Source organism: Pogoniulus pusillus, chromosome 14, assembly GCF_015220805.1.
Source record: "Pogoniulus pusillus isolate bPogPus1 chromosome 14, bPogPus1.pri, whole genome shotgun sequence".
Classification (NCBI taxonomy): Eukaryota; Metazoa; Chordata; class Aves; order Piciformes; family Lybiidae; genus Pogoniulus; species Pogoniulus pusillus.
Window position 1 is genome coordinate 23923782 of NC_087277.1, and position 142237 is coordinate 24066018.

Genomic DNA, 142237 nt, shown 5'->3' on the forward strand with positions numbered 1-142237 from the left:
GGCCCAACCGGAACGCCTAGAGACGTACCCGCGCTCAGGGGGTTACCTCACTCCCTGTGGAGCCCCCGGTAACGGCCACACGATGGAACTACAGCACCCAGAATGCAGTACGATCCAGGGCTCGCCAAGGGCGGCCCCACGCCGCCTGCCGGGAAATGGAGGCACGGCCGGGCGTGGCGGGCTGCGGCGGGTGGTCTCTGCGCGGCCTTTGCGCCCGCCCCTCGCCGCAAGGGCTGGCCCACAGCCACCGCTGCCCGGCTCGGCGGCCGCCGCCGCGCACCTTCCCTTCGGCGCGCAGCGGGGCGGGGCGGGGCCAGCCCAGGGGGAGGGGCGGCCCCAGCGGCAGCGCGGCAGAGGGAGGCGAGCGCGGCGGCGAGCAGGTGAGCCGGGTTGTCGTTATGCCTTCACTCCGCGCCTGGCTGGGAAGGGGCGAGTGGAGCAGGAGGCACTGCCAACACCGAGGGCAATAAAGGAGGCAGGCGGCAGGGAGTTTGGGCAAGGAGAGCGGAGACCGACAGCTACCGCGCAGCCTAGGCACGGCCGGCCCTTGCCGCTCTGTCGCCGCGCTGGCCAGTGGCGCAGCGCCCGCGCACCTGTGCGGAGGCGGCGAGGGCAATTTCGCCAGCCTCCGCCCCGGTGTGAGACGCCGCGGGAGGTTGGGCTGTGGCTTGGCCGTGGCCAGGGACGGGCGGGCGGGACAGCGTGGACGGAAACCTTCCTCCCCGGGATGGGATGGGGGTGCGAAACGGCGCCTCATCTCGGAGGCGGGTCCTCAGCCGGCTCTGCTGTGAAACTTGCCGGTTTCCGAAGCCGGGCCGTGCAGCTGGCCGCGGGAGCCCGGCCCCGCCGGTACTGCTGGCTCGGCGGCCGCTGCTGAAGTTACGTAAAACGGCCGCGGGGCCCGCGTGGTCGGAGGAGCCGCGGCCCCTCCGCGGTGTTCCACTGCGCCTGACGGGCCCGTTGCCCGCAGGTCCCGGGCTGTGTCGGTCGCTGGAGTCTGGCTGAAATGTAACTACAGATTTTGCTCGGTTTTTCTCTGTTTGGGAACTACTGAATTCCAGACACAGGTAAGCAGCGTGGAGTCTGGGGAGGAAGTCACCTTCAGTTGTTTGTAGCTCGGCAGCGTGCTCTTTTGGGTAGGAATTGCCCTCCTCTGTGTGTGTACTGGAGCTGTGGCAAATAGACCTTGGTTTGGAGTACGTAGGCAGGTGAAATATCTTGACTGAAGTCAGCACAAAATGTTTAATTTTGAGAAACTTAGGGAACCTACTTCAGCAGGTTTTGTTTCTAAATATCCCACTAGTTCTTCAGGTGACATTCCGCTTACATAAAGGCCTGCCTTGTCCAGAGAGAGATGTAGGAACGTGTAACCAGATTACAGACAGTACTGCACAGCTAAAACTCTTCTAAATCCAGTGACAGCTATCGAATAGGGATTGTTTTGTTTCTATTACCCTTGAATCGTGTGGTTTACGTGTTTGTTTCTCAGGGAGCACAAACCATTAGCTTCAAAGGGCTGGGAATTAGGATAGCTGCAAGCTGGAGGCAAACCCTTTTTAAGTGGTTTTGTTAGAGTCTTTCTGCTCCATCCACAAGAAGGGAGGTGGCTGTAGTAAACACCCGGTAGGGTAAGTTGGTGTCATACTGATTTGTAGCATGTGACACTAGAGTTCCCAGGACTCTCTGCTGTCCTGTTTCAGATCAGGCAGTTCAGCACTTCCAGCATGTGTTCTCTTTTTATTTCACTATTAAGCTGCATTTGGGAATCAAACCAAATACTAGTTTTGGCAGAAACACATTTCATGCAAGAAGCAAGTAAATACTTGGACAAGAATGGGAGTACAGTTGCTGGATTAACTCTTGGGCATCGTGAGAGATGTTCTGAAGGTTGGAGTGATGCAGTGAGTCCTGAGGTTGTGACCCTTATTTCAGAATTGTGTTCTTTTTCTAATGTTTAGCCTTCATAAAGTGCAAATTAATGCAGTTCTAAACCCTGCCGTGATTCATGACGTGGAGGTATTTTTAGATACTGGGAAATTGTGATGATACTTTCACAATTTAAGATAGATTTATAAATATATATATATGTGTGTGTAAGTTCTAAGTATCTTTGTTTTCTTCCTTTTCTGTTTTCCTGACCAAAAAAGAATTAAAATCTTAGAATTGCAGAATGCATTGGGTTGGAAGGGACCCTTGTCCAATCCCCTTGCAGTGAGAAGGGACATCATTAACTAGATCAGGTTGCTCAGGACCCCATCAAGTTTGACCTCAAATGTCTTCAGGGATGGAGCCGCCTCCACATCGCTGGGCATTTTGTCACAGTATTTCACTACCCTCATTTTGAAGAACTTCCTGCTAACGTACAACTTCTGTCTGCCCTGCTGTAGTTTGAAACCGTTGCCTCTCATCCTATTGCTCCATGCCTTTCCAAACAGTTCTTCCCCAGCCTTTCTGTGTGTCACTTTCAGATAATGAAATGCTGCGTAAGATCTCCCTGGACCCTTCTCTTCAAATCAAGTGACACTTTGCTGGTTGTTCAATTGACCTTGCTTTTCTGTTATTCAAAGAGTACTCTTCTGTTACTCTGGAGTTACAGGAATCTGGCTGTGATACTGGTACTATCCGCCCCTTCTATTTATGTACAAGTATGTTTACTGTGTCAGACTGAGTCAAGACTGTCCTTTAGAAGCAAATATTGTGATCATTGCTATTTAATATGCTTTGGGTTGTCATTTGGGATGGTCTTGCAGAGTACAAAAGAAATGAAGCCTGCAAATATAGCCTGGGAGCAGACCTAATGCAGTCCAGCTGCTAATAAGCATGCAGTCTGTGGTACCAAATTACAGCTAGGCTGACATAAAAGCTGCTGAGGCATGTACAATGTAGATGTTGAATTCTTAACACCAAGTGCTTTACCCTACAGATCTGTTTCTGTTGAGCTGCGTTGCCCACCAATATAGCTGCAGCCTTTCAGTAACATGTGCATTTAAAACTAAGTATACAATTTCAGTGTAGCTCTTGACTGGCATTGTAAAGTTTGGACCCTTTTTGTCCCTTCCAACCTGGTATTCTATGATTTCACTTTAAAGAACTTCACCACATTCCCTGAGATGTGGGCATATTTTGTTTCCTTGGATCATGAAGTCATGTAGCAGAAAATAATTTTTTTTTTTAGTTTGCATCTTTGAATCTGTTGCAGACCTGGACTGAATTGATGTCTTTGGTTTGTAGGGCTTTAATCCCACATTTCCCAGGGCATAGCAGGTGGGGGCATTCTTTGAAGGTATGTCCTCAGTTCCTTATGCTGCCAACACATGGAACAGTCACTGAAGTGGCAAGTGAAAAAGGAGTTACCTTATTAAGTATTTCATACAATCAAATACTGGAAACCTGCTAGAAGGTCTCCCTGTGGAGCCTTCTTTTTCCAGGCTGAACAATCACAGCTCTGGCTCCATGGGGAGCTGCTCCAGCTATTTTATCATTTTCATTGCCTTCCTCTGGACCCATTTCACCAGTCCTTTGTGTGTTCCAACAGAGGACTCCAGGTGAGGTCTCATCAGAGTGTAGTAATGGGGCAGAATCCCTTCCTTAAGACTGATAACCACACTTTTGATGATGCACTAGGACACGGTTGGCTTTCTGAGTTTACAGCACATCTTGCTGGTTGATATGGAGCTGCTTTGTCAACCAGCACAAGTCCTTTGCAGGACTTCTCTCTGTCTGTTCCCTACCCATTCTGTATTTGTGCTTGGGTTTTCCCCCAACAGGTGCAGGACTTAAAGCAAGGGAATTAAAGCATCATTTCACCCTGGGAATTAGGAAACTCATTTGATTTTTGCTCCAGTAGATGATTGATTACATATGTGACCTGAATCAAGTTGATGGTTTTCCATTTCACTGCTGCCTGCAGACATGTGGTTTATTGGTATACTCCTGGTGTGAAAAGGTGATGACTCAAATCCTGTTAATCTAACAAGGTGGCATCTAATTTGCATCTTCCAAGAGCTACTCTTTAGGTACTTTGTTAAAATGAGGATATGGTGGGTTTTTTGGCAGCTGAATACTGTTGTCGTCTTTTTCCTTTCCTGCACAAGCACACAGAAGATTCATTTTAGCTTAAAATGGTTTTCTTGAGGAGAAAATATCAAACTTTTTTTTCTTTGAACTTGTTTTAATCTGCTGGAATAGAAAACCAGCATCTCTTACAGCACTGCTTTTGATGTGCATGAGTCTAAAACTTAATTGCTCCAACTCAAGCTGCACAAAATGTGCCCAGGTAGTTTTGTTACAAATGTCTACAGCATTGCATGCAACAGAATTGTTTTTCAAATTTTTGCTTTGAAAACAGGGTGATTATGCTTCACTGAATAGATAATATATGCAAATACCTTTTTTCACCTAAGTTGTTTACTGTGGTGCCTTTCCAGTACTGTCATGTATATTGTCACAGGTGTGTTTGGCTCACATGCTTTGTTCCACGTGTCTTACCAAAGCAACTCTGAGAAAAGCCTTTTACTGCTAGTACTGAGCAGTCACTGAAACTGCACCAAATGCTTATATACATAAAATTTGCTGATTTTTGAACTTATAAAAGGCAAAGGATTTTTCTCTTTTGTAATCTTACTTTAACTTTTTGCTATATAAATGGGTGTGAAAGACAGATCTCCTGTAAAACTGTCCGTGCAAGTTGAGATACAGTTTAAAATGAGCATTTTATATGCTTGTGGAAATGTTTAATCCTTTGTACTGCTGTGCACCACCTCGATGCTGATACAGATTCTTCCCAAGCCATATCTTAGTATTACTTCCACTTAAAAGTGAGAGCAGCATTTTCTGTCCTTCTCTGCAGGTACTGTTCTCGAGAAGAAGAGAGAGCATGGCTTACACAGTGCAAGAACTTTTTAACTCCTGGACTGAAAACTGAGGATTTTTTAATGAAGAATGGCAACACCATACGTTCCTGTTCCTATTCCTATTGGAAGTTCATCGTCCAGCTTTACAAACAGAAACCAAAGAAGTCCATCTTTTGGGAGCATCTCAACAAGTTCCAGCTCTTCCAAAGGACAGTTGGAGGACTCCACGATTGGTAGTTTTAAAAAGATGAGCATACCTGACCAAACTGATTCTACATCATCTTTGTGCAGTAGTCCACTTGTTAGGACTAAATTTACAGGCGTGGATACATCCATAGAATACTGTAGTCAGCCTGTAGAAGAAGTAGAGAACGCAGATTCCAGGAGCTGGGAAGATCGACCATCCACACCTACTATACTGGGTTATGAGGTGATGGAGGAGAGGGCAAAATTCACGGTAAGTTTTGGGAATGGTGTAGTTCATCCTGTAATGATAACAATGGAATGTATTTTGCATTCTCTTTTAGTAACTGATCCTGCAGTCCAGGGGTATTGGAGTACTTTACAAATACCAATTTATATTCCAAGTACTGCTGTTGGACAGGATAATATTCCTGTTACATACATGTATCTCCTCTGTTGAAGAGAAGGCTCTGGGGAGATCTTCTAGCAGACTTCCAGGCTTGAAGCCTCCATAACTTCTCTGAGCAACCTGTTCAAGTGCCTCACCACTCTGAAAGGGAGGAATTTCTTCCTAACGTTTAATCTAAGTCACCTTCTTTCGGTCTGAGGACATTACCCCTTGTTTTACCACCGTGGTAAAACTGTCTTGTAGCCCCCTCAAATACTGCAAGTGTTGAAAGGCAAGTTGCGTGGGACCTTGATAAGCCTGGTTTAGTAGGAAATGTCCCTGTCCATGGCAGGGCTGTGGACCTAGATGATCTTTCAGGTCTCTTCCAAACCATTCTGTGATTCATGATAAATGTGGGAAAATTGAGACTCTCAAGCAGTCTTTACTGTGTACATGAGAAGGAACTCATTTTACTTCAGGTATTGGTTTGCACTGGAAAAGTCATTGCAAAGTTACAATCGCTTGTTCAATTGGACTTGTCAAAGTTCTGGTTACTTAAACATAGGTGAAATATAGTCATTTATTTAAATGAATGATAAGCCACTCTGATACTTGTCCTTTACAGTTGACTGAAGTGCAAACAGTTTTAACCTCCTGCATTGCTAGGTTTAGTTTCTAGAAAGGGGGCATCTGCTCTGAAAACAGTAGTGAGACGCCACCTACAACATACTTGATGACAGAGCACTAGCTCAACTGATTTATATTGATTTTTCTCAGATTGTGCTCTAGCCGGTAATTCAATTTTGTTTTTTACATCCCATAAATATATTAACACATTCCTGCAGTTGTTTCTCTGGGTTTAGCTCAAAGATTTCTTTGAGGTAATTCAAAGAGTGATGGAAGGTTAAGATACTAATAAAATCATCAGGGTTTTATTTGCAAACAAATAATGCTACTGCTTAGTTATGTGAGAATGATGGCTTGTCATAAGTCTTTCCATTTCTAATATCTTTATTCATGGTAGCATGAAAGAAGAACCTTGTGAGTTTTTTCTCTTTGCACATAGATTAAAAGTTTACTTTTAAATAATATGTTCTAAACGAAAAGAACAATTAGTGTTGCTATATTGACAAGAGGTAGTCTGAAAATACTGCCAAGGCATGTTCCAGTGAGTGTGTAAGATGTTCTTTAACTGTAACTACAATGACAACTCTGACTCCTTTTTTTAGGTATGGCACAATCATAGACTCATAGAATAGCTTGCATTAAAAGGGACCTTAAAGATCATCCAGTTCCAACCCCCTGCTATAGGCAGGGACTCCTCCTACTAGACCAAGTTACTCAAGGTTCCGTGCAACCTGCCTTTGAACATTTCGAGGCTTGGTGCCCCCACAGCTTATCTGGAAAATGTATTCTAGTGCCTCACCATCCTCAAGGAGAATGATTTCTCCTTAATGTCTAATCTCAGTTGAGCTTCTTCCAGTTTGAAGCCTTTACCCCTTGTGCAGTCACTCCATGCCTTTGTAAAAGTTCTTCAACTCTTCTTTAGCTCCCCTCCAAATACTGGAAAGCAGATTAAGGTCTACAGGACTGGAAAATTGCTTTAAAGTCTCTATATAGTGACTGTTTAGTATAAATGAAACATTCTTCATTAAAATGCTTGGTTGCATTTTTGTGCCCTCTGAATTCACTTCTGTTGCTGTACTTGATTTTGAAGCCACATAATAAACTGTTTGTTTTCAGTTGCATGTTTTAAATGAGTGTTACTGTTACAGCAAGTAATTAGTCCTTGAAATTTGGGGTTCTTCTGTAGTGCCAAATCAATGAGATGGAAGATAGTTGAAATTAAATTCTCATTAGCTGTAAAAAATGAGACTGAGTTGTTGAAGTTTTTTTACTATTTGCTAGCATCTCATAGTTCCCAAAAATATGGACAACTTAAGCTGAGTGATGCACCAATTTCAAGAGTTAAATGTTAGTGCATGTTGCAGAATATAGCTGCTGCAGGTTGGGGCAGAAAATGCCTGAAAAACCTCTCTCTGAAGCAGTTGGTCTCACATGAGTTAGCAGTCCTGGGATGTTCAAGTAGTACTCCTGTTTTTTTGACACCAGCTTGAAATGATAATGAGATGCTGGATCAGCCAGAGATTGTTATTGGCTTATTTTCATCGACTACTTTGTATTTGTGCAGTAAAGCAACTCAGGATTGACTGGAATTGTGTGAGTTTGTTGAATCCATTTGAAGTCTTTGTTTTTTCAAGACCTTGTGTGAAGGAATTGAGTTACTTTTGTAATACTTTGGGCTTGTTCATTATTTTCAGATCTTAGAAAGAAAAAAAAAAATCACACAGAAAACCCAGCAAGCAGGAAAAAATAACAAAACCTTTTTGAACTTTGTCAAGAAAACCACAGGTTTTTTTTCCAGTTGACTTTTTTTGGGAGGCCAGTAATGTCAAGCTGATTGTTCTCCAGATTACAGTAAAATTGACTATACTTTTGTGAACATTATTTTTAAATTGTCTAACAATTGCTTGGAAGCCATTCATATTGAGGGTAATATTTCTTAGGGTTTTTTGTGTGTGTGCACTTGTAAGGAATGCCCTTGCAGAACTTAACAGGAGGATAAAAATAATAGGGTACTGATGAGCAAATAAATGCACAGAGTCATCTTACTATGTACAAGCAAGCTAAAACATTTGGACAAACAAACATTTGTACAGAAAATACCAGGCAGAATGACATTTTAATGCTGCCTTCAGAGGTACGTCTTGCAGCTTGTATTTTAAAAGCCTTTTGTTGATGACTGAAATACTGCCTCTGTCGCAGCCCATGACTTCCACAACAGTGATACTTCAAAGTGGAATTCTTTGTACAGAGAAGCACTTTCTGAGTCAAAAAAATGTTATAACCAGTCTCACACGTGTATAGAACATTCCCTGAAGTTCTCACATACTGTGACTGCAACAAGAAAAATACATTTATCAGCTCAGACAGCCTACTGTGAAAACATGAAATACTGGAAGAGATTTTACTATGTAGCAGGCTAGAAAATGTTTTAAATAGGATTTGGTTAAATGCCTGTTAGAGGTTCTATATCATTAGGATTTCAAAAATACATTTTTCTTCCTTGTAGTTCTTTGTCAAACAGAGAACAACCTAGACTGGGAAATGTAGCTTAGTGCAACTGCAGAGCATTTTTTCCTTACATTGGAGAAAGTAAGACTATGGCATGAGAACCCTTCTTTCCTAGACTGTTCAGTGTTTTCTAATGAAGTTTGTGTTGTTAAATTGATCATGCTCAGAGATGTGAGCATCAGTTTTCCTAAAGGGGACTGGGGTTTTAAACATTGGTTTTATACAGGGAAATAGTGCTGCTGTGTACCTGTCTAGCTATATCTGACTCAAAGGATCTTTTACTTCAGTTCTACAGCGTTGGTATAATTGTTCTGATGCAGTTATCCAGGGAATTGATCACATTTTCCCTGGAAGGACAAGCCTAAGTTCAAGCCAAATGGAACCAGAAGAGGATGTCATTTTTATCTTGCATCACTTTTCTTTGTGAAGCAAGTGAGATGAGACATTTTAAACCAATATAAAGCTCAGTATCTAATTATTACAGTCATCTTAAGAATAGGTTGATCTCCAGGATTAATGAGCAAAACTAGAATTCAGTAAAGGTTAAAGCAGATCACTGAAACATCCTTCACTTATGTCTTGGAGAATTTATTTTCTACTAGGAAATAAATTTGGATGTAGTTTCACAAGCCCTTTCTTGCAGAAAGACAACAGTTAAATAGAATTATAGAATCAACCAGGTTGGAAGAGACCTCCAAGATCATCCAGTCCAACCTATCAGTCCTATCCACTAATCTAGACCATGGAACTAAGTGCTTCCTTCTTTAAATTCTGACAATAATTCATGCTGTTTGTACTGATATATTCCAATTAAGGATTTATTTTTTTTATTCCAAGTCTTTTTTTTCATTAAGAATTAAAGGACAATTGCAGCCTTCACGTTTGTCTGATGCCCATTTTTCTGCACAGGTATACAAAATACTGGTAAAAAGAAGTCCAGAGGAAAGTTGGGTGGTTTTCAGGCGGTACACTGACTTCTCCAGGCTTAATGACAAGGTGGGAACTGCACACTGGTAAATTCTCAGCTAGTTTGCCTCGCTCTTGGATGTTTTAACTTTGTGTGTTATGTGTTTGTGCTTTTGTTATTTTCTTGCCTTTTTTACTGCCTATAGAACACATACTGTGTTAATGAGTGAAAAACTACAACTAATGTAAAGGAGGTCTTGCTTCATAATTTATTCTTTAGTCTGTGATAAAGGAAATTAACCCTTTTAATAGCTGTATGCCCTTCATAGAACTAGGGAGGTGCAAGACAGTCAAAGGATGCTAAAAGCAGTAGATGAAGTTATATAAATCACTAGAGACAAGGGAAGGAGGCAGCCAAATAACAGACCCAGTTCTTGACAGCAAACTATGGGGAGCAAATAGTGAATGATGCAGCAGTCCAGAATAGTACCTGTGCTGTAACATTAAAAGAAAAAATCATCTTAGTTGATCTTGGAACATGACAGAGTTTGAGGGGCTAGGAGCAACGGTTAAAATAGAGACATTTGTCTAGATGCATAGATTTTATCAGTTAAGGGCATGTAGTGAATCAGAGAGTTACATGAAGAATACTCTTCAGACCCCAGAAATGGTGGGTAAAGAACTTTGTCAAGCTTATTAATATGTTGGTAGAGATGTTGGAGAAATAAGAAAATGTCCAGTCTAAAGACCAAAGCAGTTAACCATTTCTCTCTGAGACTGTGCCTCGTGTGACATAAATAATCTGTCACATTGATCATGTTGCAGAGAGGCATCTAGGAAAGATCCTGGGTCCAAGAAGGCAGTCACAGCCAGCATAACTTGTCAGACCCACAGTTTGTCCTGCTGTGTCTGAAGAGTGTTCAAGAGAGAATGCCCCAAGACTCTCTGTTGAAAATTAGTCTGCTGACAGCAGCTGGCTTTCATCCACAAAAGGAGTAATCTGTGGCTTGACTTACTCTTTCCTTAGAAATAAATTGCATGATCTGCATAACCAGACAAGTGAAATTACCATGAAGCAGAAATGTGTGGTTGGAAAGCTTTCCCAGCAATGGTTATCTGTGGTCTGCTCTACAATTAGCAAAGGAACTTCTGTTGTTGTCTTTTCAGGGATCAGTTCTATTCAGTGTTTTGTTAAGAGGGGATATTTATGTGTATGGTGTTCAGGATAGATTGGTAAGACACAAAGGAGCTTTAGATGACTAAAGATAAACTTACTGATTTCCTCTTGATATTTTTAAGGGAAGAGGAAGATAATTAAGTGCAGAAATAGAGAACAAAACTTTGACAAACTATTGCATAAATTGGAAAGCAGTAATTATAATGGACTATTTGGATATACAATAGCTGTGCTGTTAGAAAGCACCTTTCTTGTACTTTGAAATGGTTTTGCTCCACTAATGTGGGTCTTCCTTTAAACTCCATAGATCTAGAGATTCTAAATAAAATATAGTAACTGTTCTCTCTCTTGTAAAACTTCATCTGCTGAAAGAGCTACCCCTTAAGATGTTTTCTGTGAATTCATAAAGAGTCATTCAGTAAGGCTTGTTGTCAGAAGGCATACATTTTTCCATACAAGGATCAAAACACCCCCGAAGGACTGCCTTGTAGCTATGTTAACACTGAGTGCTAACCTGATTTTGAGGCAGATTGGGGAATCCCTGTCACTGGAACCTTCGTTCTTGTGGCAGTTGGGAGAACAATAGATTGCAAAACCTGTCCATTTTTTCCTCTTGAATGTATGTCCTCTACATTTTTTTTCTATTAAGCATTCCTTAAAAGGCATTTAAAATTTGTACATTTGTGAAAGTGTTAGCATGGGGTTTTTAATATTTTGTGCCTGTTACAGAGTTATAGAACACTCTGAGTTGGAAGGGACCAGAAAGATCATCTAGTTTCAACCCCTGCTGGCCTGGGCAGGGACACTTCTTACTGGACTAGGCTACTCAAGGTCCCTCGTATTTGAACACTTCCAGGCTTAAAGCCTCCACAGTTTTCTTGGACAACCTGTTCCAATGCCTCACCAGCCTCATAGGGAAGAATTTCTTGCCAGTGTCTGATCTCAGTCAAGCTTCTCCTAGTCTGAAGCCGTTATCCTTTGTCCTGTCACTCCATGCCTTTGTAAAATAATTAATTTGCATCCTCAGGCAAGTCTGTTGTTACATAATTTTATGCTTCTGTTTACTTTTATATTTCATGTCTGAATTAAAAGTAAAAATCTAGGAATTTCTGGCAGTAAGTGTACCCTGTTAACTATGTAAGTAATTCAGAAACATGCATGTTGCATGTTAGAGCCACATCCATGCATATTGACATCAATCTGCTGGGTACAGAAGGATCTGTCTCATGTACTTGTAATACACTCTGCTAGCTCCACCAAAAAGGCAAGTTGTAAAGCTGGAGGTTTGTAATGGGCTTTTATCTTTCCTTTCTTTTTATTGATAGAGTACTTCTTACCCTTGAGTACTATAGAAAAACCACCACCAAAATGCTTACTCATCTAATACTTTTTACTTATGTCCAATTTTCTTACTCAAAGGCATTAAATAGGAAACTTGGAGGCATTAAATCTCAAAGCAAAGGTTTTCATTTCTGGTTTTCTGTGGTAAATTCGAGAGGCAAATTGATTAAGGCAGCACAGCAAGGGGCAGAACTGTGTCCACAGTTCATGCTATAATTTGGATTTTACTTACAGTCAAGCCCTACAATGTACTTGAACTGAAGACAGAAAAATGCTGTAATTTTAAATAAGGTCAGTGCCTGTAAAAAATTCAGTATTTCATCAAGACCTTTTTCTCAGGTTTTCTTTGACTTGGATTTCTGTTTCAGCTAAAAGATATGTTCCCGGGCTTTCGGTTGGCCCTTCCACCAAAGCGCTGGTTCAAGGATAATTACAATCCTGACTTCTTGGAGGATCGACAGCTGGGACTGCAAGCATTTCTCCAGAACCTAGTAGCTCACAAAGATATTGCTAACTGGTATGTGATTAAACTTTGCTTGTGGATTTGGATTTTGCTTGTGTCCAAACTCTCACAGAGGCTCTTAGATGCTTGAGCAGCATGTAAGGAATGCCATGAACATTTATGTTGTGTGTTTGGTCGTATGTAAATTACTTCATGTCCTGTTAAATTAATCCCATCTTAAGCAAAAAAGGGGAATTACAGTATTTGAATTGTATGTGTTTAACTGCTAACTAAAAGCTGTAATATTTAAAATGTTAGGCTAATCCCACGTTTACTCCTAAAGCATTACTTCTGTGTGCTGAAGGCAAAATTAATATATTGTTAATTTTTATTGACATTAAATGGTGGACTTCCATAATGGAAAGTAGCTGCACCATTATGTGATTAGTTTGTAAATGTATTTTAAACTAAAGGCTTCCAACTGATGTAGCATGGTACTCATTTTGGTTAGAATCATAGAATCAACCAGGTTGGAAGAGACCTCCAAGATCATCCAGTCCAACCTAGCACCCAGCCCTATCCAGTCAACCAGACCATGGCACTAAGTGCCTCATCCAGGCTTTTCTTGAACACCTCCAGGGACAGTGCCTTCACCACCTCCCTGGGCAGCCCATTCCAATGGGAAATCACTCTTTCTGGGAAGAACTTCCTCCTAACATCCAGCCTATACCTTCCCCAGCACAACTTGAGACTGTGTTCCCTTGTTCTACTGCTGGTTGCCTGGGAGAAGAGGCCAACCCCCACCTGGCTACAGTGTCCCTTCAGGTAGTTGTAGACAGCAGTGAGGTCACCCCTGACCCTCCTCTTCTCTAGGCTAAACACTCCCAGCTCCCTCAGCCTGTCCTCACAAGGTTTGTGTTCCAGCCCCCTCACCAGCTTTGTCATCCTTCTCTGGACATGTTCCAGCACCTCAACATCTCTCTTGAATAGAGGAGCCCTTGAAGATCAAGTCCAACCATTACAGTTTGCTTTGCTTAAGTAAATGTAAACCATAAATCAAAGGGTTAACAAGAGTCTAAAGACATGTAGTATTTAAGCAAAGTGCAGAAGTCTGTTTGAACAATCTATATTTTCCACAAAGTGCAAGTTGATTCCAGACTTGAAGATGAGCAAGACATAATTCTGGCAAATGAAACGTAAAATCATTTTAATATAGTCCAAAAGAGAATTTTAGTAAGGAAACTGCTAGAGGCAAGAGCAGTTAGTTCTAAAACCTTTTTCCATCACCAGATTTAAACTTGAGAGATTACTGTACCAGAGATTCTTTGAGGAACTGTCTCCTTCTGAAACTTTAAGAGTAAGAAATTCACTAGAGCAATTTCTTCAAGAATTTTAAAGCAAGTAAAATGTGAAGTTGCTGAGCTGTGGTATGAGACCATATACTGCTTCTGTGTCTTTTCCTTCTGAGTGGAATGGCTGTTACCAAACTTGGCACATTTTTAGAAAGCTTTTAACTGTCAAGTCTGGAAACTTAGAGATTAGTAAATCTAAATTTTGGTACTGCTTGTAATATAAACCCAAAATTGGTAGCTAAAACTAAGACTTGTGAAGGCAATAATGTCCTTTGCAGAAGGAAATCTGTCTAACAAATAGGTATGAGGGAGATTGTGTAAAGTGGTTGACAGGCAAGGGGGAAACAATTGGTGGAAATTTAGGAGTATTACATATCAAATACTGGATCGGAGTTATAGACACTGGTTAGAATATCTGGAAATTATCCATGCAAGGGAATGAATGTACTCTTAAAGTATTGTAGAGGGATCTCAATGTGCTGAGTGTCTAGCATGAATTTTCATATCATGAAGTACAAAGTGATACTCAGTACATACATACAGAATCATAAACAACCTGAAAATTAACTGTTGGTTATTGATACAGTCTTCTGAATCCACTCAGTATTCAGCAGTATTCAAAAGGTTGCATGAAGATTGTTGATGCTTAACTTAGAAGGGGAAAAAAAAGGTTACTGGTGTGGGAAGCTGAACTGCTTCAGCAAAGTCCAGTGCTAGAACACAGCATTCAATTCCAAAGAGGATCTGCTGCAGGGAAAGCAAACAAGAACAGATGAAGCTAAAGACAAACTTCCCTGCAAGCAGGGTTCTGCTCTCCTGAGTCTTGTCTTGGGAAAGAGCTGGCTAAACAGGCCTATGAAATCATCAAGAGGATAGGGAAGGTGAGTAAAGAATGTGAGCATTTTGGATGATTCATAGTCATCTCTCAATATGTCACACAGAGTTGCAAAGCTTTGCTGTGAGGTGTCAGAGACAATGATTAAATGCCTTCAAAAAGAAATGGGGATTAGCCTGTGAGTTTCTGTCAGTGACTGTTAAAACATGATTATGTGGGTGAAATATGTGCCCAAGAAGTCTTAAGGACATCCTGATCATTAAACTACACAATAACAGGTGTGCCAAAAAAGAAGGAATTATTCTCCAAATGTCTCTTAAGGTGTGGTGCTGGAGATAGACCAGTCTGTTTGAATAGATCTCAAGGCTTTATGCTTCCTGTTGTTGCAGCCAGTTTGACATTTCAGCTAGCTTGTTTGCATTTTGGTGATGGTCTGTATTGGACAACTCCAGAAAGAAAGGGGAATCAATTCTCTTTTAGGAAATGAACAGATAGGTAACAGAAATGCAGTTTTGAGGAAAACTCTCATCTTGGCTGCGTAATGTTCTGCATGGTATCTATTACTGGTGCAGCTTACGTTCTAGTTTTTGGATCTGTGAAAGGTCTGGACTCCTCAGGAAGTGCCTGAAACTGGGAAGACTGGATTTCTCTTTTTAAACACTTACCACATGTTACTTACAAGTCGAGGTTACTATTAGTGGAAATCAGTATTTGCACCTTAAATGAGCAGTGGTAAGTGTCTAACCCTGTTTTCTTCTTAGAAGCTCACCATTTACTCCTACAGTTTTGCAAATAAGTCACACTGCAAATGAGTTCTTTCTCATAGTATAGAAACCTCGTTCACTTCTTGTTTTGCCATGTATTGTCATTGATGTGCTGACAGTGGAAAATTCACCCTTCAGAGATAGGAGACCTATAAATACATCTGTTTTTTAATAAAAATCAATTCACCAAGAAATTTCAAGATAAAAAGTAGGATGGTATGCAGATGACTACATTTAGAGTCTGCATTTTAGTAATTTTTTCTTGTATGTTACTTTATATTGAAGATTCAGTGAAAGATCAAATTGAAATCCACCCACAGAGTTTAAAGTATTGAAGAAGATTTCATATGACCCACCAAGTGGGAGAAAACATTTCAACCTGCTGAACAGAAGTGTCATCTGGATGTCACAGCTTTGTTCTGTACAAGCTTGAAAAGAAGGGACTGTGAGTCAGCTGTTGAGTTTTGTCGGGGATCTCATGTGCCGCACTGCCCCTTGTTGCCCTCCTAGAGGCTGACCTCACTGCTTGCTTTTAGAAGAAAGCCAGAGGAGCAAAGAAGGAAGCTGTGCACAGCAATCTTTGTTACATGATCTTGAAGATTTCTATGATAGTTTTAAGGCAGAATTTTCTCCTATTTGCTAAATGAAAGCAAGAAGTGTAACATAGAGTAGAGCAGGGTCAGAGAAGATTCTCACAGTGAACCTGCACTGCAGATGAATTTTTGTGCCATCAGGCGCATATTTTTGATAAAGAAATGTTTTCCATGGCCTGGAACTTTAATCTTCTTAACCTGCATGTGTAAAGTAATGAATCTACAGCTTTCAATTTCAAGAAGTTTTGAAAACTGTAGAATAAGATATACTTTGCTGCCAGCAGCTGTATGGCAAACAAAAATAGATTTGACCTGATGAGTAGATGATATATGTAGATTGGATATTTTGTGTATTTATTTTTCTGGATATTTACTTTTTCATTCAAGTATCACTGCCTGTTAGGCATCTGAATTTTATGGTGTTATTAAATGGTAGCATTATTAGCAAAATGTTGGTATGAAATACTTGTCAAATAGGTTTGAACTGAGAGATGTGAATAAAGATGGAGACACTAAAGAAAAATGGGGAGTAGAAGTGTTTCCACATATTGAATTCTTCTGCATTAGGCATGTGTAAGCTCCTTCAGTATCTTTATGAAAAGAATGATCTAACCATTAATAAAGGACTTCAGCATCATGTTGGAAAAGAGTCACTTCAGCTTAAACTATTTGGAGAGGAAAAAAAAACAACTCTGCTTTTCTCATTGAAAATGTACTTTATATGCCTCAATAACTTTTCATTTATCTGGTCGTTTGACTAATGACTTGTTACCATCTCTTTTTTTGGTGCTAGAGTGATAACCTTGGTTTAAGTAGCAGGCTTTTTTTATTTGAATATATAAGAAAAGCTGTTTTAATAGAACAGGTTTAGGCAATGGCTTGCACAGATCACAGATTGATTGAAACAGCAGAGAACGTTTAAAAAGGGAAAGTTTTATCCCCTTTGTCACAAGTTGGGACTGGAATGATGATTACAGAAGCTTGCTGTTTTTTTTTCAGGTTAGTGTAAAGGCTAAGGTAAAAGTAGGTATGAAGACAAGAAATCTCACCAATCACTGACCCAAAAAATCCACCTGTATCTTCATATGTGCAATAAGCATCTGAAAATAGACTTACAGAAATCTGACAACAAAATAAAAGTTCTGTCTGGTTTAGTTTAATATTCTTCAGAGCCCTTCTAAAACTGAGTGATGATAGTCAATGATTAGTGTTTGCTGAAGAAATTTCTGTCGTTATTTTGCTTGCCAAGCTTAAAACTTTGAGTAGATTGGTAGTTGAGTAAAAGTTTTGTGTTTGTACTTTGCATCTGCCTCAGATCTGAGAATGAACACAGGATAAAAATTGCTGCCTTTTGCCCTCACCTTCCCAAGAGACATAGGTGGGAGGAAAAGGCAGAGAATTAGTTTGAATGCATATCTTCCATTTCTGTGTATTGATTGCAGCAGGAGGTGCTTTGAAGACTGAGTAGTGAGTGCAAGCACAGAATTGCTAATAAGTTACTACTTTTTTAATTAAATACAATATTCTGACTGGAGGTTATTTCTAGAAGAATGAATGCAACAGATCACAAAAGCCTTAGAAAGATGGCTGAAGGGATGTGTTTGGAGGTGTTCTGTGCCAGGTGATCTAAACTTGGAAGATAGAATGAGCAAGATGCTTGAAGTACTCCGTAGTAAGCCACAGGCTTACACACACTTCCTCCTTATGGCCTTTGCAAAACTATGCACAGAAGGACTGACAACTGTTACACAATATTAAGTTGAATGCATTAGTTTGAAATGTTTAGAGATGGCTATGTAGTATATCCATGGCACATTAAGCTTGTGACTTTTTACTCCCTTAAATTGTATTATTTTATATATATATAAAAAGATAGTGTATATACAAGATTTGTATGCCAGTGATTAAGATCTTAGCAAAACGGAGACACATGGGCATGTTTCAGTACCCAGGCTTAGTTCCACTGCTATTTCCTGAAGGGATCTGCACATGGAGTTTAGCAGCATCCTTTTTCATCCATCCTGTAATATTTATTTTTCACAAGCATAATTTTTCAAACCTCGTCAGTAGCAAAGTGATAAAACTTTCCTTGCCAGTTATGTAGCAACAAATTTTGTGGTTTGAAAAAGTCATCTTCTAATTGACGTGCTCTCTGTTTGAAAGCTCTTTACTGTACATGTGCAGCTTCTTAACATTTTAAAGACTTCCTGCTTAGCACATTTAACTGAGACTTAATAGTTTAACATTCAAGGATAGTTGCTTGTGTCCCTTAGGAGATACTGCCTTTGTGTGATGTTTAAGTGTTGCTGCCTTTCTGCACTTCAAGTAATTCACTCTCTTTTATTTGGTAAAGTCTTGCAGTGAGAGAATTTCTTTGTCTGGATGATCCTCCGGGTCCTTTTGACAGCCTAGAAGAAAGTAGGGTAAGTGCTATGTAATATGGGAGAAGTACAATGCAAAAGGCAGTAGCTATTGTTAGAATGTTGTGAATCTGCTGAACTGGTACAGAACAAAACATTTTTATTTCTGCTCTTGCACAAAAATTTTCAAGGGATGTGTTTCTACAACTGACCCAGTCTCATTGTTAATGCACACTGTAATCTTTGATGGCTGGACTTCGTTTTTTTTTCCCAAGATACCTCTTCTTTGGCCTTCTATGAGCAGAGGATGAATTTTGGTTTTAAGGCAGTTCATGAATATAATGAGAGGCTCTGTAGGTTTACATTCAGCATATCACAATGTGTACATGTTAGACTTCAGGTCTCACAATAGAATGCTTCTTGCTATGAAATGTAACACAAGAATTGTTTCCTGGCAGATAACCAAAGTGTCAAATAGTGTGGTAAAACAGCCTTTTAGCACCCTGAACAAACAATACTCTGTGCTGCTGCTGCCTGTTTATTGGAAAGAGGCTTCACTGACTTGTAGAGCTGTGTCTTCTGTCTAGGACAGCTGCTTTGAGTTTTCTTGCTTGATAGAATAACAAAGTGTTTTGGAATTGCACATGCATTGTTAATACTGTAGAAATTAGGGAGTTAAGTGGTGATCCCTCAACTGAATTTACCAGCTTGGTTTTTGTGAAGGTGGGAATGCCTTGGCTCTTGCTACATAATTTTGTACATCTGAAGGAGTCAGCATGGGGTTTGTGTTTGAGTTCATATCTGATTTCTGTACAATCATGTTTCTACACAACTATTTAAGTTGATGGAAAATGAATAAAAATCACAGGAGTTAATTTCTCAGATAATTAAGAAATATAAGTGTCATCTTCCTTGAAATTTTGTCATGTGTACTGTGGTCCCACCTGGGTACTAGAGTTGTTACCAGTTTTCAGGTATTCAGCTCTTCAAGGAGCAAAGGATCTCATTACAGAATTTTCTCTGAAAGTTCTTTCTGAGCTTCAGTTCACCTTTCTGCTGCTGCAGCATCCTTCAAAATACATTGATGTTTTCTTACTCAAATGTGCACAGTGACTTCCTTTCCTTGGACAGCTGAAATACAGACTGCAGCTAGAGATGAGTCTTTCCAAAGGCTTTTTTCTGTTTTCATATGGAACAGCTTACAATACCTGACAAATGTTTTTAGTTACTCTGAGTAGGGAAATTTGCATGTCCCTAAATCTAAAGGTAGAAATAGTACAACTTAATTATATTCTTGAGGAAGTAATGGCCCATTTTCAGTTAGGGCACCAGCAACCCCAAACAGTTTTACATCATACACTAGAATTCATTTAATTGTTTTGGATGAAACAGGATGACTGCTTAACCAGAACAATTGCTAAAGCAGACACTAAAAATGCTTTGTGAAGAACAAATTCCATGATTCTTTAATTGCCTGCCATGTGTTCTCAACTCTACTAGACATGAATAAAGCCATGGCTTAGCTGATGATTGGTCTTCAGTGCCTGTCAACCACAACAAATTTGCTGTCTGAGCCAATGAAATAAATTAAAACTCAATGAAAACAAAAATCAGAATAATTACTGGACTGAAAAACACTGCTCTTGTTTGACTTGTATAACTGCAGGAAAACTGAAGTTGATAGTCTGCTTCAATTACAGCAGTGAACAGTATCTGAATGTTTATAATTCATTTGAATACTTCGGGAAAGCAGTGTCTTAGAAGCACTATCCTTAACTGAGTTCATATTGAATGTTTATATCCAGTGGACACTGAGTTAGTGGCTAGATGCATGTAATGTTAAACCAGGAAGGCCTCTTGCCTTGGTTTCTTATTTTGGAAGGATGTGTGAATGACTAAATCAGAACTGGCCATTACCATTGATAAACTTGCTCTTTGCAGTCCTAGATCAGCTGGCTCTGTGCCAGTGCTTCTGCCACTTCCTGCATTCAGTGGATGTTGCATTAGACAATCACTCTCCACATGCAGTTTTGAGATTGCTCACTGTCATATTCATTACTGTAATGGATGTGTGTTATGCTTAGCAGAAGAACAGAACATACCTGTTATGGCTGAGCCTGCTTAGCATTTCATTACACTTCCTCAAAATGTTTTCAGAATTGTAGAAGTGACTTTAAAGATGATCCAGCCTCCTGCCATGAGAACCCTTCTACTAGCCTGGGTTGCTCAAGGCCCCATCCAACTTGCCTTGGAGCTTCCACAGCTCTAGTCAACCTGTTCTAATGCCTCGTCGCCTTCAATGGGAACAATTTCTTCCTAATGTCTATTCTCAGTTGAGCTTCATCCAGTTTGAAGCCATTACTCCTTGTCCTGTCACTCCACGACTTTGTATAAAGTCCTTCAGCTCTCCCTTAGGTCCCCTTCAAATATCGGAAGGCTGTTCTAAGGTCTCCCTGGAGCCTTTTCCAAACTGGACAACCCCAGCTTTCTTAGTCTGACTTCACAGGGGAGCTGCTTCAGCCCTCTGGTCATTTTCATTGCCCTGCTCTGTACCAGTTTTACCAGTTATGTGTACTTGTATTGGGGGTTCTAGAGCTGGACACAGGACTCCAGGTGTGGTCTCACCAGAGCAAAAGAAGGGCAGAATATCCTCTCCCTTGACTTTCTGCCCAGGACATGGTTGGCTTTCTGGGCTGCAGGCACATGTTACCGGTTCAAGCCAAGGTTTTTATCAACCATCATCCTAAAGTCCTTCTCCTCATGACTCCTCTCTATGCATTCCCCACCCAGTCTGGCTTTTTGCTTGGGATTACCCCAGCCCCAGTCACCTAGAGGTATTTAAATGAAGCATGGGTGCTAAGGGAGAGCACCAGACTTGGAAGAGTTAGATAATGGTGGAGTAGATGAAATGATTCTGTGATTCTAGAAGCTAGGTGTAGGACCTTGCACTTGGCTTTATATTCGTAGCTTTGTATTGGTCTTCTGCCTTTTATGGCTGTGCTCTTGGTAACAGCTACTTGGTGAATAACTGTACAGCTGTGTCTGTATGCTGAGCAAGGGAACAACATGCTCTGCATCCGATATTCCTAGCATCTTTGGAATAACACTGTGCTTTGCCTTCCAAGTCATATGAAAGCAAAGGCCATATGAGGAGAAGAGGGGGAAGGGAGTTCAGCTGATGTTCCAGATAGGCAAAAAAGGTTCAAAATCAGGGACTGTGCATCAAAGGCCAGAAGCTTCTTTCTGAAGTGTCTCTTGTGAGACCAGCAGCTGGGGTGATAAGGTGTTTGCACAGCAGCTCAGTGCAATTAATTGCCTGTTCAAAGCAAGGCAGCACTGCTTTAAGGACAGAACTTCTCAAAGTACATAGCTCTTGTGTAGTAACCAATACAAAGAAAAGCAGCTAGAATTCTGTTACAGGTTGATTTTTCTCTTAGAAAAATCAATAAAGGCAGCCCTAGGTAAATGGAAGATGTTACGTTTGTCTTTTAGGCTTTCTGTGAAACTCTGGAGGAAACAAATTACCGTCTGCAGAAAGAACTGCTGGAGAAACAAAGGGAGGTCGAATCTCTGAAGAAATTGTTGAGTGAAAAGCAACTTCATATAGATGCTGTTGAAAGAAGAGTTAGGTATGTAGAAATTCTAAGCTTTAGGACTTCCTTTCCATGGAGTTATTTTCTCTTATGCTCTCAAGCAGTAGCTTCAAGTGTGTTCTTGAATACAGCTTTTCCTACAGACACAGGCACAAAGCTGTATGTTCAGTAGGTGCTCTCACATGCTGGCTAGAGTACTGTTTCGTACAAATGACTGGGAAACTCTTGTCCCATCTTTTCCCTTTAAAGTAACTAGGGTTATGTTTCCTAATCCTTTAAGTCCTGCAAAGATTGTACTCTGCTTTTGGAATGTTGGGTATGTTAAATGTCCCACTAGAAGTGAGAGCGGTGGAAAAATTGCTCTGAGTTATGAAATTCGTTCTGTACTCAGCTCTGACAGAGCACAGTGATAAAGGATTATGTATCCCTAATACTGTTCTGAATTGTTCCCTGAGAGTGTCCAGAGCCACATTTCATGGGGACTTGAGCAACTTGGTCTAGTGGGAGGTGTCCGTGCTTATGATGGTAGAGTTGGAGTGAAATGATCCTTGAGGTTCCTTCCAGCCTCAAAACATTTTGTGATTCAATTTGCTTGGAATGATGCTGCAGATGGCATTCTGATCACAGTGGAGATTATCCTTTTTCTCCCAAGGAAAAAATGCTGGTGCTTTCTACAGAACTTGGTGGTGTCTACTTGCTAATTTTTTGTTATTAGGCCCAGGGGAGATGATGTTGGGCTATTCAGTGTCCTGCTAGACCTGCTAAGTCAGTCGTTGTGGGGCTTCTTTAGCAAAGGACTAGATTCCCGTGGTTCCCTTGGAAGCTCTTTTAACGAGGCTTGGATTGTTGAGTCTGATTACTCAGGTTGATTAGCAAACCACATCCTTGGATATAAGGTTTAAAGGAACTATGTTGGTGAAAGGATTTAAATTGAATTGTGACTTACTGAAAATTCTTCTCTGGACAACATGTTTGGTTACTTACTCCTGAAGACAAATAATTACATTTGAAAGTATCTTCCCCTGTCTGACAAGAAAATTACTTATTTGCTGCGGGCCTAAATAGTGTAATAGTCAATAAAAACTAAATAACTTACATTGGGCTAAAACATTATGATAGAAAAGTCTATGTGAATGAAAAGAGAGTGAAAAGGCATGAATGGCAAAAAGGGATTGTATTTTGTAGTCCTTTCCCTGAAGGCAGGTAGGCTTTTTTAAATACACAAACACCCAGACATGTCAAGTTACCAAAAGTCAGCCAAGACCTGCCTGAAGTTTTGATGGAGAAGAACTCCTGTGATTTTTAGGATTTTTACATATAGAAGTTACAAAGTGAAACCATGGCCTTGTTTAAGAACTTCAGCTGCTCTGATGGGAATTGAAGCCAAAAGAAAGAGATTTCTCTTTAGTCTTATTTCAGTGGAATTTTGATTTGATGGCCCAGAAAGAGTTAAGCATCTTCTGCCAATCCGCTCTAACGGCTGCGTACATACAATGTGAGGTAGAAAGGGAGAGCTGGACAAGGCTTCCTATGTCTTTACATACACTTTTGCATATACTGGCTTTGGCCTAAACACAGGCCAACAATCATGTTAGAGAATACTGCTGAGGTGTGTTATTTAAAATGTGTGCATTGGCATGCAGTAGTAGCTAACTTTAGAAGGCTGTGAAATAGGATAGTATCACTTTAAGCATGAGACTGTTCCCAGCTTTTCTCTTTCCATTTCACAGGGAACATTCAGCACCAAACTGATAGGTGTTTTCCACACAGACCAATACTTTGGAAACAAGGTTTTTTTTGGTAGTTTTACATGACCACATTCCCATTTGTAGCCAGGCTAGTCAGACTGCCAATTCATGCTGCTGTTACGAAACAAGTTTATTACCTGTTAATGGGAAAATGCTCTGAAACTTAGTGCATGACTCCAAAGGTACAGATTAGCTTGAGAAGCTGTTGAAGAAATGTTTTTATCATCCTGCCTGCCTTCCTTGTGACTGTGCTCTGTGGTTTAAGCGAAGTGCGTGAGCCTTAGATCGTCTGCTTGTAATTTCTCACCTATAATCATCAACATTTCTCTGGGACTTGACTTGAATTTTGTAATACTACTAAAGTTGTGATGCAATCAGAGGATTGATTTTTAGTTTAGGAATAAGCAGCTGAATGTTCAGCTCACTGTCCAGTGCAAGCCTTGTGTCTCTGCAGTAAGAAAAGAAATGGGGTATGTGGGAGTGAGATGGGTAAGGTCCCAGACTGCAGAGCTGAAAATGAAACAAACAGCTCTTCATTGATGAATGTTTGCTGCACAGACTGGTGATGCTCTGTTCTTATTTGTTGTAGGGATCTATCTGTAGGAAAAATGACTCGTCAAATGTCAGGAGAAGAAAGTGAGTGCAGTGGTGAGGTGGAGTCTTCTGCAGTGGAAGCAGACCAGGGTACCCTGGGTGAGGACAGCAGGTAAGTACTACTATTTTTACTTACTATGTATCTTAGGTGTTTTTTTTTTAAGCATGGTTTTATATGTTTGATCTTGCATACATTCTGAAGAGCATTTCATTGCACCTCTTTGCTGCATTGAAAGCCCTCAGGATAGATAATTTTAGATCTGGAACAAGATAAGTGGAACAAGCTTTGTAAACGTTTTGTGGATTGCTGGCATAAAATGCCTATGGAGAACGATATCAGTTTCCATTTCACAGAGCTTATTGATCTGTTGTTGCAGCTCAGACAAAGAGAGCCATGAGGCTTGCTGGAGTGGCTCTTTGGCCGAAAATTCTGTCCCAGAAATTGAAGTTGCCGAAGTGGCCTATACTGCTGATGAAGAAGAGTAGATCAGTAGCAACTGCTCTGACCTGGGAAGGGTTCATCTTTGGAACACACTCTTGGAGTAGGGGCGTAGAGTAGCTGTGAAGAACTTACAGCAAAGAGCAAGAATGCACATCTTGGAATGTTTACATGAATCCTTATAAATTGTTAATGTAAGAAGTATACTCCGTGCTGCTTTGATTTCAGGTTTTTATCTAGCCTTTATATATTTAATATATTACAATCTAATAAGGGCTAAAATCAGCTGAAGTTCTGGTAGTGTATATACACCATTTGGCTGAGGAAAGCTTCACATTACATCACCAAACCCATATAACTAGCATGTCCTAAGTTGCCACTGATGTGACACATCTGAAGTGTCCATCTATTTGGTATGTGTGTTTTCTTATTCATACAGCCATAAATTGATGCCTGCTGCAGTAAGAATGGATTCAGCCTACATTTAACAAGAGTGTAGAATATGTTGGTTTTAAATTCGAAACCTGAAGGTTATTTCTCTGGAAATTTTAAAGCAACACAATAGGAAAACTTACAGTACCAAGAGAGAAGTACTTAAGAAATGGGACTAGAGTTGGACATTCTTTTTAAAATGGTCATTTTGCTGAAGGAACTGATCTGAGACCCCCAAAACACTGTGTATTTTCATCCCAAGACAGCATGCTGTATACTTTTTGTTTGGTACTGCTGCTTTGAAAGCCTGGGATACCCTGTGCTATGTACCCACCTAACAACACCACTGGTGAGTTTGCCTTTGACTTGGAACACTACCTCTGACCATCCTGCTAAGGCGTTCATGTTTCTTTAATGCTAGTCCAGATGACGTGGAGGTTATTGAAAGACTTGTAAAGAAGCCATATTTTTTCCTGCACAGTTCATGACTAGATGGAATCTAGTTGCAATGTATTTTTGTTTCAGTATCTTGCACATGTGGAGATTTTGCTACATGTGTTCTGTAGCCTGTTTTTCAAAATGTATTAAGACAGGAGATGCACTTTATAATTAATACTCCATTGTGCCAAGCTCAGTTGGCTAATTGGTTGAGAAAGGGGAGTTGCAGGGAGAGGGTGATGTAGTGCCTTTTCTATTTTACTTGTTCATTACTGCAGCGTTTTGTTACAGTGCTCTGTGGAATCTTTGATACAACTTGTTTCTGTTCTTTACTGATTTACTGAAAGTGCCTTGTTTCATTCTGCTTTTCCAATAGGAAGAATGTTGGTTTGTTTGACTCTTTTCTTTCCCCCTATACCACCCACAGCGTTGTTTCATGTTGTCAATATGCAGTGTCTTTGTGCTGGAGTTTTCAAAGGGAGCTTTGTACTTCAGGCTGTGCATACAATGACCTTTATGCAGAACCCTGTAAACCTTCCTGGTGAAATAAACCTCTGGAAAAAAAACACCTGTCTGTCTTTTTTTTTTTCTTCCTCCATTGTAAAACAAACAAAAAAGCTCAATGCCTTGTCTAGAAGGATAAAAACAGTAGAGTCTCATACCAGTTCTTAGCTCAGTGACTTCCAGTTACTCAGTATTTGGTCTGAGTTCTTTCTGTACCAGAGCTGGTCTGTATGAAAAGAAAGGTACCAAAAAATTTGCTGTACGTCTGTTGAAGAATAAAATGAAGGAGCAGATATGGGTGGTTTAATATTCTACATAAATCCTCATAAATACTGAGTGAACTCTGTAATAGTGAAGTTTTGACACCTTATTGAAAATCCATGATATCTTTTAATCAGATGCCACTTGCATGGTTTTGAAAATAATACTGAATGGTGTTGGGTTTACAACTATAAAGGTTTTAAAATCTTGAAAAGGTGCTTGAGTCGTCCCTGCTTGGAGTTTCTGAACTACTTCAGGTCAATCTGAAAGTTGGTCACTAAAGAAAACATCAATATCATTTACAAGGTAGTCATGAGAGGGCAAAGGAATGACAATTTCATTGTCTTTAAGGTTGAGAAGATATTTTGATAGCACAGAATATTTAGTATCACATGAAGAGATGTTTATTTAGGGGCACCTTGATGTTAATTCAGCTGAGGTGAAAGATGTGAGTGCACTCAACTGCCATTACTTGGCCAATGTTATTGGGTAGTGAATGGTTACCCACTTAAACAGATGCAAAATCTGGAGGTGTACAACCCATGGTGGCTTTGAACATCCCAGTCAAGGTGGTTTCAAAGTATGTCTCATACAGAGACTGGTGCAGTTCCATTCTGGCACTTGTTTTCTGCCCATTTCCTCAGTTACTGTTGCATTTGTAGTACAAAAGAAGCCAAATTTTCAATTACTTCATGAGAATTTGGGAGTCGAATTCTGTGTTCATCACAATGAGCACAGACTGAGGGTGTCCAAACTGGAATTGTAACAGGATGAACTAATTACAGGAATTGCTACCAGTAACACTTTGTTCTTTCCTGGTGTAGTTAAATCATTCCAGAGGTCTTAATACTTCCACTGAGGTACAAGTGGTTCTTTTCCTTAGTTTTAAGTTTTAATACACTGTACCCAGCTTAATCTTCCTGCTGCTTTACTTTGGGAAAGGAGCAAATTCACTGATGCACAAAACTGCACCTGCTAGTTGAAGGAGAGAATGGCCTACAGTGTCTTCTCCAGCAGGCCACTGTCCTCACCTCTGTGTTAAGCATTTATTTTCTGCTGCTCTGGGGAGTTAGAGTTGCAGAGATGTATGGCATGGAAAGGTCACAGTCTAGGTGGTCTGTCCCATATTGTATTAACTGCATCTCATCAGGTCACTAAGTAGTTTTATATTCTCTACAGTTTCAATTCCTCTGTTGAAATGTAGGTATGCAGCAGCAGCAACTACCCTGCCAGAGCCTGCATTTCTAGCAGAGCTAATAACAAAGCTGGTAATTTTCAGGGGGAAGCTTTATGTGGGTTTGTTTGGTGTTTTCTTATGCTACAGCAGGCTCAGATCCACACCAGGGAAGGAATTGTTGAGCAGTATGTCCTGAAATTGCTGCTTCTGCAATCAATGTCAGAGAACACAAGTGAATCGTTAAGGTAAGAATCCTGTAGGAAACACTTCCTGTATCTTAACATTCCTTCCTGCATACAGAACTTGTTTGAAGGGCTGACAGGGTAACTGAACTGTATCCTCACATCCATGTTTCCTCGTTTAGAGTGCAGACAATGCAGACATTTCCAAAAGATGACTCTGACCTCCTACCTGAAGGAAAAGATGAAAGAGTGGAAAAGGCAGAGGAGAAAGAATCAACTGCCTTGTCCGTAGTTTACATGTGATTTTTCCCCTTTGAAAGTGAAAACTGGTTTAATTGCTTGCTAACTAAAATCACTTCTTCACTGAACGTTAGTCTATGTTGTGAGGGGTTTAGGTTCTGTGCCTTTTTAACTCAATTAGGGGCATAGAATCAGCCAGGTTGGAAGAGACCTCCAAGATCATCCAGTCCAACCTATCACCCAGCCCTAGCCAGTCAACTAGACCATGGCACTAAGTGCCTCAGTGCTTCTGAGGTTTCTTCTTCCACAGCACAAGTGCCTTGTGCTCACCTCTAGCTGAGTTTGTTTCAAAGGGCAACCTTTTGCATTTGGTCTTTCTTCGGTTGTGCATAGCAAGGAACACAAGCTGGGCTAGAGTTTTTGCTACCCATCTTTGGTGGTGTTTGTGAAAAGCCCAAGCTCTGGGCAGGGCAGTGCAGCTCTTGATAAAGAGGAGAGACTTGGCAGGAGTGGTAAACTTGAATAATAATTTCAGCCTTCAGACATGCTGTCACCGCTAGCTAGAGCTGAAGCCCTCAGCTTGAGGACACAAAAGCATGCACTGGCAGAGATGCAGCCCCACGATGCAGAAGCCATCAGCCAGTGGGCACTGTGGCTCACCTGACTAAAGCACTGGCTGGGTCTTCTCTGTCTCAAGGAAAGTTAATAGGTTCTGCACAACCTTTTGTTAAACCTTCAGGAGTAGTGCTCTAACTTATGTTTTCATGGCTTTCAGCACACACTTCAAGGAGACCTTTCCACTTCTTACCCCTTTTAAGCTGTTCATAGAGATCTTGAATGCTTGCTGATTCATATTCAGCATTTCTGTGCCTTGAGGATCATCCAGGTGCTGTGCAAGTAATGAATGTGACCCCAATTTGTATCCAACGTAGGTATTGGATTTCCCTCTGCTTTGCAAATGGGGAAAATGTGGAAGAAAGCAATTAGATGATTCACCCTAATTGCACAGTAAGTCAGACCGTGCAGTCCCAGTGTCACTGCTGATCCCATCGACTTGTCAGCAGCTTAAAATGTGATGGTTTGCTGATCCAGTGAGACACTGCCTGTGTAACACAGGAACTGTGTCTTAGGATATCTCATCTGAGTCTCAGGTAGGTCTAAAGATTTTTGCTCATCAAATATTTGCTAGATTGTATCACTCTTCCACCTGATGAAACTGAAAATGCTGGACATTTGCATTAATGTGGTAGAGAAACAAGCCTTTACTCTCTGAAACCCCTGTGGGTTAATTGCTTTTCATCTAGAAACCACAGCTGCTATAGATGGTTTATGGAAGGCTTGAGGATGACTATAAAATGCTGCTCATTTGTGTTTTGGCAGTTAATGGGGGGTTTGTCAAGCACTGCTCATCTAGCAAGTGCCTAATGGGAGAAGGTTCTTGCCTTGACCTTTTAGCATATCATTACTGCCTTGCATATTCAAAAACAGAGGGAGAGAGAGACATAGTTTAGGAAGCAGTTGCAACTTGTGGCAATCTTCCCACAGGATGTGTCCTCCCAGATTTCCCGTGGCTTTTACTTAGCTGTTCTCAGTTTTTCTGCTAGCCAGGTTAGGGGGTGGATAGTTTGTGATGTGAAGGCTTCTCCCTTCCACCCCCACCCCATACACCAGTTACAGGGATAAGCAGCAAGGGTTGTCCCCTCTCTTGGCAGGTGCTTTGTACAATGCCCCGGGAAGTTTATTTTTGGTGTGTTGATGTGCAGCATTCACCTAAGAAATCTACAAGTTCTCCAGCCTAGTTTATAGTAGGACATAAACCTCGATAAACATAATGTGATTCCTCTTGGCTTTGAGCTGTTAAGGGAATAACAACTCCTGGAGGTGGAGGTAGAGAACCATCTCACTCTGTGCAATCTTTGGAAAACACCAAGATCAGCCTTTCACTTGCAGGGTGTTGTTTCTGCTTCCTTGTACCACAATGGCCCAGATAAGCCAGCTTCTTGTGGACATCACTGTTTTTTGTTTCATCTTGCACTGGTCAGGTCTGACACAATCATCCCTACTTCAATAGGCAATTTAAAAAGCTGAGTGTGCTGCAAACTGTGCTAGGTAAGGTGCTGTGGTGAGAAATTCAGCTCAACTTTGCTACGAGTTTACCTGAGAGACAAAACAGGCGCAAATAATACCTTTTCTTTCTCTTTGCTGTTAGCATGCTGCAGACACCTCCTGCCATCCTCTGTGAGATGTTTCAGTCCTCAGTCTAGCATGTGCCAGGACCAATACCTTTCACTTCTCAGCTGACATCAAGTTGCACAAGACTCATGATCATCCAAAGGTCAGGGCACAAGATCTCCTCTCTCAACAAAGAGGCTGCTCTGTTCTGCTCTGGTGAAGCAGCTGATAAAGAAGCTTAGCTCAGCTTTCAGACACAATGTGTACTCCAGACAGATTCTTGGGCTAGGTATATTAATGTCTTGACCACTTAGCATTTTCCCTCATCATTTTTTCCCTCCCTATTGCCTCCTCTGTGAAATAAACCCCTATGTGTTCAACCTTAAGTGCCTGATGGAACACAAAGAGAAGATCTGCTGTCAGGTTAATGCAATTACAAACCTTTCACAGAATTGCTTGGTTTGTGCAGGAGGATTTTTTTCCTAGCTCAGGAAACTAAATTAGCCACATTTTGGTGGCAGAGCTTGCAAAGCATTGGGAACTTGAGGTTTTCACCTGGAAAGCATGAGGTGGTCTCTGCTGCCCACTTTCAGCTATTAACTTCTTGAAGTTTGCATTACAGCCTCAGGAAGGTCACCAGTAACATCATCCATTTTAACTGTCTCTATATGTAGTTGCCACTGTATCTGCTTTTGGTTTGGCAGCAATAACCTGAGCCAAAGGCAGCAGCCTTTTTTACCCAGTGCCACTGCCACCATTTCTAGCTTGGCCAAGATATTTCAGCAGCAGCTTCTTGCAGAAGATCCAAAGTGCTTTTAGTCCCAGGCTCTTGCTTGTGCAGTGTAGAAGTACACTGGCAAAGTGTGGTGTAAGAATCAAAATGTTTTCTACAGTATTTATTCTCCTTGTTCATGGTATCTTCTGCCACGGTTTCCTCTATTCTCTGCCTTCAGGTGCAACAGCTGGTAGTGCCTCATCTTTCTCTTACTGTGCCTAAAGGGGGAACCTGCACTCAGAGACAGACTTGTCTGCTTTGCCATTCAGTGCCCTCAGCATGTTGCAGGACATCCTGCTTGGGTCTGGGCACTGCAAAGCACAGTCAGCTGAGCCAGTATTAAAAGAGGTTAAGTCCCATCATGCTAGGATGTATTTCTCAAAATTGGGTACTTCAATTTAATCTTTTTCTTGGCTCCACTTTGTCTCGCAATGAGTGCATAGAGGGGGCTGGTAAGCTTTGGTATGAAGGTCTGCTTCTGAGGTTCTGCTCTCCTGCATGTCCACAGCAGGGAACCAAGCTGGGTGCCAAGATGCTCATGGACAGGGGAAGAAGGTAAGAAAAGGCCAGGTAGTCAGTATTTAAAGCAGTTCTTTAGCTTGGAAAAAGTGAGGATTGTGGAAGGAGTGCAGAAGATGGGAGGGTTCCCCTCAGCTTTTTAAGCAGCACTTCCAAGCAGGCCCTTTTCCTTCCAGCACAAACAGCAAGACTGAAATCAGGCTCTGTGTGAAAACCACAGCCTGCCGGGGCTGCTGGAGCTTCTTGCTATACTCTGAACTCAGAGCTCCTCCTGGAGGTTTGCAGTGTCCCCAGCCCTGCCCGTAGCAGCTCATCTGGCCTGCAGTGCACCAGGCACTTCAACAACCTCAGATACAGAGGGGATGGGTACAGTGGGTAGATGCAGGGGAACAGAACCCTAGAGATGGCAGCCCCAGCTGACCTCAGCTAGCTCAGCAGCTGCAGCAATTTGAACCCCATCACAAAAGTACCTTTAATATATTTGAATATATTTACATATTCAGTCTGAAGCCTTGCAGCCTTCTTGAGGTGCACGTCTTATTTCTTGTGGAAAGGGTGCTCAGCTCAGAGGTGAGGAGGAGTCCACATAAAGGCTGTTGGAACCAAGAAAGCACACTCCTTTCCCAGCATGACAGGGAATCTTTGAAAGCAGGGTCACGGGAGGGAGAGCTAGTGACTTGTTACCTACGTGGGAAAGGGTCCTAGCACAGACTAGTTAGCCTCTCACCTGTTTTATGAAGTGTAGCTCACTTACTAACTGCAGAACCTCATTTCAACAGGTGATCATACAAGTCTAGGAGAATCAGCAAGCCACCTGAGTGGGTACCAAACACAGTTTTAAAACCAGCCTGGGTTCCACCAGCTGCGGAGACAGCACAGGAGGTCTAAGGGGGTTGGGGGATTGGGTTCTCAAGCTGTGTGCCTCAAGCTCACCATAGAATTGTAATAGGTAATTGTAATTGTTTAATAAAGAAACATTTTAATAGAGTATTAAGTATGCCTAGCAGCAAACAGCTGTTGCAAATCAGGAAATATGCCTAACTGCAGAGGTCATGCTATATATGGTAATGTGTAAAGAATAAGCTAGCTAATTGCTAAAAATTTCAAGGACTAAGCTTTAGGTACATCCTTAGAATCATAGAATCACAGAATCAGCCAGGTTGGAAGAGACCTCCAAGATCATCCAGTCCAACCTAGCACCCAGCCCTATCCAATCAACTAGACCATGGCACTAAGTGCCTCATCCAGGCTTTTCTTGAAGACCCCCAGGGACGGTGCCTCCACCACCTCCCTGGGCAGCCCATTCCAATGGGAAATCACTCTCTCTGTGAAGAACTTCTTCCTAATATCCAGCCTATACCTACCCTTGCACAACTTGAGACTGTGTCCCCTTGTTCTATTGCTGGTTGCCTGGGAGAAGAGGCCACCCCCCACCTGGCTACAATGCCCCTTCAGGTAGTTGTAAACAGTAATAAGATCACCCCTGAGCCTCCTCTTCTCCAGGCTAAACAGGCCCAGCTCCCTCAACCTCTCCTCATAGGATTTGTGCTCCAGGCCCCTCACCAGCTTTGTTGCCCTTCTCTGGACATGTTCCAGCACCTCAACATCTCTCTTGAATTGAGGGGCCCAGAACCTTAATTTTGAGATAAGAGAGAACATGCCCCATATGGGACTCGGGACATTAATCAGTCATATTCCAAGGACTAAGCTTTAGGTACATCCTTAATTTTGAGCAAACATGCCACATATGGGACTCGGGACATTAACCAGCCAAAGGAAGCCCATACTTGGAGACGGGTTAACCAGAGGACACCTGAGGAGGACTGCTTACTTCATCCTCAACGACCACCAGAAGAGAAGGAAGACCCTAACCCAAAAGAAGGAACATGGGCAGAAAGGATGGGTTTATGTCATTTGCAGGGCGGAACAACGCAGACAACACAGTATAAATATAGGCTAATTAAGAGACTTGTCACGGCAGCTGGCGGAGCGGTGACTCCCCTGTCATCCAGCGCTGCAACTTTGCTCACATTCTACTTGCCTAACTGCATAAATTTGTAACCTGGACACTTTGAGTTTGAGTCATTCTCAATTTATAACAGAATGAGGTCCTTTCCAACCTAAACCAAAGATCAACCAGTTCCAACCCCCTGCCATAGGCAGGGACACCTCTCCCTAGAACAGGTTGTTGTGTCTCTGGAGGACAGAAATGACTCTTAGCCCTTTCCAGGAGTAAGAATGAGGATCCTGCACCCTGATGGGACATTTTAAGAGAAATTCTATTTACAAGAGCATATATACAAAAGGCAATCAGGCAGAATAACTACAAAAACCTCCGAAGCCCAAAGTGGCCTTCTGGAATCCTCCACCCATTCCCCCCTCAGGAGGCCTGAGGGTAGGCCGAAACCGCTCCTGCCCAGCTGGGGCCTACAAGGCCTCTGTGGCTCGATTCCCTGGCAGCCCTCTCAGGGTTCATGAGGCAGAGAAGAACCCACGCTGTGCTCGGAGAGAAGCGGCAGCAAGAAAGGCAGGGGTGAGAAGAGGGAGAGGACAAGGCAGGCCCTACCTTTTAAGCTGTGATAGCAGAAAAGAGAAGGGAGTAACAGCATTACAGCATCCTGGGACAAGCAGCTCCATGCCCTGCAGTGGGCCTCTGTGAACTGAAGGGGCCCGAGCATCTCTCAAACTACCACACAGCCACAGAGCATTATGCATTAATAAATAGTCCAATATGTAACATGCCACTGAGGGGTGGAGAGTGCAGGGCAGCAGAGGGGTCAGCTGAGCCTGCCAGCTAACAGCCCTCCTGCTGATAAGAGATGTCTAGGCACATATCAACATTTCCTCACCAGCTTCATCTGTTGCACTGCAGATATTGATCCCGAGTGTATAGTCCAGCAATTGTCAGGTCATTACATGCTGATAACAAAACAACAAACCACTTAACTGTGAGCAAGGTAAGGGGGGCCAGGCAGGTTCTCCCCACCAGAACCTATCGAGCTCTGCACTGCTGGGTGGATCAGAAACTAACCATCGCTTATTGAACATTCATTTCTGTATTAATATCATTTTTTCATTATTAATATTAAAAATTCGGGGGAAATCCCTGAGGTTCTTTGGATTTTCGGTCGACGCGAAGCAATTGCGTAACATTAAAGAGTTCAATCAACCAGAACTCGGAAAACAGTAACAATTCTAACTACTGCCTATGGAGTCTTGGCGTTCACCCCAGCATGTACTCACGCCGCCTTTGGTCCCTGAGTAAGCCTCCTGTGTGACAGACGCTTTCAAAGTGGCGACGATCCCGGGGGCAAACAGCAGCACCCGAGGCAGCGGAGGACGGAGCTGCCGCTGCGCCACTGGCGGGAGCCGCCAAGGCGGCCGCCTGGTAACGAGCCGCAAACGAGCGAGGCTCGGCGCAGCAAAGGCAGCTGCGGAAAGGCTGCTGTGGAAAGGCCGCTGTGGAAAAGCGCGGGCTCCAAATCATCCCCCTTTATGCCCCTGGTTTTGAAATCAAACTGGCCAACGGGCACTAGCACCACGGCCCTGGCCAAGGAACTGAAAGCTTCGTGCCTGCTCTGCCTGCGCAGGCGCGGTGAGGGCAGCACCGGGCACCCGACACGAGGCGCTAGGCGCCCTAGGCCTCACCAGGCGTTGCTGGGGGAAAGCCTTATCGTTTGCTCACCTACTCACTGCCGGGCCCCAGCACAACAGAAGGAGGCGAGCGAGGGTTAAACCTGCCCGGCAGGGTTTATCCCTGCCTGGACACTGGGACTTGCAACTCTGACTGCTCTGGAGAACGAGGCAAGGGGAATGGCAGATACAAGAGATTGGATCTGAGATATTTGCTGTCTCTTAAGGTGGTCATGCTTGTCCCTGCCTCTTATGCTATCTTTGAGACTAAAGCTTCCTTCTTGCTTCTGAAAAACTGTCATTAAAACGATCAAGGCTCTACAGCATGAAAACGTGTGAGAGATTCTCATCTGAAGTATTCCTCCTGCATGGCCAACCCCTTCTTCACCCACCTCACCCTCTCCCTCTCCCAGCATCAGACACACACCTACCAAGATAGTGCACTGACATGCTGTGATGGAGCCTTCATGCTTTACAGACAGGGAAAGAGCCCTCTCCATGCCAGGTCATGAATGAGGGTCTTCAATCACTGCTCCAACACCTGTTACATGCAAATATACAAGTGTGTGTACATAAAAGATGAGCTACGACACAACACACACTTACTCTAAGGACAGCTCATGAGATGCACAAAAGAGAGGCAGTATTTTATCTATTTCGATTAATCCCTGCCTACAGCATTGTTTAATTTATAAAAGACCTGAGCCTTCCTTTCTTTCAACTGGAAAGTGAAATGCACACATTTCTGTTACACTTAAAGAGATCCTGGGGAAGGAAGCTTGTGTTTTGGGCACATTAAAATCAAAGCATCAGCTGCAACTGTTAAAAAGGAAGGGCTGAAACCCAAAGACCACAGAACAGACAGGGCTGTGAGGGTTTTTTTTGTTGGCTGTTTTTTTAAACCAAGTCACCTTTGAAGAATTCTTGAATTCTCTCTAACCTGATGTTGAGACATTAATATATATTTTTAAATGTCTCGAAATATCCTCTGAAGAGCACTGTAGCCTAATGACAGCACTGTCTTGCTTCATCAGAAACTAATACAATCTTAAGACAAATACAACACCAAAGGATGTATTTACATCAGCTATTTTTTTTAATTCATGTATTTCCCCTTATTTAAAGCTGTTCAGACTAAAAATGTCTGAGGCTGTTAAGAGAAGTCATAAAATAAATAAGAAACAAGGAAGATGGCTCTAGTTCACCATCTGCTGCCACAGTGCTCATGTAAAATATGTTCCAGTTAACATTTACAGTGACACGTTGACACTGCTCCCTCTTGTTTGCTTACACACTGCACAAACACCACCCTGCATGGAGAGAGACAAGTGCAAAAAAGGCAGAGCCACTTGACCCAGCATCATCTGAATTTACACAGGAAAGAGTTGCCTCCTAGGCCAAATTAACTCCTAGAACCCCTTTGCTTTTGGGAAAAGCCAGCCTTCTACTGTCCCCAAACAAAAATGGAGCATGCACTTCAGTTCTGGAGATCCATACTGCATTTTGGTTTGTCTGCATGACTACAGGATCCATGAGTATAGCTTCAACCACATCACAGTATCATCATCAGGGTTGGAAGAGACCTCACAGATCATCAAGTCCAACCCTTTACATGTCCTAGCCTGTGAAGTGTATGTGGCTATCTTCCAGAACCACCAACCGCTACACACAAGGTTTTAGAGAAGCTCACCCAAATTATCTGTTTCTTTGCTTCACCCTTCACAAATCTTGTTCCTAAAGTGCCTAGTCTGAAATCAGTAATCTGAAGACACCAGAAGCTTCCCAGGATCAACACTTGGCCAAAACACTGCTGGAGGTCAGCAGCTAGATGCTAGCTTGCAAAGGAGAAACCCTCACTAAGATTTCTTCTCCCCTGCAGTGCATTCACATGGAAAGTTCTTGCACAAAACCCAGCAGGTCCACAGGTTCCAAAGCAGACTGAAAAATCATTTTAGTTTCAAACTGGAAACTTGGAGATGTATTTTGGCCAGGTTGTAGAACACCTGAAACATGCCAAGTGCTACAGAAATGCTAAGTAGTCAAAAACTACTGACTCAACCATGGTAAGTACTGGAAGCCAGCTTTCCCAAGCTGAGCTTGGCACTGTGTTGGCATGGCCCTGCATTCAGAAGTACCAGGTATGTCCACAAGCACAGAGCCAGCCTTGCAGTGCTTCCGCCACTGTTGTACCCAATTCAGAGACTTGCAGAAACTGTGTACCTTGCAAACAGGATTCTAGCCAGAAAGAGTAGCAAATGGATTGTAAGGAACTCAGAATTATTTGTTGCTTTATTAAATATGCTGCTTTCAGCTGGCACCTCACCAAACATTGAAACTAACATTTTGTTAGTGTTTGGGTTCCTGGTGAGAGTTCAAAATGTATTCTAAAATTTAAGGCAGGCTATTGTAGGGTTGTTGTTTTGGAATGTTTGGGGTTTTTTCCCCTATTTAAAATATTATCAACACAAAGAGACAATTTTGCTGGTACCTCCAAACTCTGGCATAGAATCAACAGAATTTTTTCCAGTAGGAAGTTTATCTGAAGTCAAGTGGCAAGGCTTGATTCTCCTTTCATAGGGAAGCAAACCAAAAGCAACTGCACTACACAGAATGAAACAGGCCTGGAAAACTAAACTTCTCCACAGCGTTTGTAAATTTTGGGTTTCATCCATGGAACTCAACTTGAAAGATTCTGAGCACACCATGTCCAGAAACACACATTAGGTAATGCTTAGCCTAAGATCAGAGAAGTTGAAGCCTGTTGCAAGCCTGTCAACACTTAACACTCAGCAAGCCACAGGTTAAAACCCAGAGGAGAAGGGATCAGTCTCTTCTTGCTATGGGTCTACAGAAACCCAAGTTTCCCCAATGGCTCAATCATCAGTAAATACAAATTCATGTGAAGAAACAGAGATCAATGTGCCTCTGCTTCCCACAGCCCTAGGAACTCCTAATGTTTTACTATTTCCCTATGACTGACAGCTACCAGCACAGAGCTGAAGTCTTAGCTACTAAAATTTGTTGGTGCAAAGCAGCCTATTGCCAGTGATTTCTCCACTCAAGAGTGGCATGTGTTCCTCAGGTGCACTGTCAGTTGGGCAGCAGTATGTCAGCTTTATAAGTAACCCAGAACCATCTTTTAACCAGGCTTAAAAAGGCATTTCAAATGCAACACACTGGCATTGTTTCCATTCACAAACTAAGCAACAGAACTGAATACTCAACAGGAGGAGAACAGGGTCAAACCTCTTCTGGAATTTTGACAGGGTTAGCAGGAAACTGTTTTGTTTGGGAGGGGTCTCTAAGAACTTGGACATTTCCTTTTCCCCAGGCATTGTACAACTGTTCTTAACTCATTTGGAAATACAATTCAAGCTGGCCGATAGAAATGCATGGGATACTCTGGCCAAAGTTGAAACAAAAAACCTCTCCTGCTTGAAAAGAAACCTACAGAACAGTCTTCTTTTAATATCTAGGACACCCTAAGTTGCTCCAGGTTGACTGTTTAAATCTCAATGCCCAAATTAATGACTATTACCTCCTGGGCTCAAAGGAACTTGCAAGTCAGGACATGTACAAAGCTGTTTGGCTAACAGCCAAATGGTCTGAACCAAATATCTCTCTAGGATCAGGCCTTCATGACTCATTGAGCTTCTTCATTTCACAGCGGATCCAGTTGCAGAAGTGAGGCACAAGGTTGTACATACCAGCCGGATACAGTAAGACATTACCCAACAAAAAATGACACTAACAACAAGCAGATCTCCCTCTAAGGCTGAAAATAAAAAGCTTTGATGCTTGGATGTTTTGGCAACTTGCTTTGTTTTGTTTATGTTTCAGCTACTTTGGTAATAGAGCAGTAACACTATTCTTAGCAAAACTTGCCATAAAAAAAAACCCAGCCAGTATGAAATGCAACCACACTAAATTGGTGTGGTTATAAAAGAGCATTACAGCTCTTTACACTTGCACTGCAACGTTCAGTGAAATAAAAACCCTACGCTCCTATGAAGCCCAAGCAGCCAGCTTCTTCATTTCATCTTCATCCTCTGCTCTTCTCCTAGTCGATGCTGCAGAGAGAAAATAACAAAAGCCATCAACTAATGTAACAGTCAGAACCATTTCACCTCTTAGCATGAGGACTTACACAGTGCTTTTCCACTGAAGGATTTCAGATCAATTTACTGAGTAGCAAGCTAAAAGCAAGTAATGCAGTAATGAACCTGATGAAGGACGCATTTTGCCTCATCATTATCTCACACAAAACCCCGAGGTTACAGTTTGATGGAATTCTTTCTGGAAGACTCCCACAGACAACACGTACAATCTCTCAAAGCTGTCACTGTCCTCTCGCTGCCACTTGAGCAGGCACAAGTGACCTCCCCGGGCCGGCTGTGCCCCCTGCTGCCTTTCCAAATAGTGCTGAAGGTTTCTGCATGTGCAGGTCCAGTCTCCCTAATACTCCCTCCACTTTAATGAGAGGTCACTTGTTAAAAGGAAGAAATTCCTGACATCAGTTAACTGCTGTGGTTACAGCAACAGCAATGCCCAGCTCTGTACCTTCTTTCTTTTTTACCTACTCAAATCTCCTAGTACATCTCTTTCACATTCTCTGAACTAAAATCTCACCCAGATAGCCTTCATTCACTGACCTATAAACTGCATGCCCCAGGTCCCACCCCAGGCTGAGAATCTGCACTCCTCCCAACACCAGTGGGCAGTTACTGGGTGCAATACCCTTGTGTGTACACTTACAGCAGTCAGTTGGCTCCCACCTGTGGCACCCACACATCCAGGAGCCACCATCTTGAGAGGGGACTCCCACTCCACCTTTGGGGACTAAAGGTGGGAGGAAGACATGGGAGACCAGGGGTGCAGTGCCTACTGTAGAGGCAAGTGCCACTGGCTGACAATGTGACTGGGGAAGGTCACTATGTTTTGCTCAGTCTCACTTCCCCATCTCCAAAACCAGCAGCAGAAGACACACCTCTAGTTAGAAGCACAACAGAGCCATTTGCTGCTGTTCTTATCTTGCCATTGCTCTTAGCAGTGAGCATCTACTTTCATAAAAGACAAGCCAGTTGTGCAAGGCCTTAAACTGCATAAATATCACAGGATGATAGGGGTCAGAAGGATCATCGAGTCCAATCCCCCTGCCAGAGCAGGACCACACAATCTATCTCAGGTCATAGAGGAATTCATCCAGATGGGCCTTGAAAGTCTCCAGAAGAGAGTCCACAGCCTCTCTGGGGAGCCTGTTCCAGTGCTCTGTTACCTTTACAATAAAGAGGTTCCCCCTTGTGTTGAGGTGAAATATCAGCAGCTAGCTTTGTTTGAAGCAGTCATACAGACAGATGTAGCAGCAAATTAAGATAGTGAGAAGCACATAGAGATGGCCTGGGTTTAATAAAAATGTCAGCTGGCACAGCTGGATCTGGAAGAGGATGTATGAACAAGTCATAAATGCCCAGCCTGCAATTTGCACTGGCTTTTCCCAAGCACATTTTTTTACTGGCTGCTCTGCAATTGGCTGAAGTGGATGAGACAACAACTCCAGTCTGAACATTTGAAATTGTTTCTCAGGATTTTAAGTACCATCTGCCAAAACACGTTAAGAGTCTCTGAGATGAGCTGGTCTAGGAAACCTGTTCTGCAGCTGAATACACCACAAGCAACCTGTGCCATGCGTGTGCTGCCCTTCTCACCAAGTATCCATACTCTTCTACTAGCAGCCTTAATACACAAGAAGTCTTTCAGCTGACAGAGGACAGCAGGGACATGGTAAAAGGTATAGTTAAAAGTTGACTGTCTCTGGCTTAACTCAAACCAAATAAGGCAGAGCTGCAGACAAATGGGACCATTGCTTATTGCCAGGAATAAGTTTGTTCTCTAGAAAGAGAGGCACGGAATAACATATTTCTTTAAATGTGTGCTTCCTGCTGCCTCCTTCATTTCTAATTAAAATACCAGTGGCAAATATCAAACCACTGCCCTACAAAGCTGGACCTCTGCAACACAAACATTCTGAATCTAGGTCAGACTAATTAAAAGAGACTGATGATTTAATTGCAAAAAAACTTTATTCCCATCCCTCAGTTATCTCTTCCCATTTCAGCAGGAGATGGGTTATCAGGTGTGCAAGCTCAAGTTCCCCTAGTTTGCCTCTCCAGATCTATGCAGAATTTGCTCCTACATGTTTTTGTACAGTGAGCCAGAATTCCACTCTGCTTTTTCTGGTAAACAGACAAAAATAGGAAAAAGAACCTAAAATACTTTCAAGTTAAACCACAGTTAAATATGTATCTGGAGTACTCTCCTCCTACTCACAACCTGCCTTAATCCTGAGAAAGGTAGAATAGCCTGCGAGCAGCATACCTGGGCGGGAAGGCAGCGACGTGGACGGAACACTTGGCAGTCTCATATCTCTCATTCCCTTGTTCAATTCTTCTTGCTCCAGTTCTTCTAATTCTGCCATCAGCTCATCCTAAAGTCAATGAAAACATCATTTACAAATTCCTTGCCTTGACAGCGATGTCAGACAAGACCTCATTTAACAGCCATGATGCAAAGCACTACTAAAAAACAAAAAAACCCAATGGATTTAGACTTGAAAACAAGCAGTAAAAATGATACTTGTGACAGCTGGGTTTTGATAAGTGTGGACAGTAACAATAAACCAAAATTGAAAGGATAATGGAAGTTAGAAAGAGGATGGGGAACAGAATCACAGAATCAACCAGGTTGGAAGAGACCTCCAAGATCATCCAGTCCAACCTAGCACCCAGCCCTAGCCAGTCAACTAGACCATGGCACTAAGTGCCTCAATATGTCCAAAAAAAGAGAGGAAAAATACATATGTAAATGTCCCTCTGTCTTCCTCTATTCCAATCCTGAAGCTTGTACTCTTCATGGATTCTAACCTTAATAGGGAACTTCTCCCACTTGAAAAAGCAAACAGCTTCCACTAGTCTTAAGGCAGACTGTGATTAGACACTGTGCTTCTGCGCTATCACACAAGTCCAGGGCTGTATATGATTTCAAAGCAGCACTGGAATTGGAGCTCTCCTCCTGGGTTCTGTTACTCTTGAAGCACCTAACACTCTTGGGTTTTCAGGCACAGAAGCTGACCTGGACAGATGAGCTACTCTACTTGCCTAATACCAACAATCAGGGGCCTCACACTTTCAAAAAGCCAAAAATCTATTCCTTGGATGCATTTTCCCAAAGAAAGGAAGCTAAATACTGCATATTTGGAGATAAACTGATCACTGCCACATTGATAAAATGGTTTAAAGAGAAACTGTGGGGAAAAGGAACTCGGGAAAAAGTAGCTGTAGCAAAGTGACATCTACTAGCTATGAAAATGGATTCTGTCCACCCATTTACACCTTGCTTATCACCATTGTGGAATTTACAATAATTACATAGTCACCACAAGCATTCCTAGACTTATTTTCTCACAGTTTTATATTTCTCAAGCCAAAAGGTTACACTTCACCTGACTGACCTAGTTCACATTGCAAATACTAAGATATCAGCTAAAACTTTCAGCATCAGGTCTACACCTGATGACATTTAACTGACAGTTGATCTCTCAGAGGAATGTGCAATTTGGAGCCCCATGTCTAACTGGGTTGTAAATGTGACTGTCCTTTAAGTGTCTCAGTCAGTAGTATGAGTACAAGCTTTCTTAAAAGTAAGTACCCAAGCTGCTGTAAAGCCAATGGAAACAGGTATCTGTGAAGACCTCTAGATGGCCATTTAGCACCCTCACATGCCAAATCAGTCCTTACCAACCTCTGCTGAACAAGAAGACAAATAAGAGTGTCAGCCACAACAGGCTCAGGGGACCCCGTGATCATGAGCCCTACACTTGCAACACCAGTGTAACAGCTAGAACATTCACTCTCCAAGTGTAAGACCCAACTTTTAAGCTCTTCTAATCCATAAGCATGAGTTTAACTTATGTTTCCCACAACTCAGGCTCCACTTTATGACCAGGCTGTGGAGCACTGCAACAGCAACAACAAATCCCTTTTTTTTCCTTTCTTGAACCTAGGCCAGAAAGACTGTAGAGCAAAGTTACGAGGTGAACTCTCAGCTTCCAGGCTTTGTCCACTGGAACGTGCGTATTTTGCATTTGATTGCCAGAAACAGGCACCCAGGCAAGGCTCACTCCTCTTATCAAGCATCTGACTTGGGTAGGAGAGAGCTTTGTTTTCCATTTTTCATGACATACACTCTGTTAGCCCATGGAGAAAGAACCCTTTTGGTTCTGTGTCTGCCTAGAGCAGAAGAACATGCCTCTGTGTTCTCCTTACACCCATGGCACACATGTGAAGGGGAAATCCAAGACTGTGGTCAAAATGTTCTTCCAAAAATAAAATTAATTCATGGGTTATGAAAGATGATACTTAAGTCATTGATTCTAGCACTCTTAAACTGAAGTGGCCTGCAAAGCAGATCTCCCAATTATGGGACAAGTGCTGTAAGGATTAGGCTCCTATGGAAACACAGGTGCTGGTACAACAATGTCCCACTGGCTTATTTTCCTAGAATAGAAAGCCTGTCCATCAACTCAGCCTAGCATCTCTACAAACTTCCACATCAACCTACAACATTCTTACTACGTCTAGACTCCTAGTGGTTCAGCACTGAAGGAAGTGACACCGTAGAGCTGTTTGGGATGGCAGCATGGTTATCTAAAGCCCAGGTCATAGAGGCCAAACCCCATTCTTTGTGCTGGTATTGATTAGATGTTCCTTGACAAAACTACTTGCATTTAAAGTGGGAAGAAACAATAAAGCATAAAGAACCATTAGTATTAGCAATAACTGTTGAATGAAACCTTTCTCCCCCTGTCAGGCAAATAAGACACAGAACATGCATTCTCCTTTGTTGCTCATTTGGACACAAAGGTAATTAGTTGGGTAGAGTGAACTGTTTGATTCTTCAGGACACTGTTAAATGATCTCTAGTGCTTGGTCATCTCAAAACATAGTCAAAAAGCAAAATCAAACTGGTCATGATACTGAGCCTTATGCCCAGCTCTGCATTCCACAGACTGCAGGAATTTCAAATATACCTGACCCTTCAGACCTCAGCCATGTCTGCATCAGAAATACGTAACCTCCTGCTTAAACATACAAAATCAGTTCCAAAGACATTGGATGGAAGCTACTACAACAAATTTTCAGAAGGTCCTAGGTGTCTTGTGAGGATATCAAAAGAAAGTAACTGAAGGAAGAAATTGCCTCCCAACGGGAATGACTCCTAACTATTGGATCTACTTCTGTAGAAAATCTGAGAGAAAAGACCTGCACCTCCAAGCACCCAAAAAAAGCAGCCACCTTACAAAACTGGTTCAAAAATTCAGAATTGTGACCAGCAACCTGCTCGTGGCACAGGAACAAGCACTTAGGCAAACAGATGTCTATTTGGAGCACCAAAAAATTACATGTTTCAGTACCTACTTGGAGCAGTGCAAATTACATGTTTTTGTGGTCTCCTCCTTCCAGGGTGCAAGAATAACAACTACAAGAATGCACTTCAAATCATCCCTTTAAAATTTATGTATAAATGAGAATATTTTCATGCTTTTCATATAGATTTTTCCTGTTATACTATATATACTAAATCAAATCTATAATCTATGTGTGTGGGTTTATGTATTTATGTGTATACAATTATTACAGTGTCCTAAGCAGGGTAAGCTAGAACCAAGTAATTTCACATCAACACCTTTTAAGAAACAAACCACTGGAAGCAGCCACTGCACAACAAAATAGCTATGGGGTCATTTAACAGATAAAGCTCACAGGCTTTACTGGAGTACTAACCTCATCAAACTCATCACCAAAGCCAGCTCGGTTCGAGATAGCATCTGAAATTTCCTGGGCAACATCTTGCTGTTCAGTGATATCTTGCATCAAGTCATCAATTTTGTTCAAGTCCCTGACAAGATAACATGGAAACATTTTTTAAGACACAAAAAAAGAAGAGACTACAGGAGAGACTTGGAGAAATCTGAACAGCCCGTATTTTCTTTTCATACCCATGCCTGTACAACAAGCAGGATTCAAAGAGAACAATTCCCCCCACCTACATCTTATTTTCTGGCAAGCTTCTATGTGTTTTAGCCACTCCAGTTCCTTCCACTTTGGGATTATAGCAAAAGTCAAACTGTAGCAGCCTGTGTGCCCCTCCTCTGTGCTTCCCATACCTCTGCCAGCCAGCAGTCATATTCCCAAGGCAGATCCCATCTCCTTCCTCAAGTCAGCATCTTTATAGATGGATCTTTTTTGATGTTAAGCTTTCACCAGAACTGGGAGAACTTACTTCATTTAAAAGTTTCCCCTTATTGTTAACTGCTTTATTGTTTCAGTTCCTGTTTATTTTCTCAGGACATCCATTCCAATTTAACTCTTTTTATTCAGACAGAATAACCAACATAGAGACACTGCAACAATGTAGGACATATAAAAATACTGCACACACAAAAATTACCCTCCCTTTTCCTCAGGTCTAATTAGCCCAGCTTATGGACTTTGAGGAGATTTCACTTAGCTTCTTCAACTGTTTTCTTCAGAAGAAGCAAGGGCAGAGGTCAGTCTGCACTGCTAAAGCAGACTTTAAAATAAAACCACGTCCCACACAGGTCTCTCTAGTTAGCTGGACTTTTCTTCTAGACTTGCTGTCAACAAAAGGTATTTTTCTGCCAAATATAACAACCCAGCACCAATAGCGTTCCTGACATGAAATGCCTGAGCCCAAAACAAAGTCAAAACTGCCCAACTTGATACAATGGACTGTAGCAACGTTTATAGTTTGGAAGTGGTTAGTAAGCTCAACTGTAAAGTTTTTAGAAAGCACTTACATATTTTCATGCACTTTTTTCATAGCTTGTGCAGCATAGCCCATATTCTTGAGCACTTCTGTGTTGGTGTGGGAATTTTCCAGTGCCTCTCTTTGGAACTCAATGGTTGATAGTGTTCCATCAATTTGACTCAATTGCTTTTCATATCTCTTTTTTCTCTTCAGTGCTTGTAAGGCAGCTGAAAAGCAAAGAGGCAAAGGGCACTGTGTATTTATACAGCAGTTTGCAAGGACAAGTAGCTCAGCACCAAGACAACCTGCAGGATTTACAATTCTCACTCTCCTACCTTACTAGTAGGGAAACAAACTTTGACCACACCAGATCAGCAGCCAGTTTATCACCAACATGCTGTTGCATGAACATGCTGGGAAGCCTCTTTTAGAGTAACTCCTTTTAGCACCACAGGGAAGAGCAGCTTCTTCTCCACTGCGGGAGATCTTGAACTCCATCCTGTGCACACAGGCAAAGCAGGGAAGATGGGAAGGGAAAAGAAAAACATCAAGGAGAAGTCAGAAAAGAGGAAACAAGGGCAAGAAAGAAAAGAATTTGCAATACAGAATACAAAAACTAAGGAAGATAAAGTAAGAAGATCTGTCATAATAACCAAATCACCACCAGTGCTGCTTTCTAAACTGTGGCAGCAGCAGAAACCATCAAGCGCAAGGGCAAGCCCAAATGGCCTGGCCAAGCAGGTGCATTAGATCAGAGAAAGACTCACTTTTCTGTGGTGTTCAGTTGCATCTGTTTCTTATAATGACTTAGGAGCACAATCTTTAAACTTTAGAACTCAAAAACATATAGAACTTTGTAGCCAAAATCACAGGTAGATCCAGCTACTCCCCATTATCATTCCAAATCTTTGAGACTGGGCTTTCATAGTTGCTAAATTATGGGCAGTATACTTTGCCCAGAGTAAATCATTACCAGAATACATACATGTGACAAGCCAAGCAGGAGGAGAAAAAGACTTTCTCTCTGCCTCTGGGTGTGGAGCATGCACAATCTTACCACAAGCACTCCCTGACTGCTTTCCAAACTATACATGTGCCGGGCAAGAAAAACACCAAACAAAACCAAGAGGCTGAGTTAACCCACTGCTTTTTTCAATGCTTTTGACACCCATGCCCTTTCCCTTGTCTTTTACATGTATTTGTTTAACCAAAGTTAGAGGCAGCAAAGGACAGCAGCACTGCAGATCCCCAAAGTCAACCAACAGCAGCAATTACTCTTGCTGTCCTGTCGAACAATTGCCCACGTGCAATGTCACCAACCTTTGACACTGCTTTTCAAATGAAGCTAGGATTTCCCCAAAGAAGGAGCACAGATTTATGGTGTGTAGCAACACACTACAAAAATCCAGTGATTTGTTGGCAAATCCTTGTATCAGTACATTCAAAATTGGTCATCATTAGCTGTGGAAAGAAAGCAGTTGAACAGGCTAAGATACACAATGCCTACTAGCACCTACAGGAGACTGTTGCAGGACAGCAAACCACAATCTCAATCACAGTATTCACATTCAAGATCCTCTCTGGGGGACTGTCCAAAGATCACACATATTCTGGAAAAGAGGCATGAACACCAGGTGATGTCACACAAATGGCAACTCTACATATCCAATTTTTCTTATTTTCCCCTACTTATTCATGCTTATTGTTAGTGCCAAGACACCAGCTGCCTCCTTTCTTAGCTTCACTTGAATCAAAATTCAACCCTGGATTCTTAGGTAGGAAGCCAGAGGTTCCAGGTAAACTTAGTTGTCTGAAGCTGTGCATAACACTGGCTGTGAACTGAAGAGCAGTATCTGGCTGGTGCAGAAAGGCTTCAGCTGGAGTCCATAGCTACCCACAGGGAAGTATTTCCAGCGGGTGCTTTTCAGACATGGGACTCTGCAATGGTGCTGTTATTACTGGCTGCTAAGAGAAAAAAAAGGATTTCCTTAGTCCCACACAAAGCAGTTGTTTGCAAAAATCCTGAAGGCTCCTGCACTAACATTTAATTAAACCACACCCAAATCCAGAAACCACAAGAGAAGCTAAACTGTGTGACTTCACCTGCTCATAAACAGCTTTTCCTCGTTATTGTAGTGCAACATTCAAGCCAAGTGCAAGGTCCCACACCTAGGTCAGGGCAATCCCAAGCACAAATACAGGTTGAGCAAGGAGTGAGTCTGGAACAGTCATGAAAAGAACTTGAGGGGTGTCAGTTGATAATAAACTCAACAGGTGCCAGCAATGTGCACTTGCAGCCCAACAGGCCAAACATGTCCTGGGCTACATCAAAAGCAGTATGACCAGCAGGACACAGGAGGTGATTCTGTCCCTCTACTCTGATCTCAGGACATGCCATCTTAAGTACTGCATCCAGTTCTGATGTCCCCAGCACAAAAAGCACATTGAACTGCTGGAGTGGGTCCAGAGGAGGGCCACAAAAAAGACCAGAGGGCTGGAGAACCTCCCTTATGGGGACAGGCTGAGAGAGCTGGGGTTCTTCATCCTGGAGAGGAGAAAGCTCCAGGTAGAATTTGTAGCAGCCTTCCAGTACACGAAGAGGGCCTACAAAAAAGCTGGGAAGGGACTTTTTACAAGGGCTTGTAGTGACAGAATGAGAGGGAATGGATTGAAGTTTGAGGAGAGATTTAGACTGGAGATTAGGAAGCTCTTTACAGTGAGGGTGGTGAGACACTGGAACAGGTTGCCCAGGAAGGTCATGGATGCCCCTTTCCTGGAGGTGTTCGTGGCTAGGTTGGATTAAGCAACCTGGTCTAGTGGAAGGTGTCCACCTTCCCCCATGGCAGGGGGTAAGAACTAGATGATCTTTAAGGTCTCTTCCAACCCAAAGCATTCTATGAATCCATATACCATCACATTTATTACTTCTTTTAAGCTTTTCCAGTGACTTACAGAACAAAGAAGTTCATAGGAAAACAATTCACACTCCTTCCCAATCAGTGAAGGCAGAATTGCCACACCACACTGGATGACTTTTCTGATTTATATTAAATGAACACTCTTCATTGCACAGTGTTTTATAACATTACCCCTATAGCTAATGTATGAGAATGTCTTTATTATTTGATTTTTCTGTGTTTTACATATTATCATGACCTTTAACTACTTGTCTACCTGTCATACGAGCACTTTGAAATGTGCATAAGACTCTTTAAAGAAAATGGAAATGCTTCACAGAAATGCTACTGCATTCTATTAACTAAAGTGAAAAACAGATCTATTAAAATATTAAAGTAATTGAGCAGAGAACATAAACTTACTTCACTGCACATCTAAGAATGGCACTGAAAAAGGGTGTTGCCCATTCCAAAGGTTTCAGAGAAGCAAGATAGCCCAGAAGGAAGAGTCTAAGCAGAGGCAGAGTCTGAGGAAGCAAAAGTAATTATCAATTCTCTAACCAGGAAGGAGGTCTTCTCCAGGGAAAAAAAAAGCACTCTCATTCACTGTTGTGCTCCAAAGAAGCCATTTCAATTCCTGCATTTCATAATGAAGTGTTTAGCTGTTGGCTGGGCTTCAGCACATTCCCTGTGCTCAATTCCAGCAAGCTCATAGATGAGGAGCCACTGCTTTTAATCTGAGGTTTTATGTTATTTTCAAGATAAGTAGCTAGAACAAAAGTAGACTATTACCAGTTTAAGTATGCATGTTAAAGAGTCACTGTTACTAACATACAGAACAACATATCCCAAATATCACTACTATGTTGACACTTTATTAAGGAAGCAGAAATGACCAGTGGCAAATATCCAGGTTTCCAAAGGAAAGGACAAGAGTGGTATCACAGAATTGTGGCACCTTCCCACTGCAGATCAGAATGAAAAGAAACAATACAGCAAAGAGAGCAGTGATAACACCTTTACCTATCAAGCCCACCACCACTGCCCATCAGCACAGGAATTACTGATAATCACATCTGAAGGAGAAATGAAGGCATTGCCTAGTAATCCTTAAAATTCCCAGGGAGGAACTGGCAATGGAGAAAAAATGAGTGTTTCTTCACAAGATGTAACACGACTGTCTAAAACACTGGATCTCATTCTTGGATGTAGATCACAAACCTCCACTTCAGTCCTGCAAGGCTCCAGTGGATTACAATTTCTGGCATCCTTTACAGCAAGAGCAACCAATAGAAATACTGCTGAGGCCATAAAAATTATACCACCCTACACTCATTTGTAACACTTCAAACCTTGAGGTGGAAGATATGCACAGTTCCAACTGAGGGGCTAACTGAAGAACAAAAACACACTTGACTTGTTACAACCATCCAAGACACCTGAAATACAATCAGGAAGACCAGACAGAGCTGTTAAATCACAGAATAAAGCCACACTAAAGGTTTCCTCATCATCCCCCTGCCAGACACCCTCAGTCCCCACCTGTCATGCACCTGCCATAGGTATGACAGCCCCGCCGACATCAGCACACAACTACTTCATTGTTGGTTTCAGTAACTCAGTCATTGCAAAGGAATGCTACACAGCCACACAATCCCTGCCCAAATGCACGACACTGCAGCAGCTACACTTGTACAGCTGTAGATGATCTACATCTAGCAATTACACCTAACAGCCTACCTGTTATTCCAATTTTCTGCATGGCTTTTCTCATGAGTGGTAATATGTGTGTCTTTATGGTCAAGATTTAATCCTATTCTCAAATTTAAAGCACCAAGAAAAAAAGGAAGCCGTGGCTTCTTTTAATTTCTTTTCATTTAGACTTTCTTTAGGATCTGTGAAAGATTCCAGGCTGAAACACCTCAGTCACAGGTATGTTATTATCACAGGCACACTACAGAAAACACATTTCCTTTTAAACAGTTCTCACTCCCTTTCTGTCCTTTAAATTTTCCTGTATGAACTTCAAAACATTGAGTTGGCAGCTGTGCAGTGGACAAAAATTTAAATACTTCAAAAAATACAGCAAGATATATAAAATAAAAATGAAAAGCACTTGAGTTTGCATCTGGAATGGGGAGAGATTAAAAGGCAGTGCTAACCAGGAGAAGAAATACTGCTTATCATCTCTGCAAAAAGAATTCCAGCACACATCACTGTTTTGAAAGCCCTCAAGTGGTCTCACTACAGTAAGATACTAATGGAGAATGCTGGGAAAATATCACCCCAAAAGTGTAGCTAATTTAAGTACAGGAAGCGGAGGGATACTCATTTCCATGAAGGAGAAGCCAAAAATATTTAAGTGATGTTTCACATCTATTTGCATAGCTAATGTGTTACGGCTTTTAAATCATGTTAAGCCTGCTGATGTCACATGAACCCATTCAATGAACTCGTGAGAAATGGCTGATGCTTGAATCTGCTCTTTCTCGTGTCAGTACAGCTGACTTAGACTCACATGCTTAAAACCAAATGAGATCAAGCTAACTTAGTGCATTTTCTGTATCTAGATACATGTCACTCCTATCTCAGACACTCCTGTTTTAATTTCCACAGTCTTCCACAGATGAGGTTGGGGAAAGAACAACATCAGAAATTACCTGCAAGGTCCCTTTGAAACATTCACTCTAACAAGGCAATGTAGATTAAAACTTCTAGTCTCTCATTTGTCTGTATGCTGACAAAATGGTACAATAGATGCTGGTTAGCAGATATTCCCTCTGCACTATACAGAACAGAATACCAGCTACTATGCTGTTACATGTAAATCAGCAGCAATTAAACTGTAAAGCAACTGACATATCAAATGAAAGGCTGTTATTCACTCACTAGCCTGCTAAATTTGGGCAATTTGGCAAGGTTAGTTTCTCTAGTTTATCCTCTGACTGTAGTTACACTGATCCATTTTGGCTTTAGAATCATTTTTGGCATGAAAAAAATCCCATTCTTCACTTCTTGCCCTACTCCTGCTTCTTTATTGTCCTTAACTATAGATCCCTGAGTTAATGACAAGGTAAAGGGAGTTATTTTTACCCATGACCAGCTTAGCAATCCATTTTGCAGTATGACTTCACAAACAACCGTACAGGTAAAAAGCTAGGGGAATGGCATGCTATGTGCAGCAGTGGAACCAAAGATGTGGGAGAAAAGCTCCCCAGGTTGAACATCTGCCTGAAGCACAAGCCCAACACCTGAAACCAACATCAGCCAGCCAACTTAGAAAAGCAGATACACCTTCTCCCAGCAACAAATACTCATTCTCTCCCATCTCCACCTACCCTTTCTAACTAAAACTTAGTTATGCTAACCTGCCTTCTTCTAATAACTATCAAATGCTGAAGCATTACAATCAAGTTCAAGGACTAACCAAAACACCTTTAACGTACAGCTCTTCACAACTTCTGTTACATGACATTTTCTTCCTAAATTACCAAGCAACAGAAAGAGATGATGAAAGAGCTACTTCTTGTTACGTCACAGATCTTTAATTGAAAATGTTTTGCTTTTGAAGTATTTAAAGGAAAATAAAGCTCAGAGTAAACAAGCAGGACTCCAGGCAAAGTTAGGAAGTAATGAAGTCGTTTCTCAAGGGCCTGTATATCGCAAATCCACTGGCTACTATCATTTGCTTCTCTGAGGTGACAGCATGTGCATCAATAGGATCCAGACCACCTCGCCCCTTTGTGTTCTTCTCTCCTTTGCAGCTACCAGCAGCCCAGCGCAGTAGCCACTATAGTTTTTCTTTTAGTAATATCACACACTTCCTACATAGAATCATAGAATCATAGAATCAACCAGGTTGGAAGAGACCTCCAAGATCATCTAGTCCAACCTATCACCCAGCCCTATCCAATCAACTAGACCATGGCACTAAGTGCCTCAGCCAGTCTTTTCTTGAAGACCCCCAGGGACGGTGCCTCCACCACCTCCCTGGGCAGCCCATTCCAATGGGAAATCACTCTCTCTGTGAAGAACTTCTTCCTAACATCCAGCCTATACCTACCCTGATGCAAATCACTGAACCTTTTTTTTTCCCTTAGTTGGCCACAGTGTATTCTCCAACACCTCGGGACAATGTGAATTTATCCATGAATACAGAAGACATCCACTTCATCTGCTAGCCACACAACCAATGCCCAACACTCAAGCTGTGATCCTCTTCACGCCCTGAACAGCGGCCCTTGGCACACCACGTATCCAACTGTGTGAACTGTGGTGCAAAGCGTGGAAAGTATGGCACAAGGAACCACAGACAGTAAATGAGCGAGGAAGAAAACACCCTGTTATCAGCCCTTCATCATGAATCCACAACGCACTGAACACTGAGAGATGCCGAGGACCCAAAGCTAACCAAAGACCCAGCGTGTCTTTAGAGCGACCGCACCGTGGTGACGCTTCCTCGGAACCCACAGAAGAACCCCGAAACACACCTGCGGAGACAGCAACAGACCCCCACCGTACCCTGCCTTCCCCCCTCCTTTTAACAGAGCTCCGTACCCACAGGCATTTGAACCCTGGGATTTAAAGCCTCACAAGCCTGGCTGAGCGCACTCGGCCTTGGCCGGCGGACGGCGCAGGGCAGCGGTGCCCGGCCAGGCCACGGCCCCTGAAGGGGTAAAGGCTCACCTCTCTTGTTCTTGGTGCCGTACTGCCGAGCTGCCGCCAGCTCCCGCGCGATCCTCGTCTCCAGGTACTCCTGCTTCTTGCTCAGCATCTCCTCCGTCTCCCGCAGGCGGGCCAGCGCCTCCTGCGGCGAGGGCCCCCCGCGCCTCTTGGAAGAGGCCGAGCCGCCCCCCTTGAAAAACTTGGAAATCTTGCTCATGGCGACGACAGCCCCGGCTCGGCGCCCGCCAGCGCAACGGTCTGACCCGGCCCGCTGGCACCTCCCCGCCGGTACCCGCCGTGACGGCACTTCCTGGGCACTCAGGTGGCGGCACTGCACCTGGCGGCAGGGCGGGCCTGACCCGGCCCCGCGCCGCCCACCCCGGGCGGTTCTGGGGAGGCCGAACCTGCAGCTCCCCGCCGCTGCCCGCACGTATGGCCTTCGCTAGTGCCGGGGTCAGCGGCGGGACACACACGGCGAGCTCCGCGGGGCAGCCCGCAGCAGTCCCCAGTGAGGAGCGGGCAGAGTTCTTGGGCGTGGCGGCGTAGGGACTGAGGCAGGGCCGGGCTGGCGTGCCCGTCGCGCCCGCACTCCGGAGGCGGCTACTTCGTGTCCCCACGCCCCTACTCCTCCATCCTCATGCTGCAAGAAGACACATACGGAGGGAGCTGCCGGTTGGACCGGCGCTGGTGAGAGCAGAACACGCTGCAGACGGACAGCAGCAAACAGATGGGGCGAGCGGACTGACTGTTGTGGCAGGCGCGGTGTGCGGAGGCAGGGGTGGCACAGCCGAGCCGTCAGTCACGGTCGCTAAGGCGCTGCCAAAGGACCGCCAGGCAGCAAGACATATAGGCAGGGCAGGACTGAGAAACACTAAACTCTTAAGAAATACGGCCTTTGAGGTGACAGGTGCGTCTGCAAAAGGGCAGCATCTGAGAAAGCTGCCTCTCCCTTCCCTCCGCCTCATGAAACCGGCCCTGTTCGGAGGGCTGAAGTGGCGAAAAAGGTAAGACACACAAAATACACCAGCGCCGCGGATCTGGGCTGCCTGCAATACCGAGACGCAGCTTGCACAAATACGGACGCATAGACAGATTCCCCTGAGTCGGTCGAGCCAGCCCCGAGCCGGTGAGCCGCTCTTCCACGGGGCGGGGACCGCCGGTAACTCGTCCTGCAGCCCCGCTGCGGCGTGCCGCCCCTCGGCGGGGACCGCCGGTAACTCGTCCTGCAGCCCCGCTGCGGCGTGCCGCCCCTCGGCGGGGACCGCCGGTAACTCGTCCTGCAGCCCCGCTGCGGCGTGCCGCCCCTCGGCTCCTCCCCGGGGCGGGGACCGCCGGTAACTCGTCCTACAGCCCCGCTGCGGCGTGCCGCCCCTCGGCTCCTCCCCGGGGCGGGGACCGCCGGTAACTCGTCCTGCAGCCCCGCTGCGGCGTGCCGCCCCTCGGCTCCTCCCCGGGGCGGGGACCGCCGGTAACTCGTCCTGCAGCCCCGCTGCGGCGTGCCGCCCCTCGGCTCCTCCCCGGGGCGGGGACCGCCGGTAACTCTTCCTGCAGCCCCGCTGCGGCGTGCCGCGTCCTCCGGTGGCCCGGCAGCCCCTGCGCGCCCTGTGTCGGTAGCTGCTCCGGTCGCCAACCACGCCGCTTTTTGCCACCCTCGGAAGATGGCGGAGCTGGAGCTGGGGCAGCACTGCGGGGTACCAGATTGCCACCAGCTCGGTAAGCCGGGACGCGGCGGGTGTCCGCCGGGCTGGCGGAGGCACAGCCTGGCCTCCCACGAGCGAGGCGGGTACGCTGGGGCCGGGGGTGGTACCCAGGGCGGGACGTCGCGGCGACGGCAACGGTGAGGGGGCTGTAGGGAGGTGAGTGCCCCTCAGGGTGTCCTCCGTGTTGCTGAAATTCTGCTCGATCCCTTGCAACGACAGGCCCTGGCACCTGTGTGGTTAATTCCCTGCTTTGCCAACTGTCACTAGCCTGGCTTTCCTTAAAACCGTGTAATTGTTTTGGTTGGAAAAGATCTCTCAGGTCATCAAGTCCAAGCATTCTCTTAACTCTGTCTACTTCAGCCTTGCTTGCCTGCACTGATCCCAAGCAATGACACTAATGAAAATGGAGCTTCTCAGAGAGAGGCAGCCACAACACTTGTACTGAAAAGTTTCAGATGAGACCACTCGGTCGTACAGATGATATGCAAGATCTTCATGGCCCAGCGGTCCAGTTGAACGGTGGTTCATTAAGACCAAATCCGAAGAGAAAAGGAGTAAGGGCCTGGGGGGGGTGCTACCGTTGGTGGTGTGGGTGAGTTCAGCTGGTGCAGTAGTTGGATGAGTGCAGAGACTTAAGTATGCGCAGCTTTAATTACACCAGAAGGAAGACAGAGAAGGAAACAAAATCATCAGGACTGTCAGATGTTGCCAGATGCTGGGTTTGGGGATGATTTTGGTAGGTGTGATTGCTGAATGGCCTTGTAAAGGCAGCTATCCCATCATTTGGGTAAGCAAAAGTCAATCATGTAAAAGTTAAGCTTGATACTATTAGCAAAACAAGAATCATGTTGTCTAACTGAAAACAAATCTCTTTGTTTCAGACTTTCTCCCCTTTGTATGTGATGGCTGTTCAGGTGTCTTTTGGTAAGTTCACTGAATTGCAGGCTAGAAGTGACCTGTAAGGATCATCGAGTCCAACTCCCTGCCCCTTGCAGTTTTACCTAGAACTAAACCATATGACTATAAGAGCATTGCTTAGACACGTCTTGAATTCTGGCAGGCTTGGTGCTGTGACAATATCCCTGAGCACTCTGTTGTAGTGTGTGACTACACTCTCAGTGAAGAGCCTTTTAGGAATGCCTAGTCTGAACTTCCCCTTACTCAGCTTCATTCCATTTCCTTGTGTCCTATTGCTAGGCACCAGAGATCAGCACCTCTTCCTCCACTGCCCTGTTTCAGGAGGTTGTTGTCTGAAATGAAGTCACCCCTCAGCCTTCTCCAAGCTGAACAAACCAAGTGACTTCAGCCACTCTTCATTAAGTCTCGCCTTCAAGGCCTTTTACTGTCTTGGTTGGCCTCCTTAGGATACACTGTAATGCTGTGATGTCCTTCTTACGTTGAGGCACCCAAAACTGAAAATAGTACTTGAGATGGGGCCACATCAGTGCAGTGTTGTGAGCAATCACATCCCTTGATCAGCTTGATGCACCTCAGGACACACTTCACCCTTTTGGCTGCCAGGTCACACTATTTGACTCATACTAAACTTGTCATTAACCCAATCCTCCACATCTTTCCACAGGGCTGCTCTCCAGCCTCTCATCCCCCAGTGAGCACATATAACCAGGGTTTCCTCATCTCAGGTGGAGAATCCTGCACTTACTCTTGTAAAGTTTCAGGTAGCTGGTGACTCTGCAGCTCTCTAGTCTAACCAGATCTCTCTGTAAGTCCTCAAGGGAGTCCACAGCTCCTCCTAGTTTAGCACTGTTGTCAAACTTAATGTCTGTTCAGTTCCTGCATCCAGATAGTTTATAAAGGTGTTAGAGAGCACTGGCTCTGAAACTGAGCCCTGGGGGATCCCACTGGTGACTGGACACCAGCCTGATGTAACCCCATTTATTATAACTCTTTGAGCCCAAGCATCAGCCACTTGTTCACCCAACACCATATGGACATGTCTAGCTGTGTGATGGACATTTTGCCCAGAAGATACTGTGACAGGCTGTATCACAAGCAGAGAGAGGTAAACTCAGACAGTCTGAGGGCAGATTTCACTTTTAACACATTAGGAGCCTTCCAGGGAATTTTGCTGTGGTGAAAGATGATTAAAACCCCTTTTAAACAAATCAAGTTGCTTTGAGATGAATTCTTGAGTGTGCTGATGTCTTTATCTTGAAATGTCTTGTTCTCCTGGGGAATGAGTTCCAAGAGCTAAATGTTTTGCTTACTCAGGAAGAGTATAGCCAATCCATTCAAACATGTGAAACACATAGGTTAGAACAAGTTTCAGAGAAGATTCATGGTATAATTGATTGTTCCTATGATTAAACTTTCAGATCACTCTTTAAATACTTCATTGCTCTCACATGCAGCTTTTATTTTCCTGAAATGCTGATTGTGGTGTTTTCTTCTTCTTCTGCCACAAAGCCTTCAGCACAGGAGCCGGGATGCTCACGGTTGTTCTGAGGTAATCAAATAATAACCTGACTACCTTAACGTTGAAGTTCTATGCAATTTAACTGTCTGCTTCCAGATTAGAGATGTACAGGTAGTATATAAGTATGACTTGTTTAAATGAGACTGTGACAAGCTTGGAAAAAAGAATCTACTCTTTTTCTCCCTGTCAGAAATAGTTCGAGTAGAATAATGGTGTTTTTTTAACTCTGAGCTAAACTTAACCAGGACCAAAGTAGGAGAGAATTTCTGGCCTGGCCTTACCCATGGAGTGGAGAGCTAGGAAAGTTCTGCTGGAGGGCTAGGGTGGTGTCTTGTATCTGTAATATCCCTGTATTGACACAGAATATTTTGTGCTAATGCCTAGGTGAATATTAGAAAAAATGCTGTCAAGCCTGATCAGCACAGATCTTACCCCTGCTCATACAAGGACTGCAATGGAAGGGAACTCGTGCCAGTTTTATGTCCCTGTTGTGAACAACATTTTTGCCTCAGGTGAGTGGAAGAGAGTGTTTTAGACATCAGTACTTGCTCATGGAAAAGGCAGTGAAAGGTTTGCACTGTTGTTTGCAGGCACCGGCACCCATCAGACCATGACTGTGAGAAACTGGACACCCCAAAACCTCGAATGGCTGCCACCCAGCAGCTAGTTAAAGACATTATAGGCAAGTACAGTGGGAGATGTATTCTGTGGTTTTCTGCAGAAGGCTGTTTGAGCTTCTGGCCTCCTTTGAGGATTCAGTTTTGACCAAAGACAAAAAGATGGGCGTTCCTTTTTAAATAACACTAAACTCGTGTCAGCATGGAACACTGACAGCAGTAACATACACCTATAAAGAGAATGTTCAAAGATGAAATAGGCCTCAGATTTCTTTCAGAAATGATTGTCTTGTTCTCATTCTGCAAGTGCTATAATGTAACTAATTGTGTCCAGCCATTATTATTTGCACAGTAATTTATGTGCTAATAATGCAATTGCATTGTATTTGGTGTGATGCCACTCTGCTGGGATTATACCTACACAATTAAGATGGCAAAAAAGGGTGAGTCTACAGTGTGAATCTCTGCAGCTTAACAAGTTCTAGGACAGGAAAGAGAAGAAACAGCACTGCCTAACTGGACAGTGGAGATGTGTGTGGAAAGGAGGACCTGAAACTGTCATCACATGGATGCTGTGATGGCCACAGGTGTAGAACTTAGGAGTTTGTATCTGTTGGGCTTTTGAAACCTGTAGTGTTCATTTGCTTTTCAGTGTAAAGAGTTCTGCTAGAACTGAAACAATTCCAAATATTCTTGAACAGGAGTGCCTTTTATCTTAGCCTCTGGAGAACATGAAAGGATGGGAACCTCAGAAATATAATGAAGTCCAAGAGGCTAATTCCAAGGAGGCAGTCTGAATCATCACACTAACTGATAACATTCTTCTCAGATTCTAAAACAAATGAGGAAGCAAAAAGAAAAAAACGGAAAGGAGCAAAAAACAGTGAGACAGCAGCTAAAGTGGCATTAATGAAGCTGAAACTGCATGCCTGTGGGGACAAGTCCTTGCCTCAGGTCAGTCATGTTTCTTTCCAGTAACTCTCAAAGTAAATGTGAAGTTTTCTAAACTTCTCATTCTTCATCTAGTTCCCTCAGTTTGGGTTTGGATTTATTTCTTCAAGTCCACAATCATTTATACATCCATTTCAGCCTGGTTCTCTAAGCCAATCTCACTAGTCTTGTAAGGTGTCTGTGAGCTGAGAGCAGTTAGGTCAAATTCCTTTATGGCAGAGTTGTCTCTGCCTGTGATAGGGCTGTCACCCAACACTGTGGGCACACAGAGGTGGGTACCCTTGGTAGAGTGATGACAGCATTAGTTGTGGCTAACAGACTTTGCTGATCAGTATAGCACAGAAGTTTATGGTCAGAGTGGCACAGGATTTTTATAGCTTGAATCCATGTGGCACAGTTTTATAAAGAGTGTAGCACTGAATTTTATGGCACATCTTCTTAGAAGCAGCTGAGGGAACAGGGGTGGTTTAGTCTGCAGAAAAGGAGACTGAGGGGAGATTGTTTTGCTCTCTGTGAGTCTTGTTTGATAGTGTCTGGCTTGGACTCAGTGAGGGCAGTCTGACCTGACAGATATACCAGTCATGCTTGCTCTATGTCTTCTGCTGAATGTCAAAATAAAGAAATCTGAAGAAAGGATTGTCCCTATCCTGTTCAAAATCTCTCCCTTACAGGTTTCTCCTGAAATTTCTTAAACAAATGTTTCAATCTAGTATTGGAGGATTGTTTAGTACATAAAAGGAGGAAAAAGAGGATAAAGGATTAGCTGGCTGTGACTGGAGCGTTGGTTTGTGAAGATGACATTTCTGGTAGCATGAAGTTGTTCTGTTTTAACCAATTTTGTATTCTGCTTTTAGACCCTGTACTGCTGCCAAAAGCCAGCACTGCTTACTTAAGCTCACCTTTTTCTTCTCAGATCAATCACTGTCTAATAAAGCCAGACCAGACACCTTTTCTTGTCTGTATGTTACAGTCTAGCTGTGGGACTCTTGTGAAATATTCTCTCCACCTTTCTGAACTTCCTGTCCATCATATCTGTGCTGCAGCTGAAGGGAATGTGACTTTGTGATCTCAGTCGTTTCTATTCTGCCATAAATTGGGGCCTTGCTCCTGAGGGAACGGAATAAATTTCTGTTGGCATTTTGAGGGGGCGAAGTTTAAGATTTCACTGAAAAACTGTTCAATGTGTCTGACTGGAATGATGTATTTCTTCTGGGAATACTTTTTATTTTTCATGTTTTCCAGACAGAAAGAATTTACTTTCAAGTATTTTTACCAAAGGGGAACAAAGAGAAAAGCAAACCCATGTTCTTTTGCAGTAAGTGGAGTATCGGCAAAGTAGTAGATTTTGCAGCTTCCTTAGCAAGCCTTAAAAATGACAACAACAAATCAACATCCCAGGTAAATCAGTAATAATACCAAACATTTCCTAGGTTCCTGGCTTTGATTTTGGGATTGATTCTTTGGTTTGTTTTGGTTGTTGTTTTTGGGTTTTTACCTCTTTTTGTTCCCCCACCCCACTCTTTGCACCCGAGACAGACAAATCTTAATGCTAATTTCTGTGCTGTTTATCTTCCAGAAACTGAGATTATGCCATAGCGCCTCTGGAGCAGCCTTGCCATTTGAGCACACACTAGAAACCTGGCTGTCTGATAAGGACTATCCATTGTACAATGGTGGAAATATCATTCTGGAGTATCTTGATAATGATGTTCTGCTTATAGAAGATACAGAGTCATACTTCAGCTAAACAGAAAATTACCACAAACCAAAGAAGAAAAAAAAAAGAAGTATATTTTTAGAAGCATTGAAACGAAGTTCAGTTTTCTGTTAAGATCATTGGCGTGCCAGAATCTGACCTCAGCTGTAAAGACACAGTGCCCATCCATTACTCAGTTGCTTGAGTGACAGAAACACTATGTACTGAAAAGAAAAATTAGTTATAACTCATTACAAATACTCACTTTCTACAACAAATTCTTTCTTTTTTTCTGCTGGTTAATGGCAATAATGGTTTATGAAAGTTTGTATTTATTTTTGTGTAAATGATGGAAAAAAGTACATAGTAAGATCAATAAATAATGAAATTGTAAACTTGTGTCAGTTATCTGAAGGAAAGAACCACCTTACAGTACTGCAGGATCTTTTTTACATCTGCAGAACAGACCACTGAATTTGGAATCCAGCACTATCCCTGTCCCAGATCTACATTTTCTTCTTGTAACAGAATCATTTATGTTGGAAAAGACCTTTCAGCTTATCACTTCCAACCATTCTCTAACTCTACCAGGGCTGGTGTTAAACCATTTCACTCAGCACCACTTCTCCACCTGTTTTCAACACCTTCAGGGATCGGGATTCAGCCACCTCCCTGGGGTTCCTGTGGATGAGAACCCTTTCAGTGAAGGAGCTGCTTTTAATGGTCACCCTAAACCTCCCCTGGTGCAACTTGAGATTGTGATGGTTTGGGTGTTCACCACCCCCCCACACACACACACTTTGGAAGTCACCCAGGCTAGATCCAGCTGGCTCTGGAAATACGAATGAAGCTTATTATTTACAGCTAGCACAACATACAAGCAGATATTTACAGTAGATACAGTTATATACAGAAATAGACAAGGCAAAAGGTAATACAGAAACACAACTCCCCTCCCAGAAACCTGAGTCCCCAGGAGGGGCTCTCAACTACCCCTTCACCTTCCTCCTGCTCCTCTCAACCTTACCCCAGTCCCAAGGAAGAAGGGAGGTTTGGCCAGGGTGTTAGGAAGCAAAGTCAAAAAATGGAGGGTGAGGTTAGAGAGTAAGATGCAGCTCAGCCAGCAGCCCAAGTGAGAGTGGTTATCTATGTTTTTATTTCTTGTTCCTATACATCTCAGCAAGCTTATGAGGGACGTGGACATGACCACCGTTTTCCTTTCACAGCCTGTAATCTAGTTCTTCTCACCAAAACATTCTAGCCTGCTTCAAACTAGCACAGAGGCCATTTCCCCTCATCCTATCACTTGTTAAAGGCGGGAGAGACCAACGCCCACTCCTCAATTTCACTTACTTGTAGTGTAATGACATTTAGAACCAAAGTTTCCTGGAGCAAAACAAAGTTTTGCTTCTTCCTTGTGTTTGTAAATCTCAGCATCATTGTGTGATTAGGTGGGGGATAAAAAGAGAGCTTGAAATTATCCTTTCCTAGCTTTTGTGTAAAAAAGGGAGAAAAAAGAGGGGAAGAAATAAAATTCTTTTTAATTTGCATCTGAGGCTGCTGTGGTAAGGAACATGTAATAAAAAGCCAAATTGTGCAACAAGTGGGGTGGGGAAGAGCCCCAAACTGAACACTGAATCACAGAAGTGTTTGGGTTGGAAGTAACCTCAAAGATCATCAAATTCGAACTCCCATGCCATGGACAGGGACACCTTTTCCTAGACCAGGATGCTCAAGGGCCCATCCAACCTGGCAAATGGACAATTCTGCTATAGAACAGGGTTATACTTTATTTTTTTTAACAGAAAATCCTCATTGTCTAATTATCCCCTTAATTCTGCTCCCTGGTCTTCTGCCTAGCAGTTCCAGGCAAAAGAATTAGCATTTGTTATGGATAAAGACAAAATAGACTTGGGATGCAGAAATTACATCTTTGGGAAGATCTCAAAGGTTTCACCAGGAAGGCTGCTTTCATCAATGGCCAGCTATGGCTAAGGGCAAGCAGCTGCAAACGACAGTACAAATACAGCAAGTCACAGCTGATAAACTCCAAAAAGGTTTTCACATTCGCTTTTATCTTATTCCAGGACTGTGTCTGGGACTGTGTATAGAAGCTCATTCCACTTAGTTTTCAGTAAATGAGAAACAAAACCAAGTTAAGCTAGTCTGACCTCTCAGAAGAGGTGAAAACTCAGTCCAAATCACTGGACTCTAAGAACAATAGCAGAAATTTTCCCAGAGCTTCAGGATCTGGCCTTAGCTATGACCTGCTCATATTTAGCTGTTTAGGCTCTAGCATATCTTCACGTAGCACATTCCATTTTTTTTCTTTTCCTAAAGCATATTATCTTAGCACAGGGAAAGTTAAACAACTGGATTTGAAAGAAGAAAAAAAAGCAAACAAAACCCACCAACAAACAACAAAACTTTTGAAACCATTGTTAATTTTACAAGAATTATTAGAGAATTATTTTGTTGGAAAAGATCTCTAAGATCATTGAGTCCAACCTTCAACCTAACACCAGCATAGCCATGACCCGAAATGCCATGTCCACATGTTTCTTGAACACCTCCAGGGACAGTGAGTCCACCACCTCCCTGAGCAGCCTGTTCCAATGCCTGACCACTCTTTCAGTAAATATTTTTTTCCTAATATCCAATCTATTTGAGGCACAATTTGAGGACATTTCCTCTTGTTCTGTCACCTGATACTAGGGAGAAAAGACCAACTCCCACCTCACTACAACCTACTTTTCAGGTAGAAGAAAATGTTAAATTCACTTCTAATAGAGGCAAAGAAAATGTATGCAGAGTTACTTAACTGAGAAGATGAATTTGTCACAAGACATACTTAATGACTTTATAATGCATAGTACTTTTCAGCTGAACAATTAAAATGGGTGAATATTGGCCTCTGGGGTGGTTATATCTGGATAGTAATTTTGGAGAACTCAAAAGGTAAAAGCTTTGCAATCATTTTACAGCTGAAAATGCTCTTTGCAGCATCTCCTGACCTTGTTTCAGCTCAAAACCTGCCTGCTATATATTTCTGATATGTTTAACAGTTCAGAAAGGTTTTAAATTTGCATCAGTGTCCTGGGTCTGAGCTAGAACAGAGAGAATTCTGTTCAGAGATTTTACTCTTCAGCTCAGTCTCTTCTCAGTAACTGCACTTTCTGTTGTTCATAGCATGCTTTCACACACAGTGGCTGCTTCTAGCAGTGATAACGCCAGTGTTTACTTACTAACAAGAACTGGCATGCAGAAAGGCTCCTGCTGGTATTTGCTTCTGTGGAGACTAAGGTCACTGCTACATCTTGTGTGCCATGTTGGGATGCTACAAAGTAAAAGGCAATCCTCATTATCAGTACAGGCTGGAGGATAAGGAAATTGAGGGCAGTTCTGAAGAAAAGGACATGGGGGTACTAGGAGATGAGAAACTGGACATAAGTCATCAACAGGTACTTGCAGCACAGAGGCAAATACCTCTGTGGGGCCAGCAGATTGAGAGAAGTGATTTTGTCACTCTGCTCTGATGGGATCTCACATGGAGTACTGTGCCCAGCTATGGATTCCTGAACACAGGAAGGACATGGACCTGATGGAGAGGTTCCAGAGAAGGGCCACAAAAATGATCAGAGGGATGGAGCACCTTTCCTATGAAGACAGGTGGAGAGAGGTGGGGTTGTTCAGCCTGGAGAAGAGAAGGCTCTGGGGAGGCCCTATAGGGGCATTTCAATATCTGAATGAAACCTACAGAAAGGCTGGTGAAGGACTGTTTACAAGGGCTTGTAGTGACAGGATGAGTGGCAATGGTTTTAAACCGGAGCAGGGCAGATTTGGCTTGCACATTAGGAGGACATTTCTTACAATGAGGGCAGGGAAATATTGGAACAGCTTGCCCAGAGATGTGGTGGAGGCTTCATCCCTGGAGACATTCAAGACCTTAATGGGACTCTGAGCAACCTGATGCAGCTGGGGATGTCCCTGCTGATTTCAAGTGGGTTGGACAAGATTATCTTTAAGGGTCCCTTCAACCATGCATTCTATGAACAATTTTCCGTAAAACCAGTGCAGTCCAGTACAGCTTGTACTGAGGTATGTTTAGCAGCTTGCCTCAACAAAAACTGAACCAGAGCCAAAGTGCCTCTTTTTTTTTTCAGTTGGCTGTAGGCTTTTAGTGTAAACTTGTAAAGGATGAATTACAAAATAATTAATTAAAATAATATTATAATCTCTGCAGTTCTTTAATGACCTAATACTCAAAAGAAAACAAATGAACAACAAAACCAGAAGCTTATATGACTACTCCTGATTAAGAAGTGGGAAGGGGAGAACATAAAAAGGAGACAGTGACTTACTGCATCCAGTTATGGAGCCCCCATTACAAGAAGGATGCAGACATGCTGGATCATGTCAAGAGAAGGGCCACAGAGATGATGAGAAGGCTGGAACACCCCTCCTATGAGGACAGACTGAAAGAGTTGGGGCTGTTCAGTCTGGAGAAGAGGAGGCTCCCAGGTGACCTTCTTGTGGCCTTCCAGTATCTGAAAGGGGCCTACAAAAAAGCTGGGGAAGGACTTTTTAAGATATCAGAGAGTGACAGGACTAGAGGGAATGGAGCAAAGCTGGAGATGAGTAGGTTCAGACTGGATGTGAGGAGGAATTTCTTCAGCATGAGAGTGGTGAGAGTGTGGAAAGGGTTGCCCAGGGGGGCAGTTGAGGCCTCATCCCTGGAGGTGTTTAAGGCGAGGCTAGATGGGACTCTGGCCAGCCTGATCTAAGGGTAGGATGTCCCTGGGCATGGCAGGGGTGCTGGAACTAGATGATCCTTGTTGTCCCTTCCAACCCTGACTGATTCTATGATTCTATGACTTGTTCCATACAACAGCACCTCTAGGAATGGCAAACATTTCTTCACTGATGAGGAAACAACAAAGCCACCTGTATTTGGCCTCAAATGACTGCCTAGTTGTGGATTGGATTGGCATTAGGGAACGAGGGAAGGCTGCTACTTGATGTTGACGTTTTATTACCATTTTAAGTCATAAAACAAACTGTGATCCATGTCCTCTTTACAGTAGATCATCATTTTACCTATGACAGTGAATGATATCCGTTGTAATTTGTGAAGAGAAGACAGCATGTCGTTGTTTTGCCCCTACTTGATAAAAGGCAACAGGGCAAAAAAAAGGCAAAAAACACAGAAACCCAACAAAATTAGTACCAGTCAGCTGAAGAAATACTTATCTTCCCTCCACATAGCTTTGATTATAGTCATCTTGAAAATGCATCACTTGAACCACAAATTGTTTTCCAAAATCTCTGTTTGAAAGCAGGGGAAGTTGCTGCGAAATGTTTACGGTGCTGTTGAGAAACATACCAGCAGCCTCTGCTTACCAACTCCCCATCATTCCAACTAGCAGAGCTGTCACCAGGAGAGGCTAGTGAGAGGGCACAGGAGGGGCTAGTGAGAGGGCACAGGAGGCTGTTTCGCAGGTGTTCAAGAGGTTTTGAGGGAAAAGTTAAGATGCAAGGAAGAACCAAATCAGCAAGAAACTGGCTTGTTTTACTGCTTTTAATCACTATATACCTGAACTGGCCAAATGCTGGTGTACTTGAAGGGGCTGTTAGACACACATTTGGGATGGTTTGGGTGCTCTCTACCCTCACCCACTTTTGAAATCGCCCAGGCTAGACTCAGCCAGCTCTGGAAATTTGAATGAAGCTTTTATTTACAGCTAGCACAATATACAAGCAGATGTTTACAGTATATACAGATACAGACAGATATATACAAGGTAAAAGGTAATGCAGAAACACAACTCCCCTCCCAGAAACCTGAGTCCCCAGGAGGGGCTCCTAACCACCCCTGCACCTTCCTCCTGCCCCTCTCAACCTTACCCCAGTCCCAAGGAAGAATACAGGTTCGGCCAAAAGGTTAAGAAGCAAAGTGGGTTAGGCCACATGGAAGGGTGTGTTAGAGAGATGCAGCTCAGCCAGCAGCCCAAGCAAGTGAGAGAAAAGTGGCAGGAGTGTTATCTAATGTTTTCATTTCTTGTTCAGCAAGACCCTGAGGGAAGCAGACATCACCACTGTTTCCCTTTCACAGCCTGTAATCTAGTTCTTCTCACCAAAACATTCCAGCTAGCTTCAAACTAGCACAACATTCAAGTTCTTTTTCATGGGTGTTCCTCCTCAGCAATGGAGCCTTCAAAGGTGCTCCTACTACAAAGACACTGTGGTGCTGGACTGGGTCCACTGAAGGGCAACAGAGCTGGCAAAGGATCTGGAGGTCTGGTGAGGAGCTGAGGTTGTTTTGTGTGGAGGAGACTGAGGGGAGACCTTCTCACTAACTCCCTGAAAGGAGACTGTAGTGAGGCTGCTGAAGGGTCTCTCCTCCCTAGTAACACAGGGTAGGAGGGGAAACAGCCTCGAATTGCACCAGGCAAAGTTTAGGTTGGGTATTAGAAGAAACTTCGTCACTGAAAGTGTTCTCAACCACTGGGCAACACTTCCCGTGGAGGTGGCTGAGCCCTCATCCCTGAAGGTGTCTGGGAGAGGCAGCGATGTGGTGCCGAGCAGCATGGATCAGCAGTAGGCTTGACAGAATTAGTGCATGGCTGGACCCGAGGATCTGAAAGGCCTCTTCCAGCCGAAACCACTGTGTGATCCTAAAAGCACAGACAATCGCCAGGCTCCAGCCCCAGGGGAAGGCTTTTACGGTACCTTCACCCTATCACGTCTAATCTTTAAAAAGCAGCCAACGTTAGAAGCCAAACGCAGCAGTCAGTTCCAGCTGCGAGGAGGAGCACACACACAGAGCCAAGCCCCGCCCGTCGCCCCCTGAGGCGGCGGCGCAGGCGCAGCGGCGGCGCTGGAGGCCGGCCGGAGGGGGCGGGCTGGCGGCTGCTGCCCCGGCGCGGCTGCGCGCCTCGGCTGCACGGACGCCGCGCAGGAGCCCTCGGTGCTGCGGGGACAGAGGTGAGCCTCTCCTTTCCTTAGTCGCCGTTTCGGGATGTTGCGCAGGGGATGCTGTGCAGCCTCGGTGGCTCTGTGGCCCTGCCATCGCCCGGGTCGGCAGGGCCATAGAGCCATCAGGGCTGGAGCTGCTCTCACCCCGGCCGGGCAATATGGGCCGCCCTTCAGACCTGGCATCCAAAATCTCTCCTCTGAAATCCAAAATCTTTCCAAAACCTGGACTCTGAGTCTGTCTTCTGAATGCATACCCGGAGTTTGCGGGACAGACTGGTCACTGGGCATGCAGAGAGGACAAAATGAAGCTGGAGCGCACTTTCTCTAGTCAGTATAGGCGCTGGTACTTAAGCAGAGTAAGTCTTGTGGAGTTCATGTTTTGGTGAGATATCAGTGCTGGGTTGGTTTTGGTTTTGACTCTGCTGTTATACTGCATGTTAATGTAAGTACATACTGAAAACTTAGAGGAAGAGCCTTACTTAAGGCTCCACGAGTGCTTCCGGTGGCTTACAGGTAACAGCGTAACTTAAGCTGGTGCTGTTGTACCCAGTTCTGTGTCCTGACAGATGATTAAAGGCCATGATTAGTAAGGAGCGGTGTCAACATAACTGAAGCGTTCTACCCTTGGCATTTAACCTGGCTTTTCTATCCGTCTCTGCCTGTTTGGGACTAAACCTGAGACAACAACCAGATCAGGGTAATGGCTTGTGTTAATTGCCCGGGTGTTTGTTTGGGTTTGACAATCATTTAGCTAATGTTTGTGAATCTGCAGGCATTTACCCAGGTCATCACTTGAAGTGAATCGCTTGAGTAGGAAATACTTTGTGCTGGTTTGAGCCTAGCTAGAATGATTTGGTGAGAAGAACTAGATTACAGGCTGTGAAAGGAAAACAAGGCTGATGTCTACCTCGCTCATAGGCTTGCTGAGATGTATAAAAACAAAAATCAAAGCATGGATAACTCACTTCTGCTGCTGGTGAGCTCCGAGCAGCATCTCTCTATCTCTCTAACTGCACCCTCCGTTTCATTGATTAATCCACTTTGCTTCCTAACCCCCTGGCCGAGCCTCCAGTCTTCCTTGGGACTGGGGTAAGGTTGCGAGGGGTAGGGGGAAGGTGAAGGGGCAGTTGGGAGCCCCTCCTGGGGACTCAGGTTTCTGGGAGGGGAGTTGTGTTTCTGTATTGCCTTTTACCTGGTATATTTCTGTCTATAACTGTATATACTGTAAATATCTGCTTGTGTATTCTGCTAAGCTGTAAATAATAAGTTTCATTCAATTTCCAGAGCTGGCTGAATCTATTCTGGGTGATTTCTAAAGTGAGGCAGGGGCAGGGAACACTCAAACCATCACGTCCTAAAAGGCTAGAGCTCAAAAATGAAACAGGCTTCAAACATTGCATCATTAAATGAATTCGTGGTCTGTTATGGGGGTGTATCAGAAATAATGACGAGTGGGCTGGCTTGTATTTCATATTGCTTGTGAAAATAGAGATGCACAGGTGGTAGAGTATCTTGTATTGCTTTCTAATAATTAAGAATATAGGCATCACTTTTAAAGGACTGTGAGATCTTGTAGCTATCTCATGTTGCATCAAAACAACTTCATTTTTGTGTTTTACATCAAGCCTGGAAGAAAGTATGAAGGACTAAAATACAGACAGGGTAGATTTTGAGTTTAAGATTCTAATCCTCTAATTTAAGATACTCAAAGTAATTTAAACCATACTTAAAAATACTGCTTCCTGTAGTAATTTGCAGTGAAGATTCCAGTGGCTTTAAGCAAAAAGCCTCAGAGCTGTATGCTGTGTCTGAGAATGTGCTTTTCACTGTGTCAAAATGTGGAATCTTGTACAAACATGTATCTTTCAAGACCGATGCTCTGTGCTTCTGAATGGTTTTGTGCTGTGCCTCTTTGATAAACCCAAAATTGGGAAGAAACCTGGTAACTTAGATTAAGCTTTTAATACTTCTCAAGCTAATGTTTGGTTTGGCTTGTTTTTTCCAGAGTAAAGGATAGAACAAACTTGCATATTCTAGCAAGGAGAAAACAGTCCAATCCAGAATAGAGGGAGCAGAAAATTAGAATTAGCAAAAGAAATAGCTGTAAACATTTTTCTATTAATCTCCTCTTTTTTGTAGGCTGTAAATCTACAAGAAGATGGCAGATTCTTGGCAAGAATGCATGGACTATGCAGTTGCTTTAGCAAGGAAAGCTGGGGAGGCAAGTACAGGCTACTTGTAAATAATATTATGTATTGAATCCAGTGTGTATGTACCTTTTGAAGGAGGTCGATGTTCAATGTTATGTTGAGGAGTGTCTTGTCAGTAACATAAAGTAGCAGAATTGTTCAGTGATGTTCAAGTTCAGGATTGGAGTGGCTTTCATCTTTACAACTTGGTTAATTTAAGAAAACAACTTTGCACTTTCTTTTGGACTGGCATGCAAGTAAAGGCTAAAGAGTATCTTTTGTGCCTTGAATTTGATTGAAAAGAAAAATAAATTCTGAGCTGGGGTAAATAAAGCATATCTCTTTTTTTCCCCTTAAACTGCACCTGTCTCCTCATCTCACCATCTGAAAACTGTTTTAAACACCTCAGTCAGCTTTGTACAGTGGCCTGTTGGCACAAGATGCTGTATTGTGTTCTCTCCATAAAGACTAGCTTGCTTCTGTAAATAAGAGTCGTGCTTTGCCTATTTGTGATCTAAGATGGCTCAGAACAAGAAAGAACATTTGCACATCTTGGCAGAGCCAAGTGATTACCAAATGTTCAGTCTTTGGTACTTCTGCTTGGTACATTTGAATGCTGTTGCAACCAGACAAGATGGTACATAAACCACTTCTGTCTCGTGGAGCTGCGGAGTCTGCAAAACATCGTCTTTGCAACAGCCTCATTAAAGTCTTCCCTTAGGAAATCTTTTTAAGTCATTGTAAAATAATTCTGTGGGCTGTGAGGCATGGATTCTTGAGCTGATTCTGATAGTTTGAACATCATAAATGCAGGGTCTGACTAAAAATAACTGGCATTAAGATCATTCTTAAGTGTTCCGTTCAACTCTGGTATTTAAATTGGTACATCTAAAATGTGTCCAAACAAAAGAGAGTTCAGCTCTCTTTTGATATATACATAGATAAATGCATGGGTAAGCCCAAACTTTTGCATTTAAATCCAGATTTTGTCACTGCTTGTGTTTGATTTTTATGTCAGTATAGAAAAATACACTAAAAATATGCTTTAATTTCTGGGAAAACTAATATTTTCCATACTTCTAGTGGAGAAAGATTTATTAATCTTCTTCCTCTTGTTAACAGGTAATCCGTGGAGCACTCAAAGAAGAAATATCTGTTATGACTAAAAGTTCACCTGTGGATCTAGTGACAGAAACTGATCAAAAAGTGGAAAACTTCATTATTTCTTCAATAAAAGAAAAGTATCCTTCTCACAGGTATGACTCCTTATAAATACAGTTTTGACAGAAGGCAAGAGGTGACTGACAGAAGAAAATGGAAAGTTCATGGTTTTGCTTGGCAGGATTCAAGCACAGTAGGCATGCAGGAAAGTTACAGCATTCTTCCTTATGCTCAGTGCATTAAATATTTCAGAGGAGTAGTGGGTTGAGGTTTTGCAAGACAGAGTGTCCCTGTGATTTAATAGCATGAGTTTAGCCTTGTTCAGTACTTATGCTGAAAGCCACTTCTAGTTGAGGCACTTGTAAATAGCAACTTGCTTATTTGTATTGAAAAGTCAAAGGTGACCCCAAGATACAGCCAGAACCCAAATATCTTGTGTGCAGTTGTTGTCTATTGAAATTGACATGCCTTCAGTGGTTGTGCTGGAGGAATCCTGTCCATCTTTGGCAAATGTCATACAATTTAAGAACAGCAGACATACGTAAGAGAAAACAAGATCTTCTGATTCTGCATAACTGAAAGTCTGTCTCTTAAAATATTGTGGGTTTGGGGTTTTTTTAACTGCTGGTCCCTTTTTTTCCTCTCTCCTGTAACAAATCTATTTTTGTATGTGTCTAGCTTACTCCAGACTTTCTTTTCCATTTTGATATAATGGCACAAGTTTAATATAGCTGCCTTAAAGTGAGTTCTTCTTGAAAGTTTTCTTACTCTAGCTGTGTATGTGAAGTGTAATAAATAGGCTTAGAACTGGAACAACTGAGGTGATCCAAAATGTCAGTAACCTAAAGAAATTAGTGTAAGCATACAGACTTCTGAAATTGCCTTGAAATAACAGTTTCTGTGACACTGATGAACATTTCAGAATATTTTAGCTTCTTTTTTTTTATTAGATAATTGATAGCACATGAGACATCCTAGTGTTGAATTCCTTTTTCTAAGGAATTACTCATCCACTTAACTCTTCAGCCTCTTTGTGAAGATCTGCTGCCTTTTGGAAACAGGCTTTCTTTCTGAGCAGTCATTTTCACTTCCGTGGTTAATCATGAAACTCCTAATCAATATTAAAGGGATCTTACTTGTTTACTCTCAGCAGTTCTCATTGTGCATGTTTGTGGAGGAAAGGGTGTGTTTGATGCATGCTTTTTAGAGCTTCAGTAATAGGTGGTAAATTCAACAACGTGCAACAGACATAGAATTTCACCCACTTAGACTTGTCCTAGTAATTTTACAGGTCAAAACAAATACTTTCACGAGCAGCAGAAACTTTGAAGTGTGGGTTCCTGTGGTCCCATGCCTTGTGTATCCATTGTATTTGGTACTGTAGTTGAGTATGCACTCTGTTGTCTTCATCAGGAGGAGCTCTGGTTTGTGTTTCATCTCCTGATCGTATTATTGCTTCCTAATGCTCTTAAAATTAAACAGTTTTGAGACTAACAACTTTCTGGCATGTTTGGGTTGAAATCAGACTGCATTTGCAATAGTTGCTTCAGCTGTCTAACCAGTTGCAGATGACGGCAAAGGCTGTCTTCAGTGAAAACACAAGCTAAAAAATAGTGGTTTATAGCACAAATAAAAAGTGTAAGTATCTATAAGTGTTTTCACAAAAAAATAATGATTCTGTTACCAGAAAAAAAATCTGAAAGCTTCAGTGTTTTGAATACTAAATTACAGTAATGGGTATTAAGATGTAAAGTTCTTCTCCCCACGTTTGTACTTATCTATGACATCATAAATATTGATGCAAGCTTAGTCAGATGTGGTTGGTGCTTTCTAAATAATTTGTGTATTGCTCAGCTTTTTCCATCTGCTCACTGGTGGTGCAAACCCCTGCATCTTGCTGCATGTTTTTTAATTTCAAGTGGTATAATTCAGGCATTTCAAACAATTTCCTTGCAGCTTCATCGGAGAAGAATCTGTTGCAGCTGGAGAGGGCAGCATTTTGACAGATAACCCCACATGGATTATAGACCCTATTGATGGAACCACCAACTTTGTGCACAGGTCCACCTTTCACTTTTTTTTATGCTAGACATTTCAGCTGATTATTCTTTTTCTTTCTCCAGTTCCATTAAAGTATGGGGTTGGGTTTTTCTTTTTTTTTTTTTTACTACCAACTTGTTAATAGTCATAAATTGCTGTTTACATTTACTGGGAGCCATTGGACAGGTTTTGTAATCATTTCAGTGTTTCCAGAGGTATTATAATGATCTCACTCTGTAACCAAGAGCAACTGTTCCATGAGAGACTGTACTGTATAGCAAAGGTCAGCAGCCTTTGGCATGGGGACTAAAGGTAGGTGAGCTGATTTTTAACAGTAAAGCAGCAGGACTTAACAAGGAGTTGCAGCTTCTTCAGAGAGGTGATAACAGCTCCAAGTGCTCATTTTTAAGAAACTTCAAATTCATCAAGATCAAGGAGCCACTGCCATGGGAGAAAGCAGAATATCACCAGTCATTGCCTAGTGATGGTGAGAAGAGGACTTGGAGTGTAATGCTGACTGCTTATTTCTTCAGTCTTTGTAGTGCTGGAGATTTTGGCCACAATGAGCTTTTCTGAGCATGATTCCAGTTTTGGAATTATAGCTGCTGTGTGCACCTAAGTTTTGAACAGCTGCTGAATCCTGCTAAGTAGCAGGTGTGAGAAGCTGTCAGAAAAGAATCCCTTCTGGATTTACATACTGAAAAGTGCCTGGTTTTTGCAGGTAGCAATTAAGGCAAACATATTGAAACTACAATTTTTGAAGAGTAGCAACTTATAATGAAAAATTAATTGGTTGATTGTCAAAAACTTAGGCTGAGATGTAGTCTGCCACGTCCTCTGTGCTCCAGTTGCCTTCAGTTTTCCCACTAGCTGGTAACAGCTCTAACAGCAGTGACAGTCTCTGGGCTAAGTTTTAGTGGGTAGGAAAGTTTCTATTTTAAATGTTAATCCGTGTATTTGGTCTGTTTTCATAGTAAATTGTGTAAGATACAGAAAACTAATATTTCCTCTGTAGTCCAAGTTTCCTTTTGAAACATACATTGCATTTGACTGACCATTGTTTTTCTTGAGAGGAAGCATTGTGCTAAAAGCAGTATAGTATCTCACCATAAATTAGTGAAATGTTTTGTTTTGTAGGTTTCCATTTGTGGCAGTTTCAATTGGCTTTGTTGTAAACAAAAAGGTACACTCTCTGTTACTTAATATCTGATTAATCAAACCCATATGAATTCTTTGTTGCTATTTATAACTGAGATCTATATTTTCACAATAAATAAAGGCTTTTACTTTTTCTTGCAGATGGAGTTTGGAATTGTGTATAGTTGTATAGAAGACAAGATGTATACTGCCAGGAAAGGCAAAGGTGCATTTTGCAATGGACAGAAGCTTCAGGTATCAGGCCAGAAAGGTAAGCTGGTAAAATACTGAACTATTATTACTAATGGAGTGAGGCATCAGCAGTTTTAGAGTGGGATATGTTCCTGGTTTTTAGCCTAGACTTTGTTTTGCAGACAGGCTTCTTTTGGCCATGGATTGTTCAGTACTGAGAAACTGCTTTTATGTTCACTTTGCACTTCACATACTTCTGATCTTTGCAAAATCAGGACTCGGCCACTGAAGATTTTATTCCCTGTGTCTATCTGTTGCGGGGTTTTATTTGCTTGGTTTTAATTCTCAGTGTGGCTGTAATCCTTCTGTGATTGTGCTTTAGAGTCTGAAAAAAAAAAAAAGCCTGCCAAGCAATTCAGCTTCAACCAGGTGTGAAGCAGTGGCTTAAATCAGTATCAGTCTTGTATGCTAACCACCCTCCTTGAAGTAAAATTCACCTTCACAACAGTGGGACCTTTCAGGATCTGAGGACTGTTTTAATTTTTGTAGGCATTGAACTTTCTTTACTAGTGACATTAATGTATATGCACAGTTGAACCAAATCACTGTGTATTATTTTTTCCTGCCATTTTCCTTGTAAGAACAAATTTTTATACTTTAAATATATGTAATATTTCTGTTAAAGTACTGTGGCCATTTGAGCTAGATTTCTAGCTCAGACATAAAACCAAATTTGGAACAGAGAAACTTAGAAGTGGAAGCTCTGAGTGGAGAGGTGAACATTCTAGGAATAGGCCATATAATGGCAACGATGGATAGGTTAATATAATTTCATTGGAGCATCAACAGCTTTATGTCTGGAAGCACAGCTTGTACCTTCCCTTGCTGCTTCTGCTGTGCCCACTGTTATCTTCCCCCGCCGCTCTTTCAGCTGCTGCTGCTTTTGCTGCTTCGCTGCCACTTGACCCCTTCCCCATCTTCCTTAAGGTTACTATATTTCTGTAGTAGTTTATCTCCTTATACTGCTATAAGAAATACAATTTAATTTTTCCTGACTTTCCAAAAATCCATGGTGTAGTGAGTTTACTGGGGGAGGGATCCGCCCTAACCCGGGATAAGTACCTTGCTATATTTTCAGTCTTGTAAGAAAGCAGTGAGGTAAACTTTGCTGATAATTGTTGCTATATACAAGTCATACTGTTAGAAAAGTGAGGCTTTACTTCTTTTCCAGACATTACAAAATCGCTTTTAGTAACAGAATTGGGGTCAAATCGAGATCCAGAGACTATAAAAATAATTCTTTCTAACATGGAAAGACTTCTCAGTATTCCTATTCATGGGTAAGATACTTCCTACTTTTTGTATTTACTGATAGTGTTAATACTCCAAACATAATCTCTTGGGGGAAGGGTTCTTTGGGAACTATGATTTAAATGTTTTTTGTCTGGTGGCTTCTGCAGAGAAGGTTTGTTTAACTTTGTCAAGCTGAGACATACAGAAGAGAACCCTAACAATCAGTATTAAGAAGTAAAGCAGGTTTGGGTTTGTAGGACTAAAATGTATCATGTTTACCAGTTAAAAAAATAAATATGATTATGTACTTTTTTTTCCCCCACAGAAAGAAACCAGGAGTAGAACAAGATAATTCACATTTCTTAGTTTTCTTTCCTTGTAGTAATGAAAATAATTGGATTTTTGTATCTATCATGTATATCAGAAAACAAAATTAGATCTCTCTTTCCTCTTTTTACTCTGTGCATTGTTTTTTTTAATCTGTCCTAGTAGTTGAAAGTGTCCATTACCTGCTCTAATTTTGGTTACATTTCCTACTTTGTCTCCTTCAGATAACATGTTTTAGGATTAGAAGTTGTTTTAGGATTTCTTTTCACTCTAAACCAAAAATGTTTAAAAATATTTCCAATGATTTGCTGTATTCAGGGAGCTCTTTAAGCCACTTCAGCAAAGCTTCATTCCCAGTTTTTTGTTTCCCTGCAGCATTCCATCCTATTTTTTTTTCTCTCGGTTCACTTTGTGCATGGTGCTTCTGTGTTCCCTGTGTACTATACACAGAAATGTGGCTTTCTTACAAACTATTCCGTGTTTAAAAAAGTCTGTCTCCTGCAGGATTAGAGCCGTTGGTACAGCAGCTGTCAACATGTGCCTTGTGGCAACGGGTGGAGCTGATGCCTATTACGAAATGGGAATTCACTGCTGGGACATGGCAGGGGCTGGGATCATTGTTACTGAGGCAGGTGGGGTGCTGCTGGATGTATCAGGTAAGTGTGTGGGCTTGCATGAGACTCTCTTGGCCTTTTAAATAGCTAATTGACAGGCTGATGCGGCAAGCTGAGAGAGGCTGTTCAGCCTGGAGAAGATAAATCTCTAAGGAGACTTGTGACGGTTTGGGTGTTCCCCACCCCCCACACACTTCAGAAATTACCCAGACTAGACTCAGCTGGCTCTGGAAATATCAAAACCTTCCAGTACTTGAAGGGGACCTATAGGAATGCTGGAGAGGAAATGTTTACAAGGGGATAGGACAAGGAGTAGTGGTTTGAAAGTAGGGAAGGGCAGATTTAGATTGGACATTAGGAAAAAGTTCTTTACTATGACAGTGGCAGAGCACTGTATCAGGTTGCTCAAGGAGGTGGTGGAAGCTCCACCCCTGGTGACATTCAAGGTCAGGCTTCATGAGGCTCTGAGCAACCTAATCTAGTTGGAGATGTCCCTGCATAACTGCAGAGGCAGTTGGACTAGATGACCTCTAGAGGTGCCTTCCAAACCAGCGTATTCTGCAACTCTTATTGGAAGGAAAATGTGGCTGAAAGTAGAAGGCCAAGAGATGTTTCATTCCTCTTTCCAAGTTACCGTCACTGAACAAAGTTCCCTTCCAGTTAACAGATAGTCAGTTGTATGTTGTTAAGCTACAAGATAAACTTTACTCCCTTGGCTGAGCACCTGGAGAAGTGAAAAGAGACAGTAAGCATTCACTGAAGAGAATTTAAATGTAGCTCATGTGAGATACCTGTTGTGTTACATGTAGAGAGCAAGAAGGTTTCCCCTCAGCCTGCTCTGCTCTGGACTAGACAACTCGATTTCTCTCAGCTGCTCAGTCACAGATCATCTAGTTCCAACTCCCTGCCATGGACAGGGCCACCTCATACTAGACCAGGTTGCTCAAAGCCCCATCCAGCCTGCCTTTGAACACTTTCAGGCTTGGAACCTCCACCACTGCTCTGGGCAACCAATATTTTACCACTCTCCTGGGGAAGAATTTCTTCCTAATGTCTAATCTCAGTCTTGCTTCTTCCCCCTCACCTTGTCACTCCATGCTGTTGTGTACATGCCTTTGTGTATTTAAACTTGGTCCTAAAGAGCAATGTATTATTTTCACTTGATTTTTTAAGTGCTGATTTTCTTACCAGCTTCTAATTTTCTGCAGCTAGAAGCTAGTTACTTTGCTTTGCTTTTTAGGTGGACCATTTGACTTGATGTCTCGAAGAATTATTGCAGCAAGTAGTCGAGCTATAGGAGAGAGAATAGCCAAAGCACTTCAAATAATTCCTCTGAAAAGGGATGATGCAACTAACTGAACACCAAAATGCTTCAAATGTAATTATATGCTGTTGTCTCATACTCTTATGTGATTGTTCTACACCTGGAACCTGATTAAAAGATAACTAGATGGTAGGCTCAGTCCTGGTGTGACTGCTAAGTAGTGGTTTGAGATTGAACCTTTAAGTATGTTATTTAGCATTACAGTTGCATAAAGATATCTAAAAAGATGCAAAGACAACTGATACTTTCAAGTTCTCTACTACACTGGAAGGCATAGCAAGAGACTCTGACATACAGATAAATACAAATCTCTAATCCTCCAAGTGACAAAACAAAATTCATTATCTTAACAACCCCTCACCACATCTGCTCCTGAACCCAAAAAGGTGTAGACATTACTGTTCATCCAGTCTGTCTCATCTGTGACCTTCAGTGTCATCAGTGTGTCCATTTCCTTACCTTGTTTTTGTAGAGGTAGCTGGCACGTTTCCAAACTTTTTTGAGTTGCTTGTAGTTTGAGTCTAATTTAAAGGCTGTATTACTTATCTGTCTTTGGTTTTGTAGTCATCATTCTTATGGTGGATAAATGCAGTCTCTTATTCAGCCTCTTCTGTGGCCAGTATACTTGCAAGTTCTTTGCAGTTGCAAACTGGATAGTTTTGGTGCCAGGAAATGGAGTGCATGATCTTGGAGGTCTCTTCCAACCTGGTTGATTCTGTGTTTCCCAAAACCAAGTTCTGAGCACACCTTCTATCACCAAATGCACTTACTTTAAATTAGTATGAACCATGACTTGCATGGGTACCAGGCACTCAGTCTTTCCTGGCAGTTAGAATTCCTGTTAGTTTTAGAATTCCTGTTAGTTTTGTTCCTTTATGGATGTGTGTGTTTCAAAGTTTAAGGAATCTTTAAAATCCAACAGAGGCAGCATAAAAGTTAGCCCACAGTCCATATTTGTTTATATCATCTGTAAGCTGTGACAGCAGTGACCAGCCAGGGTCAAGTTTCTGTTGTGTTGTAGAGTGCATGGGCACAAAAGAAGGCACACATCTAAACATAAAGGCTTTGCAGATCTAACAGATATTAGTAAGCTCATTCTTGGTGACACCAATTCAGAATTTTTCTATTTATGAGTGCACTGTTCACATAATTAATGCACTTTAAAAAACAAAACAAGATTTAACTTGGATCAGTTTTTTTGACTAAGTTTTCCACATCTAAAGGTTGTGAAATGAAGTTTTCTCCAGTGGTCCAGTCAAGACACAGCACTGCTTTGCAAAACCTGACTTCTTGTACTGCTGTCCCACTGGTTCTGTTTTGGAAAATGGTATTTTATGTCCTGAAATTTCAGCAGATCTCACAACATTCTCTTTTGGAAAATGTTTTTTTCTGTCCTGAAGTTTCAACAGATCTCACAATATTCAGTCTTTCCTATGGGTTGATTTTTTTGCAGAGATATTTAATGCAAAGTTGTATCTAATGGCAGATGGTTAACGTTAATGAGATCAGCCTGCTTCTCTTCAAGGTCTTGTCAAAAAGCCAGGCTTGCATTAATGTTACTTTTTAAATTCCCCTTGACAAGGATATAAACTTTTGGAGCATTTCAAAGTAACTTTATCACTATAAATTATGTGAGATCATCATGATTTCTTGAGAAGTGTCTGCTGTATCATTTCTATGGCTTTTGTATAACAAATTCTTTGTGACTTTTTAAACTGATTTAATTGTGAAATAGAGATGTCTAGAAAGACTTGAAATGGGAGAACACATTTGAAATAAATATGCTTTAGCAGCAGGTGGCTTCAGGTGTGCTTTCTTTCTTAACATACTTCAGAGTACAGTCCTGGGTCCCAGCAGATTGCATTTGTGGGCTTCAGACTGTCGCCCCGTTGAACACTTCTCTTCTTGGCCTCAGATGCACACAGATAATAGACTATTTAGAGTAGTTTGGGTTGGAAGTGACCTTAAAGATCATCTAGTTCCAATTCGTTTTCCAGGCAGGGATGTGAGACCTGCCCTGCCTCAATGCAATGGCCAGGAATGCCTTCTACTAGACCCAGCTTGAACACTTCCAGGCTTGGAACCTCCACAGTTTCCCTAAGCAATGTGTTTGAGTGCCTCACCACCCTCATGGGGAAGAATTTCTTGCCAATGTCTAATTTAAATTGAGTTTCTTCCAGTTTGAAGCCATTGGCCCTTCTGTCACTTCATGCCTTTGTAAGAAGTCCTTCTTCAGCTGTCAGTGAACAACATGACTTCAGCTGGCAAATTTTACTATGCTCTGGTGTGAATCTTAACTCAAATGTAGAAATGGAAGAGGGAGAAGATAAACAGGCCTACTGAGCAACTGGAGCAAGCTGCATTCCAAGAAGTACTACTGGAAATTCAAGGACTGTAGAGGCAGGTTTAGCCAATCCCTCTTCATCTCTGCTTTGAAAATGTGACTGGTCAGTATTTTCTCCATGGTTACTACAGAGGCAGCTGCTCTTCTTAGTGAAGGCCTTCACAGCAGGGACCATGATTTTTAGCCTGAGACTGAAGCAATCAGTACTACAGAAACATAATGCTGAATTTTGGCACCAATACTTGTGAAAAAGGGCAGGTAGCCTTAGTCTATCATCTTGACTGTCATCAGGTTGCTGTTTGTCATTTTCTGTGACAAGCCACAAATCTCTGCTCCTTCAAAGCAGAGTATTCTAGTAGATTCAATAGAGCTTCACCCAGCATGCAATGTTGCCAAATCCATAGAAGGCTTCATGCTCTAGTCCTGCCCTGATAAGCAGCCCTGGAGAAAATCCCTCCCCTGTCTCCCCAGCAATACCTGTGATCCAAAGCCATGGGTTTAATTCTGTGTAGTCATTCCTAGATATTCTGACTAGATAAAAAATGACAAGCTGTGATTTCAGCATGATGCAATTTAAACAAGGGACCTCTTTTCCTGAGCTCTCCCATCCTCTCAAAGCCAGCCGCTAATTTGACTCTCTGTTACCTGTGAGTGAAGTAATTGCTCCACAAGTCTGATCCTGTTGCTGCAGTGCTGACAGGCAACTTTCCAACAGCACATTGGTTTTGGATCTCAGCAGTTGGCATGGCTTTCACTATTTGCACAAACTCCAGGCATCAGAAGGTTATTGTCCCTGCTGTGACATCTCAAGAGTCTCTACCAGAGTCAGCCAGATCTCCTGGACAACATAATCCATTTGATCTCAGGATTACTGCTTGCCCTGCACTGAAGGTGACAGTGAATGTGATCTGTCACACCACTTTGGTTTGTACAATCTTCACCAAAGAGCCACAGCTTCTCAAAGATCAGAAAAAAAAAAGTGAAATGTCCTCTGTGTCCACAACTCTCTGCCTGCTACAACAGCAGGGCAGACAAAATCCTATGCCCTTCAAAGTCGTGTGCAAGATCCAGAACAAGCTAACTGAAGGACCATGCTCAGCTGAGAGCACATCATGGATTAAAGAGCTGCAAACTTGCCTCTTTGAGGACAGTGGATCAGATTTCCACAGTAGAGCAGAAATGATTCCCTAGCACAATTCAAGCTAGTGAGCTGCTAAAAATAATGGTATGTGTGCATCCTGTTCCAGCAGCTTATAGCCTATGTCGATGACTCCTCCAATAGCTTGAGTTCATACATCGTGTGTTGTACCTGCTGTTGGTTTGCACAGTTGCAGTGAGTTTTCATACCGAGATGTTGCTCTGTACACCAGTGGTGCAGTGGAAGGTCAAGGTTTCCATTTTAGTTTGTCTGTCCTTAGCTCAGTAGTGACCACAAAAACGCACAGCAGGTAATTCAGGGGAAGAGGTGCTAGTTTCGTAGGAGCTCTTCCTCGGCTTTTTGTGTTCGGTCTCCCTCTCTGGCTGTCCCATGGAGAGGTGATTCCTGTACTGCTGTTTTTGTCAGTCTGGGATGAGATCAGGCAGGCTCCCGCACCTCAATGTGCTAGGCGAGCACTAGGTGGCAGCCGGAGCTTGGTAAACACCGTAAGACCCAGGATTCCTTTCTTGAAGTCGCGATTCCTTTTGCCAGTATTCCCTCTGCGCTGTTCAAGAATGAATGGGTGAATCATCCCCACATTTCATTAATTCACAGGTTTGTGTGCTGCATCCCATCAAAAGTTTCTCTGTATTTGTTGACCTAGTCCTTTTTGTCATGCATCTGGAGCTGCCCTGCCTGAGCACACTGCCAAGCCCATCTGCACAGGCTATTGGGCAGGCCCTAAAGTACTCTGCTTCCTAATAATGAGAGTAGCAAAAGGAAAGCTGTGTCTCAAAGTGTCCACAATGAGCTTTCAGTGCAGGTAGGGGTGACTTAAAATGAACAAGTTCATAGAACCATAGAATGATTTGGATTGAGAGGGACCTTAAAGATCATCTAGTTCCAACTCCTGTGCTATGGGCAAGGTCACCTTCCACTAGACCAGTTTGCTCAAGGCCCTGTCCAACCTGGCCTTGAACACTTCCACAGAGGGGACATGCATGACCTTCCTGAGCAGCCTGCTCCAGTGTCCCACCATCCTCATTGGAAAGAATTTCTTCCTAATATCGAGTCTAAACCTCCCCGCTTAAAGCTATTCCCCCACATCCCATTACTACAAGCCTTTGGAAGAAGTCCCTCCCCAGGCTACTCTGATATGGATCAACGTGACACAACTCTCCTCTACTCTGACTCCTCTGTGGCGTTGCACAATAGGTACATTCTCCTCAGTTGAAAATTGCCCTTTGGACATGAGAAAAGCTCCAAATGCTTTTTCTGGCAGTGGGGACCTTGGCTGAGGACAAATAGCTGCAGAAAGAGTTCCAACTGAGATTTATCAACCTGGGAAATACATGAGATATGTGATCTTGAGGAAGGTCAGAGAGGGACTGGCCAGAGAAGGTCAACAGCAGCAGGTAGCTGCAAAAGGAGGAAGAGCTTCTAGTTTGGGACTGGCTTGTATTAGTATCTACAGAGAATTTCTCTAGCTTTAGAAAGGTCATCCTTTTCCAGCTCTCACAAGGCACAGGCAGGATAGCATCTATCTGTAACTTTCTTTACCATTGTATAGCTTTTCCAGGATAACAAAAGTGTTAATTCAGGTCTATGACTTCATCAGGATGACTGACCTTATTGTTAATGCAGAAGCCTCCACATTACTGGATGTTTGCATTGGTCTCTTGAAGACAAACAGCTAAAAAATACTTGTTATTTTAACTTCACTACTGAAAGCTAAAAATAATCTAACCTCCCTTTATTTCTGCTTCATTATACTTGAAATTGTGGTTACAGTTCTGAACAGTCCTCCAGCAAAATACATTTAAAAGAGAGCAATGGTTAATGTTATTAGGAATTCCCATTTCAGTATTTATCCAGGTGTAATTAGCAATGTATTAGTCATGTAAAAGTAAATTGTATCCCACTTCACCTGTGCACCTTGTTTGGCTCTCTGTGCCAAAATGGAATTCATAATGATAAGCTGTCATTTGCAGGGGGAGGCTAAAAGCTTTTACTTCTAGAGGCACTTAGATCTTAATAGCAGTTTCCATTGGAAGGAAGTGCAAACCCAGACATAATGATTCCCATCAACAGTCATTTGTGTATCTGGCACTGAAAACACTGCTATTCAGTCAGCCAAGTCAATTTAGAACAAAATAAGTTTTCCACTAGCACACACCCTGGTTAATTTCTCCTACCTTTTATTTAAATACAATGGAAAAATAATTACTAGTAGGACTCTATCAGAAATATTTCTTTCTGCCCCAATGTCAAGGATCAGGGCTAGGCAGGCCACTACACTAGTGACAGATGCTCTTTGTGGAGCCCTCTGCCTTCCCTATGAGAGAGACTGATGGGTTGGGAAACAAAACTAAAACAGCTTTAGTGAATGTAATGATAATTAAAAAAATAAGTATGTGCAAATAAATACAAACTCAGTATGGATTCTAACCTCCTGATGGCAACTGGTCACTGTCACCGCTGATGCTGTGGCAGAAATCCCAGACTGGACTCAGCAGCAGATGGGAATCAGATTCAGGAGCTGGATCTTGCAGCTGGCTTCAGGAACTCCTGGATTGGGATCAAGGGCAAGACAAAGTCCTCCTCAGATGTCAGCCATTGAAGAAGAGGCTTGACCCTGATGATCCCTAAGTTTTATATAGAATATGACTTTCATGGGCTAGAATCTCTGGTTGGTCAGTTTAGGGTCACCTCACCTGAACTGTCTGCTCCTCCCCACAGGTGCAGCCTTTTCCTCTGCAGCCCAAGGTAGCACAGAAGATGTAGCAGTGCCCTTGGTCTGCAGCCCAGCCCTAGGTGCTAACATTCTCCTTCACTTTCTCACTGCTAACAGGAGCCACTCTCTGAGCTGCACAAAGTGCTGGCACAGAGCAGAGAGTTGGGAAGTCTTTGGGCTGGGAAGTCACAGCACTGACCAGAATCAGTTCTGCTCTAACTCAAACTGGAACCCCTTTGTGTACCTGCCAACTGCTAAGTCTAGTACTTGACATCTTAGAAATGCCAGCACAGCTCTATGCTCAGCTTAGTTCCTCCAGTCCAGCAGGCTCTGTTACTAGCATTTCATTCTTTTTCCTGAAGTTTTCATTCCAATCTTCAATGCACCTGAAGCCACATTGATTACATCTCCATGGGAATGCACAATAGAGAGCTGATTGCCCAGTTTTCCCTTGTGATAAATACGGAGAGCTGGATCTGTGGGTTAAAGCATGTGGAGACCTGCACACTCAGATTTCACCATGCTGCAGATTACTTCATCACCTTCTCTGTCCATGGCCATCACTGCTGGGTAGCTGATACCAGCAGGGAGGCTCCCTCGACTGGATTTGAAGAGGACACAGCCCTGTTGCATACTATCAGTACCTCCTTGGTGGCATGCTCTCACCTTCACTACTGAGAAGCAGATGCTATAGGTAAGTTCAGTATTTATATTGTTCCTGAAAACCTAGAAGCCATGACAGATCTCTTTCCTTGGAATGGAACAAATATATGGAACACGAGCTGACACTTTCCAGTCACTGGCATGCAAGTAATGCAAGGTACAGAATCGTTACAGCGGATTCAGTGTGACCTTGCCAATTGTGTGGAGTTGTCAGAAGGATTTTTCTCCAGAAATGAAATTAACACTAACCCCAGTTACTTCCAGCCCCACATGTAGCTATGCTCCAGAAGGATCTGCACCTATGCAGAGCCTTGTGATTTTGATGAAATCCAGAGCAAAGCTTTTAGAGGGCACTCTCTGGAGAAGAGATGCTCGCATCTATTAAAATGAAACAGCTAGCAGAAAATAAAACATTCTGCTTTCCCAAAAAATATTTCCTGTGCAACCTGTTCTCTGCCAACATGCTCCTATGGGGGGGTGGTTGGCCTAGATGATCTCCAGAGATCTCTGCCAACCCATGCCATTCTGTGATTTAAAACTCTTACATTGATTTAACCTTCACAAGAAAAGGCACCATCTGCACAGAAGATGGAATGGAAGATGAGAAAGCATAGAGACTCAGTTATGATTCTAATGTAGAGACTAATGGTTTTCCAAAGGTGGCATCAGTTACATAAAAACCTCCACATCCAAATTACAGCTGTTGAGATAATGTAAAGACCAAATAAAACAAAATAATTGGAGTTTTCAAATACATTAATAACACTGTCTGGATTACAAAGGCAAGACTCAAAGACTGTGGGCAAATTAATAACAGTCTTTCCCACAGCCGAAGTTGCCTTGAAGACAATTATCCATCACACAGCAAATTTTCTGCTGTTATCTGAACACACTCATAAAGATCTCCTTCATTTGAAGGCTCTTTGTTTTGCCCCTGCTTACTTCATGTCTTCCAAACTATGCGAGATGACAGGTGGAGGCAGTGTCTTGGATGTGTGACTCTTCCCTTACAGCCTGTGACAGATTGTCCCTAGCATTTCCAAACTCAGTACAGAAACTGGCAATGCACTCCCACCCTGACTCTTGTAACGTCTTCTGTCAACGACATCAAAGACAACATGAACTTAATGAACCCGGACAGAAATACCATTAAAGGCAAGATGCACTTATTCTTGAAAAGGGCATGTCTTATGCTGGCAGAGGTCTTGCAAGCTAATGGTAAGAGAAGACATTTTGCAATAGCTTTCCACTAGAGGGAAGATGTTTCATTAAAGCGAAGCTTCCTGGCGCAGAGTGCACTTGGTTTGGTTTCGTTTCAGCTCTTAGCTCGCTGGCTTTTTAAAGCAGAGACATACACAGCAGGTATGTAGGTGGGCCTGAAGAGACATACAGCAGGTCCTTTGTCATGTTAAACCAGAGAGTAATTGATGCAATTTGAGCTAATTAGTAGGGAAGGAAACTTGGAAGGGCAATGTAACTCCATCGATTCCATGCTGAAACTGTAAGTCGTGTATTTCAGCCACAGAAATAACACCTAGTAGCATTACCAGAAAATATGTTACTCTGCCAAAATCTATATCCACTTATGCTAGATGTATTCATTACCTACAAAATGTCCACACATATCAAAACAAAACTGGTTTGGACAAGCTAAATTTCATGTATAAATTCACGGCGATGAAGTTTAAACTTTTGACTTGTTAAATACTGACTTAACTCATACCCACCAATATGCTTTTTTTCATGACTGTGCTAAGAGATCTGGTGCCAAATATTTCCTGCTTAACACCACCTAAATGGTTTTCATCACTGATCCTCCACTGTTTTTTTTTTCAGCAGTGACTAACCAACAGCATGTGGGAGAGGAGCAGACAGCACTGGTTCCTTTTTCCCCAGCATTTGTGGGGACAAGTGTTCAGATCATCTGCTGCTGCTTTGGCTGCAGCTGGCCTTGTGAGATGCTGTGTGCTCGGCAGCCTGACCTCGCAGCACTACAGATCTGAATAAAGAGAGCAATCTATCCTCAGCCATCTCTGGTGGACAACAAGCAGGTTGAACCTCTTGCATGATCATGTCTATTGGTGGGATGCTGTTGATTTCTACAGCTCCATGTGCATCCCGCAAAACAGTCTGTCAAAAACATAACCTTTAGGTTATTTATGTTTCTGATGTTGCCGTGGGAAACTAAGCATATGCCTGGGAATGTAGAACCATAGAATTGGTTTGGGTGGAGAAGACTTCTAGGATCATTGAGTCCAATCGCCAACCTAAGACCACTGCAGCAAAAAAAATGTGTCCTGGAGTGCCATGTCCATGCATTTATTGAACACCTTCAGGCCAGCTGGGCAGCCTATTCAAATGCTTGACCACTCTCAGTAGAGAAATTTTGTCTAGTATCCAATTTAAACCTCATCTGACACAATTTCAGGCTATTTCCTCTTGCATGTCATGACCTAAAGGACTTCCTGGCTTCTGGGTGGGTACAGATCATAACCATGGGTTCATAGGACTCCTTAATACACAGGGACATGGAGACTTTTATCCTCTAAATTCTATTAAAGACTATCAAAAATGCCACAGAAATAATCAATGGCAAGTATAGCAATGGTTAATACAGACATCAGTGTAATACAAATTACAATCAGCAATCAATAATATAGTATCAGTCAGTAGAATGACAGCAGTTAATAACAGCTGTCACCAACTGTATAGCAAGAACAAATTACAGCAACAATCAAATAGGTAGATGCTATTAGAGGTTACTACAAACTTCTCATTGATGAAGCTACACAGTAGCAGAAATACTTATGAGAGATGACTTTTACAGATATGTGACACTGGTATCAAATGAACTAGACTTCAGAAAGAGCCCAACCATCCCAAAGGATGGAAACCAATCCCAGAGGAAGACCCAACTACCCCACTGGTGGGAGGGCAAACCCCCAAAACTAGGCCCAAAGAGAACTCACAGAATCACAGAATTAACCAGGTTGGAAAAGACCTTTGAGATCATTGAACCCAAGCTATCACCTAACACCTTCTAATTAACTAAACCATGGCACTAAGTGCCTCATCCAATCTCCTTTTAAACACCTCCAGGGATGGTGACTCCACCACTTCCCTGGGCAGCCCATTCCAATGCCAATCACTCTTTCTATGAAGAACTTCTTCCTGACATCCAGCCTAACTCAATAAGATTAATAGAGTCTCACTTCAGAGGAGCTCACTGCAACCAAATCTGGAGTCAGGCAGGCATCCCTGGTGAGTGTCCAAGAATCATAGAATGGCTTAAGTTGGAAGGGATCTTAGAGATCGTCTACTCCAACCTCTCTGCCATGGGCACAGATGTCTCTCAAATAGACTTAGTTGCTTAAGGCCTCATCCAGCCTGGCCTTGAACACCTTCATGGAGAGGACATCCACAATCTGTTCCAGAGTCTCAGCATCCTTGTGCTGAAGAGCTTCTTCCTGAAATCCAGTCTAAACCTACTCTTCATCAGCTTAAAACTGTTCCCCCTTAACCTGTTGCTACATACCCTTCAGAAAAGTCCCTCTCCAGCCTTCCTGTAGGTACCCTTTGGGTACTGGAAGTCAGCACTAAGGTCTTCCCAGAGTCTCTCCAGTCTGAATGAGCCCAGCCTATCCTCATAGCACACAGGTGCCTCAGCCTTTGGATCATCTTTGTAGCCCTCCTCTGGACTCACTCCAACATTTCCATGTCCTCCTTATGATGTTAGAAAGTTTGTGTGGGACTCAGCCTGGTTAGGAAACCGACAGGCAGCACAGGAAGCTCTCAAAGAAAGAGGCCCAGTTTTGGAGGGAAAAAATGAACACCTCTCATATCAAAGAGGTTGTAGGACATCACTACCTCAAGCAGCCATGAGATGCTGTTCGTTTGAATTTTTCCCCTGTATCACATGATGGCATTTTCCTTTCTTTTTGGCTCATTTCATTTCCTCAAGTTGTTTCTACTTTTAATCAGATGATAAGCTGCCATGACTGCCAGCTGCACTTCTCAAATGTGTTTCTGGGTTGCAGGCTTAGTCTCCCAGCTCACAGTTCCAGGCAGGCAGGACTTTGTCCCTATTTTTCAGCAAAATGTTTTCTTCTGCCCAGTAATTTCCACCCTTCCACCCAGGCCACCTTCAGGGCTGTTCACATCAGGACACGCAAAGACTTCAGGGTTTTGCTGGAGGAGAGCTCCCTGCCCCAGCAGCCACCAGTGCACAAACTAAACCTAAGGACACAGCACTGACATTTCTTTTTAGTGACTGCATTTGCTGAGGCTTTCTTTTGTTTTATCCATTCACTGGAATTACTTTCTCTGTGTTGCTACTGCTTTTCTTAACAGAAGCCTGCACTTCCATCTATCACTCAGTCTCCCACAACAAACACACTTTTTGTAGTTCTCTGCCATCAGTGCTCAGTCTCTAATTAACAGTTCCAGAGACTGATCGCTGTCTCAGCTCTGCCACTGCAAAGCAAGGAGCTTTACCATGAACCACAACAGCAACGCTGGAATTTAATTATGCTTACAGCTGCTAGAAACAAAGATAAAAGGTACAGATAAACAATGATCTTCACTAGCGTTTGGTGGGATAGGGACTCCTCAAAGCCGTTCAAGTGTCTGACTCCACAAACCGATAGGAGAGTTCTCTAAAATTCAAAGTCAGGAAAAATGAGAGGGTTTATTGCATCTGTAGGCAGAATGTTTTCCTTTGAATGCCTACAATCACAGAAAAAAGAGAGGGAAAGGAGTAAGAGAAGAATCAGGGTCAACTATATTATTTTGTCTGTGATAGGTATTTAAGCTATTACTACAAACCTCCAGTGATGGACAGCCTGTAGTTGATGCCTTCTCCTTGCTTAGAAGGTTAGAAACATTTTTGCTAATATCTAAAGTGTATCTTTCTAAAGCTTAAGCTTATTTCTTCTTGTTCCATCCTCTGTGAGCATGTAAACCAAAAATTATTCTTATACTGAGCAGAAAACTTCAGTTTGATGTAGTAAGGGTCTTACAGAAACACCAGTCCTTAGATTTTTGTGACAAATCATGAAGGAATACTCTTTTCCTTGTAATTTGGGACTAATTTCATCCTGCCTGTGTCTCCTTAACACCCTTAGAAGAACACTCACAGAGAGTGCCAAAAGCCCCTGTCAAAGTCAGGACAGATGACATGTTTTTTTCTTTCCTAATCAGTAAGAGCACTTGCCCTTATGAGAAAGAAAATACAGTTGAACTGATGTAATTTGCTCTTGACATCTATGGTCATAGAGGTCATCTTAGTCCAACCCCTCTACAGTAAGCAGGGACATCCCCAGCTAGATCCATCAAGAGTGACCTTGAGTGTCATTCAAGCATGGGACCTTTACCACCTCCCTGGGCAACCTGTTTCAGTGTTGCACCACTCTCACTGTAAAGAACTCATTCCTGATGTCCAGTCTAAATATACTCTCCTCTAGTTTACAACCGTTGTCCCCTGTCTTATTGCTACAAGCCCTTGCAAACAATCTCTTCCCAGCTTTCCTGCAGGCTACCTTTGGGTAACTCATCTTGGTGCCTGCCCAAACTCTGTTGGCAAACACCAGAATTTTTTTCATCATCTAGATACTTACAATTAGTTTTTCAGTTGTTGTCAGTGAGATCTGTTATTCCCTATTTCCTCTCCAGTCCTCTCTTTCTCTTCTAAAGGTGAGTGCTTTTCCTGAGCTCTTGTACCCCTCCCATATGTTCCCTACTGAGGTTGCTTCAGGCTGTCTTTAAATATCATACCAGGCAATTTATCAGCCATTCTGAAGCATCAGACATATAAGAATTTCACATTTCTTCCCCAATTCCAAGCTGAAATATTATATTTTTTCAAATTGAGTTGGTTTTCAGTTTTGGTTTGGTTTGGTGTGTTTTTTAAATAGATTTGTCCATCATCGAACTGAGGGGAAAAAAACAAAAAACCAGAAAACTGAATGTTTTGGCCTTCTCTGCCAAACACTGATCTGTTCAGCTGAATAGAGGCCTTCCTATTGCCTGACTTAACCCTTACTAAGGCTGTTTATAGCCAAGTCTCTTGTTATTTTTACAAGTTGACACTTCTTTTATGCCTTAGCCTTCTGAATCCTGTCCCTAATTGCTCTTTTTTTCTTTAACTATTAACATGGCCTCGTTTCCATTTTTTATCCCTGTTGTATTGGAGGACAGTGATGAGTAGACAAAGAGACAAGCTACCTCTTTGTAGTGACTGAATTTCTCTGTATCTGTCCTTTGCATTGTTCCTTTCTGAGTGTCAGCCAATCTCCTTAGCTTAGCCTTCCCTCTTACTGGCTTCCAATGAAATTTTAGTGATGCACTACCTGAGTTCAGCCAAATCTACCTTCTTCAGGTCAACTGTTTTGTTTTGCTGATCTCCCTTTTTCTTCACTGCTTTTATGTGAACTGTGTTTTGGTTACATTCATTCAAGCTGCTTTCCATCTCAGATTACTGGCTGTTAATTAATTTCCCAGAATTAGCTTAACCACATCTGAAACTGAAACAAAAGCAAAAGAGATAAGAAACTGTGGGAATTAGGCACTAAAATAATCCTGAATGGCTGAATTCAAAATGTGCATCCTTAACTTACTCAGCACATCTTTCCTTATCACAGACTGAAACTCCCTGGGGAAAAGTTTGTAGTAAACTGCTATAATTAGATAGAAATTCTTTGATGAATGTTAGCAAGGAGGTTATGCTAATTAATTGTTGCCCTGTTCTCTAAGATGCAGGATAACAATTTTAAGAGCAGTCAGCATCCCTTGACTGGTGTAATAGGACTAAGTTTCATTCAGCAGCTAGCTCATGGCATCAGGACATGGGAGGTTTTCAGATCTGCTCTTTTCTTTTGAGGTCTTGGGAAGGCAATTTAAATTCAAATGTAGCAATTGCCAGTTGTGACCCTCAGCATCTTTACTGGAACTTCACTACGAACAGAGGGGGTTTTCTGCCATGACCTGCCCATGTGCAGCAGCAGCAGCTCCATTTCTGGGACCATTTCTTATTCCCTGCCTTCACTTGTCTAAATATCCCAGACAATCCTCTGCCTTTCTTGTGGGCAGGCACGGTCATTTTGAGCTCCCAAATCTGTGTTTGTATGAAGTCCAGTGGAAGCTGCTGCTTTCCTTCTAAATGCAACTGGGCAGAAAATGTCGAATGCCTTGCAGCAGCCACCAAGAAGTGGGCTACAGGCTTCATTCTCTTCTCTGTGGGAAAAGATTCAAACCACCGTTGTGCACTTTCCAAAGGGTGTGTAACAGAGGGCAGGGTAGGCTCTGCTTCATCTGCCAAACTTGTTCGACTGTTTGGAAAAGTGAAATATTCAATGAGTCATGAAAGTGAGCATGATTCCTGAGCAAAGTGGTTGGGGGGGAGGGGAGAGGGTGATGCCTGCTCTTTCAGTCAAAGGTTGTGTACGTATTTTGCATGAAACGTTGCATAAAATGTTGATGCAATCTCTACAGACAGGCCCAAACCCACTGTTCAAAGCTTCACTGTGAGCATCTAATTACAAGGCTAAAAATTCACAGTCTTGCTTTTTTTTCAGGGGGAAACGGTGAGCAATCTGCAGGCAAGGCACCAAAGGGACACCGAAGGCAGCTTGAACTCATTAAATAAAAGAGAGCCTTAAACTCAGTGTTCCTCTCCTTGCGTAAGTACTCCACAACTGACTGATCTAAAAGGAGGATCTGTTCCTTCTGCTAATCCGTGTTGAAGAAAGAGTGAGCTCTGCCCTTGCTGTCAAAGGAAATGGTCCAGATGAAGGTTCAGAGGTGTGAAACCTGCATGGAGGGAGGCAGGTGTTGCTTCATTGCACTTGAAAAAAAAAAAAATCAGACCTCAGCACTTCCAGCCACCTGATTTGCATAGCTCCCTGACAAGTTCACTGCTGCCGTGCTCAGATGTACATGTCTATCTATGTAGGTCTCTCTGGGTTAGATCTTTCAAGATATTCGTGTTGCTCTTTTAGTGCAGTTCTGTGGGAGAAGATAGGTAGAAATATTACCTTTCCCTGATCATGGTGCTTTCTAAAGATAAGTAACACATTAGTCTTGTCTAAAACACACATTTAGGAAAATTAGTGTGATCAATTGCCTCGGGAAACCTGTGAAAAGCTTCATCATGGGAGACTTTTAGCAAGACACCAGACTGATATCTTCCAGGGAGGTTGTAAGTAGAGTTTATCCAATGTCTGGGTGGGAGGTAGAATGGCTGGTCTGTGGAAGCCCTTTCCAGCCATAATTTTCTATGATTCAGGCTGTAAAGATTGCTTCACACTATGTGTGAACAACAGCCTCTTGATCTTGATAACAGCACTAAATCCAAGATCCAAAGCTATGACATCACTTGCAGCTTCACAATTCATAAAAGTTTATTTATTGAAAACAGCATCTAAAACCTCCACAGCCCGAGGACATTGGACCTGTGTCCAGGTAGCAGATAAGGCACTGGAAAAGATGAGCGTGGCTACAAAGTTCTCAGCAGTAAAAGCTGTCAGCATAGGTAGAGGAATGCAGACAATAAATAGATGCTTACAGGGAAGAGACACCAAGATACAGAACCTAGGGATGCTCTTAACGTTTCTCCCAGGTGACTGATTTAGTTAAGTGCTCATTCTGCATCAGCCACCACCAAGTGCATTGTATTTGTCAGGAGCACTGGCACAGAGCCAGCAGAAGCCTCCACTTTGCTCTCTGGTGGCAAGAGGGAATGTTCTGGAGAAAATGTTCCAGGTAGTGTTTGAGCAACTGAGGTTAGACTGAGCATCCAGTGCTCGTCTGTTCATACAGCTTCAAAGTAGTGCCTTGTGTGCCTGTGTGTAGCAAATCCCAAATCTCTCTGGTTAGGACTGTTAATGTCCCATTTGAAACCCCACCTCTGCAAATCCTACACAGTTCCCTCACAAAGAACCTGCATCTCTTTCTACACTTAAATAGTTATTATTTGCCTTTCCTCCTACTTGCAGGTCTGTACATGGAAGACTTTTGGAGCTGCTTACGCACAAATGTTGTTGTGTTTCTGCCAGAAGGATGACTAAGGAAACAGAGCCAAAGGCTGTGACTATCCTCATAAACTGGTTTTACACATTTCAGAACATAAAGTATATTCTTCAACTGGTTTCAGGAAGAGGATCACCCATAAAGACATACTGAAGCTTTTTATCAAAAGGCAGCTTTGAGAAGCCCATCTTACGGTGTTTGCCAGTGAGAGTTCAGAAAAAGGCCACAGGAAGGATAGGCACAGAAGATTTGGGCTTTGAAAAAAGAAGGTTGTTAAACAGAGGTCAAAACTGGGGAGGTGCTTGATATTAGCTAAAATGCTCAGACAACTGCCGCAAAAAAAGGTAAAGGAATAAACATTCAGTGGAAAAAGAACAAGAAATAATAAACTGCAGTAAGAAAGATTTATTCTCTTTAGGAAAATATCTCAGAGAGATTGGGAAATATCTACCTGAAAGTTGTCAAGAACAGGTTATGCAGATACCCATCAGAAATGAAGCATTAATGATCATCCCTTCAGGGACAATGACCTCCCGAGATCTTTTCCAGCCATATTGCCTGTACTTCTATGATAAGATTCAAACAGATGCAGACATGACAGGAGATGTTAGCAACTGCAAGAAAGTCTAGCTAATTAAAACTTCAGAAGATTGCTCTCTTCCCCTGCTCTGCCTTAGGGGACTGGAAGGTCCCTGGGGCAGTGTCTGACTATAAAAATCAGACAAACATGGAAACAGAACCCAAAACTTTGCTTAAATGCTGAGAGTAAAAACATTTAGAAAATGGAAACAGAATTTGCTTTCATTAGTCTTGAGGTTGTTGCAGAGCTGGAAGATGTGTGAATAGAGCAACAGGTAAGCTTCTCATTATCTGCTTTGGCACCAGGAGGGAACAGAGAGATCCTCTAATGCTCAGTATGCATCATTACTACAGCAGTCAATGAGTCCAACAGCAAACATGCAAGCACCATCAGGTCCTTAGGCACTAATAATGGAATTAGTTACACCTCTAACAAAATTGTAGAATTGAGGCTACATCCACAACATCCTGATCTTTAGGAGGTACATTGTACCAGATACAGTGATTTGGTTTTTATCTGGAGGAAGGTGGGAACATTTGTTGTTAGATGCTCATAAAGAGAGCCAAAGGTGTCCCATCTGTTTCTGTAGATTTCTGTTTGGCAGGCTAAATCATCTTGAACAGTCAGATACCAAGGAAGAGCTAAGAGCAGTTACACCACCTGGGTGCTGAAGCTCTTTCTGCTGATTTCTGCTTGCACATTCAGCAAAAAGCCTGTAGTAAATTCAACAGGCTTGTTCAAACAAGACCTGCTGATTTCTGATCTCAGCTTTTTGGACGTTCTTTCCTCCACGCTCAGCCACATTTGCAGCAAAATGCAATGAGCCCAACCCAGGCCTTTTGTAATGTAACCACTCTGCCTGTTACACAATACAGGAAAGCAACAAAAAGAGGTTTCTGTTACAAAAAAGAAAAACAAATAACCCCCCCACAAATAATATATATTCTCATGAGGTTCATGCTTCTTAAAATCTGAGTTTTACAGGTATTCTCAGACAGCTGGATTCCACAACTGGTGGGCCAAAAGGGCTCAAGGATTCTCAGTGAGCAAATTGAGAATAGGACCCAAGTTGGATCTGGCACACAGAGGAATATGAGTTCCTCACAGGAACTCTTACAGGGTGACCAGTGTGCCCCAGTGGGCTCCAGGCACCCTGACCTCATCTGCTCAGAGCATAGTGCATCTTGTCTCCAGCTGCCTGCTCAGGTCTCCTTCCTTTATGGGGGACCTGGAGGCATATGAGCAAAGAGAAGGTGGAAAAGTAAGCCCATTGGAATGGCATCAATAAAAGCACACAGAAAGAAGAGTAACTAAGCATGTTTGGAAGAAACTCAAAGTGGGCAAGGAATGGAAGAAACCACACACTGCTCAGGTCTACCTGATTTTTTACCCAGGTCAGGGAAAGGCTCATCCATCCAGTCAAAGTCTAGTCCATTTCCTAGAGTCACATAATTGCTTGCTCATGCCAGAAAATGACTACCGAGGAATCTAGGATCTCCATAAGTGGAATATCTTGAAATGGGAAACCCAGGTTAAATTACTTTCTAGTGCTAATTTGGCACACCAAAGCATCCTTCTTTGAAGACTAATGACCTACCTGAAGAGCTGCAGGGCATTGTGGAAGCCAGCTGTCTCAGCCATCCTGTCTGACAATATTCTGCTGTGTATGAAACATATTTTGGAGCCAAAAAGAGAGAGGAAGATCACTGGGCAAGATCTTAGGGCCTCTGTTATTTTTAGAAAGAGACTCCCCTGGAAATGCTGTTAAAATCTGTTGCTCCTCATGACAAATTGACTAAGTACAAGCAGGGGATGTGGAGTGTGATGGATGCTCAGTAGTACCAGTGTGTGAGATGAAGGCATTGATATGGGTTTATAAGAGACCCTGGAGTAGGTAAAGCATGACTAATTTCCAGAGGAGATCATAGCCAAGCTCACTTTTAGCAGTGTATGCTCTGCCTGGATTGGGCAGCCCACACTCAGCATGGCAGCTGTGCTGCTTTTGGAGGCCTTACTCTGCTCAGCTATGCTGTAATTCATTTGTAGTGAGGCAGGCTTTGTCTCTAGGCCTTTGCTTTGCTTTTGCTTTTGTTTCTGTGTGTCATTTTGACAATAACACATGCCTGGTTTGTCAGGAAAAAACATCCCCCTCCTTTTCCCTGCCTAAACCATCAGTCTGACAGCATCTCCAGGCTGCAGAAGGAGCTGCTGCCTTTTCCCATGGCTGCAGTGCAGCCAGCTCTGTGCCTATCTCAAGCTGCAGAGTCTTTAACAGACCTTCCTGTGCTTTCTTTCTTGATTCTCTCTTTTTTTTCCCAAAATCCAAAGTCAGAAGGCAAGCAATTACACTGAGCTTACAGCTTTCACCTGAAGGGTGTGCTTCTCACTCTGCCAGGTGCAAAGAAACTCAGACAACTCTGAAGGCCCATCAGAGAGTGGAAACAAACCAAACTGTGTCTTGCAAACTGAGCTCATTTCAGGGGAGTGATAGAAGCGAGAAGGCAGGGGACAGGTGAGCTTTAGTTTTGCCAAGATTCGTCTCTGAAGTGCCAGAATCCCTCTGCCCTCAGTGGACAAAACTAGAGGGCAGCAGCCTGGGGCCTGCAGCTTTGCTTTCCATGCAGGCCAAGTTCAAAGCGTGGCCTGCAAAACCAGGCAAGTCCTTCTGCCCCTCTGCTCAGCACTGCTCAGGCCACACCTGGAGTGCTGTGTCCAGCTCTGGGCCCTCAGTGTAGGAAAGACGTAGAGGTGCTGGAAGGTGTTCAGAGGAGGGCACCGAGGCTGGTGAGGGGCCTGGAGCACAGCCCTGAGGAGCAGCTGAGGGAGCTGGGGGTGTGCAGCCTGCAGGAGAGGAGGCTCAGGGCAGAGCTCATTGCTGTCTGCAACTACCTGAAGGGAGTTTTTAGCCAGGCAGAGGCCCCTCTCTTCTCCCAGGCACCCAGTGACAGAACAAGAGGACACTGTCAAACTGCCAGGGCAGGTTTAGGCTGGACCTTAGGAAGGAACTCTTCACAGAAAGAGTGATTTGCATCGGAATGGGCTGCTCAGAGAGGTGGGGAAGTCGCCGTCTCTGGAGGTGTTTAAAAGGAGGTTGGATGAGGCTCTTATTGCCGTGGTTTAGTCAATTAGAAGGTGTTAGGTGAAGGGTTGGAGTCGATGATCTCAGAGGTCTTTTCCAACCTGGTTGATTCTGTGATTCTGTGAAAGAGCCCAGGAAGTGTTTTTCATATAAGCTGCCAAGCTATTTGTGTGTGTATATACACGGTGAGAAACCCATTTGAACCTCTCATCCTTCTGATGGTATCAGAAAAGCATTGCCATATCACTGCTAACTCTAAAGTTTCTTGGATGCTGGCTCCAGTGGGTAAGTAGGGCTTCTTGTCTGCTCAGCTAGTTCCTACTGCCAGCCACTGGATTTGCCTCTGAAGCTGGGACCTATCCTCATTCAGCAGCACCTGTGTTATACCAGAACTACACATCTCCTACTAGGAAGGCAAGAAGTGCTTCCTCTGTTGTTGTTCACAGCATGAAAATCGTTTTGAATAAAAAGATGAACTGTAAGCTTCTTTTCTTCCCTTTCTTTCTTTATTTTTGAATTCACATCTGGTCAGTCTTATTGGTGACAAGACTTACAGAGCATAGTTGCACTCAGCAAAGGTGAAGCCACCCAGATACAATCTATTATCACCACTGGTAACTGCCATGGCTTTGCCACATAGCTTGAATTGCTCTTCTTAGCAGGGCATCTGCTGTGTTTAAAAAATAAACCCTTAGTGGAGTTTTTAGAGACCACCATCCTGGGGTACCATGCCCAGCTCTGGGGCCCTCAGCACAAGAAGAATGTAGACCTGATGGAGAGAGTCCAGAGGAGGGCCACAAGAATGATCAGAAAGCTGGAACACCTCTTCTGTGAAGACAGGCTGAGAGTTGGGGTTGTTCAGCCTGGAGAAGAGAAGACTCTGGGAAGACCTTGTAACAGCCTTCCAGAATCTGAAAAGCGTCTGCAGGAAAGCTGGGGAGGGACATTTTCCACAAGGGCATGGGACAAGGGTCAATAGTTTTAAACTAGAGCAGAGTAAATTTAGATTGGATATCAGGAAGAAGTTCTTTTCTATGAGGATGGTGGAACACTGGAACGGGTTGCCTCCCAGTCCTGAGGCATTAAATGTCAAGTTTGATGGGGCTCTGAGCAGCCTGATCTAGTTGAAGATGTCCTTGCTTACTGAAGAGGAGTTTGACTACATAATCCCTAGAGGTCCCTTCCAACCCAGTGCATTCCATGATTCTATGATTTCCCTGAAAAGAAAATGTGATGGCAGTGATCTGCCAGTCTTGCTGGCACATGTGAGGCTTTTATCACCCAGCCCTGCCTGCACATGTAAGAGTCCCATCATCTATTGAAGATGTGGGTATTTTTCCAGGTATGTTCACAAAGGCAAACTTCACGTGTCTTGTGAGGGTGTGGGAAGCAGTATTTGAACGGTTATACCCTAAGGATGATAAAACCTCTTGAATAACAAGTTTCCACCACATCACAAAGCTTTATCCACCACTGGGCAATATTTAGCATGTTTTATACACAAAGTCCATGACTCTCACTCTCACCCCAGTCAAGGATCTTAAAACTTCAGACACTGAGGACTCTTCAGCCAGGAGAAGAGAAGGCTCTGCAGAGCCTAATAGCAACCTTCCAATACCTGAAGAGGGCATACAAGAAGGCTGGAGAGTAACTATTTACAAAGGCCTGAAGTGACAGGACAAGGAGCAATGGTTTGAAGAGTAGATTTAGATTGGATGTTAGGAAGAACTTCTTTATCATGAAGTTGATGGAACACTGCAACATGTTGTCCAGGAAGGTAGTTGAATCCCCATCCTTGGAGCTATTCAAGGTCAGACTAAACAGCCCCAAGTCACTCAGTCTCCCTCCATATGGGAGATGTTCAAGATGCTCAATGCTCCTGCAAACTAATATCAATATGCTTACAGTTTACCTCAGACAGCCTATTTCTAGAGCTGTAACAACCTCCCTAGGGGACTTTCTTTCTGTGGCCCTTCCTTCAGACTTGTCTTTGTAAGGCATGAAGTTTAAAGAGATCATTTTGTCTCAGGTTTTATAAACTGTAAAATCATTAATACTTTCATTAAGAATCCTCTCAAAACTCATCATCTTTTTGCAACGCTGAGCAAGCCAGTCAGATATTGTTCAGAATGTGCTGGCAATGGTCAGGAAAACCCCTCATCAAACAACAGATATAATGGAACTTGCTATAGCAGCAATTATACATTACACAGTTGCTCATCTCCCACTTTTGAAGAGTCAAAACTGGAAAGAAATAAAAAGCAGCAGTGACAGGTCAGTCTTTGGACCACATTCCTAACAGCTTTCCACGGAGGCACAGAACTACAAACACTGCAAAATGAGATTGATCAGGTGGAGTTGTTGCAGCTTGCTGAGTCTGCTAGCAGCTTCAGGCTTGCAGTTCATCCTCAATCAGCTTGGGAGAAATTTTGATCATGCAGATGTATGGACAGGTAGATAAAAGTGTGTGCTGCAGTTGTTCGCACTGCAGGTCTGCAGAGAGTTCTCTGCAGGTGTGAACAACCTCCAGTTTGAAGGCAGAGGGGCCCCATATAGGATCCTTATCAGGCAACATCCACACACTGTGCCTACAGCATGTAAGGTATGTAGTGACTTTGGACTGTAGGACTCTTCATCTTTAGATCAACTAGGCAGCTGGGGTCAAAATTCAGGGTAAAGGTCCCAGTTTCTTTTAACATTAGGCAAGAATTCACCCCAGGACCTAGTAGAACACTGCATTTTGTTCTTTCTCAGTCCTTTCGGCCTCTATAGCCATTGTCATCTATTTTTGAGCACCAAAACTCTGGGTCCTCTGACTATCATGCTAAACTTCTATGATTCTTTCTCATTTCTTTATGAAATTACATGGGTTGATGGTAAGGTGCAGTGGAGTACCACACAACAATATGCTCTGCAGAGTCACCTCCTGTCAAGCAGTGTCCCAGGAGAGGGTCACAAGATTCATCCATATGGAGTGTTACATGGTTTTCATTTTTTCAGTTGTTGCTTTAAAGAACAGCATGAAGCATCTCCAGAGCCTGGAAGTGTTCTGCTGCAGGAGTGAGTCAGCCTGCCTCTCTCCTTGGTTTGTTTTCAGACCTGATGCTGGCTGAAAGTTGGAATCCTGTATTTCAGCTTGCCTGGTTACAAGCAGCTTTGGCATTAAATGGAGTTGGTGGGCAGAAACTCAACAGCTCTGAGTGCACCTGGTTTTCTTCAGAGAGACTACACATGTGCCAAAAGCACATAGCCTTGTTTGTGTTCAGCTCCCCACTTACTGCTCAGTTACCAGTAATGTTTTATCCAAGCAGGAATGCTGAAAAGGAGAATGCATCATTGCCTTTAGCAGTAATTCATGTTATGAAGATGGTTTAACACATGCCTAAGCCTCTCCTTGTGAAGTGCATTGTATTTAAACGGGCCAGGTTGGTGTGATAGTTTAACATGCACAGAGAATATCTCACAAAGCATTTGTAAGGAAGTTGTAAAAGACAGCAGTGGACTACAGTGACCTGACAATGATGGAAAATATCTTTACTGCTTTCCTGTCTCCACAAGGAAATTAAATACTGTAGATGCTAAGAGCTCCTCAAGACCACATGCTGTGAAATGCTTGCATTTCCTATCAGTTCCACTTCCCCCCAAGAATTTGCTCAGGTTTCTGGCAAAGATTACACAGTATGCATTTTCTTCCTTTCATTTTGTTTTCTTTTTTGAGTGGTTTTATCCACAAAGAAACTGGGCAGGCTAGCCAAACCCAGCATGACATCAGTGCTGAAAAGCATCAAAACAAGAAGTGCTTTTAAAGCATCCCAATCTTCTTCACACTGGGTGAGGCATTCAATGAAACCACAGGACAGGACTGTGAAACTGGGAGAAGAATGACAGGTTTCCTCCAGGTTCCCCATACTTCCAAAAGAGCAAGAGAAGACATGCAGATCAGCAGTAGGAATATTTGTGAAACTCAAAGTTTTGGAAAAGATATAATTGCTAAATGGGAATACATCTTTTATACCCAGGAACAGACAGGGTCAGGAATTTTAAGGAAAACTATGGGAGGTATATTTTCTGCACTAGATTCATGGAAGTTAAGATATTAGCCTGGCCAGCCTTCTAAACCTTTCAGCTTCACGCAGCAGTGCCTAAGAGTGGAACAGACAATTTCAACTGGACTTAAAAATATCTTCCCAAGATATAATGATGATGAAAAATAACTGGCACTGACTTGGAAACAAGAGACAGATAATTTCTCTCAAGCTTTGTTAATCTCACTCACTCAGGGAGTCTGCCTCAATCTATTTTTAGTTTGTTCACTTTCAGCTTTCAGACACAGGCTGTTGTTATTCCTCAGAATAAGGTGCTACACAAAACATAATTGAATCCTTTTGCTGTGTGTCTGCAGTGAAGGAAAAGTGACTATACTGTATTCAGCTTCCTTCTCAGTCTTTGTTTCTATGTGCAACTCAAGCTATGAATGCCCCTCACTGAGAGCCATTTTTTTCATTCCTCTGAAAATTTGTGCAAGTCTTCAATGAATCTTCTCCTGATTCTGCACAAGCCATGCAGCTGTATACTCTGCATCCAGCATCTTTAATGACATAAACCCACCCTACTCCTCCCAACACTGTCAAGAATCCCACTAGACCTGCTTGTCACACTGTTGGACTGGTATTCACACCTCGTGATTTGATCAAAATCATTTACAGATTTACCCTTCTTCAGTATCTTGTTTATATATGCACACAGTTACATATTTTGTTTGGTACCAAGTCCAGCTATGCTGAATTGCCAACCCTTAATCTGTCAGAAATTACCATTCTGTCAGTCTCTGTGTCATCCACAGGTTTTACTGGCTGGGATTTTATATCTATTTCCCTCTTCAATAAAGGTATTAGACTGAGCCAGTGCTGAGTACCACCCACCAGCTTTACACAGAGCCTCCTGAGCTGATAGTCTGCAGCATGGAACCCCAGGAGAGCATCAAGGAGTTTCTGAGTGTTGATCAGTCACTCCCTGATTCTGTAAGACTAGAATCTGTTCAGGCAGGAGGTTTAATTCTGAGTCAGCCATTTGTGTTCTCTGTAGCCAGTAGAAAGAAAAAAAATCACTTCTGGAGGCATCCTGACATGAAATACATGGTCTACATCTGCCTCTCTCACTGCACCTTCTTCTCACTGCTCCACCTGGAGCTTAGTTAAATAGAATAATTAATTACTGAATGGCTGAAACTAAGTTGTGTGAATCCAAACCTGTATGTTTCTGTAGTTATAGTAGAATTGAAACACCGCCCTAAGGAGGAAACAGAAATATCACTATAATGTCAGTTATAACTGTAGCTTGAACAGAAGATTTATGATTATCTTTGTGTTTTTTCAGATCATTGTGGCTGTGGATAGCAGGTCACTGAACCGGATCCAGAAATGAGAAAGCAAGGAGCAGGTAATCAAGAGACAAGCAATGGGTGGGTAAGTGGTGACAGCAAACCTGTTGGTATCTGGTTCAGTGAAAGAGTGTGTCTTGACATGTTCTGTCTTCTCTGGATAATAAGAGAACATGATTCACTGATACATATATAAAGCTTAGGACACAAGGAGAAAAATGATTCTGCTACCTTGAATTTGATTCTTGTCATAAGGCCTAGTAATAGGACAGAAGCTTTCTTATCATCCCAGACAAGAGCCATATTAACACTTCTTGCTGCAGAGGCATGAGAAGCCCAAGAAGTCACAGCTATTCATCTGAAGAAAGAAAATCTAACTGAATCTTCCAGCTAAATAAAACATTTACTTCAGTTTTCCAGTCTGTTAGCGAAATCTTACAGATACCTCATGAAATAAAACCAACTAGCAGAGAAACTGAGTTCATTTTGCACAGACACAACTACCAGTCAAGAGAAAAGTATCACTATCAAGAGAATTCACATTTTTTAATAACATTTTATTGTTTGCTGTCTGGAAAATTCAGCCAAGGGTTCATGCACTACAATGCTGACCTTCGCATTATCAAGTATCCAGTCATCATACTGGAGGGAAGGGATGCCATCCAGAGAGGCTTGGACAGGTTTGAGAGATGAGCCCAAGTCAGCCCCACGAAGTTCACAAGGACTAGTGCAAGCTCCTATGCCTGGGACAGTGCAATCCAAAGCACAGAAGAAACGAGATTCTTTCAGTCTCTCTTCACAGAAGAGTTACAGCCCTTTTGTCATTTTTGTGTCCCTCCTCAGATCTGCTCCAAAAGGTCCATGTCTCTCTGTGGGCCCTCTGGATGCAGTACTCCAGGAGAGGTCTCACCAGAGCAGAGTGGCAGAATTACCTCTCTTGACCTGCTGGCCATGCTTGTTTTGATGCAGCCCAGGATATTGCTGGCCTTCTGGGCTACAAGTGCACATTGTTGGCTTGTGTCCAGCTTTTTATCTGACAGTAACTTCAGGTCTTTTTTTTGCAGGGCTGCTCTCAATTTACTCATTCCCCAACCTGTATTAATATTGAGGGTGCCACAACTCAGGTCCAGGACTTTGCACTTTACCTTATTGAACCTCATGAGATTCCCATCAGTCCAGGTCACTCTGGATGGCATCCCATCATTCAACCAGTTAGTGAGTAAAACCCTGTATTTGACACAGGCTGGGGTCACAAGGACATATTCCAAGTACAGATTGCCCTCCTGGAGACCACAGAACAGCTGGTGAATTGTCCTTACTGCAGCTCAGCAAATCACAACTTTATGACTGAATTAAACTTATCTGCCTTTAATTATCACAACTGGAGCTGAAGATCCAAGCCAACAACTCCTTCTGGTTTACAGGTACATGCTGCTGCTCTGAGATGGGGATGAGCAGAAATAGATGACTCACAGTGACATTGATTGTAATATTTTGAAAAACAGATTACTTAAAAAGTCCAGGGAATGAGTTTGGAGTTTAATTTGTGCTAATGACAATCTGTTATATATGATGACATATTGCAGCAGTATCACACCGTGGAGTTTCCAGCAAGGGTGTTAAGTATGTGCAAATAGCTCACCTCTGCCGAATGACAGAAACTAAACATTGATTTGAAGTAAACCCCTAGACTATCCCTGAAAAGTGTTGCATTATAAAATGTAAGGAAGAAGACATTTCTTCCCTGTGCTTTGGGAGTTGGTCTGTCAGAGAATAGATAAAGGGAGGGCAAATTTGCTTGGTCCCTATAACTGAAAACACTTCCACCAGATACCTGTTTCATTTCTATCTTAGCAGCACATGTCTAGGACCCTTCTTTTGCTCTCATGATCCCAGAAACATAACCTTGTTTTCATTTTTTTTCTGAGAAGATATTGCTTCTTCACTTTTACTAATGGAATGCCATATAGGTCGGGAAAAGGAAATGGTGTATTAGATTAGTAACAGGCTTAACTTAATAGTAACATAAACAAAAAGAAAAGGAAAGAAAATGAGGGGGGGTAAGAAAATAAGATAGGAAAAGGAAAGGAAAGGAAAGGAAAGGAAAGGAAAGGAAAGGAAAGGAAAGGAAAGGAAAGGAAAGGAAAGGAAAGGAAAGGAAAGGAAAGGAAAGGAAAGGAAAGGAAAGGAAAGGAAAGGAAAGGAAAGGAAAGGAAAGGAAAGGAAAGGAAAGGAAAGGAAAGGAAAGGAAAGGAAAGGAAAGGAAAGGAAAGGAAAGGAAAGGAAAGGAAAGGAAAGGAAAGGAAAGGAAAGGAAAGGAAAGGAAAGGAAAGGAAAGGAAAGGAAAGGAAAGGAAAGGAAAGGAAAGGAAAGGAAAGGAAAGGAAAGGAAAGGAAAGGAAAGGAAAGGAAAGGAAAGGAAAGGAAAGGAAAGGAAAGGAAAGGAAAGGAAAGGAAAGGAAAGGAAAGGAAAGGAAAGGAAAGGAAAGGAAAGGAAAGGAAAGGAATGTTCAGGAGCTTTTCCTTGCTTTTTTTACACCTTTGTGTGCTCACCAGAGTAGGTTCCTCGTTTGGTAGGCATGTAGAGGGAGGAAACAAAATTACACAGTACTTGAAAGAGAGATTTGAATAACTGAGCTGCAGGAGAGTCATGGAAGACAGAGGCCCCCAGAGTGCCGGGATTTGAATTTGGAGTATAGGATGTGGAAGCAACTTTAAGATGTGGAAGACACTCTAATATGAAAAGTTCCTAATATATACAGAGGGGCTTAAACAGAACAACTATTCTCTTCTGATTTGATTTTGCCTTTTCACAAACGTGAATGACAGAGGATTTATGTCAGTTTTCAGCACTCCCTGAAGTGGCCATTTGAAGTCAGTGCCTTTTCGTTCATCCTGATGGCACTATGGAGCCCTGGTTTTAGAGAAAGAGGGGCACTTGCCAAGCAGCAGTGCACTGGTTCTTGGCCGCAGTGGCCTCCTTCCTCACATGGTAAAGGAAGTCATCAAGGAGTAATTTTGTTTGGAAGACACCTTTAAGATCATCAAGGCCAGTTCCCTCCTAGCTTAAAAAGTGGTCTACTAGGCTTTCCAGCACCCCTCTCAGAAGGTTCATACCTGGGTCTAAAAGTGCTTTACAATTAGTTTCGTGCCATATTTTCTAAGAACCTCTACCTAAGTATCAACAGTTCAAAACATTTCATATAATATAGGTTGAAAACTTCTGTAACAGGCTTTGCAAGAGACTGAGGTAAGGAGGCATCAGGCTTCAGGTTCATGTCCTAAAGATAGGGAACTGAAAAGAGCTGGAAGGAAACACAGGGGGGGTTTGGATAGACACCAAACACGCTTCGGTTAGAGCCTGGCAACACCTTATCACGTATTTAGTTACGAGCAAATGTTTGTAGGGCAAACAGTCAGAGGCAATAACTGGAATATGGTTGAACAACAGTACAACACAAACAGTAAATTATTTTTCTCTATCAAACCCATTTCTGTGGAACAGAACTGCAGTAGACGTTCATGAAGCAACCCATATCCCTGGCTCAGCCTCTGTGGCCCTGAGAAGTCACTCTCAACAGTCAAAATCAGCATTTCTGCTGTTCTCTTCTGCTCTGAATGCTGAGGATTGTATTCATCCCACTTACACAGGCAGGGGAAGAATGTGGAGTGCTGCAATTGCAGAAGGCTTCTTCACAGAAAATGTATGTATAGCAAGAAGGACTCAGTCATTCCTCAACTGTGTGAGCAGTCTGAAGGATTAACAAGCCAGGCAGCAAAGTATGAATGACAGAAGCAATTTTCAAATACTTTGGTGTAATTCAAGCAAGTTAGTTTTGGCTGACAAGAAGTTCACATTAGTAAAACTAATGCAGAAAGTACTGTTGGAATATGGATAAGTACAACCTAAAGCCATATCAGATCATAAAAGCAATTAAGTTATGTTCAACTTAAATAGTTTGGCAGCAGCAGAGAGTTGTAGATACTACATCCCTGGAAATATTCCAGGTCAGGTTGCACAGGGCTCTGAGCAACCTGCTCTAGTTTAAGATGTCTCTACTGACTGCACAGGCATTAGACATCCTCAAATGTCCCTTCCAACAAAAAACATCTGTGATTCTGTGATTCTTTGCTATGAGGGAATAAGGAATCCATATCTGCAGGGGCTGAGGCATAAAGAATGTCTATTGAAAATGTCCATGTGTGACCTCATGCCATGCTTGCAGTCTAGTTGCTTCAGTTTGTAACTGGGCAGATATGCTGTAGTTCCCTCGTGTGCACTGCATTGACAGTTTCACCAGGCATTTTATGACCATTTCACCCAAAGCCTGTACAGAGGACCTCTGTTAAGGCAGCACAGGCTTATGTACTTTCATGATGGAGCACACACCCCACCAAGCTTTTGCAACAACCCCACCAAGGAAGAATGGCAGAACTCAACATGGTTTAGAGGAGCATCAGAAGCTCTGAAACAAAAAATATGGCCCTTGCTGCAGGGACAAGGAGGCAGCAATGTAACCTTCTGCAAATGGCCTTGAGTGCTTCAGGTCGCCTCAGCAGCTCTAAGGGGTACTCTGGCTCTGATTCCTGCACAGTGCTTCCACAAAACGATGCCACACCAGCTTTGCAATAGTTAGCATGCAATACAAATGTTAGTCTGGGACAAAGCTTCCAGATTTGTTTATTTCATTATAAAATTCTAATAGTTCAAAACCAGCACTCTGTGCAGGTACAAGCTGAGGCAGCACTTTGGTCTATAATACTCTGAGGAGTTTGAGAACGTGTTGAGGTGAGCAGAAACTCTTTTTAAAGCACAATGAAAGCAAATCAATGAAACAGCTGCTGGTACTGAGAATGACAACTGAAAACATTCTTTCTTCCTGAAATACCTTTTTTGTCTACACTAGAGACCCACAACTTCCTGTACCTGTCAATTGTGATGAGATCCTCAGGAAGGGAAAAAGTAGAAGACAGAGAGGATTTTAAAGTCGTTTTGGAGGTCCATAGTCCATTTCATGGTTCAACTAGGTGTCATTATTGTTGCTAGCAGCTTCAGATACTCAGTGTATGCCAAAATTAAGGCTTAGCTGCTGTTAGGCATTTGGGCACCAAGAGCAATAGTGGCATGTCTTGCCCATATCTGCTGAATCTGCCTGCTGGGAGTGATGCAACACACTTGATGGCAAACTTCATCTGTGGCAAACTCCCTGCCAGTAAGCAATGCATTTGTTAGGTGCTCCCTGAAAGGAGATGTGGGTTTTTCCATGTGAGATATAAGCAATGTTGACTTGTGTCCAGCAAGGCAGCTCCACAGAGTGAGGAGGGCAGGAGTGATAGACTGCTTTAGAAACCCTTTGCTTCTCCCTTCCTCAGAGATCCTTTGATTGCTGACTGACTTATCTGGTACAAGATGAGATAAACAAGATACCTGTGAGCATGAAACACAGCAGTGATGCTGCAGAGGAGGCAGTTATAAGAGGCCACTGGCTCAGGCTGGGCTGATGGCCTCTACAAACTGGTTCCTTCCCCTTCCATGCAGCTCCAAAACCCGAGGGCAGCAGCCCAGCCAGCTGCAGAGTGCCATGACAGCCATGAGAGCTGCTGGCTTCACATCCACCCCGTACCCAGCCACGCATGGAGGGACAGGGCTGCTTTCAGTTAAGCTTCTCCTCTCAGCTCAGGGAATTTCCTACTTGGATATTTTCCTTTTGTTCACCTGAGGCAGTAGGTTTCTGGATGCAGTCCAAATGTGTCTGTAGTATCAGACAGCTTTCTGGCAAATACAACCATAGAATCATTGAATACAATCATAGAATCACAGATTTTTTTTCCATTAGAAAAGACCTCTATGATTATCAAGTCCAGTGTCAACCTAAGATCACTATGGTCATAAAATCATGTCCTGATGTGCTGTGTCTATACATTTCTTGAATACCTCCAGAGGAAGCTTTCAGATTTAAGCATTGCTAGCAGCGAACTATGACATGCAGAGACAAGGATGGGGAAAACCATGTATATTTACTCCAAGTGTAGGTTCAGCAAAGCATAAATGTTTTGTACAGGGTCTTTTTAATGTTGTTGAAATACTCTTTAGCTTTCTTAGAAAGAGAAGTGGAATTTAGGGAATGTTCTCATTTCATGAGTGAGAACTGTTAAGAGGACTACCACTAATAAGAATAGTTTAAACTTAGGAGATATTCCAAAATAAACTACTGTGTCATCTTTATTTGAAGATATTTTCTCAGCTTGTTAAAAGACATCAAGAAGCAAACAAACAAAACTGCAGTGAAAGGATTCTAAAGGCAGATCCACATGGAAGTGAGCTGCAAAGCCTGGCTCCACGCAGGGCGTATGGTATGCGCTGCAGTAAGAAGGCAGAATCAGAAGAGAGTCCTGCTGAGCAGACTCAAAACAGATGTGACCAACAGACTTACTGCTTTGATCGGATAGACGCTTCAAAAGATGGGCTCAGCTGGATGATCTGTGATAATTCAGAAGAGCACCTGGGGAAGGACTACAAAGAGATTATTCAGAATGCTTTTAGCAAGTCTTTAAATTGTTAGAAGAAATCTAAAAGTTCTTTGGAATGCAGATTACTGTCTTAGTTTCCAACTCTGCTGCAATAGCTAAATCTAGGGAGAGGTTTAGGGATAAAGTGGGAAAAGAAAAACACCTTTTTTTTGTGGAGGAGAGGGAAAGAAGAGGGAGGATTTATGTGCTCTGGGGCAAGTTCAGGGAAACAAAGTCCACAAACAAGAAAATGGAGTACTCAAAGGTTGGGCTAAAATCCAGGAGGAAATACATGAACATAGAATTACTAAAAGGAAGCATCAAGTGCTGGCTTCCACTGGCCTGAGGTTTCCAAATGTGAAAGGCCAGCAGTATGACTGTGTATTTACTGGGTGCTAGGAGCCTCTTAAGGAAACATCAGATTCATTGTTGCTGCTGGCAAAATTTGACTCTTCTGGCCAAGTGACCATTTGCAATAGTACCCTTAGCACTGAGTGAGGCCTGAAACAATCAGGAGTTGGGGAACATTAGCTTGCTGCTGGAGATTGTTCTGCTGAGCAAAGGGAAAACGACCTGCTTTTGTCTCCTGCTCACCTCCCTCCCCAAGAGAGGGAAAAGCCTCACTGAAAACTGATTTGCCTCCTGAACTTTCAAACCAGCTGAAGCCAGTATTTTGTTAAGTCAGTGCCTCACATCAAGAGTACTGAAGCTTTCCCTGGCAAAACAGATGTCTAAGGCAATTCTTCTGTCTCAAACATTAATCAGAAATGAAAGAAGCAAATTGGCAAGCAGAGATGGGCATCCTTTCACCTGTTCCTCTCTGCTTTCCAGCATCAGCTCACCTTGAATTTAAGCTGGGATGTTAGAGCAGTTTCCCACTCTTGTATCCATCCAGACAAGTATTACAGAAACCTCTTGTTTGGCCCAGGTTACAGCAGAACCAGAGTGATATGATCGATCCTTCCTGGCCTGAGAGCTGCTGTAGCTCATCTTCTCAATAGATATTACTGTGACTGGACATGAAGCTTGCAGCAAACCTATGATTCCTTCCCTACTTAAGGAGAAATTCCTGTTCTTAACAGTTTTTCCAAGAATATATAGGGGTTTTTTTCTTACTATGGAAACATTGCCATCTGTGTCACTAATAACCCCACATAGAGGCCACATTCCTTTTAAGAACATTTTCAACAGAAGTGATTATCAACAGGCTAACAGTCTGCTATGGCATCAGATGTGGCATTGAGCACGGACACCATCTTACCTTTTTATCCCAGTTCTTGATTCAAAAACCTATGCAGACAACTATGCAAGCCCAATACACATCACCAACTCAATAGTTACAGTAGTTGAACCAGTCCCCTGATGGGACAAGGAGGAAGTGCAGAGAAAAGCTTTTTTGCTAATAGTTAGATGTGATTTGTTAATTGAGGTTCCCACATTTGAGAGTAAGTTGCATTTTTACTTTGGCAAATCCATACATCTTTAAAGCACCAGGAAGGATGTGGCACAGTCCTCAGTTAAAAGCTGTCCTAAGTGATGGAAATGGACTACAGGAATAAGCATCTCCTTTCTCATATCCTCAGCTGTAAGCAGTGTCATTCCTCCTACATCCCTGGAAGAGTCAAAAGGAGGTGAATATTATGCTCTCTGGGTCCACATGAGCCCTGAGCTGGGCCCTGGCAGCAGAAGAGCCAACAACATCATAGACTGAAGAGAAGCTCAGCCAGCAGGTTGATGGAAGTACTTGTTCCCCTGTCATGAGCATTCATTAAATGGTTCCCCAAGGGCTGTATTATTCAGTTTTGGAGGGAGTTCAACAGAGGGCACTAAGGATGCTCAGGGGGCTGGACCACTTGCTTTGTGGGGAAAGTCCCTGAGACTGGCATGGTTCATCCTGGTAAAGCTTTGGGAGTGCTTGCAGAACCCCCGGGCACCTATGGGCAAGTGGCAAGAACTTGGAGCCAGGCTTTTCACAGCAGTGAATGGCGAGAGAAAGAGAAGCTAATGGTAAAAGATGAAAGAAAGATTCAGAAAGGGAGTAAAGAGACTCCTTCCCTCTCAGAACAGCTGGGCAGGGGCGCAGGTTTCCTAGGGAGGCTGTGCTGGCTCCATCCTTGGAGGTTTCCAAGTCCCACCAGGGCACAGTTCTGTACAGCCTTATCTGAACTCACGAGAGGACTCTGCCTGACTGTGAGGCTGTGCTGGAAACTTACTGATCTCTCTTGCCTTTATCTTACAGTCCTATATAAATAACTCTTCTACATTTCTGTCACTTACAAAGTCAACAAGTACAAAAACACGTGGACCAACATATTTGTTGCCTGACAACCAGCAGAATATTTCCAGGAAATCAACCTAAGGGAATTGCAGGGGCTGAAGTCTCCACTTATTAGCTGCTTTTTGCCATTGGAACAGCATGTTACAGCCAGAAGGAAAGTCTTGCAGATTTCATGGCTGCTTTCTGATACAGTTTTGTTGTGGTCTGAGATGTGACAGGGCTTAGGGGTTTAGTCAAGGTAGACCTCATTATGTCACACACCTTGCCTTAAACAGGTTACTCTCTGAACACTGTGAATAGAAACCAAATTAAGTGTCCAGGGAGCTTTGGTGGATCAGAACCAGAGCCTAGATTTATGCCATAACTAGTCATAATGGGTCTAGTCAACACTGGGTCACAGGTCTCCAAGAAGCACAGAAGCAAAAGAGTTAGAAATAATCTGCTTTGTTATTTTGCTTTTCACAGAGTCCATACCACATATAAGCAGAATGAAGGCATCTCAGCCAACTGATTCAGGTTGCGAAGTGACAAAGACATCCCTGTCAAGGAAACATTTTTATTGCATTATCCTTCTACAGCCTCTTTCTTAGCACTCTCTTCCCCAGATCCATTCTTCCTGTAACTCTGTGCCTCTCTGGAGAAAAAGTCTCACTGCAGGGGTGCAGAAATAGAACTAAATTATGCCAAAGACTTTTCAGATCTAGTTGCTTAGGAATGTGACTGTGTCCATTTGATATGGCAAACTGACATGAAAGAATGCAGGAGAGAACATAACCCTCTGTGGGTTGAGCCTACCTTTTTCCTCTGAAGACAATATGATTTAATTATCTGGCCTTAAGGTGGACTGTACTTGAATGACAAAATAATAAAATGAAACAAGACAGTGATCTTTGTGCTAGTAAGGGCATATGAATAATAACACTATGACCTACTGGCAAAGAAAGGGGAGGAGAGGAAGGAAAACACTGGTCACTGGGTCTCCCTCTTCATTGGTCATCCTAGAACATCATGTGGCCAAGGCTCCTTTTTAAAGATAACTCCTGATCTCCTGGAGCTCATACGGTCCTCCTGTACTGCATTTCTGCTTGATCCTGTGGAAGACTTCTCTCCAGCCTGACAAAATGTGTGAGCAGTTTGTGGGCACCTGGAAGCTCCTTTCAAGTGAAAACTTTGAGGACTATATGAAAGAGCTGGGTGAGAACTGTTATTTGGAGTTGGGGTTTACGGGACAGGGAACTTGCTGATCTTGAACTTTATTCTTTACTTGCTTTTTCTGGCTCTGCTGTTTACCAAGAGGGCTTTAGTCCAACTGTTCTGATCAGAAGGTCTTATATTGGGAACTTGGTTGTTTGAGTTAGTCTCAAATTCCCATAACAGAGAAGAAGAACCTTGATGGTGAGAAATAGTTTTGTGTAAGTCAGGTCTATGCATGCCTAGTTAGCAGTGTTATAAATGGATGTGAAACACTGCACTGCAATATTTTGTGTGGATTAGCTTTTATCCTTGGACATAGAACTTGATGCAATGCTTGAATGCAGCTCCTCTGTGTCTGAAAGCAACACACCTAAAATCCATTATACTGTGCTGGACTAGGAGACTGATTAATTGTCACAGCTGCTATAGTGAATGAAACTGTGACTGCCTCCAGTGAATATTAGCAAAGAAAATTGCATGGATTCATGCTAATACTTGCAAAAGATGTGAGGGATAACACTCTTCTCTGAAGGTGTAGACTTCTTGCTTAGAATTAAAATTGGGCTTTAAAAGGTTTGCAAAGTCTTTCAATGTGCAACAAGTACAGGGTAAGTTGCAGCGGTTGGATGGATACTTGTTAAAAAGCTGGGGGCAAGTATTTGCAAATGAGGGGTGAAACACTTGCTGAGACTTATGCAGCATTCAGACAGCTTCCAGTGAGACTCTGTTACTCCTAATCTTTACCCCAGATTTTACTCAGGACATAAGCATTGCCAACTATTTTTCAATCATTTCCTTTTATTCAGCCTAGCTGCTGATAAATATAAAAAGCCTTGTATTTTTTTCCCCTTGATTGTTTGTTTGGGTTTTGTGGCTTAGCAACTCACATCTATTTGTGCTTATTTAGTTTTAGCTACAGGTATCATACAAGTTAGTGTACAAACCACTGCAGTTACACCAAACAACTGCATGTGCAAATATATGGCATTAAAATCTTGCTTCAGTCTTTAAAATGTTGCTTGTACTATTCTGGCAGTGCCAGAGCAGAGAATTCCCTTACATCATCCCATCTGGCTTGGTGTACAACCATATCAAGCTAACGAGATAAAACCTCTGAAACACAGAATCAACAAAAAAATCAGGAAGAATTAGTGAAATCAGCACTGAGGTCTTTCCCCAGCAAAACAAAAACAAGCAAAAAAAACCACAAAAAAACATTGAGTAAAGATAAATATTTCAGACTCCTCTGTCTTACAGGTGTGGGGTTTGCTACCAGGAAAATGGCTGGTGTGGCCAAGCCCAGTGTAACTATCAGCGTCAATGGTGATGTGATAACCATCAAAACAGAAAGTACCTTCAAAAATACAGAGATCTCTTTCAAGCTGGGTGAAGAGTTTGATGAGACCACAGCAGACGACAGAAAAACAAAGGTGAGTCCAAAACCATCGCTTTCCAATTGCACCCCTTAAAATGGGAGTGGGAGCAGGAGGATGGAGTTGTGACTTTTGAGACCTGGTGCAGAAATGTTGGCTGTGCTGTTAGGGCATGGAAATAGCCCTCTGGAGCGGGTTTCCCATGGAGGAGGTGGAGTCACCATCCTTGGAAGTGTTCAAGAAACATGTGGACGTGGCACTTAGGGATATGGTTTAATGGCCATGGTGGTGTTAGGTTGATGGTTGAATCTGATGATCTTGGAGGTCTTTCCAATCTAAACAATTCTATGATTCTCCCCACCCCACAGCACTCTGATGAAACAGGCACAGTTTGTTTTTTCTTTCTTTTTGGCAGAATGTCATAACTCTAGACAATGGCACTCTGACCCAGGTGCAGAAGTGGGATGGAAAACAGACTATCATAAAGAGAAAAGTGATGGATGGGAACCTGGTGGTGGTACGTTCATTTTTGTTACCTAATGACTGAATTCAGCATGAAGAATTCATGTTGGGCAGATGCATAGCAGTGGATTCATGGGCAATGAAAGCGTCTGAAAGGGCTCTCAGAGCTTGCTGAGAAGTCTCTGAATGAGTCTGGAGTGTACATGAAAACGGAATGCTGTTAAACTTAAGGAATGGTATGGAGCTGCCTGTTCACTATTCATAGCAAGACACTCTTGGGAAAGGGTAGGAATTAAGAAACAACATCCCTATGAGGAAAAGTCTTATATACTGGAATTTTGTGTCATGGACAGCATTGGCAAAATCCATGTAAAGTGTGTCCACTCTCTGATGATGCAAAATACTCCAGGCAACCTCCAGGAAAGACTCAGCAGCCCTCTGTGGGAACCATTCTGTGTACCATCAACAGTTGTTCAATGCTATGTTGTTATATCAAAACAAAAACCCAATGAACAAACAAACAAAAAAATCCCTCTGTCTCTGAGCTCTGTAGGTTGGTATTATCTGTTCAAGGAGTATTGAGCTTGATTTGGTGCCAGTGAGGCTCACCTGTACTTTGGGGCTTCCCAGCACTGCCCTCCAGTTCTAGGAAAAGTACTTTGAAGACTCTGGGAGTGGCCTAAAAACTGTGTTCGTAAAAGGCAGCTAAGACTCCTACGTGCTGCAAAACAATACACATACATGAATGCCCTGAAGAGTTGTTCCTTCCTCTAGAGAAAAATAACATGTCTATAAATTTCATATTTAAAATTCCCTGGATAGGGACCAGAGGAGAACAAGTACAAATTATTTTTCACAACAAATTTCTAAAGAAAGGTTGAACAAAACAGTTTGATTAACAGAAAAATAGATGAGGACAGAGCCTAACATGCAGAGGCTGACACCAGCAGCTGCAAGCCTGAAAGCTGCATGGGACTCTTTCTCTGTATGTGTGGGTATGAGTTGTGCACACGTGAAGAAGACAAGCCACAGCTGAAAAAGCTGAAAGGAAACAAGAATAATGCCCAGCTCCAGAGTGCAATCACCCTCCACAGAAGTCCTAGGAGCCTTCTTTAGAAGTTTTTAAGAGGAGATTAGAAATCTCCTGAGGGTTGCTGGAGCAGTCCTTTGATGCTCTTTCAGTCTTATGTTTGTATTTCAGACTTCTGTTTCTGAAGCTCTCAAACTTGACTTTCACTCTTTTAGCAAGTGGTTATACAGGAGGAGAAATACATTTTTTTCCCATTACACTGGCTCCCAATGGAAAAGTAATTCTTTACCTCCTAACTCACAGACATTTAGTAAGTGTCAAAATCTGATAAAATTTGCCTTTCTTTCCAGGAATGCTCCATGAATAATGTTATGTCCAAAAGAGTTTATGAAAAAGCATGAAGAAGTCATCTTCTCACAGGACTAATGCTTAAAGCTGCAGAAAACCAACTTAGCCAAAGGAGAAAAACTCTACAAAGCCATTTTAAAGAGAACTGTACTTTTTACAGCTATATCCCAAAGCAGTTACATGCAGCTAGTCTATTCTGTTGTGGCCATTCAATAAAGTGTTCAGCTTTCTACAACCCGTGTTTGTGCTGGAGTTTGTCAGAAAAAGGTTTGAGGAGGACAAAACATGCAAAGGGATGCTGCTCAGGAAGGTATTATGTGAGACCTAGTGCCACACTTGCGAACTGTGACCCACCTCACTGTTGAAAGAGAATTGGAGATGATCCAAGTGAGTGGTACTTGCTGTGTGACAGTGACAGATTTAGACTGAAACATAACATCCAGTGATCTCTGTGTGTGAGCTACCCACTGCAAGGAATCTGTGCACAGCAAGAGGAATAATGGGGCTGTTTTTCTTGGCTTCAAGCCTGCTCCTGGTGCAGAGAGGAGGAGGATGACTGTGGATGCCCAGTGTTGGTTTCCAATCTGAGCAGGTGCTGTGGTTTAATCCCAACTGGAAACTAAACTGTGCCCTCTATCTGCTCCTCTCCCAATAGGACAGGAAGGAGGACTGAGGGGGGAAAAAACAAGTAAAATTCTTGAGTTGAGATAAGAAAAATGTAAAAACTGAAATAACATATAATGCTAAATTATAATAGTAGTTGTAATGAAAAGGAATATAAGAAGAGAGAGAGAGAAAAATCCAAAAGAAAGACAAGAGATGCTCAATGCAGTCACTCACCACTCACTCACTGATGCCTGAGCAGCAGTCCATCCCTCCCCAGCCAACTGCTCTCAGTGTCTATACTAAGCATGATGTTCTGTGCTATGGAATATCCCTTTGGCTAGTTCAGATCAGCTGTCCTGGCCATGCTCCCTTCCAGGTCCTTGTGCACCTTCTCAGTGGCAGAGCATGAGAAACTGCAAAGCCTTTAACCTAGCATAAGCACAACGTAGCAACAACAAAGGCATCCATGTGGGATCAATGTTATTCTCACACTCAGTCTGAAACACAGCACTGCACCAGCTGTTAGGAAGAAAATCAACTCTAGCCCAGACACAACCAGGACAACAGGGAACCATATACCTCCACACACACAAATGCCAACAATTTTAAACCTGGGGATCACCTGAAGTAGCTTGTTCTTAAATGTGAAATTAGAGTTGCAGTAGCTCTGAGCTGAGATTGTTTTGCTAATGTCCCTTTCCTTTACATCCATTGCTGTTTATGGTTAGACAAAAAGCCTTGAATTAAGAATCATAGCTTTGAAAGTACTCTCAGGCTTGCTAAAAGCCTGTGGAAGTTTGCTTGTGGTGCAATCTTCTTTATGAATTTTCTGCTGGCTTATTAGAACAGCCTTGGGACCACAAGCATCTTTAGATGCAAAGCCCATGGGACAACATGTTTCTCAATGCTTCATATTCTCAAACTACCTTCTCCTGCTGCTCTTAGACCTGGCCTTTTATTTTAAAAGCTTCACATCCCCAGAATCCCTGATTTTTACACCTCAGATAACTCAAACAAAAAAGCCTGGACAAGGAGAGTCTGAAAATGTGTGCAGTAACCACAAACTGTGAACTTAATATATCTCAAGGTTCATGGTCAAGATCTGTGAACAAAATTCCACATATTCCTGAGGTTCCTGAGGGCAGCTGTCAGAGGTGAAAGTTGTGAGTCCCTACTGGCAGCAGTAGAGACCTCGTATACTTGAACTTTCCTCTGCATGACTCAGACTGTTCCCAAGTTTCTGTGCTATTAATATGACTGGAGAGGGGGAAAGAAAAAGAGGAACTTCTACCCTCTGGGTGAGCTACAGAGTCATTCGAGAGCAGTTCCAAAAGACTCTCAGTCAATCTTGCAGAGAGTGTTAAAAAAGCTACAAGCAGTGCCAGAAATCCTACATGAAGGAGATGATAAGAAGCAGCAACATTGACCTAAATGAGCTATAAAAAGACATTGAAGATGCACCCATAGTTAAATTTGCCACAGATATGGAAATGCTGTGCTTCGGAGGTCGAATTTCCAATATGCAGATAGCAGCCTTAGTTTTCCAGAATCTTACATTCTTAATAAAGCCTGCAGTTACAATTGCAACCTTCACAGCCTGAGGTAATCTCTTCTGAAGGCATCACCATGTATTTCAGCACCTGATGAATAAATGCAGGCTTTGTGAATGCAACAATCACATAAAACTTCAATGTTTGGAAATGTCAATAAAGTGACATTCTCTCTAAAGCCTTTAAGAGGGCCAATGCCATTATAAAGTATTAGTGATGTTTTTTTTCTCAGAGTATGTCTGAAATCTGTTCTCTGAAGAAGGTGAAAATTTATTCTCTGAAAATAGGCAGCAGCCTAGTGACTTCTTGAATAAGTGGAGATAGTTCCTCTCTGGTAAACGAAGGTTTGTGCTCTCAGACCTGGGTGGAGGTGACAGCACACGTCACAGAATCACAGAATGCATAGGCTTGGAAGTGACTCTCAAAGGCCCAACCAACCTGCAGTGAGCAGGGACATCTTTAACTAGATGAGTTGCTCAGGCACCCATAAAGATCAATCTTGTGTGTCTCCAGGGATGGGGTCACAACACATCTCTGGGAACCTGTTACAGTCAAGAACCTCTCATTTCTAAAGGGAAAGGCAGAGTAGAGCCTTTTCCTTGACTGCAGAGCAGCACAGGTCCTCCTCTCTTCTCCGTAGTGCTGGACTGTTCTCCAGAAATCAGACACTATCAATTGCATTCCTCTCTGAAACAGCAGGATCTCACTAAACATCTACACACCTGGTAGGCAGTGCTCTTAATGCAGTAGGCACCTTTGAATGCTGAAAGGAGGAGACCTTTGTCCACTAAAGTGTTTGCTCACTACTCCCTTACAGGTTCCTAAACAATGAGAGGGAAAGGAGACTCACACCCACAGCTGTTCAGGAGAAAAATGAAGCAAGACTTATTCTGAGCTTTGACCTTTCTGCTGTTTTTCTGGCTTTCTTTTAACTCTTTGTTTCCACTCAAAGGAACTTACAGTAGTTTGACATCCTGGATAGTCAAACCTGATGTGTGCCTAGCTTTGCAGTTTGCCCTGAGCTGTTGCCCATTCCTCTGGTTCTCCTGGTTCAGTCTTGGTGTGGTCTCATTGGATGCCCCAGCTAAGAAAATAAAGGGCTATTTGCACCCTCCAATGTAGCTATTGGGAAGAAACAGACTGCTGGCCTTGTGTTCCAAGCTGATCTCTTGTCTCTGTAAAGTCAGTGTTGAAACATCCTTGGTGTCCTCACAGCAAGGCAGACATGTAGCCTCTTCTCTGCTTTTATTTCTGTTTACTTTATTGCTCTCCTAGGAATTCAATTTAGACTAGGTTTTTTTTTGCAATGAATTTGCCCAGATCACATTTCCTTTAAAGACATTGACATAAAGTTACTTTCCTTATTTATTTAAATACTCTCCCTACATTTTAAGCTCACTTTTAAAATCAGTTTTTACTATTACCTCTACTACTGCTTCACAATCTCCAAATGTATTGATTTCAAACCTTGTTTTACTTCAACCAGAAGCAAAAAAAAAGGGAACCAAAGCCCCCTCTTATCACATGTTCTCACTGACCCTGACCTTTTTCCCCTTTAAATAGAAAAAAAAAAGATAATGTTTCCCACAGGAATTATTTCTACTAAGATATAATTCCCTGCTTTTCTTCTTTCTAGACTGTAAATCCTTTAAATGAAAGTGCTGTTTTTTCTTAGTGACAAAGAGATAGATGGTAGCAATGTCAACATTGTTTGAGTCTGTTTAAGACTGGGGTTTTGTCTGTATAAATAATTCTCTGTCACTTTTGTTCTTAAGGTTACTGGTACTGCAGTATAGCTCTTCTGTTCTGACTCATCTGCTCTTGAATTTCTCTGGGCCTGGCTTTACAACACCCCAATCATCTTTTCTTTCCTAAAGGCAGCAGCATTTTCTTGTTCAGCTGTCTTTATGTGGCTTAGACAGCTAAATGAAAGAACTAAGAATGCCTGAGGAGCAACGGTAGAATATTTCCATATTACTCCTTGAGAAATAATGGATAGTTTCATTTAGGAGGAGCTTCCTCATTTCCAAAGATTGGATGAAGTACACAAATTTAGACAAAATGTGATTTAATGCATCTCTGCTTTAGAAAAGCTTTGTGTGGACAACACTTCAGAGACTGATATTCATTTATAGATTACAGACACAGCGTCTGCTTCCTACTGTGGGGGAGGAAGACTTCTTCTTTGCTGTCCTTTTCAATCATTCTAGGCTTTCCCTCCCTACACTGCTGCATAATTAGAGCTGAACAGCAATGGGAAGATCTGTTCAGCTTACTCTTACAAATGTTGTGACTAATAGGAAAAAAACTTTTTGCATGTACTAAAATCTGTGACTTAAGATTCTCTTATTTTCTCACAACTGCAGCTGTCAATATTTCTACTGCTCAAGCTCTATTGTTTCCCTGTTCAAGGCCTGGAATACAAACCCTATGAGGAGAGGCTGAGGGAGCTGGGGTTGTTTAGCCTGGAGAAGAGGATGCTCAGGGGTGACCTCATTGCTCTCTACAACTACCTGAAGGGACATTGTAGTCAGGTGGGGGGTGGTCTCTTCTCCCAGGCAACCAGCAACAGAACAAGGGGACAGTCTCAAGTTGTGCCAGGGGAAGTATAGGCTGGAGGAAGTTCTTGCCAGAGAGAGTGATTGGCATTGGAATGGGCTGCCCAGGGAGGTGGTGGAGGCACTGTCCCTGGAGGTGTTCAAGAAAAGCCTGTCTGAGGCATTTAGTGCAGTTGACTGGCTAGGGCTGGGTGCTAGGTTGGACTGGCTGATCTTGGAGGTCTCTTCCAACCTGGTTGATTCTATGATTCTTCAATATGACACCTTTCAGATGGGACTCAGTCTTCATACTCTTTGGCCCAGCATCAGCTCCACCTCACTCTTTCTCACTAAACACAAGAAATTTGGTCCCACAACCTATAATCCCAGTGTCACTCCATCCTTAGAATGCAAAGCTGAAAAGTCATATGTCAGGAAGTGTAATGATGCAAAAAAGACAAACAGGCATCTGTTGTCCACATAAATAAGAGAGAGACTATCTAATCCTCTCATGCAGCAAGCAATAGCTTTCTTGAGGAAGACAGCTTAGGAAGGAGAAGGATGGAATTACAGTTCATGTGGTCTTACACTAAATAAGTTTCAGACAGTTTGAAGTGTCTTGAATTACATCACTTTAAATTCCTCCTTGTCAACTATCCACAGCTTATGGATTTGCTCTTTCTGTCTGGTTTTTACTAACCACAAGGAAGTAATTTTAAAAAAGCCTTTGAAAATTCAAACTCAGACTTTCCAAGCTCTGAAACTCAACTTTGTGGAAGAGGCTCTGAGAGTCCTGGTGGACATCAAGCTGAATATGAGCCAGCAATGTGCCATTGTGGCAAAATCATCAGATAATGCCTTGAGGAGCTGCATTAGGAGAACCTGCAGGTTGAGGGAGGTAACCCTTCCCCTCTACTCAGCACTGGAGAGGCTGGGTCCAGTTCTGGGCTTCCCAGGACAAGGGAGATGTAATCCTAGGGAAGTTGTGGAGTCTCTTCATGTGAACAGGGAAACTTGAAGAAATCTGGCAGTAGTAGGACACATGTGAATGCAATGCCACATAGGACTGTACTGGCTTAAATCTGCCCTTAACACTGTGACAGCCCAACTGTCCAGCTGCAGAAAGGCAACAGGACAGCAGTGTATGGCTTCACCCAGTAAAACTCCTCACCTCTCACCAAGTGGCTCTGAAATGAGACTAAGCCCTTTGATGACCCATCCTCTGTTCACACCATTCACCTGTCAAGCACAGGGGCTGATCTCAACAAAGGCACTGATCTTCTGATGTGAAAGAAGTGGGAAAGCAAAGTTTGGCTGCTTCTTCTCTTTGCAGTGCTGCCTGGAGGACATGCAGGGAAGAACCCATAGCTTGGGATCATTGCTCTGATGCAAAGGGAGAAAACGGAACTGTGTGATTTCATTCTGCCTTTAAATGATAAAACACAGAGACCCTTCCCAGAATGAATTCTCAAAATAAAGAAATATCCAACACTACAATGTACAGGTCTCCTCCAAATCCACATGCCTTTGATCTACCTGATTAGCACACAGGGGACAATAGTGGTAATACTCGCTACAAGGTTCCCAAGCAGAGCAAGTGGAAAGGATGCTGCTGATCTCCCTGCTATCCAATGCAGGCTCTGCAAATAGTTCAAAGCTGCAGCAGGAGGGGTTTAGACAGGGTATTAGGATGCATTTCTTTTCATCAGCTTTTGAATTTCTAAGGCAGTTGGACCAGATGATCATTGCGGATCCTTTCCAACTGATATCTTCAGTTCTGTCCTAGTTTAGCCTAGTCTTTCTGTGTGGTGGTAGCAGTAGAATGGCATTGGAAGGACAGTCAGAGCTCAGTTCATATGGATTCAGTGCTTTTGTCCTTGGTAGCTCCATTTTGCTGAGACCCTGATGCAGTGTCCTCTGACTGCTCTGTGGACGTAGTGATCACCTCATCTCTCTGTGCCAACATGCTCCTCAGTGTCTTGATCTATTCAGTTGAGGAAGCCAAGCCAGGCGTCACCCGGAGCCTTGGTACTGGCAGAGCTGCCTTGGACAAGATGCACATTGTCCTGCCCTGGCACTGCCTCTCCTATTGGCCCGTCCTGCCCGCTACAGGGACTGGGCATCTTTAAAAGGAGGCCAGGGAGATCTGAGTCAGGCACACGACCTTGCTGACTCCCACCAACTGCTGCTGTGGCCGCTGCCCCTCTCTGCAGGACCACTGCCTGGCAAAGCCTCTACAATGTGTAACCGATTTGTGGGAACCTGGAAACTCATCTCCAGTGAAAATTTTGATGACTATATGAAAGAATTGGGTGAGAAATGATCTTTCTTTGTATTTTTTTTTTAAACTAAGCTTTCTTTGGGAATGTCTCTTCTTCACCTTATGCTTTGCTCATGGATAATACCTCCTTACTGACCATGAAAGCAATTTAACTATTTTCCACACGTAATATAATTTCTTTCCCTTAGCATCTAAAATGGAAAACCAGAAAGGTAGGTGCTGAGCAGCTGTAATAAATTCACTTCTGTCTCACTCAACTGACCAAATCTGGTCTGTTTTTTGTAATAAAGAGAATCTATAGAGATGCTGCATTGTTTATATATTTCTTGGTCACACTCATGACTTGTGATAATTTACAATATATAATGGAGCTGATGTCTCGTGACACTAGTTTCAGAAGTCTAAATCCTATGAATGAATCTATCTGTTACCAAAGAATGCCAGGAATGTAATAAATTAGGCATTGTTTTTCATTTTAATGCTGGCTTCTTTCGTGTGTAACAAGTGCACAGTCAGCTACAGCATTGCTTTTGCTATAGAAATGATACATTGAAACACTGGCTCTCTTTATCTGAAAAGTTAAAGTGAGTAACAACAGAATGGCAGTTAATTAACCAGACTAAATGTGGGATGAGAATCCGGCTACAGATATTTTTCTGAAGATCTGAACAGTGCTGTTTGGTATAGAATAATCACTGCAAATAATCACACACTTTGCAGACAACTCTATAGCCTTTTAAACAGCTTTTCATCTGGGTATAGCACAGCATTAACAGAGGCAATAACTTCAGCTACCCTCTTTCTACTTAGAATCATAGAATCATAGAATTAACCAGGTTGGAAGAGACCTCCAGGATCATCCAGTTCTACCTAGCACCCATCCCTATCCAATCAACTAGACCATGGCACTAAGTGCCTCATCCAGTCTTTTCTTGAATACCTCTAGGGTTGGCGACTCCACCACCTCCCTGGGCAGCCCATTCCAATGGGCTTCTATAAAGCAGTGATACATCATCAGTGGCCCTCATTCCGACTTGCCCCAGACCTCACAGTCTGTAGACAATGGACTTAACTGGAAAGCACTAGGCAATACAAAAAGCTTTTGACATGGGATTTTTCCTGAAGCTTTCTGCAGCTTTGTGCTCCCATACTTCAACACCATTCATGGCTCAGACTTGTGCTTTTCACTCAGTTTTAGATTTAAGGATCCTTAAGAGATGTCAGAAGCAACCAGGGAATTGCCTGATCTCCAGTATGATGTAATGAACAAGAACTAGCATATTGGCAGTTCAGCATCCAGTTTCTTCCATGCAGCTGGTTAATAAAAGTGCAGATTCTCAGATCTGTCAAAGGTTTGGGGTTTTTCTAATTATTTTTGCAAGCCTTTATGGGAAATAGACCTTTCCTCTGAATTTTTCTGCCCAGTCTGTCTGTACACAAATTCCTGCAGATTTGTATCCATCCATCTTTCTCCTTAGCTCAATGTAGATGAGTGTGTGCTCAAGTGTACCTTTATATCTTGCTGAGAGTGCACTCTACCACATGATGTTCCCTCATCCTCCAAGCACAGTAGTTCCACATTTGAAGTCTCACCTGAATCAATCACAAAAGTGTTCAAGAAGGAGCTGTGCTTTATTCTTTCACTGAAGATTTATGGGAGGATACTGAGTTTGTTGCTTGTTAGAATGTAATAATAGTCTTGTTTCTGATTTCCAGGAGTGGGCTTAGCTACCCGGAAACTAGGTGGCCTGTCAAAGCCTGATGTGATCATCAGCATGAAAGGGGACATAATAACCATCAGGACTGAAAGCACCTTCAAAAACACAATGACCTCTTTCAAACTGGGCCAGCAGTTTGATGAAACAACACCAGATGACAGGAAAGTGAAGGTATGGGAAATCTCTGAGTGCTTCTAGACATCTCCTAGAAGGGCACTAGAAGGATTTTTTTCTTACCCTTTTAGTGCACTCTGAGTTTTCCAAACTACTCAAAGAAAGCACTAAAAGAAGAAATAACGTGATGGTGGAACCGATGTTACTAAACTTGTTGCTAGCCAAGAATGTGTATCTGGCTGAACATAAAGTGAGTTGCTACTCAACTCTGCAAGGCTTGGACTGCAGTTTGAAATTCTTCTCTTGGCCTTTGCAGAGTGTTGTAACCTTGGAGAAAGGGGCACTGGTGCAAGTGCAGAAGTGGAATGGTAAAGAGACCACGATAAAGAGAAGACTTGTTGATGGGAAAATGGTGGTGGTAAGTTCACACTCCCTGTACACTGATGAAGATCAGAAAGATTAAGCCTTCAGTTAGGTTCTGTCTAAACAGGCTGACAGTTTTGTCTTTCCCTTTGGCTTGTGAGAGAAATTAAGAAGGAGAAAATGGGAACTAGCTTAGGAAAGAAGCTGGAAGGAAATAAATGCTGTTCCATACAGCAAATTGTCTTTATTATACCAGCAGACCTACAGCATACTTACTACTCTCAAGATTAAAAGAAATGAGGTTTCCAAGTAGGAGTAACCTGTGAAATGCAAATAAAATTTGCAAGTTGCATACTGGTCCCACTGGAGTGCCTCTTTCCTTTCTCCTATCTTTGGAATAAAGCCAGTCTAAGTTAGAAAACTGGTTTTACACCTTTTCCCACTTCTATTTCCTCATGGAAAACCATGTGTGCATATGTGTGCATGCTGGGCACTTCAAGTGGGTGCTTGAGATTTTATGTGTGAAAGCCAGCACCTCTGTGCCCACACCTGCCTGCATGGCAACCTGAACAGGAAACTGTCAGGTCCTAACAGCTCCTCTGAAGCATCCACCATGGTGAGGGGACCAAGTCAGGGACTGGGGAATGGTTACTTTCCCCTAATTCCCATTCAACCTTCCTTTCTCTAGTAGCCATGTGAAAGCCATGGGTTGACCAAGCCAAGGTGATAACACATTTTAGGGACCCTAGATGTAAGATTTCACTTATTAATTAATAAAAGTACTTTGTTACTTTGTTCCTTAAAGTGCTTTAAGAGTGGAGCCAAACTAATTTTGGCAACTTGTTTGAAATCAGCAGCATTACACCTTTACATGCTAGCTTGTGCTGACTCTGTGTTGTTTTAAGTTCCCGTGCAGGGTGATTTGCAACTCATGGCTACATTTCTGTGTTAAGTTTTACTAATTCTTACATCATCTTTGCAAAACAGAGAAGCAGAGCCTCTCTCCCACCACTGTCCTGACATTTGCCCCTTGCCTCAGAAAAGCTTCTGGAGAAGGCCTCATATTTGGCAGACGAATGAGGTCTTTGTTAATCTCTTGTCACCTCTGTTGCCCGCATCCTGTGGCCTTGAGTCAGCAGGAGCTGCTGAAGGCTGCTGAGGTGAGAGGGTCAGGATAAATATTTTGTGACTCATATGTCCAAAGATTTTTAGGACAGAAGCTTGACCTCTGAACTACCCAGGCTACTTCTGCTTCCACAAATAATCCTGTGTAAAATTGAAAGTGTTGGTGAGCCATGGTATGCTAAACTACGTCAGCTGATATTTCTGTCAAGCCAGCAATAATATAAAGGAAGGTAAATTTCTTTTGGAAGCTAAGCCTAATTTTGCAATCTCTGTCATTATATGCAACTTAATTAACTCTGAAGATTTTAAAAGAAGCTACTCCATCTGCAATACAAAAATAGCTTTGCTGTTCTCTCTCTCAAAAAAGAGATCTGTAAATATGTAAAGCTGGCTGTGACATCTGAATTTTCATTGGCTTCAAAAGGTACTGTGACAGACACAACTACTGTCAGCAAAAGGTCTGTATTAATCTTTGCCTTTGTGCCTTAGGAGTGTGCCATGAAAGGAGTTGTCTGCACCAGAGTCTATGAAAGAGTGTGATGAAATCCCCTCTCTGCACCATACTGGGACTGGCTTTTAAAACTCAGCTTAGTTCAGTGGCTGAAGCCTCATGCACTGTGTTTCTTTATTTCCTTATTTCCTTTCATTGGGAAAGTGACTACACTATAATTTGATGTAGCCATAGTGTAACTAATCCAAAGTATTGTGGTGATCCAATAAAAGCTTCTCAACACATTAAATAGAGTGTTTGTCTCTGCATGAATAGTTTAAGTTTTCTTTCTTGGATGGTGCCATCTTTTCTGTTGTTCCTATCACACCGTTTCTGACTAAAAGGGTGAAATACAACTGATCTGCCTCTGAGAAAGGGTTAACACTATGCTATGTCCTTGATTGGTGTAAAAGTTGCCATTTTGTGGATTCAATATTCCTCTCTTGTGAAAGATTTTATTGCTGAATAGTTCAAAATCCTTATCACCAGGATTTTTGATTTCCAGTATGATTTATTGTTTCAGCATTGTGGTTTTACTACCGCCCAAAACATTTTTACTTCTTTCAGTACCACTTCTCACATCCTGCCATTTCTTCGGAAGAGAACAGTTACTTGAGGGGGGTGGGGGGGGTGGGGGTGTGAAATAGAGTATATTCCATGTTTGTCTGTCAAAAGAGCTCTTAACTTATGAAATGAGGTGTGGATCAGGTGTGAATGAACTCCAGAAATCTTGAGGCTTTGTTTTGGAAAGTGCTCAGGAACTCAATCTACTTCTAGCATAGCACTAAAGCATGCGCTTAATGTCATGAACACAGGAGAGATTTTGTTGGGTAGAGTTTGCTACCCAGCCCATCTCAGTAGCTAAGCTGTTGATTCCCTCCCATTGCATTTACACTGCTTTTAACTAAGGAAAGCCCAGAGAAATCAAACATAGACTTTTGGAAATCTATGTAATTAAAAAGCACTGCAGTAGCTTATGAATTTTTGCTTTCATCAGCCAGTGTTCTGTAGCACTACTACATTCAGACTAATGACATGAAGACATTTCTCCCTTGTTTAATCTCCATGTCATCAAGAGGAGCTCTCTCTGCATTTTCTGTGGGTTAAATCAACTGTGAGAGGTGTGTGTATTTTTTTAGGGGTCATTTGGAACTGATGTGAACCTTTGCCTACTGGTTTTGCAGTCAAGAATATAATTGCTCAAGGCTAAGCGGATGATAGAGAGATCCTGAGTGTCAGAATCTAAATCTGTGTGGCCAGGCAGGTAGCTAAGAGATGAATATCATGTGTGAATGCAAAATGTACAGGTCACCTTTCTTCTGCATCCATCACTGGAAAAGCCATACTCTGGATCTAGCAGTGGATATTCTTTTATGTAGATGCAGACTACCTTGAGACAGCTGCTAGAAGGATGCATGCTACAATTATGAGCTCAGATAAATATGAGAGGTTTATGGACAGCATTTTTAGGGAAGAGTTTATCCTGGTCTCTAACCTAAATGGAGGGAGAATTTTTCATCTTTAGCCTAACTATTAAAAATCATCTATGTGAGCATCAGCGCTTCTGTGATTCCAAGTCCTCATTGTATAAGTACAAGGAATAGAGGCAGCATGATACTCCTTGTATCATCTTTTGCAAACAGATTGTAGTCACATATTTGAAGCCAAGATCATCCACCAGGCTTCTGTAAGAACAGCCACAGGCTCACAGGCTGTCAGGGGTTGGAAGAGACCCAAAGAGATCATTGAGTCCAACCTCCCTACCAGAGCAGGACCACACAGTCTAGCTCAGGTCACAGAGGAACACATCCAGACAGGCCTTGAAAGTCTCCAGAGAAGGAGACTTCACAACCTCTCTGGGCAGCCTGTTCCAGTGCTCTGTGACCCTTACAGTAAAGATGTTCCCCCTTGTGTTGAGGTGGAACCTCCTGTCATACTGTATGAACTGGTTTTGTAGGTGAGCTTCACTTTATTCTCCTATAATCTTAACAGACACCTAAACCCATATTTCTTATAGCTCAAAATCTGCCATGGTCCTAAATTGATATATTAATCTGGATTTTTACTCTGTAGCTTCTGCACTCACTCCGCTTGCAGTGCAACACATTCCCAGAGAGGCTTCCAGAGCTGCCCAGTCTGGCTCTGGGAAGATGGAAGTTGTCCAGAACCTTTTCAGCAGAGCTCTGCTCCCATCCCTGGATAGCAGGCAAAGGATAAGCTACTGCTGCTAAAAAGCTCTGTATTTCCTTTGCTTTTCCTGTTGCAACCTGTTAATGCTTCTCTGAGGTTAAGTGGAAAATTTTCCTCTCTGATAAAATATTCATTTTTAGCTTTTTATTTCCTTTTCTCAAGGAAATAAATGTCCACTTCAATACAAAATGGGGTTTTCTTCCAGCTCTTGAAACAGTAACAAAAGAAAAAGAAAAGAAGCCCAAACAAACGCGCCAAAGAACTGCTCACTTTGTCCTCATTTCTTTACTCACTCTCTTTTTCTTTTCTGTGACATCACCCATCTCTCTTCTCCTCATGGAACTTTTAATTGCATTTCTTTTTGCAGAGATGTGGGATTACAATAATGACAGGTTTGAGGCTTTTTAGTTTCTAAATAAACGGAGTTCTGCTATTAGGAGCCGAGTACTTGGCACTTGCACTCTACACAAAGGTCACTTAAAAATGTCATGAGAGCTGGAGACTTTCCCAAACAGGAAAAGTGCAACAGAACTGATAGTGTTGAAGGCAAAAAACAATAAGGCAGGTGGTACAAAGCAGCACAGAAATGGAGTGCTTTGGGACACTGGTGTCCATAAAGCAGTCCTTGGGGTCTCCAGGAGAATTCTGGAGTAGTCTCAAGGTCTTTTTGCATCTTGCTGTAAATTAGTTTTACTTCTTTCCTAAACTTTTTATATGAAACAGATCATTATGGGATGAACATTTAGAACAAGGCATGATGCCTGTGCATTCACTTTGACAAGCAAGGACATTGGCCATTTCCATGGCTTGGGTGTGCACTTAATCTAGAAATATTAGTAGCCTAATGCTGGTGTATAAACTGCTTTATTTAAAGCAATCAGCTTGATCTAGTGCCCACCCCAGAAAACAAAAGCCTGACAACCACACTCACACTCTCCTCCCATCAGGCACTCTTCCCAAGACTGCTGTAAGAGTCTGGATTTACCTGCATCTCCCAGCGTTGTGAGAAACATCTTCATGTGATATATTCCTCTTCCAACTGACACAGACCTGCCAGCACCACCTGCATCTGCCCTGCCTGACATCTCTTGGGGCAGGAGAAGCAAGCTGCATGCGAAGAGTCCTCCTCAGCCCCAGTGCTCCCACAGAGAATGCTGAAATCAAATAAAAGCTGTGTCTGGACTTCAGTTATCACAGAATTACACAGATTACACAGACTACCACAGATTTGCCCTAGACTGGGCAGAATTTGGCAGTTTCTGACAGCAAGCATCTTTAGGTGGTGTATAGCTAAACCTGGAATACTGTACCTCCTACCCTGGCCTTTTCCACACAGAGTGGAGCAGAGAGGAGACGCAAAGCCACAGATTCTCCTGTAAGTGAATCTCTCTCCCTGCTGACATCTCAGGCATTAACTTTGAACTTCCCTTGGCTGTTTTAGGAAAGTTCATTGCAGGAGAGCAACTGTATTCCTTCAAAGTGAATTCAGGCTCTTCCAGGGGCCCAGCACATGGCCTTTGCTGATATCTCACAGAGAAACCTTGTCACCTATTGGGATAATTTCACTAGACAGCCAATGTATGTCAGAGCAGTTCTAGAAATGACACAGATTTGGGGAGGGGGATTAGACTCTGTGATAGTACTTCATAAGAAGTCCTCACTACTTACCACATTTCTTTAGAGAAACATTGTTATGCTGATAAACACTGTGCTGCATAGAAATTGTTCAACTGTGCCTCCTAAGGCATTGCTACCTGCCCTAATTTTCCTTTTGGACCAAAGATTTTCTGTTAATGTCTGAGATCCAAAGGAGTGAAAGGTTAGCACTGAAGCAGTAATCAGTCAGAAACAAACAGGCTGATGCCATGAAAATATCACCTTCAGAAATCCTGGAATTTAGATGCAATCAAGGTCTTTGTTAGAGAGGCAATTAGAGCACATCCTCACCATCTCAAGGAAAACGTTGTGATTGGCTATTGGCCATCCGGCTGCAGATGGGAAACACAAGAAGATGATGTTATTTAGACAAAAGGGCACAACAACATTGGGAATAATGCAGTTCCTGAGACCTAATGGCTACAGAGACAGAAAGCTGTGTCAGACACCATTCATAGGGTGTTTTAAAAGCAGACTGACCTCTTTTTACCTTTTGTGTAGCAAATCAGTGTTGAAACTTTACCTCAAATGATATGAAAAATTCTAAAACTAAACCCAGGAGGAATGTGATGATTTGGGGATTTTGAAGAGTGGGGTGAGTGGTTTGCAACCAAATCTGTTTTCAGGTCCTCAGTGAAGTATTCATTGAAAGGATTTTAAGTACTTTTTATATGATTTGCTATAATGTGGTCATACTGTTCGTGAGAAGTGTAAGGGAAGGAAAAAGAGATTTCTATTTACTTCTAAGTGAACACTCTGTTATGGACAACACTTCCTCAGAAGAGATATCTCTGTCAGCAATGGAGTCAAAAACACTGCAAGAGCTTATCTTGTCCTTCAGGCTTATAAACTCAGCGTCACAGTTAAAGAGACAGGAGGAGACACCTCTAATGGAGCCGTGGGACACACCAGTTAAAGCAAAGCCTGCATGAAGTTTATCAGAGTTTAGGATTTCAGTGGAAAATCTGTAGACATAATTACTGGGAAAAGAGAGATATTTAATTTATCTACCTACTGTGCAATAATTATACAAGCCAATAATAATCTCATTTATATCTCAGATCCTAGCATGAATTTCCAGAGCTGAGATTTAAAATACATATGATATAGAATCATAGAATGGTTTGGGTTGGAAGTGACCTCAAAGATCACCTAGTTTCAGCTCCCCCATCGTGGGCAGGTTGCTCAAGGCCTCATCCAGCCTGGCTTTGAAGACCTCCAGGAAGGGGGTATCTACAGCTTCTGTAGGCAACCTGTTCCAGTGTCTCGCCACCCTCACCGTAAAGAATTTCTTCCTAATCCCTGGTCTAAATTTATTCTCTTCTATCTTCAATCCATTTCCTCTCATCCTATCAATACAAGCCCTTGTAAAATTGTAAATATGCATAGTTTACTTGGAAGGTCTGCACATTTGATCTGAAAAAAAGCTTTGAGACAGTGAAAGTGGAGCTCTCAGTTCTTTACACAGAGCATCTTCTAGCAGAGAGTGATACCACCTCATATTTTTTACTATGTAGTGCCTAGAGTTTTACAGCCAACTGCCTTATATATTTCTATAGACAAATTCCTTTAAAAGGAATATTAATTCCTTTCAAAACCTTCTCTCTTCATGAGTAGTGGAAAAACAACACTATAAAAGTAATTTGGCACTGTAAGACATAACATTCAAGGCCCCTAATCACCTGGCTAACACAAATGTTTTCATTTATGTTAACAAGAAACAGAGCAGTCAGATTCTAACAGGTTAGCTGCATAAATGTCTGTGCTTTCCAGATAGGATCTGAGCCCTCTGGCCAGGAGCACAGGAACAAACATTAAGTCTCTCCATGGTGCTTCCCCTTTATGGAGATTTGGTGTAATCAAAAAGCAGCAGCAGCATCACAGTTTATCCTGGCTCTGTCTCCAGTTGGGCAGAGAGCACGTTGTGAAATAAAGATGCAATTGTTACAGTCTAAGCTAATCATGTTGGAAAACCTGTATCAAGGAAGAGGAATTATTTTATTATATTCCTTCTCTTTTTTTTTAATGGGGCCTTATCAGAATAAGTAATTTAAACCAATATGATTTTGCTCTCTGTAGACTGACAAGTGTTGTGGATGGAAGAAAAGCAGCCCTCTGTTAATTTCTGTAAGGCTTTGACAGCAAGGCCTAAGACATGTTTATAAAAGTGTCATGAATTTAGGATAGATTAAGTTGCTGCTACAGAGAAGGGAAAAAATAACAAAAATGGTATTTGGACTGTTAATGATTCGCTGTTGAAGTGGAAGGATGTGTTAAGTGGACTTTGCTGGTCCATACCTATTCAGTCTCCTTAGTAATAGCCATGCTGTTATTTATAGGCAACACAGAGATGAGAGGAAATGCAGGGCTCAAACTCAAATGATGTCAGCAGACCCAGGAAATAGTTTGAAACAGCCAGGGGACATTTAAGAGTGAAAAACACACCAGGCAGTATCAGCAGGAACACAAATTCCAGATGGAGAACAAGCAAAAACTAATGCAAACACTGAGAGGTCACAGTGAATGGCAGACTGAGCACAGGTGGCAAATGAGGAATTAGCAGAAAGAGGCAAACCTCATCTTGAGATGCACGGTCAGGAGGGTAAGCAGCAAGCTGCAGTCATCCACATGCTGTGCTTGTCACTAGTAAAGCCTCCAGGCAGCACACTGTCCTGCCTGACGAATGCGCTGCAGAAGTAATGGGTCTGTGGTGAGGCTTCAGAGAAAAGCAGTGAGGCCTAAAAAAGCATGCACAAAATGGAAGTCTGAAACTACTAGGGAGAAGGGATTCAGAGAATAAATAAATACATACACCCATAAATAAATACACTCATAAAGCTACTCTGAGACACCAAGTTCCTCACCCAGGTATGATGCGGCCTGTAGGACCAGGGAAGGGATTGCTCCCTTGTACTTGGTTGGCACTGGTGAGGCTGCACCTCCAATACTGCATTCGATTTTGGGCTGCTTACTGAAAGAAGGACATTGATATCACAAGCCCTTTGCTTCCTCCAAGTGAGGTCCTGCCCAGTGCACCCACAGATTTTCACTTCTCATGGGCAGAGGTCTGGGACGTGCCCACACTCAGGCTGCCTGACTACAGCCGTGTCTCACAGAATCACAGAATGGGTGGTTTAGGCCGAAAGGGTCACAGTATCACAGTATCACCAAGGTTGGAAGAGACCTCACAGATCATCAAGTCTAACCCTTTACCACAGAGCTCAAGGCCAGACCATGGCACCAAGTGCCACGTCCAATCCTGCCTTGAACAGCCCCAGGGACGGCGACTCCACCACCTCCCCGGGCAGCCCATTCCAGTGTCCAATGACTCTCTCAGTGAAGAACTTTCTCCTCACCTCCAGCCTAAATTTCCCCTGGGGCAGCCTGAGGCTGTGTCCTCTCGTTCTGGTGCTGGCCACCTGAGAGAAGAGAGCAACCTCCTCCTGGCCACAGCCACCCCTCAGGTAGTTGTAGAAAGCAATAAGCTCACCCCTGAGCCTCCTCTTCTCCAGGCTAACCAATCCCAGCTCCCTCAGCCTCTCCTCTTAGGGCCTGTGCTCAAGGCCTCTCACCAGCCTCGTCGCCCTCAAAGATCATCCAGTTCCAACCCCATGCCATAGGCAAGGACAGCTTTCACTAGAACAGGTCACTCCAGGCCTCATCCAGCCTGGCCCTGAACACCTCCAGGGAGGGAGAAGCCACAAGCTCCCCGGGCAAGCTGTGCCAGTGTCTCACCACCCTCATCCTGGAGAAGGAGGGGGTCAGCAAGACTGCTTCAGCAACCTGCAGCACTCTGCTGTGGTGGAAACACTCTCTTTGAATATATTTTCCTCAAAAAAAACAAAACCACCACAAAAAACCACCCCCAAAAAGCCCCTCACTCCAAACAAACCAGAAATCCCTGGACAACATTCAGACAGTGTGACCTTTGAGCCACATGTGCCTCAAGCGCACATCCCTTCTCCTTTCTGCCTGCAGCTCAAGTTTGTTCCTCCTGGCAACCCATACTGCGGTTTTCCCGCCTCTCTTTGTCCCAGACGGCCCACACCGGCTGCCCTCTGCCTCTTCTCCCCCTTTCCCACAGCTGTGTAAGTGACTGCTTTAACTTCATCTCCGCCTTTATCCCTGTCGGCAGGGAGGGAAACACGCGTGTGGGTGCTCGCTGAGGGTTTCAGCCGGCGGCAGTCTGGGTGGCAGGCCATGTATGTGCGCATAGGCACAGCCTCTGTGTGTGTGTGAGGGCAAACGGGCTCGGCGCCAGCCTTACCTGTTACACGGAGCTGCAGCAGCCTCACCTCTGTGGGGCTACTGAGTTCAGCAGTCCCAAACAGATGTCCTGGCTCTGCCTTGCGTGACTAGGTCATGCCTTTCTCCCTGCTTCCATGCCTCAGCCAGGCCCTGGGTTAGCTGTGAGTTTTAACATGTATGTTACTGGATCCGTGTGCACTGTTGAATTTAGCACTGCTGGCCTCTGGTCTTCTCAAAGCAGTGTAGGAGTCTCCATTTCAAATACCTTCTGTATAGTCCTCAGAGAGTAAGTACCTTCACCTAGCTGACCTATTGTAAGTGTCTCCATCAGGAGACAAAGAACAGCTTAGAAGAAACAGCTTTTCTTCACTGACTGTTAAGTGCTGGATACTTGGGGTAACAGCTCACTAAGCTGAAGGTTTAGTGTCTCTCACCACAAGTTTGGCTAACAGGACTGTAGCTAAGCTTTCTTGGTGCAGGCCTCTGAAGAGCACCCAGCTAGAGGGTGGGGGTGTGGTGGAGGTGTAACGAAAACCCTTCTACGTTTCTGACTGTGTGCCTTTGACACACCATGATACCCATCTGAAAAATTCAATCCACGTGTTCTAAGCAGCAGCAGTTCTGTCAGCAAAATCTAAGATCATCATCAGAAACTGAAGATCATCTGTTGAGACAAGCAGAGGCAACCTGCTTTCTTCTGCTTGGCTGTGAAAGCATTGTCCTGACACACATGGGCATATGTTGTTAAGTGTGGTGGCACTGGTTCAGTTACCTCTGCCTGCATGCTGCTGTCTACAACTACCTGAAGGGAGGCTGTAGCCAGGTGGGGGGTGGCCTCTTCTCCCAGGCAACCAGCAATAGAACAAGGGGGGACAGTCTCAAGTTGTGCCAGGGGAAGTATAGGCTGGATGTTAGGAGGAAGTTCTTGCCAGAGAGAGTGATTGGCATTGGAGTGGGCTGCCCAGGGAGGTGGTGGAGTCACCATCCCTGGAGGTGTTCAAGAAAAGCCTGGATGAGGCACTGAGTGCCATGGTCTAGTTGACTGGATAGGGCTGGGTGCTAGGTTGGCCTGGATGATCTTGGAGGTCTCTTCCAACCTGGTTAATTCTATGATTCTGTGATTCATGCTGCTGCCTTGCTTCCTGCTCTTTCTATGGATTTGACAGCCTGCTTCTCGGTCAGTACTGATGGCTGCTTTCCATTTGGTTTTCTACCCTAATTCAAAAGTGGCTTCTTGTTAGGCAAGTGTGAGAATCTTAGGGGGCTAAAAGGTCTTCCTAGACTAAATGGAACAATATTCTGTTGTATTGCTACTGCGGGCTCCCAGGAGACTCTCGTGAATCTGACAGGCACTCAAAATGCTGGAAGCAAAACTAACTTTGAATCTTTATTTCCCATTTGTTTCTAAAAATACTGGTTTTCTGCTTGCCAAATAGTAACACAAAATAGCAACAAGATCCTCAAGCTTTATTTTTTTAAATCAGGAAATTACTCAGTACTCTCCTGAGCAGTCTTCACTTTTCTTCTTCCTCTTCTTTTGGTAAGGCTGCAGAGTGTACTTTCAGCAGATGAGGAAAGGGTGAAACAGAGAAAGGATGTTAGAGTTCAACAACAGCATGCTGCTTGCATCCCAGAGAAAAGTGGGACATCACCTCAGGGACTTAGGCTGAGAATCCACTTTATGGTAACACAGTGGAACATTCAGATCCAGAGCCATGCTTAGGGAATGGGACCAGCACCACTCCCAGGTGTGGTACAAGGACACACCGTGGCCAAGAGGAAGGGAACTCTTTTTTCAGAAGCAGAAAATTCTCCAAGCACCATCTGGGTTTGAATAGAAGTACTCGTTTAAAGGAAGTCACTTGTAAACGGTGACACTACCCTTTGTATTTTACATGCCTTTGCACATACATCCTTTTCATAACATACAAACATTGAGTTAAGTGCTCCTACGGCTTACAAACCCACCCACAGACTGTAACTTTGTTTTATCTTGCACATTTTAATGAAAAATCTCTCAATATGTAAGGAAGAGAGATGCCCAAAAAACAGAAAAACTGTGGCACCTCCTTTAGCATCTAAATGTGAGGTAGGGAGAGAGAACAAGTTTGTTTTCATTAGTTAACCCAAGCAATCTGTTGGCTTTCTTTTAGTTAACCCATCTTAAAGTGCAATAATTAATGTGACTGGCTTCTCTGCTGGAACTGAATCTGGGGTGAGTCTGAAGGCAGAAGAAGAACAAACCACTACTCATCTTTAACCTTTTGTTCTGATGCTTTTGTGTGATATCTAGTCTTTGATCTTACAAAGAGCCTATAGGGTCTCATAAAAGTGAAGCCAATAAGAGTCTGTGAAAGAGTGAAAAATACTCAACAGGATACATACTGTTACCTGTTATAACCTGCAATATTGAGTGAAACAAATCTCTCTTTTTTTTCTTATTTATTTTAGATCAGTCCCGAAGTTATAAGACAGCAATGCATCTCTTCCAGAACTTCATCTACAGTTCCTCTCTACTGAAATGTGTGATATTTTTTCTCCAAATGTGATGTGGCTTGCACCTCCACTAATAAGAAATAAATACAGGATGATAATTTAAGAGAACATTCCTGCAAAGGATCCTTTATCTGACGGAGATATCTTGTTTTCTAGCAATATGAAGGCAGAACAAACTGTTATCAGATCTTCTGGCTACTAGTGAATGACATTTGCAATCTAACAACAACACAGTGAAGCTAGGACTAGTGACCTTTGTGTTAGCCACTACCATACAGAGACAACAGCTTCTGTTCCTAGGGGCTCATGATACAGGGAAACGGAGTCTCAAAGAATGCAGATTTACTGGTCTGTAGCAGCTAAATAGTAATGGAGAAAAAGAAACAAAACTGAGCCTCTCCTTTTGGGTTCCCTGGTTGTAGCTGAGAGAGAGATTCTGAAGTAAATACAATCAATTTCCACTGGCTGGAGAAAATTCCTCATTTCACAGAGGTCAGGTTGCATACTCTTCATTTCATAATGGATTCCATGCATGCTATCAGAACTTATTTCCATTGGAGTTTGTTTCAAAGACACTTATTTAAGGAATTTCCTCTTAATCACTTTCTAAAAGTTGACATTGATTTCAAAGTGAAGGAAGATAAATCTTGCTATGAAAATAAAAGAGTATTTTCTAATTTTCCCCTACTTAAGCCAAACATAAGGACATGCTCTGCAGTGTAGCTCTGCAGGTACTGAGCCAAAAACCACCTCATACAACAGCTTGGTCACTGAGTGTACACAGGCACCTAGAACAAACAATGGAAGGAAATTCAGCTCTCAGGTGACGGAAAGCTCCGACATATGAAATCCAAGGCATGCATTATTTATTTCCACATTAAGCATGATACTGAAGATGGATGAATGGTGGTACAGTGCCTCTATGTCATGTTTATAGCCAGGAAATAAAAACTATTTATAAAATCTAAATAAGCCAACCTATTTTTGGTCCAACATGAGAAATTTCTGTATGAAAAACAGTGCAACACAACATACTTTTGTTGTCCTCTGTTGCTCTCAGAAGAAGCAAAACCAGGATGAATATTGTTGCTCTGTTTGTTAGGAAACAGTACTGCTTGAACTGAAATAACTCTGAAGAACATAAATAAATAAATAAATAATGTTTTTACTGAGCCAGAAAAGACAGAAAAGGATTCTTACAAAAATGCCACTTACGTTCAGCGCTGGTTTTGCACTTTCCAATATACTTCACTTCAGAGTTCTGTGCCAGAGTTCCTTCTCTGTCCAGGTAAGATAACTAAGCCCATGTCCTTGCTTGTGCATTGTGTTACTGACTGTGGGTTGTTCCTTGTCTCAGGTTTCCCTCATACAGACCCTGCAGGTGACAAGTTTGAGCATCTTGTGTTAAGGAAATCCTTGGGTTAAGGATTTCAGGGATTTCACTTGGATAGGACTCAAGTGTTTCACATTGTAACTGTGAATTTTCCCACATAACTCTCAGGCAGCTGTTACAAATATGATCCAACAGCTGTGGTGGTTTGCTTTGTATGTAGATTTGCCTTTGTTTCTGTGCAGAGGTCTTTGAGATTGTGAGTTTTCTAGTGGGTATCTTACACACATGGATATATAATAATGCTCTGTGAAGTTGGGAAGGAAAAGAGCAAAAATGATGATTTCTAAGTACAATTCTTTTCTAGAAGACAATATGTATGGATGGATACATGAGGTAGAATAGCCTACCATCCCAACTATAAGCCATATTAGATTTCTGTGTTACAAAGGAATTTAAATCTTTTTCTTAAAACTGGATTTGTCCTTGCAAAGAGTAGGGGGATAAGTAGAATCATAGAATGGTTTGGGTTGAAAGAGACCTTAAAGATCATCAAGTTCCACTCCTCTGCCATGTGTAGAGCTATTCCACTAAGTCAGGTTGCTCAGAGTTCCATCCGGCCTAAGTGAACACTTTCAGTGATGGGCATCCACCACTTCTCTGGCCAGTCTGTTCCAGTTCTCATCACCACTCCAGATCTGAATGCAGGTGGGGTGTCACCAGAGCAGAGGGGTAGAAACACTTCCTTTCACCTGATGGCTATTCTTCTTTGTATGCTGTTCAGGATATGGTTGGCTCTCAGAGCCGCAAGCATACATTGCTGGTTTACATCCAGTATTGCATCCACCAGTATCCCAAAATCCCACTCTGCAGGGCTGTTCTCAATCTATTCATCCCCCTGCCTGTGTTGATATCAGAGGTAGCCTCAACCCAGATGCAGAACCTTGCACATGGTCTTTTTATCCACATGAGGTTCACATGGTTCCACTCCTAAAGCTTCTCCAGGTCCCTCTGGATGGCATCACATGCCTCTTGAGTACCCAGTATACAATCCAGACTCTGCTACAATGAGTCTCAGAAAAGATCTCTTGCCTGTGTTATATCTCTGAATGCTTCAATGTCAGCACAGGAGAAGTCATACAAAATTATTAGCAGAGGCTATCAAAATGTATTTTGGAGGTGATGAGTCTAAACTTAATTTACTGTAACAGAAATTTATCATCCATGAGTTGTCTGACAAACATTTGCTACCACATGTAGGAGAAACAAAGACAAGATGCATAACACATCAATTGATGGACATGGGGCTGCTGCTTGCTATTAGTACTATCAGGCAACATTAGTAGCAACTTGTCAAAGTCTCTGCAGGGCTCCACTAAATCCAACTATGGAATGTTTTCCTCCTCTTCACACACACACACAAAAGCCAGTGCACAGACAACCTTCATTCATACCTAACCTTTTTATAAAAGCTTCATTTCCCAGTTTGCTTTGGATGATTTTCTGAACCTGTCACCTCATTGTTTTTTGCTGTATGTACTGGAATTTTCATAAACTATTTGAAAAGACTTCTGAGACAACATGTTGCTGAAGGAAGCCAGAATATCATTCTCCACACAGATGTTTTAACACAGCTAGCTGCCTTTTATGTAGCACAGAGACAGAAGAGGTTACCTACAGACACAACACCAGCAGAGAGGAAGGCAGATGTCCTAAAGTGCAACTCTATCACAGGCATTATGTGTTTCAGAAATGCATAACTAGGCCTCTCCATTTCATTGTCATCAGGCCCAAACACACCCTGAGATTATCCAAAACCATAATACTCTGGAATAAGGAGTTTTGTCTTCTGGTCCTTACATTGACAGTGATCATGTTTTCAAGCTTTCTCTGCTTGCTGGTTATTTTGTTAGATTTTCTTTAGTTCAACAGAAGATGTTACTACTGCTGTAGAAAAAGAAGCTTTAAGAACAAAGAAGGAAAGTAAGAAGCATGGTTAAACTGTTTTCAAAAACATTCAAAGAAAGCTGATTGAATCCACAAACACAAAGGCCAGTCAAAAATGCTTTTCTATTATTTAACCAGAGGAGAATGTGACAGAAGATAGCACAGAATATAGAACCATGCAAGTTAACAGCATTTTCTCTGATGTTTCTCTGAAGGGGACCTACAAAAAAGCTAGGGAGGGACTTTTTAGGATATCAGGGAGTGACAGGACATGGGGGAATGGAGAAAAGCTGGAGGTGGATAGGTTCAGACTGGATGTGAGGAGGAAGTTCTTCACCATGAGTGTGGTGGGGCCCTGGAATGGGTTGCCCAGGGAGGTGGTTGATGTCCCATGCCTGGAGATGTTTAAGGCCAGGCTGGATGAGGGTCTGGCCAGCCCGATCTAGGGTTGGATGTCCCTGCCTATGACAGGGAGGTTGGAACTAGATGATCCTTGTTGTCCCTTCCAACCCTGACTGATTCTATAATTCTATGCCTGCCAAGTATGGTAAATCTTGGGGAATTTTCTGTTTTTATCTAATGTGTGTGTGTGTTTGTGCATTCTGAAAGAGCATGCATTGAGAGCACATTTGAAGGGTCCAGAAATATGTGATTTAGATTCACAAAATCTCACTGAAATGCAACAGTTTGGGAAAGGAAGCAAAATAATTAGATTAAATTGTAGAACTGAGCAATAGCTTTTTGGGTATACAAGAAGAACATTAAAAAAAAAAGCCATGAATGATATTAGCCCACATATTTTTTAATAGATAGATACATAGTGCTTGTTCCCAAACTCTACTGGAGTTAAGAAACTGAACATCACTGAGGTAGCTTGCCACAGAAAGACAAAATTTGCAAAGTCAGGTGTCCCACAGACATGGCCATATCACTGTTCCTTATAATACCCATCTGGGATAAAAATCTCCTCAGGTCAGTCCCTGGTTAGAAGTCGCAGAGACATCCTGATCCTAAACCCAGTGTTTTGTACCTACATTAACCTCTTTCAGCTCAAAAATTTGGTCTGTGTTATGAAACAGCTCCCATGTTCATGGGTTTTTTTTGTTTACTGTTTAATTCTCTTATCTACATGCCCAAAGAGATGGCACTTCCCAAGTGTCTTCCTCTGTACTCAACATTGGTCAGGCCACACCTTGAGTACTCTGTCTAGTTATGGATTCCTCAAGTCAAGAGAGATGTTGAGATACTGGAACGTGTCCAGAAAAGGGCAATAAAGCTGGTGAGGGGCCTGGAGCACAACCCTGTGAGGAGAGGCTGAGGGAGCTGGGGGTGTGCAGCCTGGAGAAGAGGAGGCTCAGGACAGACCTCATTG

The 142237-nt window shown here is 42.7% G+C and overlaps 6 protein-coding genes and 1 long non-coding RNA gene across 8 annotated transcripts; 6 read left to right on the top strand and 1 right to left on the bottom strand.

Moving 5' to 3' along the window:
* The first annotated feature begins 292 nt into the window (after positions 1 to 292).
* SNX16 (sorting nexin 16) lies at positions 293 to 26161 on the top strand. The gene is made up of 8 exons (XM_064154594.1): positions 293 to 380; positions 4850 to 5310; positions 9469 to 9555; positions 12352 to 12500; positions 18323 to 18392; positions 21822 to 21958; positions 24260 to 24376; positions 24642 to 26161. Exons 2-8 carry the CDS (start codon positions 4942 to 4944, stop codon positions 24748 to 24750), a joined length of 1038 nt encoding a protein of 345 aa, XP_064010664.1. The 5' UTR covers positions 293 to 380; positions 4850 to 4941; the 3' UTR covers positions 24751 to 26161.
* A 9948-nt stretch (positions 26162 to 36109) lies between these two features.
* On the bottom strand, positions 36110 to 54458 carry CHMP4C (charged multivesicular body protein 4C). The gene is made up of 5 exons (XM_064154595.1): positions 53447 to 54458; positions 45913 to 46090; positions 44876 to 44990; positions 41412 to 41520; positions 36110 to 39106 (listed from the first exon to the last, which is right to left on the bottom strand). Exons 1-5 carry the CDS (start codon positions 53640 to 53642, stop codon positions 39042 to 39044), a joined length of 663 nt encoding a protein of 220 aa, XP_064010665.1. The 5' UTR covers positions 53643 to 54458; the 3' UTR covers positions 36110 to 39041.
* A 393-nt stretch (positions 54459 to 54851) lies between these two features.
* On the top strand, positions 54852 to 61221 carry ZFAND1 (zinc finger AN1-type containing 1). The gene is made up of 8 exons (XM_064154597.1): positions 54852 to 55138; positions 56007 to 56049; positions 57553 to 57592; positions 57947 to 58074; positions 58153 to 58244; positions 59009 to 59133; positions 60373 to 60528; positions 60707 to 61221. The coding sequence occupies exons 1-8, from the start codon at positions 55084 to 55086 to the stop codon at positions 60875 to 60877; spliced, it is 810 nt and encodes a 269-aa protein (XP_064010667.1). The 5' UTR covers positions 54852 to 55083; the 3' UTR covers positions 60878 to 61221.
* A 6480-nt stretch (positions 61222 to 67701) lies between these two features.
* On the top strand, positions 67702 to 79873 carry IMPA1 (inositol monophosphatase 1). 2 transcript variants are annotated; one of them, XM_064154599.1, is made up of 10 exons: positions 67702 to 67810; positions 68352 to 68498; positions 69941 to 70022; positions 71113 to 71246; positions 73108 to 73212; positions 74329 to 74374; positions 74491 to 74599; positions 75752 to 75860; positions 76645 to 76796; positions 77995 to 79873. In XM_064154599.1, exons 3-10 carry the CDS (start codon positions 69960 to 69962, stop codon positions 78111 to 78113), a joined length of 837 nt encoding a protein of 278 aa, XP_064010669.1. In that variant the 5' UTR covers positions 67702 to 67810; positions 68352 to 68498; positions 69941 to 69959; the 3' UTR covers positions 78114 to 79873. The 2 variants fall into 2 exon arrangements, with proteins under 2 accessions (XP_064010669.1, XP_064010668.1); XM_064154598.1 differs by lacking the exon at positions 68352 to 68498.
* Positions 79874 to 112879: 33006 nt separating this feature from the next.
* Positions 112880 to 116449, top strand: LOC135181095 (fatty acid-binding protein, adipocyte). Its single transcript, XM_064153979.1, has 4 exons — positions 112880 to 113001; positions 114259 to 114431; positions 114790 to 114891; positions 116217 to 116449. Exons 1-4 carry the CDS (start codon positions 112929 to 112931, stop codon positions 116265 to 116267), a joined length of 399 nt encoding a protein of 132 aa, XP_064010049.1. The 5' UTR covers positions 112880 to 112928; the 3' UTR covers positions 116268 to 116449.
* Positions 116450 to 123049: 6600 nt separating this feature from the next.
* LOC135181096 (myelin P2 protein-like) lies at positions 123050 to 127248 on the top strand. Its single transcript, XM_064153980.1, has 4 exons — positions 123050 to 123219; positions 124905 to 125077; positions 125337 to 125438; positions 126998 to 127248. The coding sequence occupies exons 1-4, from the start codon at positions 123147 to 123149 to the stop codon at positions 127046 to 127048; spliced, it is 399 nt and encodes a 132-aa protein (XP_064010050.1). The 5' UTR covers positions 123050 to 123146; the 3' UTR covers positions 127049 to 127248.
* Positions 127249 to 134857: 7609 nt separating this feature from the next.
* Positions 134858 to 138748, top strand: LOC135181098 (uncharacterized). Its single transcript, XR_010304721.1, has 2 exons — positions 134858 to 134932; positions 137544 to 138748. It is a non-coding gene; the product is annotated as an uncharacterized LOC135181098 (long non-coding RNA).
* Positions 138749 to 142237: the final 3489 nt, after the last annotated feature.

Coding starts and splice junctions, on each gene's coding strand:
- IMPA1 (XM_064154599.1), top strand. CDS start 69,960: ATGGCAGATTCTTGGCAAGAATGCATGGACTATGCAGTTGCTTTAGCA. Junction 70,023..71,112: donor TAGCAAGGAAAGCTGGGGAG/GCAAGTACAGGC, acceptor TCTTGTTAACAG/GTAATCCGTGGAGCACTCAA. Junction 75,861..76,644: donor CTCAGTATTCCTATTCATGG/GTAAGATACTTC, acceptor TGTCTCCTGCAG/GATTAGAGCCGTTGGTACAG.
- SNX16 (XM_064154594.1), top strand. CDS start 4,942: ATGGCAACACCATACGTTCCTGTTCCTATTCCTATTGGAAGTTCATCG. Junction 12,501..18,322: donor CACAAAGATATTGCTAACTG/GTATGTGATTAA, acceptor TATTTGGTAAAG/TCTTGCAGTGAGAGAATTTC. Junction 24,377..24,641: donor ACCCTGGGTGAGGACAGCAG/GTAAGTACTACT, acceptor CTGTTGTTGCAG/CTCAGACAAAGAGAGCCATG.
- CHMP4C (XM_064154595.1), bottom strand. CDS start 53,642: ATGAGCAAGATTTCCAAGTTTTTCAAGGGGGGCGGCTCGGCCTCTTCC. Junction 46,091..53,446: donor CGGCACCAAGAACAAGAGAG/GTGAGCCTTTAC, acceptor TTTGCTTTTCAG/CTGCCTTACAAGCACTGAAG. Junction 44,991..45,912: donor AAAAAAGTGCATGAAAATAT/GTAAGTGCTTTC, acceptor TTATCTTGTCAG/GGACTTGAACAAAATTGATG.
- LOC135181095 (XM_064153979.1), top strand. CDS start 112,929: ATGTGTGAGCAGTTTGTGGGCACCTGGAAGCTCCTTTCAAGTGAAAAC. Junction 114,432..114,789: donor CAGACGACAGAAAAACAAAG/GTGAGTCCAAAA, acceptor TCTTTTTGGCAG/AATGTCATAACTCTAGACAA. Junction 114,892..116,216: donor TGGATGGGAACCTGGTGGTG/GTACGTTCATTT, acceptor CTTTCTTTCCAG/GAATGCTCCATGAATAATGT.
- LOC135181096 (XM_064153980.1), top strand. CDS start 123,147: ATGTGTAACCGATTTGTGGGAACCTGGAAACTCATCTCCAGTGAAAAT. Junction 123,220..124,904: donor TGACTATATGAAAGAATTGG/GTGAGAAATGAT, acceptor TCTGATTTCCAG/GAGTGGGCTTAGCTACCCGG. Junction 125,439..126,997: donor TTGATGGGAAAATGGTGGTG/GTAAGTTCACAC, acceptor TTTGTGCCTTAG/GAGTGTGCCATGAAAGGAGT.
- ZFAND1 (XM_064154597.1), top strand. CDS start 55,084: ATGGCGGAGCTGGAGCTGGGGCAGCACTGCGGGGTACCAGATTGCCAC. Junction 57,593..57,946: donor ATGCTCACGGTTGTTCTGAG/GTAATCAAATAA, acceptor GCTAATGCCTAG/GTGAATATTAGAAAAAATGC. Junction 58,075..58,152: donor GAACAACATTTTTGCCTCAG/GTGAGTGGAAGA, acceptor TGTTGTTTGCAG/GCACCGGCACCCATCAGACC.